We start from the raw sequence: 144,179 nt of genomic DNA, 5'->3' as shown, positions 1-144,179 counted from the left end.
GAAGGAAGGAGAGAGCAGTAAGTTCCAGATCAGGGAACATAGGCAGAAATCTACCGTGGAAATTCTGAAAAAGTTTTATTTTCCTAATCAAACGTACGGAGAAGCTAGTGATGTCTTTCCCCTTATTCTTGCTTGTAACAGGTATATGACGTCAACAGTAGGGAAACCAGCTTGCAAAAAGGTAACAAGAATGAGCAATGCTGGTCCTGATATTATCAAGCCATTGACCTGATGCCAACCTTGCCTACCTCCAGATATTTTAAATGCAAAAACAAACAAAAAAACCTAACTCTGATTGGCTTCTAAGTCTTGGTAAATTAGGGAGTTGGTGTTTGATCAGACATGGACTAGAGTGAAGTTTGTGCAATCCTTACACTGCTGTCAGGAGCAGTGGGGTGAAAGATGCCATTTACTGACGTAACAAGGAAGTTGTTCCTTGTTCCTTGAAGAAACAAGGAAGATGAAGCAGATTTAGGGAGAAAGTCCAACATTAAGATTCATTAGGTAAAACTGGTGCATCTGTGAGTCATCTATGAGGACATACAGAATGATAAGTCGCATTTTTGTGTCTAATACAAATTGGGAATACAAATTTAGGAATGTGTTATATGATGATAATTCAAGCCCTCAGAGTCAGGTGAGATCTTCTATTTTACCTAAAGAAGAGTGTCAATGACCCAGTTATATCAACTCCAACATTTAGACATTTCACAGAAGAGAAGCCCCCAAAGGTAGAGATGGCAAAACAAGCAAAAAATAAATAGAGGCCAAGAGAGGAAACATTTTGAGAAAGGAATGGGCAACAGGTTTTGAGGTTTTGGAGCTGTAAAGTTAAGACATTGATGTTCACTGATCTTTAGATGAAAAAACTAGTTGATGGTGGCTGACCTGACAGTTCCAAGAAGTGTGTCTGTTATAGAGAAAATATCATACCCAGCATAGCTCTTCTCTGTGGGAAATGTGCCCCAGCGTTATTTGTTACTGGCATAATTTAGATATTAACTAATAATAAAGATAAGGATATTAACGAAGAATAAAGACAAGGAATTTTTTTTTGCTCCTTGTTCCATCTGCTAATGTTCTTCTTAATTCTTGTTTTTACAGTCTTCTGGGACATCTGGTCATGAAGAAGTTATGAAAAAGAAAGAAACAGAGAAAGAGAAAAGAAAAAAGGAAGAAAGAAAGAGAAAATGTGTAAGGAAAAGTAAAAGAAATGAGGAAATCAATGTCAATTTCTTATTACCGGAATGTTGTGATTGAGTTAAAAGCATGGCTTTAAATGTTGAGATAGAAATTACAACTTTTAATTAAAACTCACATGCTTTCTCTACTCTTTGCCATTAGGAGGACTGACCAAGAACTAGAAACCATGGTGAAAGTGGGTGAGGAATGAAGGCTCTGACAGATGATCATTAAGACGATTGAAGCTTATAGACAAAGAGTTGAAGGTACATCTGCCTGCCGCTTATTAAATAGTAATTTGGGGCAAGTTACTTAATTCTTCCGAGACTTGAAAGCTCATTTGTAAGATGGGGACACGAATGACTTCCTTAAAGATGAATTGTGAAGATAAACTGCAAACTGAGGGCCTTGAACTCATTCCTAAGACTCTCCCCAAACTTCCCTCCTTGAGTCTAGGGCCTTCAGTGTGGGGTCTTCTGTAACTTCATCATTCTTTACCCCTTGATTTCTCAGGGTACTGGTGTTCAGACATCCCTCAGGATGTGCCCCTCATTGTTTTGAATTTAGCTGTGTTTCACTTCACTTTCATGGCAAGTAAGATCTTGATTTCCTGGGATGGCCTGAGTGAAATAAAATTTGGAAAAAAAAAAATCCTATAAGGGAAGAATATACTTCTGGCATAAAGTCATCTTAACCTGTGGTGCGTTAGGACTTAGTGCGTTCAGCATCTTCTGCTGACATCAGTTCTAACATTCATTGTCAGCTGCTGCTTTTGTCAGCATGACATAAAAGTCAGCAGTGATATTATTCTACTGTTGATGTAGTGCTGTTTCTGCCTGTGTATCACCAAACCACACTTAGGTTTAGTTATGGTTATATTTAACCTTGTTATAAGTAAACCTTTTAAAGCATAACAAGAATCCTTTTGCTCAGTGAGATGAATGTATTTATTTATTTATTTATCTATTTATTTGTTTTGAGACAGTGTCTCCCTCTGTCACCCAGGCTGGAGTGCAGCGGCGCAATCTCAGCTCACTGCAACCTCTGCTTCCCACTCTCAAGCGATTCTCCTGCCTCAGCCTCCCGAGTAGCTGGGATTAGAGGTGCATGCCACAACCGCCCGGCTAATTTTTGTATTTCTAGTAGAGATGGGGTTTCATCACATTGACCAGGCTGGTCTTGAACTCCTGACCTCAAATGATCCACCCTCCTTGGCCTCCCAAAGTGCTGGGATTACAGGTGTGAGCCACAGCGCCTGGCCAGTGAGATGAGTTTTTATGACTGCTGGATGCTTCAGGTTTGTTTCAAGATTCAGTAAGAAGACAGTGTGCTGGATAATGCTAACCCTAGGTTCGCATTTTGCAACATAGCTCCCATTCTTCTCAGGTCCTCGATGGTAGCATCATCTTGAAGCAATTAGATGAAACTTTCTTATTTTCATTAGAAGAAACATTTAAAGTCACATGCATTTTAATGAAGTTATCAAGAGCATTATCTCTATAATCCAGAAGTAAGAAACACCATTTATTTGACATACATAATTTTTTATTGTCTACTATATTTATAGCCCTGGTTTAAATATAATGATGATGCAGAAAATAATCAGTAGATTCTGTCTTTACGTGTTTATATTCTTTAGAAAAGATAAGACAAGCAAATGATTTTACACCAGCAATATAGCAAATAACGTATAATCTGCTAAGGGGAGTTAGAGAAAGAAAAGGTCATTTTTAGTGGGAACGATTGCAGCTACAAGACGAAATCTAGATTCATTAGAATCTAAACTACATTTCAGTCTTCATCACTCCTTGCCTCTCTATTTTCGTGTGTACTGGTGTTTAGGTATTCCTCTAATATAGGCTCTATTCCCAAATAACCAGATGCTTTTGTATCTCTGAGTCCTTGCTCATTCTGCTTCTTTTCCCCAAAATGCCCTTATCCACCCAGTAAAGGCTATCCATTCTTTAAAGGCCAATTATTTTGTTGCCTCCCCTGTGATGGTTTCACTAACACCTCCCTTAATCATTCTGACCTATGAATTCCCAGGACATCTCATCAATAACTGTTAAAGCACTTATATTTCATGATGATTCACTTTGCATGATGGATGATAGAGTTATCTTTTTAATGTGTGGATCTCCTCCCCCTACAATGAGAGCTCTAATAAGGAAAAGATTTTGACCTATTTATCATTGTATCTCCAACACCTAACAAAATTCCTGCAGTACAATAAATGCCCATAGTAAATGTCTGTGGAATAAGATAGCATTTATATTAGGCTTTGACAGATAGTATATTGGCCAGATACATGTATATCAAATAACCAGGCTAGTCTCTGTCTGCTTAGAGCAGGAGTTTGTGTCTTCAGAATGCATTCAAAGTACATAGATACTTCTTTCTCCATTTATCTAAGAATTGAGGGATGGTGTAGTAAAAAGAGACAGATAACATAAGCTGTAGGACTAAAATTTAAAAAATCTCTTCACCTTTCCTGGTTTATTCTTTCTTTCTGTCTTTCTTTTCTTTCTTTCTTTCTTTCTTTCTTTCTTTCTTTCTTTCTTTCTTTCTTTCTTTCTTTCTTTCTTTCTTTCTTTTCTTTCTCTTCTTTCCTTCTTTCCTTCTTTCCTTCTTTCCTTCTTTCCTTCTTTCCTTCTTTCCTTCTTTCTTTCTTTCTTTCTTTCTTTCTTTCTTTCTTTCTTTCTTTCTTTCTTTCTTTCTTATTTTTTTAACTTGATGAGAGAAGGGACTGAAGATGGGGGACTTCACAGTATTTTTCTTAATCTCTGGAAGGGTCCTATTCCAGAGATTGAACTTGTCTCTGTGCGTGCACAGGCCTGTATCCTTATGTATGATTGAGTTTGCTGTGAAGAAAGGTGAAACCAAATGGGGCTGGATAAAAGAAAGATAAATCAATGAGTGGCATCCAGTGGTGGGGTACAAATTTCATGGTGGTCCATTTTATAGTGGACTTTCTGTCTCCTACACTTCAGGAGATCACACAAGGTAATAAAGTAGTAATAATCAACTGCCAATTTACATTGTAATAATGAAATGTGCAGGGAATGGAAAATGAGGGCTATGTCTCCACTGAGGATGTTTATCAATGTTGTGAAATTGTACATTTGAAAAGCTATAATACCTTTGTTGAATTTAGATTGTCAGAAGGCTGAAGAATCTTTTATTTTTGCATATTTTCTAAATGCAGTAAGTCCTGAGTATTTATTTTACCCCAGGATGTAAAGGAAGAGGTCCTCAGTTGTTCTTCACAGGAATCCTAGAAGCCCTGAGATGGAGAGCTAACATCGGAGCTGGTGGAGTTGTTGTACAATTAGTCAGGTGATGTAGAAAAAGATCTAGCCTCTTGGGATAAGAATAGGATCACTATAAAAGAAACAGAAACCTAGACACCTGCACCTTCAGCTGGTAGAGCTAGCTTCCTAATGATGCTTAAGAGTATGTCTCTTTGACAGATTCTACTGGGAAGAAAGGGTCTGCCTGTTAGCGTGTTCAAGAAGCACAGACGGGCATTGTATGTGAGACTCAGAGCTTGACATTGGAGACAGATTCCCCTCTGAAGAACCAATAATAAAGGCCTATGGCAAGGTTTAGGAATTTTAAAGGGGGAGAGAAAAGAATACAAGTGGTGGAAGACTTTTGTGCATTCTAATAGTAAGATGACAATTATCAATTGTTAGAAAAGAAGTCCAAAGAAATTGGGGCCAAAGTTTAAGTGCTATAAGAAATAGAATATATTAAAGACAACATACGTTTCATAGATTCAAGATAGAAATTCAAATAACATAGTATTGTGCTATATGATATGATTTATTCATATGCATTCTCATTTTTAATAGAGTAAAAATAACTTTCTAATGGAATTGCAGAGGAAAGATTTAAGCGTAAAACAACTTAAGTGGTGTCTGCTGTCATGTCACTGTTAGTCAGATATCAGAAAGCTGTGGAAATTGCTACAAAAGTTACTCTTTAGATGGAGTTAACACCTTCCAACACAAAACTCTACCATTGGGCAAATGTAAAAAAAATATAATGAATGAATACATTATCTGAGAATAGGGGAAACAAAAGTAGCACAATCCTTTGACAACCTCTTATTTTGCTTTTCCCAAGCTGGGTCCTCATTGCTCCTCTGGACTTTGTAAATATGGTCCTATGAGCTCCTTGGTCTGTTGTCTTCACCTACCACATGGAGACCCTAATCATCATACCTGACTTTATTACTAGTTCATTCTCACAAGAGCCCTTGGAGGAAGGTAGGGAAGGGATGATTATCCCATTTGGAGCCCTGGTGAGATTCAAGCCAGGGTCACAGAAAGAATGCAAGAACTAAGGCCAGAACTCAGATTTTCTGACTCATATATTTTTTCTGTCTTCTTTGCTACCTGCTGTGCTTGAGTTACATACCCCCAAGCATATCTGATTATGCCACTGTTCTGATTAAACACCTTCAAAGATTCCCTCCTTCATTTTGCATCACATCAGCCCTCCTGAGTTTGTTACATAAAGCAGTCTGCACAGCGGCTTTGTCTTGGGAGTCTCACTGTATTGCCCAGGCTGGAGGGCAGTGGTGTGATCTCTGCTCACTACAACTCCATCTCCCAGGTTCAAGCAGTTCTTCCACCTCGGTCTCCCAAGTAGCTGAGATTGCACACATGTGCCACCACGTCTGGCTAATTTTTGTATTTTTAGTAGAGACAGGGTCTCACCTTGTTGGCCAGGCTGGTCTCGAACTCTTGACCTCAAATAATCTAGCCGCCTCAACCTCTTAAAGTGCTGGGATTACAGGCGTGAGCCACTGTACCATGGCTGTATCTTTGCCATCATTTTCCCTCATGCGCTTCCCATTGGAGAAGCCACACCTACCCTGGACATCCCTGTTCCTGTGTTCTTCCCTCTTTCTGAAACACTCCTCCCTCTTCCAAATCTCTTCCTCATATCCTGAAGCAAGACTCTTATTATTCCTGTTGCTTCCGTTGCACTTCGTAATAGCTTTTGTTTTAGCATTGGCCAGAGTCTCTCTTGAAATTAGAAGTATTTGTTTATATGCCTGTATACTTCGCCAGACTGTGAGTGCTTGGAGCATAGATTCTCCTGTTTATTTTCTCAGCTTTGTGTCTCCATAGTTCCTACAAATTGTGCCTTGCAGATAGATGCTCATTAAATATCTCTTGAAATCTAACATCTATTGAACGGCTGTCTTGTATTATTAGTTAACTTTCAGTCATACATACCTTTTCCATTCAATTAAATTACAAACTCTTTGAATGCGATTCTTCTACATTGTAGGAAAATACTTGAAAGTATTATGATTGAAATTTGGGTGATATAATGAGAAGTAATATATATCAGAGAAGGCTTTTTTAAAGTTTTGCACCAAAACTTTGTGTATGTGACTTATTTAATGACAATGATTAAGTTGCTTCTACTACTACTGGGTTAGGTAATATAGAGAACAATTTATTTTACTAATCTTCATTATCAAATTCCAAAAGATAATAAATATTTTAAGGAGAGAGTAAGAAATATTTCGCTTGATGATGACATTAGGATTTTACCAAGATTCTTGTATATTTTGGAAAACTGCATCCAAAATTTACCAAGAGAATATAAGATTCTTCATGCTACCAGATAATGTGCAGGATATTGCAACTTGTAGAGGGAATATTCTGTAAAATCCGCACATATTAATCACAGACATATTTTGAGGGCTTATGCATTAGTCACAGTCTTCTAAAGCTTACCACATGTTACTTAATTTTTGTGACGACTTTTAAGTTTGCTATTACCTTCCCCATAATTTTACAGATGAGGAAACTAAGACAGTGTTTATGTAACTCGCTCGAAGTCACACAACCTCTAAATGGCAGAGATGGGTTTTGAGTCCAGCCAGTCTGACTCCTGGTGCTGCACACTGGTCCACTAGTTGATATTATGCGAGGGAAGAATGCATGTGTAGGCAAGGCCAAACTTCCATAGAGGTCATTGCTGTCCCATATCAGCAACTTTGGGGTGGTGCCAGGCAGCAAGGAGGCCATGAAGTACACCTCGTGGAACTCGCTCCTATTTCTACACTGTCTGTAGAGACTAGTGTGTGGGAATCATTGCCGGGAAGCCAGGCAGTTCCTACAGAGCACATAAATTTAGTAGGAAAGTGATTCAATCTTCAAGTGAAGTCCTGAGTTGACTAGAGTTGATTCAGCTTAACGAGGTGTCAAGGTGTCAACCAGGATATTAATCACACTTTGTTCCTCCTGCCATGACTGCCACTTCTTTGTAGGAGCTGGGACCTGAAGGCCTGGGGAGGTGTGCTCCTGCTCCTGAGAGCTGCCCTGCTGGGTTTCCAGCGCACTCTCTCTTCTCACTGATTCCTTGCATTTGTCCCTAGTCTATAACACTTCCTGCTCTCCTTAGCCCCAAACTACGTGCTGGCTACAGTCAAAATAGTGCCCAGGAACATACAGCGTTAAAGTGAAATTATACTGCTTCTATTTCAAATCTGGTCAGCCAATGTTGAATAATTGCAGTTCATGTCGTTTTTGTTGTTGCCAATTTTTAAAGTTGATCTTGGTTTTCCATACGATTTTATTTTATATAATGCTATAAAATATAAATATATATAACATGAAAAACTATATGGTGCATGTGTAATACAGTTGACTTGTTATAATGGTGTGTTTATACATGTTTGATATAAAGGCTGAATAATAGACATCAGATAAACAAATTGCTTTACTTACCTGATTATTCACGTCCAGTACACCATGGCTAGAATCTCAGCTCTGCCACTTACTAGCTATTAACCATTTAAAGCACTTGAAATTCTTTAACTCTAAAATGAAGGTAATGCACTATCTCATAAGATTATTGCATCTATAATTTAGAATTTCATTTTTCCCTGAGTATTGAGTTTCCTGGCTCTAAGAAAATTTGATTTAAGGAAATCCAGTATCTCTCATCTTGAAATCAAAAGCCTTACTAGGGAGAGGCACAGATGTCAACAGAAGAGGCAACCATTCACCAGCAATTCCCCCATGACTTCTATGACAAATTTCCTATGTTGTTCTGGAATCTACATGACAGATTGTTGGTGCCAAAGGCTAGCAAACACCATCTATGTGAAGTATGATCCCTTTGAAAAACAAGTGAATCCAATTAAAGAAAAAAACCCAGAAGGAGGAAAACAAGGGGTTTATTTCTTCATTTTTACTGTGTTAACCCAATTGTAATGCAAGAATCAGAAACTCTAGATCTAGATAGGATAGTAAAAAGACACACCTGTAAATAAGTCTCAAAGTTTTGCCCCTTTATTGACCTCCATGCCCAATTATATCCTTTCTCTAAAGTCAATGGATTCTTCTTCTTTTTTTTTTTTCTTGGCCCTTAGAAATACAATCCAAAACAACAGGACCATAATTATAATATATTTCCATTTCAGACTTTTGTACATGTAATTATGTTTGTGTTAAATTAGATTAAATGTCAAACCACCAATTTGCTTCTTCCTTTGTAACCTTTTGCATACAAAGTTTATAATCCTGACAAATAAAAGGCCCCTTCAACCTTGACACCTAAAAGGAAGAGCAAGTTGTATTTTTCCAAATTAGAAAACAACCACCAATCATGTCATTTAAAAATAAGGTTAGATACCCGATGTAGCTTGAATTCTGTAGTAGTTTGGAGTTTATAAGATTAAAATATGACTTAATATTAAAAAAGGAAAGTTAGTGTGAGTGAGACATTACAATTTTGGATCTATGGATTCGAGTTAAGCAGATATGATTTGAACTCTTCTTGTTTCTCTGACGATATGATTAAATGAAATATGCTAAATTTAAAAGGAAATAATTTGCCATCCTTCCAGGGGGAAGGATACATTCTTCCCTCTTTCTGAAACACTCACCTCTCTTTCACATCTCTTCCTCGTGCCCTGCAATGAAACTCTTATTACTCCCATTGTTTGCACTGCACTTTGCAATAGTTTTTACTTTAGCACTCACCAGAGTCTCTGTTGAAATTCAAAGTATTTGTATACATGTTTATACTCTTCACCAGACTGTGTCCTTGGAGCACAGCTTCTGCTTTTTATTTTCTCAGCATTGTGTCCCTGTAGTTCCTGTAAATTGTGACTTGCAGATAGTTGCCCACTAAATATTTCCTATTTGCATTTGAACACAGATATACTGAAGATAAAACTTAATGCAGAGGCACTGTGTGGGGACTGGAAGAGAGCTAGGCTGACAGACGGGGAGGGTCCTTTCAAATGCAGCTCTCAATATTACCTACACATTCAAGAAAGACCTAGTGCAGGGGGTGCTTTATAGGAACTGCACAAGGCAGCACAAACAAACACAGCTACTGCCCTTGAGTGATGGAAAACTCAAATTCCTGTGACCAACCTGAATATGTACTTTCTAGGCCTGCCTCTGTCTCTATTTCTCATGATCTTTGCTCCATTATTTCAGCTCTCTGTATTTTAGTTTTAGGTCTGTACAATGGAATCATATTTGCCTATAGGAAATTCAGGAGAAATGGTAATCTTGGAGATAGTGATATTAATTCCAATCAGGGTAGGCTCTACAAGTCATCTTCTCTTTCGCAAAGTCTTTAGCAGAGCACAGGAGCAGGGAGAGGAAAAGAAAGGCCTCTGCTAAAAAGAAAGTCCTGGAAAATCGCTCGTGTCCCAGGCACATTCAACTATGGAGAGGAGATGAGAAATGAGGTCCTCCTCCCTGGAACTTATATTACCCAGGCCTGAGACTTCAGAAGATATACTCTTCTTAGGAGTGAGTTTTATTCATTACATATTTTAGATGCCCTAAGGCACTGGGGCTGACTTCTCTCAGGGAGCCCTGATTGAGAGAGTCTACACCAATGATTGCCGTTGTCCATAATTCTGTTCCATGCATCTCATCTCTGATGACATGCTATCTTTCCAGCACATTTTCACTAGTAGCCTTCCTATCTTAAGACCCTTAATCACATCTGCAAAGTCTCTATTGTCACATAAAGGTAACACATCCACAGGTTCTGGGAGTTAGGACATAAACATTTTTACAGACCTTAATTTTGTCTATAACATAGCCCAATGTCAACAATCATTGTCAAGATGATAGATGATGTCATGTGCTTTCATCCTGAGACACAAAATGTCTATTTGTCTCTCTTTCGATGATGTTCAGTTAATTCACTGAAGGTTGCAAAATAGTGATTTTCAAACTCTTTCATTTTATTTAATTAGTTGCAATAATTCTACAAAGAGACACTTTTCTTCATCTATGATTTGGTTACTCATTAGTAGAGTTTTTCTACAAAAGGGAGAATATGATCGATACTATCCATTTATTTACCAGGAAATAAATGAACTTAGTAGCTAACATTCTCCAAAGGTAACAATTTTTTATACGATAATGGACTCATAACTATAAATATATTTGGCAGGTTTAATCAACACCAACTATTGGCCTTTTTGGAGCACAGATTGTTTCTTCTTTGTCCAGTGTAACCCTCTTCAAGTTAGCCCCCGTGTCATAGCACTTTTTGTTAGATTTCTTGCTATCTTCTGTGAAAAGGTGTTTTGGGACCATTCTCCAAATCAGTTATTCTCCAAAAAGTATTGGTTTCTTTTAATGAGAATCACAGGATCACAGTCTGTGCACAGAGAGATGTTTGTTGCTACTGGGTTTTTCATTTCTTAAGGTTTTTTTAGTGGATGGAACTAAAAAATAGAAACTTTTGAAAAGACAAAATGCTTCACATGTTCATTCTGACCTTTCCAATTAAACTTTAAGACTATGAGGGTTTTACTCTTTAATACAGAAAATTCTGTTTCCCAAGGATGAGGGAATAATAGAACTGAAATATCCTGTAAATAGTCATTTGTTCTACCTCATTTGCTCACAATCCAGAATATCAACACAAATACCATCACTATCATTGCAATTACTTAAAACAGTTAAACATTTTGACTTTGTTCTCCCAATTCTCCTCCTCTCATATTTTTATAGTAGTAGTTGTCAAAGCATATAGACATTAGACACTCTTTTTTTATAATTATTTTACTTCTCAGCTCTCGTTTAAATTTTTTTTTTTTTTTTTTTTTTTTGAGACCTAGTGCTGTTCTGTCACCCAGGCTGTAGTGCAGTGGCACAATCTCAGCTCACCACCACCTCTGCCTCCCAGGTTTAAGCGATTCTCATGCGTCAGCCTCCCGAGATTACAGGTGCACACCACCACACCCAGCTAATTTTTGTGTTTTTAGTAGAGATGGGGTTTCGCCATGTTGCCCAGGCTGGTGTTGAACTCCTGACCTCAAGCGATCCACTTGCCTCAGCCTCCCAAAGTACTGGGATTACAGGTGTGAGCCACTGCACCCAGTCTCATTTAATCTTAATTCTTCAGGTAACTATCTATTTATTGCATCCCCAGTCTTTATGTCAATGTCGCCAGTCATTTTTATTATCTTAAACTTGCTTTCTAAAGTTTCTTCAGGAAAATTTCATGGAAGCAATATTATGCATGTTTATAATACATTGTAAACAATTTATACCAGAAAATCAGTTCAGCTGTATCGAAAACATTTGTTAATATTTTCTGTCTTTAAGTGTAAATATGTCACTCTATATTCTGGTAAAACACAGCAGTGTTAAAAGTCTGATGATAATCAAATTTCCTTTCTAAGTCACTTTCTCTGACTAGATAGCCAAACAACGTTATTTTATTTATCCCCAAAGTCTGGTAATTTTACTAGAATGTGCCTTTTTGTTGGTCATTCTGGGTTGATATTACCCGTTACATGGTGTGCCCTTCCAGTGGGTATCTTCATACATTTTTTAATTCTTATTTTATTTTCATTTTTTTGAGATGGAGTCTCTCTCTGTTGCCCAGGCTGGAGTGCAGTTGTGCGATCTCGGCTCACTGCAACCTCCACCTCCCAGATTCAAGCGATTTCTCCTGTCTCTACAGGTGGGTGCCACCATGCCCAGCTAATTTTTGTGTTTTCTAGTAGAGACGGGGTTTTGCCATGTTGGTCAGGCTTGTTTCGAACTCCTGGCCTCAGGTGATCCACTCACTCTGGCCTCCCATCTTCATATATTTTAATTTTAGCTTTCTTGAATTGTAGGTTTAGTATTTGTCATATTTCTTTGCTTTGGTTTTCTTCTTCAGGGATTTCTGTTATCTGTATTTTGGATTTTCTTTGCTTATCTTCAATATTTGTCACTTTCTATTTAAATATTTTTATCTCTTTTTTTCACTGCTTTTTTGATTTTAAAATATTTTTCTTTTTTCCCCCTTCTGTGTCTCTTACTGCATTATCTATTGTGCTTTTTTTTCTTATATGTCTTCTAATAGTCTTTATAAAATGTTTTTTTCTTTTATTTCTAATTTACTGAATTCTGTCACTTCATTTCTGAATTTTTGTAAGTTTGAGTTTTGTTGTTGTTCCTATCTCATGTCAGTTAATCAAAGTCTTTTAACTCATTTTGAAATAGTTACAAAGTTGATCTGCTTGGTCAGCCTGACTTTCTGGCATAATTTTACTGTCTGTATGGATGTTATTCTACTCCTTATTCTTATTTATCTCATAATAGCTTTCCTTGGGATTTGTCAGTGATCGTTTTGATAATTTATTTTCTTTTTAAATTATAGAAAAATAGTGTGGAACAGGCTAGCATTTTTTTTTTTAACTCCATAGAACATCCTCTTCTGTTTTCGATTTTTTTTTTTTTTTTTAATAGTGTTACCAAATAGGGCAGCTTACTGAGATTTTCTGACTCTATTCTTTTGTCCTACTTTTATCTGGATCTTCTCTTTCTTTCATCTTAATCATCCTTGCCTTGGTCAATTTTAATTTCACTCCCAGCAGTTTTTCCCCAGCAGATGGCTTTGTTACGGAGGGGAGCCCTAGTGGGTGTGTCAGTCTGGGGAGTTAATATGTTTGACTGTTCCCGACCCTTCAGACCCTACTGAGGGCTCCCGGCACAAATGCACCCACTATTAGATTAGGAAAACCTCTGTCAGTTTCATCTGCTTTCATGTTAGTTGGTCATGCTTTACGGTAAACACCTGTTGGCCCTCTCAGGGTTTTCCTATCCACAAATCCATCAGTCGCTTGCCGTTGCTTCCTCTGGCACAGATTTTGGTAACCTGCAGATCTGCTGGCTGTTGGTGATCCGTCTCCACCTCTGGCATTTTGGGGTTGATAGAGATAATGTGTCACCTAGATTTATTATAATTTTTTTCCATTGGTTTTTGGTTTTACTATTGAGTTGCTTTGTCACCACTATCTTTCCAGAATGTTAGATTCTTCTACATATACAGAGAAAAATGTATCTGTTGAAAATATATATTTATTTAAATTTATTTAATGTATTACTAAAATAGTTTTATTTATAAAGATTATTTTAAAATTTGTTAAAGATTTTATTCTATATATGTATTAAGATTGTATATAGTTTTTAAAATGAACACAATTTTGAATAATTTAGATTTACTGAGAAATTGCAAAGATGGTACAAAGAGCTTCCACATGCCTTTCACTCAGCTTTAGTTTCCCCAAATGTTATCATCTTACTCTGCCATGGCACACTTGTCAACACGAAGAAGCCATCATCTCACATTCCTCTTGGCCAAACGCCACACTATATTTGCATCTCAGCAGTTTTTCCACTGATGACATTGTTCTGTTTCCAGATCCAATATAGGATACCACATTGCATTTGTTGTCACAGTTTCTCAGTCTCTTCTGGCCTGTGACAGTTTCTCCATCTTTCCGTGTCTTTCATGGTCAATAACAGTTTTGAAAAGCACTGGGCCAGGCATTTTGCAGAATGCTCCTCACTTTGAGTTTGGCTCATTCCTGACACATCATCAGATGAGGGGGTTGGGTTTGAAAAAATCCCACAGTGGTGCAGTACCCTTCTCATCACATCAAGCATAGGGGTCATGAGATCCACATGACATCAATTGTGATGTCAACCTTGGTCACTTGGTTAAGGTTCCATACATTTTTGTTGAATTATTAACTGAAAGTGTTTTCCTTTCACTCTCCTTCACACAGCTCCAAAGACCACCCACTGAATAGTTTCCTCAATTCCCTTTAAGACATTAGGGGGTCTCTTAGGGACTGCAGCTTTCTTCCTTCAGACCCAGGCACACTATGTGAAGTACTCTGAGTGTTAATTCTCCATCTGGAGGAGAACAGGCCCCTCTGTGTGTGACATGGTGTGGCTGAGGAACGTACCAAACACTATTCCAGGAATAGCTTGACTTCTTGATAACCTTAAATTCACAATCATAAAGTTCAACTGAGGAGTATTCAGAGGTTATAAATTGTAAAATTAAGATAATATATTGAAAAGTTTAAAGTGGATCATAGATTCACTGCAAACCTGGTTAAACTGACATCTGCTAGGATTTGGTTTGATCGTAATAAAGCACCAGCTCCCAAGGCATCTCTCTCCAAAGGGTATTTCAATGACAGAAATAAAGTGAAAATCTTTTGTTTTCCTGACCTGTCAGATCCAGCTTGGCCACACATGATTTATTGCTAGCAATGTCTTTTCTTCCTCATTCAAAATGGAAACTAGAAAATTGCAAATACATGAATGCAGTTGGTTCATCAACTTAAACACATGAGGAAACAGAAAGGTAATGTTAGTAACACATCCACCCACATTAAAGACATCACAATAAAAAGCACCAGCATTGATGGTCCAGTGGGAAATTAAATGCCTCGTAAGATAATAATGTTTGCATTAATCCTATTTGGTTTTGTAGACTTAAAATGATAATCTATAATCATAGTATTATATGTTTTCATGAAATTCCAAAGTCTATGAGATGCTTTTACATTTGGCTTTCTCATTTTATCCTTTCTTATCCTCTGTGAGGTATAGGTTCTTATACCTGCTTTATAAGTGAGGAAACTGAGGCTCAGAAAGCTTAAGATTGGTATCCATGATCACATATCTTGCAAATGATGCCCATAGTAGTTCATCAAATTGCTGTTTCTTCCCATTAAAGACTGATGCTTTGTTTTTGCTTTCATAAATATGATTTACTTGCCTCCACATGGGGTAAAAACACTAACTCACCAATCATGAGAGAGACAGAAAGAGAGAGAGAGAGAGAGAGAGATCTAAAGGGACAACCTAAATGAAAGATTATATAATAATATCTACTATTTATTTAGCAGTTACTGTGAGCCAGATTCTATCATTCATTCTTAAATTACCCTGTAAGTTAAACCATGTTCTTTGTTTTTTAATGAGAAGAAATGGAAATTCAGGTAGATTAGCTAATGTAAATGATACTAATTGCTGTATCACATTAGTTCCAGTCTTAGTGGTTTAAGAGAATCAAAGTTAATTTCTTGCTCCTATAGAGTCTAATGCAAATGTCTCTGGCTGGCAAGTGGCCCTTCGTTGGCCAGTAAGGGCACTGGGTTCTGCCACCCTTTAAGGACGTAGAGTCTTCAACTGAATCCTCTGAATGTTCCTGTTAGAAATACTATTTATACAATCAATAAAGGCTTTATAGGTGAGACAAAATTAGATTTCAGCTTGACTCTTCTGAGTTATATAAATTTCAGATTGATGATCAAATTAAGGCACGCTTCCAGGGCACAAGAAGTTTTAATGGCCTAGACCTGGAAGTGACATATATCACTTCTGTCCACAGGGCATTTGCCAGAGCTTAGTCACACGGACACTTCAGGCTGCCAGAGTGGCTGGAAGACATCACGGAATTGGGTTTTCAGTAGGGAGATGAAATGGGTTTTGGTAAATGGGTGGCATCTGTCACGTTACATAACGTGCCCAAAATCATACAGGTAATAATTGGCAGAGACAGAGTTTGAATTCAGTGCTGATTGAAAGCCTACGTTCTTTCTACCATATTATCCCCCTTTCAAATATTTTAAAAATTAGTTTTACTATTTTTAAAGATAGCTGAAATGTTTCATGGCAGTATCAGCTTATGAATACAAATGCTGCCACTTTTATTGCAATAAACCCTATTTGGCTGAATCTTCAAGTCTCACTCTTCTGCATTGCCAGGTACCCTGTCTGGTCCCCACATTGTCCTTTGCCCATGATTTTCTCTGGGATTCCAAAATCTATAAGTCCCATGCACCCATGTGCTCATGCATGCATCCCGACTACCACTCAATGGCAGCCACCTTCCACGTTCTTCCCTCCGCAAAGACGTAAAGTCATGAGATGCTTCATGAAGAAGGAAGACTTTTCTCCTTACCCTTCCACACATATTGTCACCTAATGAGTCATCTAATGAGACAAGAGCCCAAAGCCTCAGAGAATCACTGCCAAAAATAACTCCTTTTTGTTCTATCTTCAAAGAATCTCTGAGGCTGCCAAGGAAGCAGATTCTAAAACTCATGCCTCCCTCTGCCCATCACTCACTGTACACGTGTACATGCCTTTCAACTAAGAGCCCCAGAGAGTCAATTCATGTAAACACACTGCTTGTGGGCTCTCCCCAACAGCCTAGCTCACATAGCCAGATAGTTCCCAATCGAGACAGTGGACGCAGTCTAGCCTTAAGCTTGGTTTGCCACTATCCAAGGGTACATAGCACTAGAACCATAGTACTAGAACCCAGATAATCAACTGTGTTCACTAAATGTTTGTAGGAAACTTCTTTTGATAAACTAACAAGAATAGCTTGTTTAAAGAGGAAAAAAAAAATGCTTGTAATTGGTGTATCCATCATTTGAAATTGGAATCTTGACGTTATCTTGCCTTAATTCCAAAGGGATTTGATGCTTGCAGATACACATCTCATTTAGAAGATAATGAAATGGAACAAAGTAAGAAGTGAAATCAAACTGAAGGAGTAAGAATCTGCAGCCTCTCAGTGGTAGTGGAGATGATACAGTTTGGTGGGGGGTCCCTATTGCTGCAGCCAAATCACCACATCATACGTGCCTCTGTCAAAGTAGTCCACATGTGGACCCAGCTCTGGTCAAAAGCTGGGTTAATGTCCTACGTTGGCCATAAGAGTGGGTCATTGCTGGTCTTGCCCTAATAGTCACCTCTACAGAAAATTCATGATTTCTCTGACAAAAGGATAACAATACAGAAGTGCCAATGTCCCCAGATTAAGTCTCAACCCAAGGCTAAAGTGGCAATTACAAAAAGGCAAGTTATGAAATATAAGGTACCTGAGTGTTTCCTCCTCCTTACTTTTTTTAATGGAGCAAAGAAGATTTTGTCCTTCACCTATAACACAATCATATTATCATATTCTCTCTCTCTATATATATATATGTATTTATATATATATATATACACACACACACATACACACACACACACACATATACATATATGCAGGATGTGCAGGCATGTCACATAGGTATACATGTGCCATGATGGCCCACTGTACCCATCAACCCGTCATCCAGATTTGAAGCCCTGCATGCATTAGACATTTTTCCTAATGCTCTCCCTCCTCTTGCTCCCCACTCCCCGACAGGCCCTGGTATGTGATGTTCCCTTCCCTGTGTCCACGTGTTCTCATTGTTCAACTTCCACTTATGATTGAGAACATGGGGTGTTTGGTTTTCTGTTCCTGTGTTAATTTGCTGAGAATGATGACTTCCCACTTCATCCATGTCCCTACAAAGGACATGAACTCATTCTTTTTTATGGCTGCATAGTATTCCACGGTGCATATGTGTCACATTTTCTTTATCCGGTCTGTCATTGATGGACATTTGGGTTGGTTCCAAGTCTTTGCTATTGTAAATAGTGCTGCAATAAACATACATGTGCATGACACAATCACATTCTGACTGGCCTCAGCATCTGAGGCAGGGCTGGACAAATTAGCCTGGAACAGGGGGTAGGACTCCAGTAGCAGAATGGGGTTTGAGGAAGCCCAGGAAGGAGATAGACGAGGCTGGCCCCAGGGAGAGAAATGATGACTCAAGAAAATCTAACAAGCTGGCTTCCCCAGTACCCTGAAAGCCGCTCCAGTCCAGGACACCAGATGCCACACTGCCTGTACATGAGGTGCTGTCCTACTCATCCCCATGCTTCAGAGTCACTGTCCTGGTGACAAAGAGCTATGACAAGAAAGGCCGCTTAGGTTACTCAGGCTCTCATAACACAAAAGGCTCTATAGGTAAATATGTTTTTAAACTAGTTGCCATGGAAATATGTCCTAAAGATAGCTAATACTGCTAGAGAAAACTGACTTGCAGTGATAGCAAATCAGACTTTGATTTCACCTCCTGAGGCAGCCTGTCGAGCAACTTCAGAACAAGTGTATGCGTAACATTGAGGTTTCACAGTCTTTGCTTGGTTTGCTCCAGAGTGTGGAGAAAGCACTTTGTGTGTGGACCTTCTGTCAATTGCTGATTATTCAAGTTGTGATTATGAAACTGGAGGGTCTTCTGGGCCTTTGCTTATCCTCTCTGCACTGTGCTTTAGCGATTTCTTTGCTTATTAGTGTTTCCACCAGAGGGTGGAGAGGATAGAAAATTCCAATCAACCTGTTAACAGCTTTCATAAGAGATCCGCTGAGGGGAGAAACTAAAACCACTGTCTGAAATGAGGTTTGCAGATTATCTATGCATTTAATGTATGATTTCTATGAGAGTAATCTGACCATTTGGTGTCGGCTGCGTGTGGCTTAGGTGGCAGCAGTAGCTTTGATGAAAACAGCCTTATAAATATGCACATAGATTTCTGTCTACACTGTAATAAGTGAATAAATGTCTAGAAAACTCAATATTCAAAAATAAATGTGGGCAGAAATACAGATCATTCAAACTTTAGAATGTTTTTTGTGATATGAATTATTAGGTTGGTCATTCATATTGGTCAAATTTACCTAATAATTGCCAAATTATTAGCAAAATCATACATAAATAGATTTCACAAACAAGAAACCAGAATGAGGAACTTCTCAGTTTCCTTGAGTCTGTGACTATATTTATCTAGCTATACACATGTATATATGTATACATATATACTCACATATAAGTATGAAAGTATAGATTTTAATAAATATATGTCTGTATATATGTAGTCACATATAAGTGCGTGTGTGTGTGTGTATATATATATATGGTATAGGGTGGCAGGGCTTTTTATTGCTTTGATGAACTTTTTTCATAAGTAAAATTCTGATTTTCTATATTTCCAGAATGTAACCATGCAAAATGAGTTAACATCTGCAGGGTACTTTGAAATGAACCTCTTCCTTTTAGGGTTATTACTACCCCTCACTTTTCTGCCAAAGGTGACTTGCTTATGTATTTCTTGAGATGCAGACAACTGTACCAAAGAGCTGTGCATCCTCTGAAGATTCTTTTTCTCAAAGAAAGCAATTCTCATTCCTTTCTTTTCTAGGCAGAAGACACATTAGTGACCTCTGGGGAAATTTCTCACCTGAATTAAGAATTACCTGAGTCAAGTATCCTTCAGCTATTCCTTTTCAGAAACCTTTAAAGTTGGTCTTTGCCCAGAGTCTGCCTGCCCAGAGGTCAGTGGATGGCAGGTAGGCGTTTGTTGTTTTGCTGCCTGGTACAGCAGTATCTTTTCATTTCTTGCTCTGGAGAACTCCTCTCTCTCCAACACCCACACAATCACACACACACACACCTGCTATGTTTGTATGAAGCCACAGAGCACCAGCGGGGAGCGGCTGTTTGCTGAATGTCAACAGAATCATAAAAGTTCTCCTGGGCACCCCTTCATTTAAAACACCCCATATATAAGACTGTTTATCAGAATTCACACTACATTTTGCTCAGTTGAAACATTCCCTTTTATTTAATAAATTTTGTCGATGAATTCATTTTTCCAGAAAATGTTAAAGATATTGTAACTAAAATATTAAAATTATCAAATTAACATTATTAATAAACTCTCTTTTCACTTAAACATAAATCAATCCAAATGGTATCTGCTTCAGCAAAATGCATTAAGCTTCTCTGATCTGGACTTTAAATGAGCTGTCAATTCATCTGTGTATAATTGCATGGATGTGTGAATATAAAACATGTGAATCAGCAGTACATTCTTGTTTATGACATTTTCAACCTATTATATAACTCATGTACCTGAAATAAACATCTTTTAAAAGAAGAGAAAATGAAGCTCACGAAGAAAAACAAGTGGGTATTTACAGTTTATACTTTTCCTTCCTACAGCTTTTTTCTTCTCCTTTCCGTCTTCCCTTTGTCTCCTTCCACAATCAGATGTTTCCAGTTGCATCAAATAGAGAAATATAGAGAGTTGATGGTGAAAACAGAGTTCCACGTTCTCTGTATTAACCTGCTTAAATTCTCCCATCATAATTCAAGTTATGACAATGGCTTGCCCTCTTGCTAGAACTTGCTGCCATTTCCTGTGATGAACATCTGGATTCAGATTCTTTCTCAGCAGTATGTTAACATTGAGACTAGGGGTGTTTGTTCTAGAACAAGATCCTCCACATATACCTTTGCATTCTCTCCATTTCACAGATGAAGAAACTGAGATTTGGGGAAGTGAGGTTACTCATTCAGATGCATCACTAATAAGCAAGATTTTTTTTTTAGGTGGAGTCTTGTCCTGTTGACCAGGCTGGAGTATAGTGGCCCAATCTCTGCTCACTGCAGCTTCAACCTCCCAGGCTCAAGTGATCCTCTGACCTCAGCCTCCCGAGTAGCTGGGACTACAGGCGTGAACCACCATGCTCAGGTAATTTAAAAAATATTTTTAGTAGATAGGGGTTTCTCCATGTTGGCCAGACTGGTCTCGAACTCCTGACCTCAGGTGATCCTCCCACACTGGCCTCCCTGGGTGTTGGGATTACAGGCATGAGCCACTGTGCCTGGCCAATAAGCAAGATTTGATCCCAGATTTTTCTGGCTCAAAAGTCCTGTCTCCTGACTACCCTGACTCACACTCTCCTGGTGCAAGGAAGATTCTTGGTAGTTATTATTGAGGGGCTCTACCTTTTCCTTCCTCTCTGCCTCCATAGGGAATATTCATCCACAAACGAAAGCAGAGTCTGCCCAGGGATTTCCCCACCCTCCAAACTACATCACAACACATCAGGAGATGCTGGTTGTTTTCCTCAGTCTTTGCTGGCCTGGCTGTAAGCCCTCAAGCACGAGGCTGGCGTTGTGGGTGGCAAGCCCTGGGGAGGCTGCTGCTGCAGGCAACAAGGTCAGCTGGAACTGATCGTGAAAATATCAATTTTTAAAGTTTGGGGAAATCAAACAAGTCATTAATTAAATCTCTACAACAGATGAAATAACTTCAAAGCTCTTGAGGGTGACTCTTTGCTCTCCTTTAAGTTCATTAAACTATTTGAAATTTCAACAGACTGGATATGAGGAACCACATTTTCTACCTGTCTGCAAAGATTTAACAGTTCTACTATGTTAATGAAGGTTTCAGCATTCAAAGGGATGAGACTCTTGACGTTTCTGTATTAATCATGTGATGAACTCTACAGATTCACAGTTATGTTTATGACTCCATGATTTCCACATATGAAATCTTATTGCAAATCTATTTCTGGAGGTCTGTGTAAATATTTCTTTACAATCTTATTGCATATCAAGTTCTGGAGGTCTGTATAAATGGTCTTCTCTAAATAAAAAATACACACTAAAATGCATAACAGCAGGAAGGGAAAACTGTCAGATGGCTTAAATTTAGTTCTATTTACTAAAATTTGTGTGACTAGGTTAATTATTGTTTGTTTAAATGAGGCCAGTATGTCTGGCATTCATGTCTCAGGCACATGGAAGTGTTAGCTGAGCTTGGCTTTCTGATATCAAATGCTGTAGTCAAAAATTTGCTGAAAAAAATTTCATTTATAGCCATACTGTTAAAAAATTAGCCCTCAACAAAGACATTAAACCAAAACAGAGTGAAAAGATTTGCTAACTTTTAAAACTGTTGCAGACATTAGGTAGCATCTGGTCTTGACTTAATGGAGACACCCATTTATTTTTATGCTTTATTAAATGTAATTTATTAAACAAATATTTATTGAGCATCAACTTGGTGCCTGACTCTGTGTTACATAGTGGGTAGTTGACGTGCTGTTAATTCTTCTGTGAAGGGGCCAAAAAACCCACGTAAGACTATAACCGATGCTTGGTTAATGTCATTTGAGACTGGATACTAAGACACTAAGTAATCTCCAAGTGAATGATGTACAAAAGCTGGTCACCACCCTTCAACAACTGAAAAGAACAACTCCTGTCTTTCTGTTTAGCAAATAATAAGTCTGCGTATCGTTGATGTCTGACCTGAGGCCTCTTTCCAGGGTTTGATTTTATAGATGAGAACATTGGCTTCTTAGGTGCCTTCAGTTTCCGAAACATCTGCTGATGTTCCCTGCCCCAGGCAACCTACATTTAATGCTTCTTGGGTCCTTCTGGAATAAAGCCATGAATCTTTCATTTGGCATTCATGGTTTTCCTCCATCTGATCCCAGCCTGCTTTCCAGCCTGGTTTCTCACTAAGAACCTTCCGTACTTTATGCTCCGGCCAATTCTGGCTACTTACTTTCCCCACAAACAGGTCCCATCACTTGCTGACATTGTCTCAAAATGGCTCACCTCCTCACCCTTGCCCTTGAAAACCCTATCCACCCTCTAAAAAAGGGGACCAGGGACCAGGGACCAGGTCCTGAGCCCCCAGCCTGATGTGATTACTTCCTGATCTGAGTTCTGACAGATCATAGTTTATCTAATTTTATGCTATCAGTTCCCTAGTTGGGTATATTTTATTATTGGAGTACCTGTTTTATTTTTGCTATTAAATTGTAAAGTTTTAGGTGGGATAAATGTCTGAATCTCAGTCATCTTTGAACTCTGTACCAAAGCACTTCTGGAAATTAAATGTTCTTTGAATGAATAAATAAATGTAGGCTTGCCTCCCCATTCACCTTGGGCGCTATGTTTATGGCCTAGAAGTGAGAGATATGACCAGTGTTGAAGCTCCTCATTACCTTGCCTCCCTGCATCAGTGCAGAAGCATTCCTGTACTGAATTTTAGGAAAGCATTAGGCCAATCAGCCTATTTCAAATAATAAGTCCTAACGGTCATGTCTTCTGGCAGATCCCATTTATGCCGGCACCTCAGAGAACTGTGGCTTCCAGGTGTTGCAGATGAAGTGACACATCATGACACGCACCATGCCAGTGGAATGGCCAAGAACGGAGCTGTCTCTGGGAAGAGGTAGATGAATTCCCTTCTAAGTTCACATTACAAAGGAACCCTGTCTATGGACTAATGAAACCCTTTCTGCTCACCTTGATAAAGAGAATTGGGCATTGCCTGCGCCAGCCATAGTCAAAAATAAATAAGTAAAAGTATATCTTCCATCCCTCCTTTCTGTAACCCTCTGTTCCCTTCCAGCATCCTACTTTTCAGTCCCACCTTTTATGTTTAAGACGTACTAAGGAGTTGGAGATGCTAATTTAGTATACTAAGTTAGAATCCCCGTCTCAGGGCCAGGTGAGGTGGCTCACGCCTGTAATCTCAGCACTGTGGGAGGCCGAGGCGGGCGGATCACAAGGTGAGGAGATCGAGACTATCCTGGCTAACACGTTGAAACTCCGTCTCTACTAAAAATACAAAAAATTAGCCGGGCGCGGTGGCGGACGCCTGTAGTCCCAGCTACTCAGGAGGCTGAGGCAGGAGAATGGCGTGAACCCGGGAGGCGGAGCTTGCAGTGAGCCGAGATCGCGCCACTGCACTCCAGCCTGGGTGACAGAGTGAGACTCTGTCTCAAAAAATAAAATAATTAAAAAAAATAATAATAAAAGAATCCCTGTCTCAGAAGTATTTTCAATTTTAACAAGTATAAAAAGGCAATACTTCATAGAAACTAAGGTCTCTCTCTGGATGGAATTTCAGTCCTATGACCCCCTATGGTCATGTTAACATAGTTTAGTGATAACATCATGATTCCATGTTGTGAAAATGATAGTACTTTCCTAAGGTTTTTCAGAGGATAAAATGGGATATTGTTTTTATCAAGAAGTAGGAAGGATCTGAGATTTTAATCCCACTTGCAATCTCATGAGTTCGCCTGCCACAGTTACAGGACACTGGCAGAAGGCGTGAGACTCTTGTGTCAGAGACAAAGGACTTTGTTATTCACCGCAAAAGCAGAAGCCAGAGTATCAGCATTCTCTTGTACTAGTCCCCAAGCCCCACTTCCCGCAGGGCAACACAAAAAGGCAAGGAAAGACCTGTACACGTGATGGGCTCTGTTACAGAAGAATGCTGAACTTAGGAAAACGGACTATTTTTCAACAGGCGGTAACCATACTGTCCGTTGCTCCAGAGTGAGACATTATGTTTATTGTACTGGACAGTAAGTACACATACTCCTAGCTTTGGAGGGAGACACTGTATCAATCTTGCAAAGCTGTTTGGTATATACAGACATTTTGAAAAAAATAATCCAGAACAAAGGCAGTCAATGCCTCTGCTTGAATCACTCGCAGCTATGTGAGTAACCCATAGGGCATTGTCTCCCAACTTGAAAAGCGTGGGTCACAATACCTGGCAGAGAGTAATGACTTGGTCTCTGTGATCATTACCATTATTAAGTCACAAAGATGATTCTACCTTAGTACCCGAAGGATGATCTCATTCAGTTACAGTGAAAATGAAAGGCAAATACAAACAAGTCATCCTGTACCATACATTTTAGGAACTGAAATCGATCCTATCCATTCATGGGTACCCAAACAGAGTCAGAGCCTGGAGAAGAGGTTTTGTTTATTACGGTGTCGCCTCTGCAGTTCTGGCACACCCGGTGCCGTGCTGTTTCCTGGGACAAAATTAATAAGCTGAGCCCACTGCCCATTCTTTGGAGAGTTTAAACTTTCCACTTTTGAGGTATTGCTCACTGATTCAGTATGCAGAGCCAGGACTCACTTCTTTCTTGCAGAATGAATCTGCTGAGGTTCGTTTCCTTCTCAAAATAAACATGCACCCAGACATCCTGTCTTCAAAATGCGACTGGCTTTTCCTGTCAGGTTGAAACGACAGAGGATGATTTTGAATGGAAATGGAAGCATCATCTAAACAACTTGGAAAGCTCTGAGAGATAAGTTTCTTCAGGATGGAGTGGAAGGTCACACTTGTTTGTCCTGTGTGTTCCCTCTTCTGTCCCTTGAATAATCCTTCACCCCCAAAAGAAGGCTGCTGTTCTCCTAACACTTGGCTTTCTTGTCTCCAGGGAAAAGGAATTCGTTGACACGAAACACATTTGCCCCAGGCATCTAGTATATGTGGCACCTAATATGAGCTCAATAAAAAAAAATTTTAACCTCGTTACTGAGGGATCCCATATGTTCTCCCTCCCAAGGAACGTATGAATTTTTATTATTATTATTTTTTGAGATGGAGTCCTGCTCTGTCACCCAGGCTGCAGTGCAATGGCTTGATCTCGGCTCACTGCAACCTCCACCTCCCTGGTTCAAGTGATTCTCCTGCCTCAGCCTCCTGAGTAGCTGGGAGTGCAGGTGCGCACCACCACGCCTGGCTAATTTTTGAATTTTTAGTAGAGACAGAGTTTCTCCATGTTAGCCAGGCTGGTCTCGAACTCATCACAGGTGATTCGCCGGCCTCGGCCTCCCAAAGTGCTAGGATTACAGGCGTGAACCACCGCACCTGGCCTGGAACATTTGAATTTTACTACAAAATACCCCATTTAGAACATTTGAATTTTAGTACAAAATAGACCTGTTTAGAAGAGGATTGATGATCTAAAAGCGTGAATCTCTAACTGATGTTCTGATACTAGTGAGAAAAGTAATTTGGGGCAGGGTGGGGGTGAGTTTGTGTTTCTGCTTCCATTCCTGAGACAAAAATGACTGTCCCGTTTATATCAGAAGATCATTTAGAGCTGCTGTTTCTCAAATGTAAAGTGTGCGAAGTGCGTGTGAATCACATGGGGATCTTACAAAATGCACATCCTGATGCAGCCGGTTCGGGTGGGGCCTGCACTTTTGTGTTTCCATCAGGCTCTCAGGTGGTCTCAAGGCTGGTGGTCCACTGACCAGTTTGAGCTTCAGGGATGGGGAGAATTTTGCTAAAGAAGGCTTGAGGTGGAAGAGGGGAGGGCAGATTCCTATGGCTGTTTGGGCTTCCAGACAGAGCCCTCTGCAGGCTTCCCTGAACCCAGGAGTCTCCCTTGAGAGGGCTTAACCCCGCTAGTTACTCCCGTGCCTCTGCACACCCTCCCTAACCAGTCCACAAAAGCAAGTCAGGGTAAGTAGTGAAGGTGGGGAGGGCAGATGAAAATCTCCCTAGACAGCGCAACCCTGAGCTCACACAGCACCCAGCTCACTGCGACTGGTGCAGCTCTGGGCTCTGGGCTCTGAGAGCAGATGGCAGGTGGGCAGCATCCCATGGAGGACCTTGGCCCCTATCATACCCCCCACCCTGGGCAACTCTCACACCTCTCTCCTCAGCTCCTTCCCAGGCTGAACAGAGAGTCACCTGAAGAGCAGACTGTCTGCTGATCATTAATCACATCCCCAAGACCTTGTGTCCATGCCCAGACACCGAGCTGGCGGAAGATGGCCAGCTTTAGAGAAAGCTGCTCCAGTGTGAGTTAGGAGGCGCCGTGATGTGTCACTTCGTGATCTCAGTAACATTGCTGGGCTTACAGAGCAAGAAGGAAAGAAACCCGTATGTTCTCAGGCCTTGATAGCTTATTTCCTAAAACAATACAAAAAGAACAAACTAAAGCAATTTTTAGAATGTTGCTGGAGATCAAAACTCCAGTGACTTTCAGCATGCATATATTGGTTGAGGGGTTTTGGGTTACTAACCACAATCTGCCCAAGGTGGATTAAACCATTTTTTCTTTAGATTCTAGTGCAGAGGTGTCCCCAGGGCCCCAGCCAGTTTGCTACCTCCTCGCACCCCTTTCTTACTGTGCTCCCTATGTAAACCACTGTGCTCAGCTCCCCTCCATGCCTGGGCACCTCTCCCAAGCCAGGCCTGTGTGAGTGAGCTTGCGTCTTCTGCTTCTCACTTACCCTACCATCCCATTTCAATTCCTGAAGCTAAGCAGGCAAGTGAATTTGCAGTAATGTTTTAGTGAAAACAGTAGCTCAAGACAGCCTCAGGTATGTCCTATACAAATCATTCTGCATTGCTGGTTCCCATGGAAGAATGGGAGCTAGGGGAAGAATGGACAAGGCGGGTCAGCTTCCTCTCCGCTTCCACCCAAAGTGCAGAAGTGCTGCCTGCTTTATGTAATCACCCAAACAAATAGCAAAGGAACATGCTAGAGCCATCAGGCATGTAAGACTAGCCTACAGACAGGGAGAGTGGTGGCTAAGCAAACTGTGGTGGCAACAATCTGACTCAAAAAATTCCACCCCATCTCCCTGATTTTCTTATCACAAGGCTTTGTCCCCTCTTAGACCTGTTAGGGTTCCCAGATAACAAAAATGCTATGTTGTATAGACATGTCTATCCAAGGGTGGATAAGTGCCAAATTCTCCCTTGAGAAGCTTTTCTTTGGAAAAGAGATCTCAACTGTGTGAAGTAAGGGGACCTGGAGGGGCCAATGCTAGTGAGTTGGGAAGAGGCTGCAGGGCATGGTGAGGATGGGAGAGGGCTTCAAAGAGGCTGCAGCTTTGAATTTTTGTTGACATTTTCAGAAGCATGATCTTCTATTGCTGTATGTCTTCTGTGACTCTTGTTTTGCCTTTTAATTACATGTAGATGATAATCCCTCCAACTACCATCCTCTCAATGAAGAAGGCAGTGCTTTTGCAAAAGAAGGAGGCCTAAGGCCTGGCATGGTGGCTCACGCCTGTAATCCCAGCACTTTGGGAGGCTGAGGTGGGTGGATCACCTAAGGTCAGGAGTTTGAGACCAGCCTGACCAATATGGTGAAACCCTGTCTCTACTAAAATTACAAAAATTAGCTGGGTGTAATGGCGTGTGCCCGTAGTTCCAGCTACTTGGGAGGCTGAGGCAGGAGAACTGCGTGAATCTGGGAGGTAGAAGTTGCAGTGAGCCAAGATCCCACCACTGCACTCCAGCCTGGGAGACAGAGCAGGACTTCATGTCAAAAAATAATAATAATAAAAAAATAAAAGCAGGGGGCCTAACAAGATGATCTAGCTGTGACATGTGAACACCAGTGAGAATGGGCTATTGGAACAGGCCAGGTGCACATTCTCACTATTCCTCAAATCACCTGACAAAGATGGCTCTGCCCTGTCTATATCAGGAGATCACATTCTTGGGTTAAAATCTGCTGAAATGAGTGATTACCAATGAGGAGAGATGTTTTCAACTTCTGTCCTCTTTCCCTGCTGCATCTCTCTCCTCTACCATATGTCCTGGCTCCTCAGAATTCTGTGGCACACAGGGTCCCTTCTCTCCCTCATGGCAGACCATTTCCCCAATCTCTGCACCACCTGAAATTCCAGTGGGACTCTAGGACATTCAATACTATCATGGGACTTTCTTATCAATGTGTGATGAGTGACCGGCTGTTTGGTGGAACTGCAGCACAATTTATAAGGCTGGTTTTCCCATTTCAACATTTGCTTCCCTAAGATGTCTGTGAATGAATATAAAGCATGTTGGGAGAAGGGAGATAAAAATATATATGTACAGTACATAGCTCTTCCATTTCAGGGGTTGGTATGGATGAGGTCTGCTGAGTTCTAGAAGTATTTCAGGATTTGGGTCAGTTATGCAGAAGTCTTAGAAAGGTTTAATGTGGTAGTCATGGTGGGGTGCTCTATACGGTCCTAGACAATAATGCTCCCAGATTCACCTGGTCCGGGACTCGCAGTTCCTGGGTTGAGTCATACTCAGACCCATTCTAAAGCGCTGGGGAGACTCTGTGTACTGGTGTGTGCATGTGTGTGTTCTGAGTGTATGTGTGCGTGGGCGGGGAGCCAGGAGGGATGTGTGTGATTGTGTTAGGGATGAGGTAGTCCTGGCTTGGTTATCTTCTCCCTTGCTGACTTCTGCCAACTTATCACCATAGCTGTGCTTTCATTCTTCTCAAAATCTGCTATTGAATGACCTTATGCTCCTAATGACCTTCTCACTAAGATCATGCTTTTGGAACCAGACGGGGACTTAATGTCATTTCCACCACTTACTCACTATGACCTGGGGCCAGTTGCCTGAACTCTTTTTGCTTTAGTTTTCTCATTTATCAAATAAAGATAATAATAAGCTGTCATGAGAACCAAATAGGTTAATTCACACAAAGCACTTACTTAATCTCCCCAAGCAAACGTTTCTCAAATAGTAAATAGTTTCTTGTAAAGATCAGGGGTACATGTGAAATCACCTCGCCAAGTGCCTTTACATTAGGCAGCATATGAGGGGAGGTTATTACATGTAAAACCAATAATCACACCTTATTCTATGATGATGGGCAAGTATCCTGATGAGTGCCTGCCATGTGTTAGGACTTCTGGTGATCTCATGCAATTTACTCTTTATTTTTACCATAAATTCTATAACATTTCGGAAAACTGTTCAGAGAGACTGGGTCCTTTGTCACTGAGTTAATAACTGGGAGAGTAAGGATTTGGACTTGGATCTATTTGGCCTCAAAGCCATGTATTTTTTCTTCTACGTTGCAATGATTTTTTTAAAAATAACAAGTATGTTATTTGAGCATAAGATTTAAGATCCAACATTCACGTTCTGGAAATCCGGTGAATATAGAAGTTTTAGCTTTATTACTGGGGCCAGCTACACAAATGAACAAACTGATCTCAGAAGCCTGTAGAAAAGGGGTAAAATGATGAAATCGCAGATTTTGAGAAGAATAAAGAATAATAACAGCCAAGGTGATGAGTAGGCAGAAGTCAGCCCTAGGATAGAGAAATAGGGGAGGGAGTGGAGCACAGGGCATGTTACAACTTCAGCACTGACGCTGTGCAATGCATTGTGTAAAGCTGATGTATAATGAATGTGCCTCACAGCTCTCTGTGCCCCTCTGGGAGATTCTAGCTTATGTGACACAGCAATGTGAATTTCTGCAAACCCAAATCCAGGGATGCTTGATATTAAAAGGAAGACTGAAGTGGAATTAATATTCTGGGCTTTTATGATTCCATTTTCTTTTCATCGCCTCCACCTGACTAGGGTGACAAGGTTTTATTTTAATCTCTTTGCAGTCAGTGAAATAGGATCCAGGTGTTCCTTCAAGGTGCCCTGATCTTGCCGTGTAAGACCTGTAATTGCCCATTCTAGTGTCAAATGTAAATGAAATTTACAAGAACGTGTCTAATTTGGTAAAATGAATAGATTTGGAAAACCAGCTAAGGAGACTCCCTTATCCCAGGTTAGAGCATGCCTCATTACCTTGAGCAGTATTTTTAAAGGAATCATTTACATACTCCTCCAACTTCTCTTTACTCTTTTAGATCCCCTGCAGGAAGCATCTCAGGTTGGAAAGATGGGGTAGCCTGCTCAGATGGGTCTTTGCTTATAAGTCTATCTCCCTTCACAGGAATGCAAAACTTTTGCACGGGCAGGCTCCATGCCATATTTGTCTTTTCATTTCTAGCACTTAGCACATTATTGGCACATAGTGAACACTTAGCATTTGTTGAATGAATACATGATCAGTGAAGAGAAAGGAGATGACTCGTATTCCATTGCTATGGTGTGTCATGCATGTGTTGGGCACTTCACTTACTTAATTTTATTTATTTTTCACAACAACCTCAGCTCAGACATTATTTTTCTTTTTATATATGAGAGCAGAGATTACAACTCCAAGGATTTTGAGATCCAGCAGGTGACATTGAAGAGAAAGTGGGCAGTAGCCCATAGAAAGTGGAAGGGTTTATGGAGACCTGGCCCAGTCTACAGGGGGCAGCCCTGACTCGGTTTCACCCAATGGGTGCCGTGTGGGAATATGGGCCCATTGTTGCTGGACCTTCTTAATTTTCCAACAAAATTAGAAATTGAGATGCTTTGATGGAATCTCCCAACTTTAAAATCGTGGTTCACATGTGCTTAAAACAATTTGTGACCCAAAGGAATCAAATCTGCTGGACAGTTTAGCCAAAGCATAACCAGTTTGCACCACCTGGAACAGGCTTCGAGAAGTTAAGGAAATTGCTCAAGGTCAGGCAATGCCTGAGCTGCTGGGTTTCTAACTTCTAAGTTCTAAATACAATTTGCTTATACACACACACACACACACACACACACACACACACACACATATATATATATATATTTTCAGACAACTATATTTGGGTATTATGGGGTAATCTTCATCCCTGTAATACCAGCAAGCTTGTCCAACCTGCCTTATTTTGTTGTTGTTGTTGTTGTTCTGTTTTGTTTTGTTTTAGGCTTTTAGCAGTCTGAAGTCATGATTTTTAGTTTCTGTCTCTAGTGATAAGTGAAAAAGAGGGATGAGGAAGGGGTTTACTGGCCCAACCAGAAACAGAAACTAATAACAAATGACTGTATTCTCTCCCTTGGATACCCCTGCAGGGCCTAAGGTAATTGTCCTTTCCATTGTATTCCTGTTACCACTAGCAGAGCAAGCCAACTATGCAGTGGGATAAGCAATTCCTTGCAGAGAGACAGTTAGCACTGCAGAGGCACAGATTAGGTCCCACAGCTAGTAAGTGTTGTTAAGTCCAGGATTCAAATGCAAGACTCTGAATCTAGAGCCTGTGTTCTGAACTCTTATGATATATACCTTCTCTGAATGCAGTGGTGATAGACAGACACGTCTTTGCCTCAGGCTTCTTTTCACCAAAAGTAAGGAGGCAAGTGTTAGGCAAATTCTTCCCCCTTATTAATTCTTATAGAATTATCTTCCTTTGGCCGGGTGTGGTGGCTCACACCTGTAATCCCAGCACTTTGGGAGGCCGAGGCAGGTGGATCACGAGGTCGGGAGTTCGAGACCAGCCTGACAAACATGGTGAAATACTGTCACTACTAAAAATACAAAAATTAGCTGGGCGTGGTGGCACATGCCTGTAATCCCAGCTACTCAGGAGGCTGAGGCAGGAGGAATCCAGGAGGCAGAGGTTGCAGTGAGCCGAGATCACACCACTGCACTCCAGCCTGGGTGACAAAGGGAGAATCTGTCTCAAAAAAAAGAAAAAAAGTTGTCTTTCTAAAACTCTTCATCCATCCCCCATCCATCCATTCACACTCACTCATCCATACATGCTTTCCACTTATCCATCCATCCATCCCTCCACTCATCCAACCATCCATCCATCATCCCTCTATTCAGTCATCAATCCATCATCCCTCCACTCATCCATTCACCCATTAATCTATCCCTCCATCCATCACTCCACTCATCCATACATCCTTTTATCTACCCATCCGTCTATCCACATAGCCACCCATCCACCCATCCATTCATCCATCATCCCTCTACGCATCCATCAATTCATCATCTCTCCAGTCATCTATTTATCCATCATCCCTCTACTCATTCATCAATCCATTATCCCTGCACTCATCTGTCCATCCAACCGTCCATCTACTCATCTATCTATTCTTCCATATACTTATTTACTTCCTGACCACCACCACCCCCAAAAATGTAGCAATTCCTTTTAGTAACAGCTGCTTCGATATCATCATGAGATTAATCAAGGTGACTAATTTCAGAGAAAGCTTTGAGAATCAGAAACTTAAAGATTGGCATTGGGTGTCATTGAGAAAACAGCAGACAGATGTTAACATGAGCTCTGCTGTTCTGAGTGGTATTTTCCTGGAAGTCTGTCAAGGAGTTTTCCAACTAAAATTAACTTTGTGACATCTGAGCCAGGAACACAAGCTGTGCTTCATTCCCAGCCCTCATGCATGTGCCTGCGTGCATGTGTGTGAGTGCCACTGTGTGCCTATGCCCGTGTGCACATGCTTCTGTGTGCCTACATGCTTATGTGTGTAGATCTGTATGCATATGCCTGGTGTATGTGTATGTGTGCATGCGTCTGAGTGTTGGGGATGAGATCAGGTATAGTAAATATTTTGGGGAATAGTAAGAAAAGGCAGCATTGTATTAATTGGCATATCGTTCACAAGAATTTAAACACCATGTAGCTCACTTTACAGAACTCAAACATGCTTTCTGAATTGCATTGAATTGAAGGAAGAAGCACACCTTTGCCAGGATTACTCCAGGGAATCTAGTCATTCAGTCACCAGCAAAGGTGGAGTGGATTCTTTATAATGTGCCTGTCTTTAGTTATCCAGGTGATCACAATGAATGACAGATGAAATGGCAACCAGAAGGCCTGACTATTTCTGAGGCTGACTCTGTAGGCTATATTTTGAAGTGTCTACCTTTCTAGAAATGGCTCCATTTCTCCCCAGGCACTCCATTCTTTGAACTCCATTAATAGGCTTTTTTGTCTTCTGGCTTTCAGTTGCATTTGGTCAGCGGCGGTGGTGATGGGAGTAGCCATCGGGGAGGGGGACACAAACAGCAGGCTAGAAGGGGTATGGAGGAAAGTTAGGTTGGGTATTTATTCCCCTGGGTTCTTTATAAGGGTTTCTTTAGGCTGGTTGCACCCCTTGACTGAAATGCATACTTCTATGTCAGCCCTTTGGGTATCTGCTACCTCTGCCTTCCCCTATCAAGCCTAGGATGGAAACAGGAACTGCCTTTATCAGCTCTGGCCTCTTGCACTGTCTCCCGTGATCTTCCTACCCCTTGCTCATGACTTTGTAATAATTCCATTTATTAGCCTTAACTTGTCCCAATTTTCTGCCAAGGTGTCTCTGATACACAGACCAACTGAAGTAATGGGACCCTAAAGCAAGTCTAAACCCATCTGTGTGTGATTTTTCTCCATTGAAAGTTGTATCATACCAGACTTCCTTGCCCACAAGAAAGTTGTCAAGGCACAATGAGAAAGTAGAAGAAGGGTTCTGGAAGGGTTAAAATAAAAAGGCAATTCAACAGTAAGATGCTAATGCACCTTATACAATGTCATCGCTGTATCTTTTCAGCTATAATAATAGGCAAGAGTAAAATGCTTAGTCACTCGCTATCCCAGGAAAGTGGATCCTGTGCTTTCTGAGATGTTCATTAGGCAGCATCTTGCTTTCTACTGATAATTCAGCTGAGCATGAAAAATGTGTTGCACAAATTCCAAACTTCATCAGAACATCCCCACACATGGCTGGGTGCCCTCCATTCTGTGGACACAGATGTCCAGTTGCTGAGACAAATGAGTCACACTGGAAATCGGTAAGTGCCATAAAACCACACTTGACTTCCCGAGTGCAGCTTGCTTGGAATGCATGGTTTTTGACCAAACTCAAGGAATAACTTTGCCGGGCATTCCAGGACACAGCCTCTTGTGGTTTAGGGTAAAACAGTCCTTGAGGTGCCTCAGCACCCAGCATTCACACACTCTAGGGTACACATTCCCATTGGGGCACCTCTCCATATCCTTCACCCTGGCCATGGGCTTGCCCAGTGAGGCACAGGGACATTTGAAGTCCTGGGTGAGCAAGCATGAGCACATGGGTTAGGCTGTCCTACCCTGTTTTCTCAGGCGATTGTTCCATACCCAGATTTTTCAGTACTGTGTGTGAATTGCCATACACCCCAAGTCTAGGTTCATCCATTTAATGAGATGCACCTCACTGGCTACAGCACTCACAGGTTTAAGCTAAGCAGCAAGAAAGTGTATAAGGTGGAGCAGGTAGGTACTTTCTTGCCTGATGCATTCCACTCCTTTGATAAACAGAAACAAACAAACAAAAAAAACCTGAAGGCCAGGATTAGGGCTGGAGAGCAAAGAGGAAGATCGAATTTTCTTGGACATTTCGCTGTGGAGTAGCAAGTAGAGCAGTAGGGAGCAGGAACATAGATATTTGGCACAAAGGAGGCTTTGACTTGCTAGTTACATTCTACAGAGTTTGGGGGGCTCTCTCTGGAAGGGTTCCAAGCTCAGGTAGCATGCTCTGCATATCAAGGTCTCCCTGGTCTTATGTCCTTCAGACTAGACTCGAATGTCTGATTGTGTCAGCAATGCCTCAAGGCAACCCATTTCACACTTAGTTTCTGGAATAGCCTCCTCACTTTATCTGTCTTTCCTCTCCTCCTTTACCATAGCAGTAGGGACCCGAGTAGGGAGGATGCTCTGCGTCCCTGGTTCCCTCAGTCTTCTTGGAAGAGTCTGGTCTCTCTCCCGATAGAGTTTTAGGTTTGCCCTGACGATCTAGATGAAGTAAAGTGTGGTGACACTTCGCTGAATGCTCTGTCAGTGTGCCTAGAAATAGAGTCTCTATCAGGGTTGTTTGCTTCCTATCACACTCCAACTGGCAAGCAGGTGGATTTTCTCACTTGGCAGCTGGCTCCCATCTGCCCCCTGTCAGTCTGCAAATATTACCCAAGTTAAACGCGAACTTCTAGCAGTGATGTGCACAGCCACAAAAAAAATATGAATTCAAATATACACTTTTGAAAGGGACACCTTAGTTTAGTCATTTAAATTCATTATCTCAAAGATCAGTTTCACTAAAACTCCCACTTGTGCTAAACAGAAATCACGCTGACGTCAGACACTTACCTCAATTCTCAGAAGTTGAGCAGGTCTAAGCCATCCCGTTCAACACACAATTCCCTTCAGTTTCCCTTACAAGACCTCAAACAAATGTCCAGGAACTGATTCAGGATATATGTTCTCCTCGGAAACCGGTTACTCAAGTTCTTGGTGGCTTAATACAAATACAGTAAACAAGGGACTTCCCAGGGGAGTCATTCAGTCAAAGCCAGCATGGGACCTGGTGACCTTCAGTGTCACAGAGCTGGACTTCAGCACAATGAGTTCTTACAAAACAGAAAACACATGGATTAAAAGTCACAGACACATCCTGAAGATACTTCCCTTATTTATATATTTTTTAACTTTTATTTTAGGTTTGGGGGTACATGTGAAAGTTTATTATATAGATAAACATGTCATGTGGGTTTGTCATACAGATTATTTCATCACCCGGGTATTAAACCCAGTACCCAATAGTTATCTTTTCTGCTCCTCTTCCTCCTCCCTCATACCCCTACTTTCCTTATTTTAAGAAAACAATGCTGGTGATGTCCCTACAGCTCTTCCTAAAGGTAGATGAATGAACTACAGGGTTCTATTAAAGACCCTATGGGTCCAGACCTGTGTGTGTCAGTTTTAGTTTACTAATCCCTTACTGAACGCATTTGACAGGATCTTTGCTGTTAACAGGGGACAGACCAAGGACATGTGACATGTGACTTCAGCTATAAAATAACACAGCAGCTCCCATCACCTGCTCCTCGGAGAGCTCATGTAGGTCTACAGGAGCAAGGATGTAAGTCCCTTTCCCCTATGTCTCCCTGAATGACTCTCACTTGGCCATAATTTACAATGAGAGGGTATACATGCTCATGAAGGATGCATATCTTTGCCTCTGTCTACCCTGACACTGGCCCTGGCCCTGTGGACTAGAAAGTCTTTGAGAAAATTGTGAGATCCTGCAATTGTGTGATTTCCTTCCGTGTACCCAGGCTCTGAATCGGAGCTTAGACAGCGACCATCATTGGCCAGGGAGAGTCTAGAGGACATGCATGGCTGTCTTTTTTGTCTCTCTTTTGTTAGATTCCTGATATCATTTATGGCCACAGGTCATTTTGTCGAAGAGGAAGAACCTGGGATCAAGTTCTGTGACTTCAAAGAAGAGTCATGTGTACAAAACTTTGGGAGACGATCACCACAGACAGGATTTGGAGACAGGAGCCTATTTGATCTTTTTCTTCTCCTTAAAAAAGTGATAATATGAACATAAAACTATTTACAGCTTTAAACAAACCCGTAGTTCAGTACTGAAGCGTGCATAACACATTCCTCTCAACTGAACAATACACAAGCAGGCATTCTGGAGATTTTATTGCACCAGATTGGTGTGTTTATAAGTAAGAAGATTGGCAACGTCAGCTCCCTGGAAAAAGGCTTGACACAGGTTAACACTTTAATATGAATAACTTTTTCTCTAATTAAAAAAAGATTTCTTAATGTATTTTCTTTGCTTAATCTCCACTGTGTCTTGCTGTATCCAACCCTACATCTTTGTCTGTATTCACATGCGTATATTCAATCCTATATCTCAAATACGAAAATTATCTCCATCCCTTCTTGCCCTATTGTTGCCGTGATTTACAGAGCATCATTGTGCAGCTGTGGATGAATGGCCTTCCGGGGCTGTTTTCACCTTATTTCCTTTTGCTGCTGGTTAGTTTGATGCCCTAGGTTTAAGTGTTGGGATATTTGTGGTTTGGAACTTCTAAGTTTCATGCTAGTTTTTTTAATGAAAAAAAAAAAACTATGCTTGGGATATGCATTCTTACCTAAAGAACAAGAAATGTTCTTGTTGACCCTCATATGACCCTCAGGAACCAAATTCAGGCTCTGGGCATCCGGGATTAAGCTTCCTGAAAAGCTCTACTTCATGGGCTGACAGTTACATGCCTGTCACATGAAAATTTCCTCTGCTGCTGAAAGAAAATGCACAATTACCAGAGGAAATGTCACTTCACATGATGCACAGGTGATAGAGAAAAAATGTGCATTTGTGTAAAGAAACAAACATTCCCAAATATGCCTGCCTCATTTGTGCTTCCTTAAGGGCAAAATGCCCTTTTGGGAAACAGACCTTTCCTAGTAGCGTTTTCAGTGACTCTCAGTCCTTCTCACATTTGGCTTTGACTGAATTCAGACTTTTCTTGTCAATTAAAAATGATAAATTTGACTTCTTGCAGGAAGACAAATGATCAGCCTGTGTCAAGCATATGAAGACCTAAGATTTCAGATGCACTGGAATCATCTTGAAAAATTCATCTGGCACACCCAAATGGATGATCAAATGACCGTCATCCAGGGAAAGTCTGGGAGGTCTCATGCAGTGTGCAGGTATTCTGAAGAGCCATTAGCTTTTAGAATGTTGCAGCAGCACTTCTCTAGCTTTTCTTTGCTTCCCGGCTCTTCATGAGAATGGCCAACTCCATTCACCTCTGCCTACCCTCTGTCCAGGAAAATCCAAGACCAACCTTGAGACAGATGTTTGTCCTTTCAGCTTTTATTTTTAGAGGCACATTGTCTGGGAGTGACATCTATTTACTGGTTATTCATTTTGCTTTCTGCTTCAGGGATGTTGATAAAAAGTGTGGATCTAAATAATTGCTTCCCCTCAGCCATCTCACAGAAGGTGTCCTGGTGCATTTTATATCCTGAGGGCAAATGAAAGCTATGTGTTCTGCTTGGCAACTGTTTTTTATGTTGATGCTCCTTTTTCAGCATGTGAATGTGTGGAGAGGGTGACTGTTTATTATCTAGAGGTAGTGGTGGGGGCAGATACGAGGGCAGATGTGGAGGGAGATGGGAGATTTCTAACTTTCCACTTCCATCTGTAATTTCTTTTAAACAGATACTCTGATTTTACATAAAGCAAAGCTCTTTGCATAACCAAATTGACTGCCTTTCTCAGATATTTTCCTGAATAGAATGTTTCCTAAGATGGGCTTCACTAATGATGGAAAGAATGTAATCCGTCTGTGAAAAACTTTTAATCTTCATGGAAAATAGGGGCTCTGTAAATTTCATTTACTTCTGCTTCACTTCCTTTCCATTCAAAAAATAATTGATTGCATGTGCATGAGAAAGAAGCCAACCAGACACTTTTTTGTTTTTTCACCGAATGCGTCATACACTGTTGGTGTCCACAAGTGATGGGATAGGGAGGTCACGGAAAAAATGAGGCTGCCCCTTTCGGGAACTTTTGTGTTGATGATGACAGTCTTGTGAATAATACTGTAGATAAGGAAAGTAACAATCAATATTTTTGAGTTATTATTATGTGCAAGGTTGTTAGGGGAAGCTCTTTATTTGCATTTGATCATTTAGTTGGCCCAAAAATCATACAAAGTAGCTACTATTATTATCTTATGCCTACCACAAAACTCCAAATTTCACCTTTCAACAATGATTCTTCCCTAGGAGTTCCTCATCTCAGTAAATGGTCGTGCCAGTTACTAATTTGCTCTGACCTCAAACTTGGAAATGAGTCATCTTTAGTTTATCTCTTTCCCGTTGCCCGCCTGCCCCTCCCCCAATTTGACAACAAATTATTCCAAATTATTGGCAGCAAGTTCCTTAAATTGGCTTCTTTGATGTGATTCTTAAGTTACCTCTCAGACCTCACCTTCCCATCACTCTTCTCACTTCCTCAGCTACACTGGCTCTTCTATTCCTTAAATCTGTCATGCTTGTTAGAAATTCATATTTAATCAAGTTCTTCCTTGTTGTTCAAATAACTTTAGTTTAAGCACCATCATCTCCAGCTTGGAATATGGAAATAGCCTCCTGATTTGTCTGCATGCTTTCTTTCTGGTTCTTTTATAAAGATCCAGCATGACAATGCGCCTTGAATCATGCATCTAATCACATCACCCTCACTACCTTAAGCCTACAGTGGCTTGGCTTTGCTCTTGGAAGAAACACATGGCTCCTAACGTGCCTTTGTGATCTGACCGCTGCCTGCCTATCAGATCTCCCATCACTGTCCTCCTCACTCACTATGTCCCAGGTTCACCAGCCCTTTTTCCCTCTCTCTTGAACATATCCCTGCTTTTTTCTGCCTCAGAGCTTTGTACTTACTGCTTCTTATCCTGGAAAAATCTTCCCCAGTCTTCACAGGATTGGCTATGCATCATGGTCATAATTTTACACTTGAAAGTAAAAAACAAATAGTAATCAACAAGGAATAACATGCTATCACATTCACCCACCACTGGGGAAGATTGAGACTTGAGTTTGGGAGGAGTTTGAATGACAGACAAAATAGCAGATTTTGAAGGGAGTGACTATAGATTTTGTATATTGGAGTTGGGATGAGCCCAAGTGTATAAGAACCTCTTTGGGAGGCAGAATGTGCATCTTCCTCTGATTTCACCATAAGCATTATAAACAAATTAAGTATTTATGTATTCATGTTGCCTCACCTACTCTGATGCCAGCACTGCATGGAAGAAAACTCTAGAGGGTGCAGAACTGGCAAGTCAATAGATGAATCAACTCTACTGACAAGGAAGCTGAGGCATAGAGAGGTCTTTTAAAGCTTGCTTACAGTGCAAGTTAATGTGCAGAGGCAGAACTTAAACCTAGAACTGACTTCAAAGGACCTGCTGCTCCTCTAATTATGTGCTGACCATGTCATTCTCATACCGTCCCTTTTCTACAGCATTTGATTTGAATCACATAACTGAGCACATGATTCAGTATACTCTTTCCTAATGTTTCATGTATGCTTCATGATGATTTGTGTATGTTGTCATAATATTTTGCCTCATCTACACATTTATAAGCTCCTAAGTCCAAAGAATAATCTTTCGTAATTTTTGGCACACAGAAACCTTTGCTACTTAGGGAATCATATTTCTCTTGTATCTTTAGAGACAATCAGCCAAGTTGTTATTAAATCCTCACTGTAGATATACTACTATTTCATAGGCAAAGTGATACTATCGAAAATAGAGTTCTTAGGATACAAAGTTCAATCGAAACAGAATGAATATTGAGTTTCTCTGAATGAATTTGCATACTGTGATGGTTAATATTGAGTGTCAACTTGATTGGATTGAAGGATGCAAAGTATTGTTCCTAAGGAATGTCTGTGAGGGTGTTGCCAAAGGAGATTAACATTTGATTCAGTGGACTGGGACAGGCAGACCCACCCTCAATCTGGGTGGGCATCATCTAATCAGCTGCCAGTGTGGCTAGGATAAAGCAGGCAGGGAAAGATGGAAGAGCAGAGTTGCTGAGTCTTCCAGCCTCCATCTTTCTCCCATGCTAGATGGTTCCTGCCCTCGAACATCAGACTCCATGTTCTTCAGTTTTGTACACTTGGACTTACATCAGTGGTTTGCCAGGGGCTTTCAGGTCTTTGGCCACAGACTGAAGGCTGCACTGACAGCTTCCCTACTTTTGAGGTTTTGGGACTCAGACTGATCCACCATTGGCTTCCTTGCTCCTCAACTTGCAGACGGCCTACTATGAGACTTGACCTTGTGATCATGTGAGTGAGTTCTCCTTAATAAACTCCCTTTTGTATATATATATATCCTGTTAGTTCTGTCCCTCTAGAGAACCCTGAATAACACACGTATGTACGCACATACGTTCATCCACTCTATTCTCAGATCCTTCATAAGGGAGTTTCTTAATGGAATCAGAATAAATCATCATTCATGTTACTACCTTTTTCAACTAGATGGGAAGCAGTTTAAAACAGAGTATAATATCGGAATTACGGTGGGAAATAGAGCAATTGGACTCCATTATCCGAACTCAACAAGTCTTTGTAGACTCATCCTCCTGGGTTGACTCAGATAACTGCTCATCTCAAATAATCTGTGATGAGAAATTTTTGCTAGTCATACTCAGTGAAGCTGTCTTGCCCCCACTGTCAGTGGGTGACTGGGTGGTGAATTACACAGTCAATGCTTTATTTTAACCAAGCGGTCATTTACTCACCAATATATTCATTAACTATTTATGAAATTCATATAGGCTTGTTTTGGCCATGAGAAATTCTGAAGTAGACACACTAGAAAATTCCTAGGCCCTTAAAGCATAAGTGTAAATAAGGGAGGTTTGACCCAGTGCTGACGTGGTAAGTCTTTTGAGCTTAGGGAACTTGGTCTTTAAGCTGGATGGGGCTCACCCATTTGAGTTGCAAAACTGATTTCTTATATAGCGGTATACGATTTTTCTGGCTACTGATATGACTGTGGCTATAAAAGGCAGCAAAGCTACAGTTCTCAGGTTTTCTGATACGGTATATGTCTCACTTTAGTGGCCTGTCAATACCACCAACTTTGGGCATACTATTGTAAGCTTCAAAGAGAATCAGTGGGAGCTGCATTCGTTCCCAGCACCCCTGCCTGATTTATGTCTTATGCAATGCTCATTAGCTGCTTTTGGAGTAAAACAAAGAAAAAGTAACCTTGAACTGAATCCACATTGCTATTCTCTCCCATCCTCTAATCTGAAACAGTCCTCTTGGTTTGACTCTTCTATGTGCTTGGAATGCAAAGATCACCTCGCTGGAGTCCCTTCCCCTAAGAAATCTTGAGATATCGATAAATAAAACACACACACACACACTCATCACACATACATAAAAATACATATAAGATGTCATGAGAGTACAAGGAGAGAGTAACTCATTCTCTTAGGGGTGGGTGGGGGGAAGAGTAGAAAAGAAGAGAAAGGGCATTTGAGAATTCTCCTTGACCTGAGTCTTGAAGATTGATAAGAAACTCTTCAGACTGTCTAGGAATGAATGACAACACAGGCAGAGGAAACAGGGTGTGAAAGACAGAGCCTCATGGAGTATAACATGTTCAACCTGTGGTTGTAGGACGTTGGTTGACACCTAGGATAAATGAAGTTCCCCAGAAAGATAGAAGGCAGTTAGAACTCACAAAGAAGAATGATTGGATACACTAACATTCAGTGAGATGAGAACCCTGAAAAACACTCAAAAGGAACATTCTACAGGTATGGGGAGGACCAGCAAAGGGCAATATTGAAGAAGCCCAGGAAAGAGACATTGAGTGGAAGGCACCCATTGAGTTGACACTGAGTTGATCACTAGTTTTCTTGGCAGGATGGCAAGGTCATAGTTCACAAAGTTATGAGGGCTGGGAGAAGCGAAAATGCAGACAACGATGTAGGCTAGTTGCTATAGTTTGCATATTTGACCCTCCTAACGTCATGTTGACATTTGATCCCCAGTGTTGGAGGTGGGGCCTAATGAGAGGTGTCTGGGTCATGGGAGTAGAAGTCTTATGAATGGTGTGGTGTCATCCTCACCATAATGAGTCAGTTCTTGCTCTATTTGTTCCTGCCAGTGCCTGTTGTGAAAAAGAGTCTGGCACCTCCCCAACCCCTTGCTTCCTTTCTCACCATGTGATCTCAGTATATGCTGGCTTTGCTTCACCTTCCACCATGAGAGGGCAGCCTGAGCTCCTCATTAGAAGCAGATGCTGGTGCCATGTTTCTTGTACAGCCTGCAGAACAGAACTGTTTGCCGAATAAGCCTGTCTTCTTTATCAATTACCCAGGCTCAGGTGTTCCTTTGGAGCAATGCAAATGGACTATGGCATTATTCTTGTAGAAGGCTACTTTTGCACAAGAAGTAGCCTTCAACTAAAAGAGAAGGATGGGATGATACCTAGAAAGGATGCATACAACACATGCCAATTCTTTACATTTAAAGAATTCCTGTGAGAAAGAAGTCAGAAAGGAGGACAAAGTTAAAGAAAAATGTAAAAAAAAAGTTGATTACTGGAGGGACACCAGGGAAGCACCAAGTTTTGGTGGAGGACTGAGCTGGAGGGGAGGGGATTGAGGCTCCAAGACAGAACTGAAGGAGGTAAACACAGGTGAAGTTGAAAACAATGGAAGATGCTGAGGGTCCTGGCCTGCTGGCAGCTATTTTATATGCCAAGGAGGAAGTAGAATAAGGATTATCTTAAGATTTTCAGACATCAGAAACAAATGGGAGAGTCTTCTGAAGGAAGAAGGGCAATGAAATAAGGCTAAGTCTGGCCCTGGAGATGAATAAGATTTTGTACCTTTCAAGTGAGGAAGAAGGAAGACCGAAAGGATCCCCTCTCCTGATAAATCCTCTACTTTCCAGGGGAGAAAAGCAGGATCTAGAATGACTTTGCCAATTGGACTATTTTCTGACAAACTTGAGTACCTTTGGTGCCTTTATTCACGAAGTTTTACATTTGAATAATTCAAATACATGATAAAATATTTGGTTTTTAAAATACAGTATCACAGGAAATGTAATCAACAATAAAAAATAGACTTTAAGATAGAGCCATGAGTAAAAATTACTTACAAATGTAATTGAAGGGACAAAGTACAACAGAAAGCACACAAAGGCTTATTTTTACCTATCCAGCAAAGCTTTGGTAGATTTGTGCTTTCAATACTACATATTTTACTTCTCATTGCAACTGATATTCATGAAATGCAGTGATACCAGGATAACAGCAAATTTAAAAAGATGAAGTATCTTTCCCTTAATTAATGTCTACAAAGAGATTTAATGATGAAAAGTGTCATTAACTGCCAAGTATTATTAATTATTTTTGCAGTAAGAGGCAGAGAGTCCTCATTATATTATATACTGTTTTAAATATTATAAAATATTTTCAAAATAAGTTTAAAAATTATAAACAAGCCAAATAAAAAGGCATTTTTGTTTCTAGGTGAAATAAAGATCAAAATACAAAGGAAAACTCATTTACATCACACACAAGGAGCCTTCAAAATACACCCCCAAAGATACCCGGCGCTCTGTTCTTTTTCTATATTCCTTGTATGTCTGCAATTTGCATAAACTGAAGCAAGTTTCTACTTACACTTTGACACAAATGTTAATCCTGTCTGCTGGCAAACACACACTGGGATCTTACCTGTCTCAACTCTGTCTACTCACCTTCTGTGGGGCTGTTCCCCGTGAACTGGGGTTCTGAACCAGCTTCTAAAATTCCCTGGTTTTAGTGGGGAAAAATCTCAGAACCATTTGTAACCTCTGGGTCAGGTCTATTTCGGAGTCAATCTCCATTGCAGTTCCAGGTTGGTCTAGACTTAACAGCCCAACACTTATTTAATTGAACACTTATTTTATGCCATGTATTATGCAAGCTCCTGCTCCCGAGCTATATACATTGTTGACCAGATAACTTTACTTCCCTAATTACTATTTTATTGTAGGCCATGCTTTAAATTTTCTTGTGAGAGAGGGTCAAAGTAGGAGACCAGCTGGCAGGAGAAAATATTGAACTTTTCATTTTTTTCTCTCCTTTATAAAAATATATATTTTTAATTTAATAGGGTTTTGGGAAACAGGTGGTGTTTGGTCACGTGAATAAGTTCTTTAGTGATGATTTCTGAGATTTTGGTGTACCCATCACCCAAGCAGTGTACACTCTACCCAATGTATCGCCTTTTATCTCACCCTTCTCCCTGAGTCCCCAAAGTCCATTGTATCATTCTCATGCCTTTGCATCCTCATAGCTCAGCTCCCAATTATGAGTGAGAACATATAATGTTTGCTTTTTCCATTCCTGAGTTACTTCACTTCAAATAATAGTCTCCAATTCCACCCAGGTTGGAGTTTTCATTTTTTATGTTTCTCCGAATGCCTATCAACTCTAACCATTTATGGAATTAACTTGGCTACTCAAGGGATCAGATGTGTTTCTGGGGTTGCATCCCCATTGTTCCTGCATTTAGCTTCCTGGCCGGCTGGTTGTTTGCTTGGATTCCGCCCAATGCAGATGGCAGCATCTCTACCTCAGAGGCGGATGACACATGGTTTACTAATCCTCCCTCCTCAAGTTGCAGCTTTGCTTCTAGAGCTGATTTTCTGGGAGTTCAAATAATTATGCTTCACCTGTGCTATGTATCCTTAATTACATTATTTTCTTAGTTATGCTTGATGACAAAGTTATCAAAATTCAACACACTCAAAACCAAAATAAAATCTGGGAGCAAAATGTCTTTTGCTGCATCACCACAGTAAGTTATAAAGAGGACACTGCACACATTTCCAGGAGGGGAAGTAACTAGACCCTTGGTTAAAACCACTCTGAGAGTTGGCTACTTTTGGAAGAGGGAAAGTTCTAGAAAAACTATAGGTTCTCTTACGTATTAGTAAGTGTGCCCAGGGAATAACACCACATGAAGGCAGGGTGACAGGCAAGTGACAAGTGACGGAGAAAACATTCACAATAATGGTGCTTAGTGAAGCTGAAGGCAATTTCCACTTCTTAAAAATTGTTCCTTCTTCTTCCCTTTCTTCTCCACATCTTCCTCATCTCGTCTCCCTTTCCTTTCTCTTCCTCTATCTTTTCTTCCTTTTCTTCTGGCCTCCTCTTCCTTCTTCCTTTGCTTCTCTTCTTCTTTCATTTCCTTCTTTTCCCTCCTCTTTCTCCTGCTTTTTCTTTTGCTTATGCTTTTCCTCTTTCTTTTCTGCTTCCCACTTTCTCTTTTTTCCATCCTAGCATGCACTCAATCAATATTTCTTGACTTGATGAGTATGAAAGCTTTGATATATGTACCAGGTAGGGTTTAGAGACACATTTAAAGATACTGATGTTTTGATCAAAGATGCTGCCCTCCACTTTTTCTTTGACTGTGTCTGTGGAGTTTCAATGTGACTTGCTCACATCCGGACTATCTTGTATTAACATGAAGAGTTTTATTTCAAATATATAAGTAAATTTTCATTCAAGAAAGCACACTATAATATGGTGAGATCCTTACTATTTTCCAAGTGAAGCAGTTTTTCTACTTATGATTTGTTTGGGAGTTCTTATTGGCCAGGCAATCCTCAGAAACCTGACTCTAATTGTCACTTCTGTCTAATTTATTCTTACATATCCCATCACTGGAAAGTGACCAAACCTGCTAGAAAATTTCTCAGTATAGGAAATGGCAGTGTCTGCTTCAACTGATGAGTTATCAGAAATGGCTTTACATATAGGCAGCATGGAAGTATGATTTGAATAACATGATATAAGAGACATTGGGGCACTACTCGGTCTCTCACTGCTAATTCCCCTTCCAAAATGTCTGGAATACCACTATGAAAAATTCGACTTTGGGGTCCCTCTCTCCGATTCAGTCTAGGCAAAATTTCCTGATAAAGTAACTCTTTCAAGGGCAACAGTGGCTCATTACCGTCTTTTCTCTCCAGGCACTGGAAAATTCCTACCTTCCTACAGAAGACATGAAATTGAGGAAAAAAGAAGCAATACCAAGTTGCATTAGGAGCCACGAAAGCCAGGCTTTGCCAACTTTACAGTTTGGGGCAGGTTGGCTGTTAGCTGGAATGCCATCTGGGTACTGAGGACCTTGCCCATTAAACAGGAGCTCCTGTTTAATGTCTTGGTAAGAGGAAGCACCACAATCACTATGTTAGTGCTTCCAGGTCAAAGTATTTCCACTGTGATGACATTAGGGTGCAGTTCTCTGCAAAATAGTGCTGTTTTAAGCTGTCTAAGTGTGAGATTATGTATTACAACAGGGAGCATTTTTTTTTGCTTATTATCTTTTGTAAGACACCAAGGATGAAAGATACTTACTTCATCAAGGTAAGTGAGCCGTTTAGTGCCACTGAATATCTTACCCCTGTGGCTCACCATAGAAACCCAGCCTGGATATTTTATTGCCTTCTGTACAGATATATTGAAATGAGATGCTCATCACCACAGGTTTCTTGCCACTCTACATATCCATATTCACTCTCTGAGCTGGAGTTGTCTTCCTAAGGGTAATGTGAGAAGGATTTTCTTTCCAATATCCCCAGATTTATAGGGTTTCTATTTTACAAGACCTTATGGCACATATTTACCTAGAGGCAGGTAAAACGAAAAAAGATAAAAAAAGTATAGCACCACCAGAGAAGAAAGGGATTGAAATATAAGTAGATGATTTGTAGTGTAGAAAGAAAAGTGGAACCTCTTTGTTGCTGATGGTCTAGTGATTGTAGCACAAATGTCTGTTTCTGTGGATTGAAGCAATGGCTCGTTTGTACTGAGAAAAGGTGCTTTAGATTAATTTTAGAAACTTCAATACTGCAATGTGCTAAATTTTAATTATTTCACTTCCTGCTTGGTATATTAATGTTGTGATTACCCTTGAAAGAGTATTACCGATGATTTATGCAAAACCCAGTCAGCTCCACAGCTCCATCAGTTTCAATTAAAACAAGCCACAGAGGAGGTGTGCTGCGGCCCTGGTGCCTGTGATCACCATTGCTCCCACAAGCAGGTACAGTCCGTTTACTTAAAGCATTACCTTTGGTTTTCATTCTGGAACCATCTCTTCCATGGCATAACTCACCAATGAGAAAGGAAACTGTAGAGATTTGGTCTGCTGGACTTGGATTCAGACTGAAATCATCCAGGGAAATGTATTTCATCTGTACTTCTCTGCTGATATAGGATATTCGGCGCCAACCCTTCCCTTTTTTGAACTGTTTGACGGCTGAACTGGCCAAAAGAAACTATTGAGCAGTTAGCATTTTCTGATTTCAATGAACGACATTTGGTCAGTCTCTGGGCACTGGGGTCATCTGGAGTTAATCATAAAGTATGCGCGTTCTCTAAAACGAAGCCCTGGCCTCGAAGCTCATTTATCTCAATGATTTCAACTATCCACAGGTCATAGGGTTTTTCGTGGTGCGTCCCCAGCACCCAGTGGCTCTAATTACTAATTTGGCTGCACAGTTATTGAAATCTCCTTTCTACCTGGCAGCCCTTCCTAAATCTAGTCCAACAGTGTTGCTGAGTTTGCCTGCCAGGTCCAGGAGGGGCTCTTCTTTCTGAGTACCAGAGAGACAGGCAGCCAAACCTGATTTCAATGGCATTTCCATTTTAATCACATTTGGAAATTCTTGACTACAGGCTTCTCATTTATAAAGTCCGAGGAGTCCCTACCTGCCAAGTGAGAGCTCTCTGGACAGCTTGCCAAGAGCAGAAACTGATTCCCGGCAAAGACAGGAAAACGCATGTGCTGTCCTCTTTTTTTCACAAGACAAAACGCTGGGACGGAATCGTAGAATCTTGGAGCTGGGAGACTGAAGCCTCCCCAGGGCTCATGCATGGTCTCCAGTGGACTCTTCTTTCCAAATTCATCCCCTGCACTCTCTTCTTCCTCAGTCTATACTGAGCAAACACACTTGAAGGTACCAAGAGCCTTCCTACCACATGGCCTTTGCCCTGCCTGGTCTCTCCATCCGAAAAGCTTTGCTCCTGTATGTTGAACGGTCAGGTTTGTTTGTCTGTTTGTTGTAATCCTTTAGGTCTGATATCATTTGGTTGTGTGTCCCCACCCAAATCTCATCTCAAATTGTAATCCCCATAGTCTCCACATGTTGAGAGAGGGACCAGATGGGAGGTGATTGCATCATGGGGGCGGTTTTCCCCATGCTGTTGTTGTGATAGTGAGTGAGTTCTCATGAGATCGGATGGTTTTAGAAAGCAGTTTTCCCTGCTCTTGCTTGCCCCCTCTCACCTGCTGCCATGTAAATTGTGCCTACTTCCCCTTCCACCATGCTTGTAAGTTTCCTGAGGCCTCCCCAGACATGCAAAACTTTGAGTCAATTAAACCTCTTTTCTTTATAAACTACCTAGTTTGGGGGAGTTGTTTGTAATAGTGTGAGAACGGACTAATTCAGCTAATCGGTATATAAAGATACTTGAAAATGTGGAAGGGACTTTGGAACTGGGTAACAGGCAGAGGTTGGAAAAGTTTGGAGGGCTCAGAAGAAACGGGGATGTGGGAGAGTTTGGACCTTCCTGGAGACTTGTTGAATGATTTTGACCAAAATGCTGATAATGATGTGTACAACGAAGTCCAAGCTGAGGTGGTCTCAGGTGGAGATGAGAAACTTCTTGGGAAGTGGAGCAAAGGTCACCCTTGCTACACTTTAGAAAAAAGACTGGTGGCATTTTGCCCCTGCACTAGAGATCTGTGGAACTTTGAACTTGAGACAGATGACTTAGGGTATCTGACAGAATAAATTTCTAAGCACCAAAGCACTCAAGAGTTTGTCTGGTTGATTTTGAAAGCATTCAGTGTTATGCATTCACAATGAGATGGTTTGAAATTGAAACTCATGTTTAAAAGAGAAGCAGAGTGTAAAAGTTTGGAAAATTTGCAGCCTGACCATGTAGTAGAAAAGCAAATCCCATTTTCTGGGGAGGAATTCAGGCCAGCTGCAGAAATTTGCATGAGTAATGAGTAGCCAAATGTTAAGAGCCAAGATGATGGGGAAAATGTCTCCTGGGCATGTCAGAGGTCCTCATGGCAGCCACTCCTGTCACAGGCCTGGATGCCTAGGAAGGACAGAACAAGTGGTTTTATGGGCAAGGCCCAGGGACCACTGCTCTGTGGAGCCTCAGGACATGGTGTCCTGCATCTCGTGGCTAAAAGGTGCCAAGGTACAGTTCAGGCCATTACTTCAGAGGGTGCAAGCTCCAAGCCTTGGCAGCTTTCAGGTGGTATTGGGCCTGTGGGTAAAGAATTGAGGCTTGGGAACCTCTGCCAACATTTCAGGGGATGTATAGAAGTGTCTGGATGTCTAGGCAGAAGTTTGCTTCAGGGGTAGAGCACTCATGGAGAACCTCTGCTAGGGCAGTGTGGAAGGAAAATGTGGGGTTGGAGCTCCCACACAGAGTCCCCATTGGGGAATGGCCTAGTGGATCTGTGAGAAGAGGGTCACTGTCCTCAGACCCCAGAATGATAGATCCACTAACAGTTTTCACTGTGCACCTGTAAAAGCTGCAGACACTCGACACCAGCCATGAAAGCAGCCTGGGCAGGAGGCTGTACCCTGCAAAGCTACAGGGAAAGTGATGCCCAAGGCTGTGGGAGTCAACTCTTTGTGTCAGTGTTCCCTAGATGTGAGATATAGAGTCGAAGGAGATCATTTTGGGGCTTTAAGATTTAATGACTGCCCTGCTTGATTTTGGCCTGGCATAGGGCCTGTAGACCCTTTGTTTTGGCCAATTTCTCGCATTTGGTTGTGAATATTTATCCAATGCCTGTACCCTCATTGTATCTTGGAAGTAACTAACTTATTTTTTATTTTACAGACTCATAGGTGGAAGGGACTTGACTTGTCCCAGATGAGGCCTTGGACTTGGAGTTTTGAGTTAATGCTGGAATGAATTAAGACTTTGGGGAACTGTTGGGAAGGCATGAGTGTGTTTTGAAATGTGAGGACATGAGATTTGGGAGGGGCTAGGGGCAGAATGATATGGTTTGACTCTGTGTCCCCACCCAAATCTCATCTCAAATTGTAATCCCCACAATCCTCACATGTCAAGGGAGGGACCAGATAGGAAGTGATTGGATCATGGGGGTGGTTTCTCTCCATACTGTTCTTGTGATGGTGAGTGAGTTTTCATGAGATCTGATGGTTTTATAAGACAGTTTTCTCTGCTCTTGCTGGCTCTCTCTTGCTTGCCACCATGTAAGATGTGCCTACTTCCCTTTTTACCATGATTGTAAGTTTCCTGAAGCCTCCCAGCCATGTGGAACTGTGAGTCAATTAAACCTCTTTTCTTTATAAATTACCCAGTCTGGGGAATGTCTTGATGGCAGTGTGAAAATGGACTAATACAAGATTTGTACTCAAATGTTTCTTCCTTAGAAGCCTTTGACCACCATATTATTCTCTACCACTAATTGTTTATTTCCTCAATGGTACATACCTTGGTTTGCAAGTTTACCTCTGTGCTGTCTGACCCTCCTGCTACAGTGTGGAGGAATTTTTCAGGAAGGCTCATTTGCCATGATGTGTCCAGCATTGAGCACAGAGCTGGGATGACAGTGTTACCATTTTTGTTCTCTATGTTCATGAAAGTGATCCCTTATGTTTCAATCTTGTTATAATTCCCATTCCTACTCATTCAACAGGTATTTATATATTTGCTACTATATGAACCATTCACTAAAAGGCACTTTTCAAGACAGATTCTGATTGATACTTCTTGTGGAGGGTAAGGGCAGCTTGGTTTGCTCTGTGTAGACTTGGATTTGAGATCTACTATGCTCATATCAGGGGTTACCATTTGTTCTCAAAAAGAAGGGAAGTGTGGTTAATTAGTGTGATAATGGTTAAAGCGGTCTGTCACCGCTTTCCTGGACAAGCTGTCATGCTGTATTCTGGTGAGTACCACCCTCTGCCTTGGGATAATGAGGCCAGGAAAGCCACTGGCAAGTGGAGTTGACAAGTTAGGTTCATGACACTCACTCACATGGTAACCTGTGCTATCCCTGTATTTGTTTCTTGTAATTGCCTCTTTTGTTAAAATTTAGTTGCAGTATGATCAGTTTTTGTCCTTTTTCTTCACCTATCAATACTTGTACAGTTTCATTCTGTCTTTTCAGCCCAACTCTTGAAACAATGCACATTTTGTGACACTCACAACAGTAATGTTGACTTCTCCTTCTCTCTCTTTCCTTGTTCTATTCTTTACTGTGGCAGATGGTCAGGCCACCACTGAAGTTCTCTGCCCTTATCCACAGCCAAGGAAGTCACGTTCTAGGTATCTTTAGTGTGCCTTCCTCTGCCTCCCTACTGGCCTGACCAGAAAGCCCATTACTGTGTATCTATTTGCAGTGTCACCTGAACAAAGGGACAATGCTCGAGACCTATAGAGGGGCTAAGGACACCATTTTTGTCATGAGGTAGATGCTGCAGTCCTGGTTCTCCCACTTCCTGGCTTTGTAAGCTGATGCAGGCTGTAAATGTTCTGAGTTTTGATTTCCAGTAAGATGGAAATACTTAAAACCTCATGGTTATTATTGTGAGAATTAAATAGATAATGTATAATAAACATTTATACATAAACTATTTATAATAAGCGATTAGCACAGTTTTGGCATATATAACGTAGAAAACAAACACATCTATATCTTTAGAAGAGTGTCGGGAAGTTATTCACCCTCAATTAACCAAAGCCTAAACGTGCACCATTAGCAATTTTCTCCTTTGAAATAGCATTCTTTTTTGTGGTCCTTACTGGAAATAAATATACTATTGGGACATTGTATTTATCAAGGTTCTGACAGGAAACAGATGGCATGCTCCAAACATTTTCACTAGAAAGATTTTAATAAAATGTGCTAACAGTATTGAAGGAGCTCATCAGGAATGGGGAGGCACCCAGGGCACCTGACAGCAAGAACTCATACTTCCCTTTGGTAATAACAGGTTTCAATTTCAATAGCAGTGAACAATAGAGGATGCAACTTCAGTTCATTGTTTGAGCCCCTACCCTGTGTCAAGTCAGGCACTAGGCTATTTGGTGGTTCTAAAAGAGCTTGTAGTTAAGTTGTGGGGAGAGAACACGGAAGCTGCTAACTGTGCAGTAGCCCTTAAACTTCAGCTTGCAGCAGAAGCAGGTGCAGGACTTGTGAAAAGACAGATTGCTGGACCCCAGCCCCTGGCTTTCTGATTCAGTGGTTCTGGGGTATGACCTGAGAGTTTGCACTTCCACCTCCCTGGCTGATTCTGATGCTGCTGGATCAGGAACACAATTTGAGGAACAATTAAATTATGACAGTATAACAAGATACTAAATATGACTGTCCCTATAGATTCCAGGGAAGAGGCCACAAATTTGGAGAGAAATAGGTGGCAGACCACTTATACAGAAGAGGCTAAGAGCATGTAAAGCTGGCTTTGTAACTTAACTCACTATCCCCTTCAGAGTTGTTTTAGTTAGGTTAGGGAATGGATCAGAGCGGCCCACAGTAAGGACTACTTTAAAGAGAATCAGCAGAGTACCTTGGCCAAGAGACAAAGAATAGTCAGTTTTCAAAAAACCCATCTGAGCCGGGCATGATGGCTCAACCCTGTAATCCCAGCACTTTGGGAGGCCGAGGCAGGCGGATCACGAGGTGAGGAGATCGAGACCATCCTGGCTAATACGGTGAAACCCTGTCTCTACTAAAAATACAATAAAAAAATAGCCGAGTGTGGTGGCGGATGCCTGTAGTCCCAGCTACTCAGGAGGCTGAGACAGGAGAATGGCATGAACCCAGGAGATGGAGCTTGCAGTGAGCCGAGATCGTGCCACTGCACTCCAGCCTGGGTGACAGAGCAAGACTCCGTCTCAAAAACAAACAACAAACAACAACAACAACAACAACAACAACAATCTATCTGACAGCTGTGCCCTGGAGTTTGGAGGAGGTAGGAATTGATGCTCTGACTCAGGTCTGGAAAATCTAAATGTATTAGGCTGTCTAGAGAGTTCTAAGCAAAGGCACAGGCTGTGTTAGAACAGCCTAGATTTCCAGGGCTTGCTGAGGCAAAAATGGGTGAGATTTCTCCTGGGTCAAATGGACCTGCAGAAGGCGGCTTGCCTGAAGCTGTCTTCAAAAAAGATTCTGTTGGACTGCAACGCAATATATAATATAGTTATCCATGAATACATGTTGATATAAATAAATAATTGAACCAACGAATGCATACATAAATACATGGATGGGAAGAGACTAATGTCCCATGCCGAAGGATCCCGAATAATTCCTGTAGATCCGCCCGAGGTAGAGCATGACTCCTCTTCCTTCATCTGGGTTGCACACAGTAACTTCCTTCCAAAGAGTACAGTCTGGAGAGAAGGAACATACACAGTAACTTTCCAGTGGAGAAATCTGACAAATGCAACCTCTGCCGGGTGGTCAAAGTTCACACCCAGAGTGTGGAGTCAGGTTAATGGTGTGCACTCTTGGTGTGACAGGATGGGAATGGCACCTCGCCTCTGTGGTCTTCCCTCCCAAAACCCATAATTCCAGAGTAATCAGGAAAAGACATCAGAAAAATCCCAACTGAGGAACATTCTACCTGATCACTACTCCTCAAAACTGTCAAGGTCATTCCAAACAAGGAAAGTGGCCAGGCGTGGTGGCTCACACCTGTAATCCCAGGACTTTGGGAGGTCTAGGCAGGCAGATCACATGATGTCAGGAGTTCGAGACCAGCCTGGCCAACATCGTGAAACCCCGTCTCTACTAAAATATATATATATACACACATATACACACACACATATATATGTATAATTAACCAGGCATGGTGGCAGGCACCTGTAATCCCAACTACTCAGAGGGCTGAGACAGGACAATCACTTGAACCTGGAGGCGGAGGTTGCAGTGAGCCAAGATTGTGCCACTGCACTATAGCCTGGGTGACAGAGTAAGACTCCGTCTCAAAAATAACAACAATAAATAATAATAAAAAAATAACAAGGAAAGCCTGAGAAACTTTCACAGCCAAGAGGAGGCTAAGGAGATGTAACACCTAAAGATAATGTGGTATCCTGCATGAGATACTGACACAGAAAAAGGACATTTGGTAAAAACCAAAGAAATCTGAAAAAGTATGGACTTCAGCTCATAATGAAGTATCAACATTGGTTAATTAGTTGTTCATATGTATATGACTAAAGTAAGAGGATGAATGGAGAAGAAACTAAGCATGGGGTATAGGGGAACTCTGCAGGCTTTCTGTAAACCTAAAGGTATTCTAAACTTAAAAGTTTGTTGTCCAGTTGATCATCCAGTTGGGGAAGGTGATCATGTTCAGTTGGAGAAGGTGACCACCACCAGAGGGAGATTCTATGAGGTAGATGGCCAGAAGATGGGAGTGGAGGGTAGTCACTCATGGCCAGCTGGAAGAACTTGAGCTTGTTCAGGGAATTTCAGTAAGTTGTCCTGGGTGGCAGAGGAGAGGCAGGGTGGCTCTCTGAAGACCCCACCAAATCCTTGCAAGAGAAACAGCCAATATTTGGTCATCTAATAAGCACAGTTGACCTTGGACACTGGATACACCACATTGGCCACGTTAAGACTATGACCTTTCTCCTAATTCACTGCCATCACCTTCATACCCTGTGCTCCCCAGGCACAAATATGGAGGGTCCAACATAGCAGTTAGCAAGTAAAGGAGGAGGAGGAGCAAGGAAGAGAGGGGAAACTGAGCGACCATGTTCCTGCTGCAGAATTCTAAGACCCCATGTTGCCTGAGCTATGTGGAGAAGGCATAAGCATTAGGTTGAATCACAGAATTAATTGTTGACATTAGATTTGTCTAGACTTTTAATTTATGGAAGGAGAGACAATTTGATAATATCTGAGAATGGCTAAAAAAGCTATAAGATTTCCTCAAGATTACCCAGTGGAATAGACAAGAAAACTATACAAATGGACAAGTTTAACAGGCAGTTGTAAACAAAAAGACAAGTTACTTTCTGCTTGTATCCTGCTGTGTCCAGTTTTTTCAGATAACTTGTTATAATTCACAGTGCTGTGTTCTACAGAATATATGGGTAAGAGAAGTAAGAAAAATTATAGAGGCATTTAAGCTGGTTTAGAGTTATGAATAGGTTTCCACAAGAAAAGGCCATGAACACAGCTGAAGTAAAGCAGAAGAGAAAAATTTCCTGGTCATGTGGGTGCATGAATGCACATATGTGCACACACACACATGGACTCTCTCTCTCACACACACTCACACACACACACACACACACAAGCAGAAGCACAGAAGCATGGTCAATATAGGGTCCTGGAGCACTGCAGTGAAGGGGCAACATTCATTATAGCAGGAGAGCCAAGAATATGTTCTTTTGTAAGAAGTGATTGGCAGTAAAGAGTGTACTGAAATTAGTTTAGGAGAAAGTTGACAAGGACTTGGCATGGAGAAGATGAGATGGATCAAATGGACATTTCTTGAATAAAATGGATTTGGTCTGGCTATCATGTCATGTGGGGTGTAAAGGAAAAACAAGATTCAAAGCTAACTCTTAGTTTCCAAGACTAGATATGATTGGTTGATGATACAAAAAACCAATATAGAGAAATCAAGAAGGAGAGTAGGTTGGGCATGGGTCAGTGTGCAGTTCAGGGTAATTAACTCAGTTTCAAACTTGTATGGGACATGCAGAAAAACCATTATGTCACTTAGAGTATAAATTAATTTATTAGCACAATCTTATGATTCCTTGCAAGCCTAGCAAAAATGTGCTTCCCTCTCAATCCTGCTCTAATACTTCTTTTTATTCTCCTCTGTTCCACCATCTCCCCTCCAGTGGTCACAACTGTTTACTCCTTTCTATGTGTTACCAATGCTTTTAATAAACCTCTAATTTAGTACTGAAGTCAATGTTTTATCAGCGGTCACTTTACTTTGCTAAATAAAGAGGTCCTTGTAAAAAGGAGCTAATTGTGAGCCTGGCACACATTAGGTGCTCAATAAATGTTTGTTGAGTAAATGAATAAGTGAGCTTGCTTTACTTGGTGATGAGAAGCATGAGAACATGAAAAGTGGGAGAGGGAGAGAGAAGGATGAGAAGAAGACTCACATGGGCATCACTACACTCAATACTTGGTACCTTCCACAATTGAATACTGGTTAATGCTTGGCAGCTTATGTCAGTGTTTTCAACACTGCTCTAATGAGTAGAGCATTGATATACCAGAGCACTCATCTTGTTTTATGTCACTGCTGCCTCCTGGTTAATCTTGATGAAGATTGATGGGGCTTTGGTCATAGGCCCAATGTGACAGTGCAAGGAAGGTTAGACACATGGTGTATTAGTCCATTTTCACACTTCTAATAAAGACATACCTGAGACTGACAATTTACAAAAGAAAAAGTGTTAATGGACTCACATTCCACATGGCTGGGGAAGCCTCACAATCATGGTGGAAGGTGAAAGGCACATCTCACCTGGCAGCAGGCAAGAGAAGAGAGCTTGTGCAAGGAAACTCACCTTTTTAAAACTATCAGATCTTATTCACTATCATGGGAACAACATGAGAAAGACCTGTCCCCATGATTCAGTTGTCTCCCACCCGGTCCTTCCCACAACACGTGGGAATTGTGGGAGCTACAAAATCAGATTTGGGTGGGGACACAGAACCAAATCATATCACATGGTGTCATCTCTGAAGGCCTTCAGGGAGACTTAGAGCATGACAGTGTATTGAAGCTTTGTCTTTCTGAGTCTAAGACAGGTTTGCCCTTCCAATGTGATTCTCTGTATATCAAGCAGAGCCTTGCTGGGTGGCTGGGGACTGATGGAAGCCCAGAACCCTGTGGAGTGCAAACCTGAGAGTATGTAGTCAATCTGAATATATGTGGTGATTGTAATTTAGATCAAACCAATGTTTTCTTTCACTGTAAATTCCCGAATAAATTGTTGGATAGGATTTTGGAGTTTTAAAGTAGCTAGAAATGAATTATAAATTTAGCACATCTAGGAGCTGTGTTGCAGAAAGTAGACAGATAGTCTTAAGCTTTTAGGTGCTGTAAACTCTTAAGAATGCACATGTTCACTAATAGATCTACACTTAAGTGGCTGAGGTGTAAAGTAAGGGCCCAGCAGAAATGAAAAAAAAAAAAAAACGACTAAAAGTTTTGGTTACTGTAGCCTTATAGTATAGTTTGAAGTCAGGTAGCGTGATGCCTCCAGCTTTGTTCTTTTGACTTAGGATTGTCTTGGAGATGCGGGCTCTTTTTTGGTTCCATATGAACTTTAAAGCAGTTTTTTCCAATTCTGTGAAGAAGCTCATTGGTAGCTTGATGGGGATGGCATTGAATCTATAAATTACCTTGGGTAGTATGGCCATTTTCACGATATTGATTCTTCCTATCCATGAGCATGGTATGTTCTTCCATTTGTTTGTGTCCTCTTTTATTTCACTGAGCAGTGGTTTGTAGTTCTCCTTGAAGAGGTCCTTTACATCCCTTGTAAGTTGGATTCCTAGGTATTTTATTCTCTTTGAAGCAATTGTGAATGGAAGTTCATTCCTGATTTGGCTCTCTGTTTGTCTGTTTCTGGTGTATAAGAATGCTTGTGATTTTTGCACATTAATTTTGTATCCTGAGACTTTGCTGAAGTTGCTTATCAGCTTAAGGAGATTTTGGGCTGAGACAATGGGGTTTTCTAAATAAACAATCATGTCATCTGCAAACAGGGACAATTTGACTTCTTCTTTTCCTAACTGAATCCCCTTGATTTCTTTCTCTTGCCTGATTGCCCTAGCCAGAACTTCCAACACTATGTTGAATAGGAGTGGTGAGAGAGGGCATCCCTGTCTTGTGCCAGTTTTCAAAGGGAATTTTTCCAGTTTTTGCCCATTCAGTATGATATTGGCTGTGGGTTTGTCATAAATAGCTCTTATTATTTTGAGGTACGTTCCATCAATACCGAATTTATTGAGCGTTTTTAGCATGAAGGGCTGTTGAATTTTGTCAAAAGCCTTTTCTGCATCTATTGAGATAATGATGTGGTTCTTGTCTTTGGTTCTGTTTATATGCTGGATTATGTTTATTGATTTGCGAATGTTGAACCAGCCTTGCATCCCAGGGATGAAGCCCACTTGATCATGGTGGATAAGCTTTTTGATGTGTTGCTGAATCCGGTTTGCCAGTATTTTATTGAGGATTTTTGCATCGATGTTCATCAGGGATATTGGTCTAAAATTCTCTTTTTTTGTTGTGTCTCTGCCAGGCTTTGGTATCAGGATGATGTTGGCCTCATAAAATGAGTTAGGGAGGATTCCCTCTTTTTCTATTGATTGGAATAGTTTCAGAAGGAATGGTACCAACTCCTCCTTGTACCTCTGGTAGAATTCAGCTGTGAATCCATCTGGTCCTGGACTTTTTTTGGTTGGTAGGCTATTAATTATTGCCTCAATTTCAGAGCCTGCTATTGGTCTATTCAGGGATTCAACTTCTTCCTGGTTTAGTCTTGGAAGAGTGTAAGTGTCCAGGAAATTATCCATTTCTTCTAGATTTTCTAGTTTATTTGCGTAGAGGTGTTTATAGTATTCTCTGATGGTAGTTTGTATTTCTGTGGGGTCGGTGGTGATATCCCCTTTCTCATTTTTAATTGCGTCGATTTGATTCTTCTCTCTTTTCTTCTTTATTAGTCTTGCTAGCGGTCTGTCAATTTTGTTGATCTTTTCAAAAAACCAACTCCTGGATTCATTGATTTTTTGGAGGGTTTTTTGTGTCTCTATCTCCTTCAGTTCTGCTCTGATCTTAGTTATTTCTTGCCTTCTGCTAGCTTTCAAATGTGTTTGCTCTTGCTTCTCTAGTTCTTTTAATTGCGATGTTAGAGTGTCAATTTTAGATCTTTCCTGCTTTCTCTTGTGGGCATTTAGTGCTATAAATTTCCCTCTACACACTGCTTTAAATGTGTCCCACAGATTCTGGTATGTTGTATCTTTGTTCTCATTGGTTTCAAAGAACATCTTTATTTCTGCCTTCATTTCGTTATGTATCCAGTAGTTATTCAGGAGCAGGTTGTTCAGTTTCCATGTAGTTGAGCGGTTTTGATTGAGTTTCTTAGTCCTGAGTTCTAGTTTGATTGCACTGTGGTCTGAGAGACAGTTTGTTATAATTTCTGTTCTTGTACATTTGCTGAGGAGTGCTTTACTTCCAATTACGTGGTCAGTTTTGGAGTAAGTACGATGTGGTGCTGAGAAGAATGTATATTCTGTTGATTTGGGGTGGAGAGTTCTATAGATGTCTATTAGGTCTGCTTGCTGCAGAGATGAGTTCAATTCCTGGATATCCTTGTTAACTTTCTGTCTCGTTGATCTGTCTAATGTTGACAGTGGAGTGTTGAAGTCTCCCATGATTATTGTATGGGAGTCTAAGTCTCTTTGTAAGTCTCTAAGGACTTGCTTTATGAATCTGGGTGTTCCTGTATTGGGTGCATATATATTTAGGATAGTTAGCTCTTCCTGTTGAATTGATCCCTTTACCATTATGTAATGGCCTTCTTTGTCTCTTTTGATCTTTGATGGTTTAAAGTCTGTTTTATCAGAGACTAGTATTGCAACCCCCACTTTTTTTTTTCTCCATTTGCTTGGTAAATCTTCCTCCATCCCTTTATTTTGAGCCTATGTATGTCTCTGCGTGTGAGATGGGTCTCCTGAATACAGCAGACTGATGGGTCTTGACTCTTTATCCAGTTTGCCAGTCTGTGTCTTTTAATTGGAGCATTTAGTCCATTTAAATTTAAGGTTAAGATTGTTATGTGTGAACTTGATCCTGCCATTATGATATTAACTGGTTATTTTGCTCGTTAGTTGATGCAGTTTCTTCCTAGCCTCGATGGTCTTTACATTTTGGCATGTTTTTGCAATGGCTGGTACTGGTTGTTCCTTTCCATGTTTAGTGCTTCCTTCAGGGTCTCTTGTAAGGCAGGCCTAGTGGTGACAAAATCTCTAAGCATTTGCTTATCTGTAAAGGATTTTATTTCTCCTTCACTTATGAAACTTAGTTTGGCTGGATATAAAATTCTGGGTTTAAAATTCTTTTCTTTAAGAATGTTGAATATTGGCCCCCACTCTCTTCTGGCTTGAAGAGTTTCTGCCGAGAGATCTGCTGTTAGTCTGATGGGCTTCCCTTTGTGGGTAACCCGACCTTTCTCTCTGGCTGCCCTTAAGATTTTTTCCTTCATTTCAACTTTGGTGAATCTGGCAATTATGTGTCTTGGAGTTGCTCTTCTCGAGGAGTATCTTTGTGGCGTTCTCTGTATTTCCTGGATTTGAATGTTGGCCTGCCCTACTAGGTTGGGGAAGTTCTCCTGGATGATATCCTGAAGAGTGTTTTCCAACTTGGTTCCATTTTCCCCCTCACTTTCAGGCACCCCAATCAGACGTAGATTTGGTCTTTTTACATAATCCCATACTTCTTGCAGGCTTTGTTCATTTCTTTTTCTTCTTTTTTCTTTTGGTTTCTCTTCTCGCTTCATTTCATTCATTTGATCCTCAATCGCTGACATTCTTTCTTCCAGTTGATCGAGTCGGTTACTGAAGCTTGTGCATTTGTCACGTATTTCTCGTGTCATGGTTTTCGTCTCTTTCATTTCGTTTATGACCTTCTCTGCATTAATTACTCTAGCTATCAATTCTTCCACTTTTTTTTCAAGATTTTTAGTTTCTTTGCGCTGGGTACGTAATTCCTCCTTTAGCTCTGAGAAATTTGATGGACTGAAGCCTTCTTCTCTCATCTCGTCAAAGTCATTCTCCGTCCAGCTTTGATCCGTTGCTGGCGATGAGCTGCGCTCCTTTGCCGGGGGAGATGCGCTCTTATTTTTTGAATTTCCAGCTTTTCTGCCCTGCTTTTTCCCCATCTTTGTGGTTTTATCTGCCTCTGGTCTTTGATGATGGTGATGTACTGATGGGGTTTTGGTGTAGGTGTCCTTCCTGTTTGATAGTTTTCCTTCTAACAGTCAGGACCCTCTGCTCTAGGTCTGTTGGAGATTGCTTGAGGTCCACTCCAGACCCTGTTTGCCTGGGTATCAGCAGCAGAGGCTGCAGAAGATAGAATATTTCTGAACAGCGAGTGTACCTGTCTGATTCTTGCTTTGGAAGCTTCCTCTCAGGGGTGTACTCCACCCTGTGAGGTGTGGTGTGTCAGACTGCCCCTAGTGGGGGATGTCTCCCAGTTAGGCTACTCAGGGGTCAGGGACCCACTTGAACAGGGAGTCTGTCCCTTCTCAGATCTCAACCTCCATGTTGGGAGATCCACTGCTCTCTTCAAAGCTGTCAGACAGAGTCGTTTGCGTCTGCAGAGCTTTCTGCTGCGTTTGTTATTGTTTACTGTGCCCTGTCCCCAGAGGTGGAGTCTACAGAGACAGGCAGGTTTCCTTGAGCTGCTGTGAGCTCCACCCAGTTCGAGCTTCCCAGCAGCTTTGTTTACCTACTTAAGCCTCAGCAATGGTGGGCGCCCCTCCCCCAGCCTCGCTGCTGCCTTGCCGGTAGATCACAGACTGCTGTGCTAGCAATGAGGGAGGCTCCGTGGGTGTGGGACCCTCCCGGCCAGGTGTGGGATATGATCTCCTGGTGTGCCTGTTTGCTTAAAGTGCAGTATTGGGGTGGGAGTTACCCGATTTTCCAGGTGTTGTGTGTCTCAGTTCCCCTGGCTAGGAAAAGGGATTCCCTTCCCCCTTGCGCTTCCCAGGTGAGGCAATGCCTCGCCCTGCTTCAGCTCTGGCTGGTCGGGCTGCAGCAGCTGACCAGCACCGATCGTCTGGCACTCCCCAGTGAGATGAACCCAGTACCTCAGTTGAAAATGCAGAAATCACCGGTCTTCTGTGTTGCTCGCACTGGGAGTTGGAGACTGGAGCTGTTCCTATTCGGCCATCTTGCTCCGCCCCCTATAAAATTCCATTTTAAGCACTAGAATTTGTATGTCAAATTTGGCCCTTTAAGAATAACAGAAGATATAAATTTTTACCACTGAGTTATCGGCTTTGGAAAAAAGAAGGTTAGTAATAAAAAATGTCAAACAAACTGAATACCTAATGCCAATAACGAATGTCATCTTGATAATAAATCTTACACATGACAAGATTAGCATGCGGGTCACATCAAGGCTCAGCTCTGAAGGGGGTGGAAGTTTGCTCACTCAGCACCTTCGGTTTTCAGACTCTGTTATCTTGCTTACTTAGTAAATGCAACGTTGTGCAATTTATTTTTTATTGCCTCATTGGTAAGTTTCTCTCTGTCTTCAAACCAAGATATCTTCAGGGACTTGGACTGCCTATTACATTCAGATGTCCATTTTCATAATAGGATAAGAACTCCTGTTAAAGAAGATGAGTAGCCAACACTGCAACTTATTGGAGCCAAGAAAGAAGATGCCACATGTTCCAAAATTGCCAAGACAAGGATGTATGGAGGTTTGCAGAACAGCAAAAGCTGTTTAGCAGTGAATATTACATTCTACGAGACGACATCTATCAGATTATTGTTAAAAAATGCATTCCTATCAACATTTTTCTCTCTCATGAAAGATTAGTGTTTTTTTATAACTGATTTGCTCAGATAATATTTTTCTACTCAGATATTATATACGTGTGTATACACATATTCATTTAGCACGAATCCTATTCTTCATTCTCTTTTCCAGCTTTTTAACCCTCTTCCATTCTACTGCCATTAATGTGAAAGAACTTGCTCTTGTAAATCAGCAATGAATCACACCACTCATGCAAGGACAAACGTGAAGGGAACACCTTCTACAAATCTGAAAATCCAGAAACCCAATATCATGCTATAGGAAAATGCATAGTGATAATTAGCTAATCCAGATAAGCTTAAGATGTAATCTATACAGGCAATATTATGCAAACACTGGATACTTGGTTAGCTGACAGCTAATTTTAAAAGAGATAAGACCATTTTTTACAGACAGCTGTAAGAGATGGGTCTTATCACTTTAAAAATTAAATCAGATAACAAATTCAGATTTGTTTTTCTAAAGCTCAACCTATGGTATGCTCAACTTTAGGAAGAGACATCAGGTGAAAATGATTTTACTAAGACCTAGAAACTGGATTGATGCTTTCAGGAATGAACCAAATGTGGATAAATGTGTCAAAGTCTCCCTGGGTCCTAGGCATTAGCCCAGGAACTCTCTCCACGGGCATGCATCTGATAGAGATGGAATAACTCAGTGTGCACCTATAGGTCTTGTCTGCCTCTGAAAATGAGGGCTTTGGAAGGCAGTGCAAGATCTTCCAAGGTCATATTCAGTGCTGGTGTCGGTGTCTCGGGAGACAGCCAATGTGTATTAGTCATGAACATGGGCTCAAGAGGAACCCACACCTCCTTGTTTACTAGCTCTGTGACTCTGGGAGAGTTACTTAACGTTTCTGGACCTGTTTTCCTCAACTGAGAAATGGCGATCATAATAGCATAGAGTTTTTGTGAGGATGGTATGAGTTCCCCTATGCAGTGTACAGAGCAGTGCTTGCGAAGTCAGAAGCACTTGAGAAAACAAGCTATCATCATTTTTATTATTTCCTTAAGGATGAAAAGCTAAAAATGGTCAGTTCCTAATGGAAAACCTTGCATCATCTGCTGCTATTTCTGGAAACATGAAGGTTGCTGCGTGGTCTCCTGGTCACAGTGACTTTAGAATCTACACCAGGGGAGTTGAAGGATGATGTAGTTCACAAGGCAGAGACGGGGCACCATTCTTTTTGTACTATCCTATTCTCTGTATGCTTTGATGGCCTTTATTTTTATTTGATTTAAATTCCTCACAACAGCTTTCTCATTGATATGGAATTGAGTTTTGACATGGTTATTGTTAGGCCTGCTGTCCCCCGAGGTGGCTGTGTATTAACTACCATGGCGCATCCTTTCGCAGCCCCTCTGCGGCTTTCCTTCCAGCCTAGTGCACTGGGCTCATTTCGTCATCCTTCATTTCTCTCTAGCATGCAGGCATTCTTCCCTGCTGCTCACGAATGATATTCCGCTCTGACAGCCAGCCTCACCACTTCCTCCAAACCCTTCATGTAAAAACTCGTCCTATCCAAGAAACCTTTACAGAATGAAAATGGTACCTTTCAAGGAAACCAGTGATGAACTGGAAAACTACTGTCTGATCAGGCCTCCCACTGACTGTCTTCACTGTCATACCTCTCCACTACTCAGTGGCACCTCTTCCTAGGCTATACATTGCCCCCTTCTGTTTATCTTTTTCCACTTCCCTTACTAACTTTTCAATGACTCTCTAATTGTTGCTCTATCTCAAATTGTGTAGATTCTGATTTTCAACTGAATTATATTTACTCGCATTTTCAATACAGTGAAGTAAACATTGATTTTATTGGCTCATTCATGTATGTAAATGAAAGACAGCCAAATGACCATATTGTTTTAATCAACGTTTTTCTTCATGTTCATAGTTTCTCTATGGATCTCCTTCTTATTTCTTTCAATCAACTATATGCTGAGTGCCTGTTCTTTTAGGTGCTGTTGCTTTTACATTTATCTCGATTAGCTCAACCAAAAAGGAAAAGCAAGGATCAATAAGTATTGACACATTTGGGCAAGAGAGATGGCAAATTATATAGCTGATTTTTCTGTTCCTTATAAAATACAGTGTAACGTTGTTCTAAAATTGTATGGATTATATTTTATGGGTTTACATGGAAACATAAATTGTATGGATTATATTTTATGGGTTTACATGGAAACAAAAAGAATTTATGTTAATTTAAATTCTTAAATTTCCATAAGAATGAACTCTGTCTTAGGACATGCTTTCTCTCCCTAACAGACTGTGGCTCCCGTGTTCCATCAGTGCAGTTTCCACAGGCATCAGTTTCTTCAGGACCATCATATTCAAGAGCACTTAGCATTAGAAATGTGACCTTTATTATCATTCTCCTCCATCTGAAGAAAACAGTTATAAAGCCTGCTGACCAATGCTGTCTTAGAAACTAAATGACAGAGAAATTATAAAGGCCAAAAGAAAGTGGTATACACTATAATAAGTTGAATACAAATTTCAGTGGAACTTTTTTTTCTTGGCAAATGTTGCTTTGCAGAGCCTTACCAGTTTTTAGTGGCAGCATATTTGCTGGCTTGGGCCTTTGGGAGATTATTACATTATTGCATGATGCAGTATATAGTGTTTTGGGGACTCCTGTGCCATATTTTCACTTTAAATCATCACTTATAGCCTGGTGTTTTATTGTTTACAATGGTGAAGTCAGTAATGAATTTTCGATCATAACAAACATGAAAAGAAATATACTAAGCATTTACATACTGTGTCTGTGCTCTCTGCTGGGTTAGGATGGAAGTCTACAGCGCTGTGTTTTAAAGCACTTTTCTCACCAGTCCTGCTCTTGCAGAATCCTTAAAGAGCACATTCCTACTGAGTAAGGGAAGGAAAAGGAGGTATCGTTTGTGGGGAAAGGTGAGGGGTCTCTCTGTAGGGTGTGTAACTTGTGACAAACCCAGAGTGAAGAAACTAGAGGGAAGTTGTATTTTCCATCCCCAGTGAGCTTTCAAGTACTTGCAGTTCTCTGGGTAACTGCAGTAGTTTCTCTCCTTCTGATGCAACGTTGTTATGTTTTTCACTCAAACATACTTGCACCTTGATGATTCTACTCTCTAAAAAAGATGAAATGAAGAATTTTTGAGAAATAAACATTTCAGGGAGGGACAGAAATCAGGCAAATGGTTTTGAGTGCATACGTCTTAGAGTGTGTAGAATTAGGGCACCAGGTTACAGAGGCAGGGCAATCAGAGCATATTTCTTTTTTGAATGCAATATACATTAATATTGCATGGACTATTTTCTCCTCTGTCTGTTTTACTTATTTTCAGAGGTAGATTTGCAGTGACCTAGTACCCCAGTTACCTTGTTCTTCTGAAGACATTCTCCAGAGACCCAGGCTGTCTTTATTCAGTGCTTAACTCAGCTAGCTACGTAGCTTGTGTTGAACTCTTGGAAGTTAGAACATGCCTACAAAAATAATCCCAGGGCTGTCAGATTCAGTGATTTGAAACACCGTGATAATGCCTCCCTTAAGCTGTTATGCCTATATTGATAAATAATAAAGGAGAAATTAGTATGTTCTAAAACTAGTTGTATATTCTAATTTTAGCATATGTGTGGGGAGTAGAGGAGAAAGGGAGAGACAGAGAGAATGGAAGAGAATAAGAGAAAAAGGGAGATAAAGACAGATACTTTTCTTTTTACCATTATTTTGTTCTCTCCCCAATCAATGGCCACTGTGGAAATTCGAAGCCCAGCCTAGAAATTTCTGGAATTTTTGTTTAAATCACTTCCTTTTAAAGGGAGAGGGGATGGAGAATATATAGGAAGACTTTTCATATAGCATACATGCATTCTGTCTAACAAAGTGCTCTGTGGGGTGTTTCTGATACTAAGAACATTTAATATTTTCTAGAAAAATATATTTTAAGAGATAAAGGATTTAATAGGTCTTTTGTTTCTGGTAATCAGGTCATCAGATTAAAAAATAGTAATCTAGAGGAGCTTTGTTATGGGCTCCTCCTCTTGGTGATTAACTGCGACCTCTGTTATTTTTGTAAAGCAGTGATATTGAATGCACCTGGAAAAATTATAATCAGGTATAAAATTCAGTCATTAAATATGTCAGGTGTATGTATGGCTGCTTCAAATGGTGTACTTTGTTCATTTTATGTAGAAATATACTGATATTCACAGAACTCATCTATTGCAAAGTGCCCCTCTCTGAATAATATTTAGTGACTAAATTTTATTTCAACTTATCTGGTTTTTAGATTATGTAAAACATCTAAAAGAAATAAATGTAAGGCTGGGTGTGGTGGCTCACACCTGTAATCCCAGCACTTTGGGAGGCTGAGGCGGGCGGATCATGAGGTCAGGAGATCGAGACCACCCTGGGTAACATAAATAAACCAAAATGATGAGAATGCAGGAAGGACGAATGAAACAAGCGCAGAAGTCCAAAAGTAAGCCTATGCACATGACAAATATGATATTTCAGAGAAGAAAGGGTAGATTTTTGAAAAATAATGTTGAAACATCATATTATCCATTTTGAGAAAAATAAAGTCACACGCTTATGAATACAGAAAAGCCCACATAGAATAAAATGTTAGTATTTATTATGACAAGATTAGAAGAAAATAGTGAAGTTTTTGTTTGTTTTGTTTTGTAATTTCAAGGTAGAAGTGGAGTCTTCTTAGAATGTATATATGCAAGAATCCATACAAGAAAAATTAGCCAATCTCAGTTAACTGCACAAAGAGAAAAAAAAAAAAAACTTATATGTGATTCAAGATGCCATAATTAACATAACCATGCAGCTGGAGACTAAAAAAATGGCTGAATACGAACACACCAGACCAACTTTGATGTGATCACACATCTCTAGCTGCCGCTCACGGTGCCTTGAAAAGTTTTGTACTGAAGTTACATTGCCCAAGTCACATAGCCCATTCATTCCCATTTCTTTACAAATCTCTAACACCCACTCCTTCCTTCTCATTCTTGGCTGATGATCTTCTTATTTCACTGAGAAAATAGAATCAATACATTAGAACAATTCCTCGTTCTCTGACCAACACATCGACCAGTCCGCCTGCTGTACATGTGGATATTTCACTTGTTGCTTATTATAAATGGATGAAAAATCTGTGCTCTTAGCAAAACTCAGTCTTTGCTTGTGCACTGACTCACGTAGCTTCCAATCTGCTCAAGGACTTGCTTCTGCAATTGTCTGCTCTCTCTTTGACACCATTAATCTATTGGTTCATTGTTATTACCATACAAACATCTTAGAAGAGCATCTCCCATATTACAAAAACAAAGTAAAACTTCTTATTGCTTTAGAACAATTAAATTGCCCTGAAGAGTTTTGCTGTTCTCTAAGGCAAAATTTCTCCACAATGGACTTTGTGTGCCCATCTCCTCTGCCATTCTCTCTAGAGACCAGTTCACTTAGACTTTTGTCTCCCTCCAGAATCGCTTGAACCCGGGAGGTGGAGGTTGCAGTGAGCCAATATCGTGCCACTGCACTCCAGCCTGGGTGACTGACAGAGCGAGACTCCATCTCAAAAAAATAAAATAAAGAATTTTGTCTCTCTGCACTAAAACCTTTTTTCAAAGTAACCAATGACCTTCACATTTCTGAAAACAATGGTCTCTTCTGAATCTTCAACTTAAATCTATTTCTTTGTCACTTAATATTTGAGCTTGGAATCTGATATGAACAATATCTCCTGCCATATTCTAGTGGTCAAAGCTATCACGATCTCAGTCCTAGCTGAAATCAGAGAAGAAAGGACTATTTGGGGATCATAGGGCTTCAAAAGGATAAATACAAAACAGCTACGTAATTAACTTTAATTGACTGTGTACCTGGCCCTGTTCTAAATGCTTTCCTTGGCTTTTGGGACCCCACACTTTCCTGTGTTTTCTCCCATCTCACTGGTCATTTCTTCTAAGGCCTCCGTGATGGGTCTCCTCCTGTTCTTCCCTCATGGACATTGAAGTGCTTCGGTACTTGGTCTTGGACAGCTTCACCTTCAGGCCTACACTGATTTCTAGAGTTCCATGGCTTTAAATATTGTCTATGCACCAGTGACCCATAGGTTCCTGCCACCTCGTCCACCACCTCCCCCTTGAACTCCAGACTCCTTCGCATTTCTGCCTAGAAGACAGTGAGAGAGCAAATAGGTTTCTCAAGCTCAACATGTGTGAGGCTCTTCCTTGCTTTTCCTTCCAGTCATCACCTCAGCAAAGGGCACCGCCACTCACCTAGTGTTCAGGTCAAACATCTTAGAATGATCTTTTCTCTCTTTCTCCTCATAGTGCATCAACTGCACTTGTCAGCTTTACACTCACAATATATTTGTAATCTGGTGATTTTTTACCACAGTCCAGTTATCTCTTGCCTGGACTACAGAAATAACCTCCTGAGTAAGGCGATGACTTTCCCTGTGATCTTTCAGCTCCCATTCTTCCCGACACCTCCTTGCACACATGTGCACACACCCAGCCTATCTTGCCCCATGGCCAGCCTGTTCCTTCTCAGATGGAAATCAGATTGCATTACTTCCCTATTCAAAATGCTGAATAGTTTTCATCCTCCAGTGAAATAAATCCACAGTCCACCATTTACAAGACCTTAAATTTTCCGGGCCCTGGCTGTCGCTCTAGAGTGGCATCTTACTACCGCTGACTACCTGTGGTCCTCTAGCCAAACCAGCCTCCTTACAAGATTCTGGAACACAACAGTTATTCCTTCATCTCAGGGCCCTTGCATACGCTACATCCTCAGAGTGAAATGTTTTGCCTCCAGATATCAGCTCATTTCAGCGCTCAAATGGCCTCCCTAGCTGGCCCATCTAAATAGCACACTTCACCATTGTATGTCACTTACCCAACTCTATTACTCTTTGTAACACTTATCAAACATTATGTCTGTCTTTCCTTGTTTACTGTATATCTTCCACAATAACTAAGTCCAAGAGAGTGGGACTTTGTCTTACTCACATCTGTATTTCTGGTATCTAGTACAATGCCTGGCACAAAGTTTCCAATAAATATCTTTTAAATAAATTAATGAATAAAGGACAAACCACAGACTAGAAAAAAAGTATTTGTGGCATATAGAACAGCAAACAAATTAATATTCAGAATGCAAAGAGCTGCCATAAAACAATAAATATAAAGAGGCAAACTAATAAATGTTTTTTTTCTATAAAAGGATTATCAATAGTGAATTCACTGAAGAAGAAACCCAAGTAATAATAAACACATGAAATGATGCTACAAACTTCACAAATAATCAGAGAAATGTCAATTAAAACTAAACTACCACTTTTTTTTTTACTCAAAGTGGCAAAATTTAAATGACAACATCCATTGATGGCCAGTATTTGGATAAATGAACACTATTGTGAAATATTGGTGACAATATAAATGAGTAAAGATTTTAGTTTGGGGGGAGAGCAATCTGCTATCATGTATTATAATTTTAATAACTTATGCCTCAGTAATTTGACTTCTATGGCTCTGAAATTTACATAAAATATGTACAAGGCTGTTTATTGCAGCTCTGTTTTATTTAATAAAAAACTAGAAATAATCTAAATATTCATTAATAGGAGCAGTGATTAACTTTCAGATGAAGAAAGGGATGAAAATAGGGAATAAAAGAGAATCTTAAAATTTTATTTTATATGATTTTTTTTTAGTGTTGAGGGAGTATGTAAATATTTTTTAATATCTCATGGCAACTGGAAAATGTTTCAGGGGTGAGAATTATGTATAGCTCTAGGAGGCCCACTAAATAGCCCTGGAGACGAGGGAGTTATATATATATATATTGTTGTCTATCATTCGATAACAAATTCAAAAACTTAGTGTCTTAAAATCATTTGTTGTATTTCACGGTTTCTGGATCAGAGATGTGAGCAGGACTCAGTGCGGATCAGAGATGTGAGCAGGACTCAGTGCGTGATTCCTCTGCTCCACATGGCTCTGCAGGGTCGCCCAGTGGTCTTCAGCTGGTGGGTGGGTTTTTCTGGAGGGCTCGAGAGGGTTTATTCACAGATCTCTCACTTTAGGGGCGTGGTTGGAACCCTGGGTTCAGCCAAGACTGGCAGCCGGGGAAGCTCCACATGGCCTCTCCCGCAAGGTGGTCATGAGGTAGCTGGACTTCTGACGTGGTGGCACAACTCACGGAGACAGAGGGTGAGAGTGAGGAAATGGAAGCCACCAGTGACTTAAGGTTTAGGCTCAGAATTTGGCACAGTGTTAACATTTGCCATATTTTATTGCCAATTTTATTTTGATGTGATTCTTCTATGTGTACATTCCAATTGGCCCCAAATAGTATTGTTTTATGTGGTTACATAGTTTACACAAATGGTATGCTGTATGTGTTATTCAGGAACTTGTTATTTTTGCACCGTGTGTTATTATTTTGGTATATACCTGTGTTCATATAAACAGATCAACTGTGTTCATTTTAATACATTCTTAATTGCTTTATAGTCTTCCATTACTTAATTATACTAAAGCATATTTAACTATTCAATTGAAGATAGATAATTGTTTCCAGTTTGGGGATTTTACAAAGTTTGCTTCAAAATGTATCCTTCTACATACATTCACTTATACTTGAATGGGAGTTCTGAGGTACACATACCCAGAAATAGTCTGATATTGCCAATAAGAATGAAAACTTTCAGTTCGGAGGTATTAAGGTGGAGCTGGCATTATTGAGTTGGTTTATTCAAGACTCAATAAGGTTGTCAAGGAATCATTCCCTTTCATCTTCCACCCAGTCATCCTGGGTGTAGCTTCTTCTCAGGTTAGTAGTGGAATGATTAAAACATTTGCAAATGTGATATCCAAATAAAAGTGCCCACAAGAAGAGGGAAGGCTGTTTTTCCTAGGACAATCCCTTAGGAATTATAATCTTTCTGCATAATACTCCCAGAAGACCTCCCCTTATAATTTACTAGCTGAAATTGTGTCACCGCCAATGGCAATAATCATTTTAGAAAAAAATCAACTCCATTCTTAGAACTGGAAGTTATATCTTCTTCCACTGAAACACATGACTGTACTGGGGAAGGAGTGGCTAGGCAAACAAAATCAACTTTCTATAAAAAAAGGTATGGTATTGAGATAGGATACTAGTAGGCATCCAACAATGTCCACTGCTCAAATGTCCTGGCTTTACTAGGCATTGCCAAATTGTACTTCAAAGTATAGATACCAATTTAAACTCCCACTCCTAATATCTGAGAGTCCCTATCAAACATCCTCACCAGCACTTGGTATATTTAGGTATCACATTATTGCCAGTTTATAAAGTATGAAATGTTTCATTATTGCTTTACTTTTCTTGATTACTTTTCATGGTTTTGGAGGTTCCCTTTTTTCTGATGAGTTTTTTTTTCTTTTTTTTCATTCCATTTGGCCACTTTTCCATCTAGTAGTCTTTTTTTTTGTAGCGATATGTAGGAAACTTTTATATTTCTGTATACTATTCCTTTGTCAATATAGATTACAAGTATCTTCCCTCAATCTGTTTTTTCTCTTTTAACCTTGTTTATGTAAATAAGAAATTCCAAAGTTGTTGGAGACCAAGGTTAGCGAGGAAGAGAAAAGCGTAATAGGTATAGTAGGATCCAGGAACATCAAATTTTAAATGTTTGAAAGTGGGTCATTCTGTGTACAGTAGAAGACCAAAACTTGGGAAGTAAGGTGCTGAGATAGAAAGGAGAATTATATGGGATGGTCAGTGAACTGTGACTGGGTATCTAATTTGCTGAGCACCTACAATGTGCCAGTTTCTGTCTTAAGTGCTTTAGACTTATTAGTCAACTTAACCTTTGCAACAATTCTGTGAGATGAGTGCTGTTATTACATCCCAGATCTGCAGATAAGGAAACTGAGGCATAGAGTAATGTGGTAACAGGCACAGAGAGAGTAGATAATGTTTTCCAAGTCACCCTGTAGGTAAGAGGTTGATTATACTTTCAACTTCTTAAGCTGGTTCCAAAGCCTATGTTCTCAGCTTCTGTTTGTACAGTCTCTCATGTCTCATGTTTGCTGTTATGTTGGTAAGATTTGGGAGAAACACAGAAAGAGCTGTCAAAGGCTTCTCCTGTATATAAGCAGTTGACAATGTGAATTTAGTTGTTTTTTTAAAGAATTTATGTTCTCAGGTTAAAATATTTTGGAAAAATAAGCATGTGAAATCCAAAGTTCTTTGATTCAAAACCAGTTACTTTTCCCCCTTTCACCCTCCCTCCCTCCCTCTCTCCTTTCCTTCTTTGCTGTGTTCACACTATTTAAATATGCTTTACAAGTTTTCAATATTAAACTCTATTTTCATCGCCATTTTGCCTAGTATCATAAGCACAATTCATTAGCAACCTCAGATGTGAACACAGCCAATCGACTGAAGTAATCATGAAATAGATAATTCTTTGTTTAAGTATGACATTCTGTCCTTTCATCTTTAGGTCTTTCACTACTCTCCTCATTTGGATTCAGAAAAGTGAAGGAAACATTAAAAGCCTCTGAGTTTTCAATGTCTCCTGTAAACAGCATTCCCTCTTCATATAATAAAGGAATATTTTTTCATTTTTACCATTATCCTCCAATGAAAAACAATATGATATTTTTAGATCTAAAACCCCAAAATCACCATAAAGAGAATGAGATTTGAAACTAATGACTAGGCAATGGCAGCCTCCTTCAGCCTGAGAGCTGGAGTAAGCAGAGACAGCAAGACTCAGAAGGCCAGGGACATCAGACGGGTTTGGCTTTTCTACGTTCAGAATCACAATTGTCACTGTCACTCACTGGTCTTTACACACATTCTCAGTCTGAGTGAAAAATTGCCACATAGGGGTAAAGCGAAGAAAAGCAGCTGTTTCACTTGTATCAGGAAGGTGTATGTTATTCTCAATTAAGAGACACCAGGAATTACTTTCAAATGCCCCTTCTCCAATATATTTGAAAGGACTCTCAGGAGGTCAAGTCCACTGATGAGGATAATGATCTTGCCAACCTGAGCCATGTCCCTCGGTTCCAGTGCTAGAGGACTGTTTTCAAACTCTAACAGAGTGGGAGTAATTAATCAGGAAGATTTGAACTAGACATCTTCCCCTGGGATAACTAAACAAAAATAGAGGATAATGAGGCTGAATTAGTTTTGTTGTGGGGAACAATTGTAATATCTTCTATCACTCATTGTCAAAATATTCCCATTATGTAAAGAAGTATGTGATTTGCTTCTATCAGATAATTGCTTAGTTGTTCTGTTGTCTTTTTCTTCTCCTCTAAACAGATTTTAAATTTTGTGAAGGACAAGGATTATGGTTTATATTCTATTTCATTTCTATACACACCACTACTTCCTTCTACCTGTTCTTCCCACTGTCAAGAAAAATTGCCCCTTCTGCTTTCTATAACCCAGACTTCCCTTTGAACTAAGTCTGAGTGCAGACAGACTCCATCAAGAACAGACTGATAATTACTCCCCAGGCATTGTTTAGTAAATGATTATCAGAATTGGCCCCCTGATATTTTAGTGCACTATTGACTTATTTCTAACTTCAGAAGTTAAAACCAAAATGCAATTCTCCAGAAAAACTTAACACACATACAGACACACCCCCCACCCCCCACCGACACACACACACATGGATGCACACAGAAAGAGAAGATAGTAAAGTCCTGAAATAATTCAGTTCACTTTAAGAGTTTGTTAAACCTTTTGTGTGTGATAGACATTGTGCTAGGGGCTGTCAATGATACAGAATTTGAATTACACCTGGTTCGAACCTGTAGGAATCCACCCTCTGGTAAAGAAGACAGACAGGGACATAAACAACTCCAAGATGAGACAGTCTGTAATAAACACAACCCTGGAAAAATGAATAAAACATAAGACTGTCAATTATATACATAATTGCAGAGTTATTAAATCACTATGTCTACATAGTAAGCTATATAAATAGGCATTTCAACTAGACCATCCCTCTTTCTACACGTAGGAGTCAACACAGATCTATGTACTGGTTGGCTTTTCTTCTAAAATTATCACCTTGAAATGTGGTTTTATTTGTCTGTTTGTTTGTGCGATGTAGTCAAGATGAGTTATGTAATGTGGTTTTCTAAGTTGATTTGAAAATTGTACTATCTTTCCTGCTAAATTAGCACCTCTCTTTTAGAATGTCTTTGTTGCTCGTTTTTCATTCTCAATACTTCCTCAATTCTCTCTGCTATTTTCAGTTTTTATATCCGTTTCTTCCCTTCATTCTATTGTTCCATTTCCTTCTTGTCCACTGTATCCTGTACCGGTAGTATTATTGCAGACACAATTCTTTAAAATTATTATCCAAATGATGGGAAAGGTAATTTTCTTTTGAAGAGGAAAATATTACCAAGAGGACAATAATCTCCATCAAAATAACACCTACCATTCCGGAGAGTGCTAGTTCTTAGAAGCAGGAGCAAGTGCATATTTTCCTTTTGAGCTTTCCATGGCTCCATTAACAACTGCTGGTCTTTCGGTATACTGAACAGTTGGCTAAGACAAGAGCAGACACATGAACTAACTACTTTGGACCAGTGGAATTTTGGGCACGTGGTAGAAACCAAAACGTACTCACTGATTGATAACTGAACTCTTCTGGTAAGAGAAACATAGTAAAAGTATGTAAGCACCCACTATTTCAGATTGTAGTCAATTACCTAATACCTTATTTATATGTAGTTTCTTATTTGATCCCAATTGCAAGGCTGTGAGACAGTCTAGGTCTGGAATTTCTGCTTTTCACAGAGAAACAGGCTGAGGTCCAACAACATAAAGTGATACGATGGCTGTCTCTGAGCAACTGGCACAAGGGTCCTGGTCCTTGGACTAAAACCCATTGCTGTTTAAACCTAACATTTAAACGTCAATTTTTTTTTTTTTTTTTTTTTTTTTTTTGAGATGGAGTCTGGCTCTGTTGCCCAGGCTGGAGTGCAGTGGCCGGATCTCAGCTCACTGCAAGCTCCGCCTCCCGGGTCCACGCCATTCTCCTGCCTCAGCCTCCCGAGTAGCTGGAACTACAGGCGCCCGCCACCTCGCCCGGCTAATTTTTTGTCTTTTTAGTAGAGACGGGGTTTTACCGTGTTAGCCAAGATGGACTCAATCTCCTGACCTCATGATCTGCCCTCCTCGGCCTCCCAAAGTGCTGGGATTACAGGCGTGAGACACCACGCCCGGCCCCCCACATCAGTTCTAATGTTTAGAACTTGAGGGAGACACGTTGTAGTCGTTTAAAAAACAATTTTTTTTAATTTGGTTACATTGACATATATATTTATGAATTACATGCGATATTTTGATATAGGCATGCAATGTGTAATAATCATGAAGCGGCATCACTGTCTAGGGTAAATATCCAGGCTTTATCATCTCATGCCAAGAGGATTAATGGCATGGACACGTGGGTGGAATGGAAAGTTTAATAGGAAGAATAAAGGAGAGAAGAGAGCAGCTCTTTCGCTTTTGCCAGAGATAGGAGTCCGAAAAAGGGAAAAGTGGCAGACTGCAGCCTATTTTATAGGCAGGCTTGAGGACATGATGTCTGATTTATGTAGGGCTCACAGACTGGTTTGACCAGGCGTGACGTTTACATAATGCCCGGGGAAGGCTGTTCTCCCTACTCTGATCTTATCATACAAATGGGCTTTCCACTTGTCTGCTCCCTACTGTACACGTGGCTAGCCAAAAGAGAAGGTGAAGCCACCATTGTGAACATGCCTACCCCCTGGTAGTATATTCCTATGGGCACAACTGCTGGTATTAACCCATGCAAACTTCCCGTTTGCTTGTTTATGTCTGAAGCTCGATTTCACAGGATGTTCTTTGTTAGAAAAGAAAATAATTTTGGAGCTGCTTTTCATTAAAAGGAAAACCTTACTGAGGACTTCCGTACCCTTACTATCTGCCTAAGTAATTTCTTTTTAACTCCTATATCAATCACATCAGGGTAAATAGGGTATTCATCACCTCAAGCATTTATCCTTTGTGTTTAAAACTATTCAATTATACTCCTCTTGCTATTTTTAAATGTGCAATTAAATTATTTTTTACTGTAGTCACCCTGTTATGCCAGCAAACATTAGATCCCATTTATTCTATTTTTTTGTACCCCTTAACCACCCTCCCTTTCCTCACAACCCACTCACCCTTCCCAGCCTCTGGTAGTTATCCTCCTACTCTCTATCTCTGTGAATTCAATTGTTTTAATTTTTAGCTCCCACAGATAAGTGAGAACATGCAATGTCTGTCCTTCTGTGCCTTATTTCACTTAACATAATGATTTCCATTTCCAACCATGTTGTTGCAAACGACAGCCTCCCATTCTTTTTATGGCCGAATAGCACTCCATTGTATATTCATTCATCTGTTGATGAACACTTAGAATGCTTACAAATCTTGGCTATTGTGAACAGTCTTTGATATCTGATTTCCTTTCTTTCAGGTTTACACCTAGCAGAGGGATTGCTGGATCATATGGTACCTCTATTTTTAGCTTTTTGAGGACCCTCTAAACTGTTCCTCAAGGTGACTGTAGTAATTTACATTCCCACCAACAGTATCCAAGCGTTCCCCTTTCTCCACATCCTTGCCAACATTTGTTATTGTCTGTCTTTTGGATAAATGCCATTTTAACTGGGGTGAGGCGATATCTCACTGTAGTTTGGATTGCAATTCTATGATGATCAATGATGTTGAGCATCTTTTCGTATACCTTTTGCTGTTTGTATGGCTTCTTCGAGCAATGCCTATTCAAGTACTTGCCCGTGTTTTAATTACATTATTAGATTTTTTTCCTATAGAGTTGTTGGAGCTCCTTATGTATTCTGGTTATTAAACCTTTGTCTTATAGGTAGTTGCAAATATTTTTCCCACTCTCTGGGTTGTTTTTTCACTTTGTTGATTGTTTCTTTTGCTGTGCAGAAGCTTTTGAACTTGATGTGATTCCATTTGTCCATTTCTGCTTTGTTTTTGGTTGTAGTTGTTGTTGTTGTTTTGTCTGTGCCTGTCAGGTATTGCCCAAGAAGTCTTTGCCCATTCCAATGTCCTGGAGAGTTTCCACAATGTATTCTTGTGGTAGTTTCATAGTTTAAGGTCTTAGATTTAAGTATTTAGTCCATTTTGATTTGATTTTTGTGTAAGGTGAGAGATGCGTATCTAGTTTCCTTCTTCTGTATATGGATATCCAGTTTTCCCAACACCATTTTTTGTAGAGACTGTCCTTTCCCCAATGTATATTCTTAGAATCTTTGTCAAAAATAAGTTCACTGTAGATGTATGACTTTATTTATGTGCTCTGTATTCTGTTCTACTGGTCTGTGTATCTGTTTTTATGCCAGTACCATGTTATTATGCTTACTATAGCTCTGTAGTATAATTTCAAGTCAGGTAATGTGATTCCTCCAGTTTTGTTCTTCCTGCTTAGGATAGCTTTGGCTATTCTGAGTCTTTTGTAGTTCCATGTAAATTTTAGGATTTTGTTTTTGTGAAGAATGTCATTGGCATTTTGATAGGAATTGTATTAAACCTATAGATTGCTTTGGGTAGTGTGGACATTCTAACAATATTGATTCTTCCAATCCATGAACATGGAATGTTTTTCCATTTTTGTGTTTCCTCTTTGATTTCTTGCATCAGTGTTATATGGTTTTCACTGTGCAGATATTTCACTTCTTTTGTTAATTTCCAAGTATTTCATTTTATTTGCAGCTATGATAAATGGAGTTACTGTCTTAATTTCTTTTTCAGATTGTTCACTGTTAGCATATAAAAATGCTACTAACTTTCATATGTTGATTTTGTGTCCTGTAATTTTACAAATTGTCAGTTCTAATAGTTTCGGGTTTTTTGGTGGAGTCTTTTAGTTTTTCCATATATGAGATCATATCATCTGCAAACAAGGATAATTTGAATTCCTCCTTTCCAGTTTGGATGCCCTTTATTTTTTTCTCTTGTCTGATTGCTCTAGCTGGAGCTTCCAGTACCATATGGAATAATTATGGTGACAGACGGCATCTTTGTTGTGTTCCAGATCTTAGAGAAAAGGCCTTTAGTTGTCCCCCATTCAGTATGATGCTAGCTGTGTGTCATGGGACACACAAAAGTTGTATATGACTTTTGTTATGTTAGGTATGTTCCCTCAATACCAGTTTTTCAGGATTTTTATCGTGAAGGGATGTTGAACTTTATCAAATGCTCTTTCAATATTAATTGAAATGGTCATATGGTTTTTGTCTTTCATTCTGTTAATATGATGTATCATATTGATTGATTTGCATAAGTTGTAACTTTCTTGCATCCCTGGGATAAATCCCACTTGGTCATGATGAATGATCTTTTTAATGTGTTGTTGAATTCAGTCTGCTAGTATTCTTCAGAGAATTTTTACATCAATATTCATCCATGATATTGGCCTGTAGTTCTTCTTTATTCATGTGTATTTGTCTGGTTTTGGTATCAGGGTGATAGAGGCCTCGTAGAATAACTTTGGAAGTATTCCCTCTTCCACCACTTTTAGGAATAGTTTCAATAGAATTGGTGTTTGTTCTTTTTAAATGTTTGGTCATTTAAAGTCAGCTCATAGGCTTTTTTGTTTTTGTTTTTGTTTTAATTACTGGAAGTCTTTTGATTGGAATTTAGATCTTGTTACTTGTTATTGGTCTGTTCATGTTTTGAATTTCTTCCTGGTTTAATCTTGGTATGTGTCTAGGAATTTGTAGATTTCTTCCAGATCTTCAAATTATTGTCAGATAGTAGCCATAGTAGCCCCTAATGATCCTGTGAATTTCTGTGCTATCTGTTGTAATGTTTCCTTTTTACCTAGGATTTTATTTATTTGAATCTTCTTTCTCTTTTTCTGAGTTAGTCTGGCTAAAGGTTTATCAGTTTTATTTAGTTTAAAAAAAAAAACAAACAAATTTTTAATTGCTCTCTTCATTTCTATTTCATTTATTTCTTCTCTGATCTTTATTATTTATTTTATTCTAGTAATGTTGAGTTTGGTTTGCTCTTGCTTTTCTAGCTCTTTAAGATGCATCATTAGGTTGTTTGGGTGTTTGATGATTAAATGCTTTGAGATACTCTGGGTTAAATTTGCTTGATGTTCTGTAACCTTCTTGTACTTGGATCTTCATACTGTTCTTTAGGTTTAAGAAGTTCTCTGTTATTATTCCTTTGAATAAACTTTCTACCCCTATCTCTTTCTCTATCTCCTGTTTCAGGGTGATAACTCTTAGGTTTTCCCTTTGAGGTTATTTTCTTGATCCTATGGGTGTGCTTCATTGTTTTTTATTCTTTTTTTCTTTGGTTTCCTGACTGTGTATTTCAAAATAAACTGTCTTTACACTAATTCTTCTGTTTGATCAATTCTGTTTTTGAAAGATTCTGATGTCTTCAATATGTCAATTGCATTTTTCAGTTCCAGAATTTTTGCTTGATTCTTTTTAATTATTTCCATGCCTTTGTTACATTTATCTCATAGAATTATAAACTTTTTATCTGTGTTATCTTGAATTTCTTTGAGTTTCCTCAAAACAGCTATTTTGAATTCCTGTTTGAAAGTTCACATACCTCTGTTTCTTCAGGATTGGTCCCTGCTGCCTTATTTCATTCATTTTGTGAGGTCATGTTTTCTTGAATGGCCTTGATACTTGTGCATGTTCTTTTGTGTCTAGGCATTGAAGACTTAGGTACTTATCATAGTCTTCACAGTCTAGGCTTGTTTGTTCCTGCCCTTCTTAGGAAGGTTTTCCAGGTCTTTGATCTAAGGTGCATCTGCATTAAGGGGCACCTCAAGCCCAGTAACCTGTGGTTCCTGCAGACTTGTAGAGGTACTGCCTTATGATCTTAGACATAATCTGGGAGAATTCTTTATATTACTATGCAGAGAATCATGTTCTCTTTCCTTACTTTATCCCACAAAAATGGAGTCCCTCTCCACGTTCTGAGCCACCTGGAGCTTTGGGTTAAGAAATATAAGCACCCCTGTGGATACAACCACTATGACTGCACTGAGTCAGACCTGAAGCCAGCACAACACTGGGTCTCACCCAAGGCCTGTTGTAACCACTCCCTGGCTATCAACTGTGTTTGCTCAAGGCTCTGGGGTTCCACAATCAGCAGATAGTGAAGTCTGACAATCCTGTGTCCTTCTTTCCAGATGGCAAGTTACCCCAGGCTCTGGGCGTGTCCTGAGGTGCCATCCAGGAGCCAGGGACCAGAGTCAAAAACCTTAGAAATTTACCTGGTGTTCTATTGTACTGTGGCTAAGCTGGCACACAAACCCCAAGATGTGGTCCTTCTCACTCTTTCATCCCCTTTCCAAAGCTAGAGGAGACTCACCCCATGGCTGCTGCCCATGACAGGCACATAGAATGCTGCCAAGCAACCTCCATTGTTCCCTTAAGACTCAAGGGCTCTTAAATCAGGTTGGCATATTCAGTTGATTACTGATTAGTGCATTTGTGTGAGTAAATTATTCAAGGTTGGTGAAAGAAACATGTGAAAGAATTAGAGACAACAGTACTCAATGCTCTTACAGAACTGGGAGTACTGCGTATTCCCTCCAGTCAGTTGGAAAAACTTCATGATTCATACGGTATTGGTAGAGTGCACAAAAGAGTTTTGCTTTAGTATTGGAGGATAATTATATCTAGGCTCACTAATGCCTGTAACAAATATTACAAATTAGACCCAAAGGGATCGAATGATTTCAAAGTAACTTAATATATTCTAGTACAAAAGTGAAGATTATTCATAATGTGTGGTCTTTTATGTCTGGCTTCTCTCACTTAGCATAATGTCTTTTTTTTTTTTTTGAGATGGAGGTCTCACTTTGTCATCCAGGCTACAGTGCAATGGTGCGATCTCAGCTCATGGCAACCTTCGTCTCCTGGGTTCAAGGGATTCTCTCACCTCTGCCTCCTGAGTAGCTGGGACTACAGGCACATGCCAACATGCCCAGCTAATTTTTCTATTTTTAGTAGAAATGGGGTTTCACCATGTTGGCCAGGCTGGTCTCGAATTCCTGACCTGAAGTGATCCATGCACCTCGGCCTCCCAAAGTGCTGGGATTACAGGTGTGAGCGACCATGCCCAGCCAGCATAATGTTCTTAAGGTTCACCCATATAGTATTATGTATTGATACTTCATCCCCTTTCATAGCCAAGTATTATTCCATTGTATGAATAGACCACATTGGTGTATCTACTACCAGTTGAGGGATATATGGTTTGTTTCTACCTTTTGGTCATTATGGATAATATAGCTATGAACATTTATGTACACATTTTGGGTGGATGTATGTTTTCATTACTTTTGGATGTATTCCTGGGAGTGGAATTGTTGGGTTAAATGGTATGTTTAACTTTTTAAGATACTGCCAGACTGTTTTTCAAAGTGGCTGCACCATTTTACATTCCCTCTGGCAGTGTATTAGGGTTCTGACTTCACCATATCCTCACCAACACTTCTCATTATCTCTATGTTATGATAGCTGTCCTAGTGGGTAAGAAATGGCATCTCATTGTGGTTTTTACTTGCATTTCCCTTGACTAATGATGTTTAGAATCTTTTCATGTGCTTGTTAGCCTTTTGTATGTCTTCTTTGGAGAAATATCTACACAGATCTCTTTTAATTTGGTTATTTGTCTTTTTATTATTAACATGTGAGCCCATTGACTCTTTGATCCATAACTAAGGATTGTCAGAAGGGCCATTGGAATTCTATTGGAGCTATTCTTTGTTATTCATTTAGTAAATAAAAAACCATTTCAATATCCCTGAGGAAATCATAGAGATTAGGACCATCATCAAATACTGGAAAGATGCACAGGTATAGAATCTTACTGTATTTCCATTTAATTGTCTAGTATGAATAGTACAAAATAGGTGAATCTAGTAGTATAACACTGGACCACTTAAATGAGTGTACCTCCAATTGGATTGGACATTATTGATATGGTTATAATTGTTGAACACCTGATATACAACCTTTGATCTTGTTTATTCTTTTTACTTTGCTCCAATAAGCAGGGAACAACAGAAATTTGCTTTCATTTGAAGGATGTTTAACTCAGGGACATGTGAACCTCCTAGTTTTGGACTTCAGTTAAGTCAATATGGACCTTGGCTTTCTCAGTCTAGCATTTTGATGACATCATGCTAATAGGTCTTGGAAAGCAAGTATTTTTAGTACACTGGATGCCTTGGCAATAAGGTAAGAAATAATTTCTTCGTGAAATTTGTGGCATTCCAGTAGCCAGGGACATTTTGGAATATCTCTTCCAAAATGAAAACAATCAACTGTGCTCTATATCAAGAAGTTAGGTGGCCTTACTTGGATTTTGGAAGCAATATGAACTATATTTGTATTTGATGTTCAAGGCATTTTCTGGGAAACAAAAGTTCTTCTGTTTTAAGAGTCTAGAGCAAGAGAAAATTTTCAACAGGTCTAGACTATGGTATTCAACTTTTATGACCCTGTAGGTTCAGTGTTGTTTGAAGTGTTTGTGCCAGATTGTGATGCTGTGTATAGCCTGTGGCAAGCCTCTACAGGGAAGTCACAGAAGACTCATATTTTTAGAACAAAGCTATGGCCTTTTGCAAGTATGTAATATTGTCTCAAGAAACAGTTCCTAACTCGTGGTGAATTTTAGTCAGCATGCAAATCTGGACTTCACTGGTTTAGATATTTTAGTCCCAAAGCAAAGACTGCTTTTAACAGGAAACATAGCCATGATACTATTGAATTAGGAAGTTGAGAATACTTCTTGGCCATTTGTGTCCATGATCCATCAGAAATTAAATTGATATTTTAATACTCAAAGAACACTGGCCATCTAACGTTCTTGCCAAATGCAGGGGCAATGTGGTAAGGCAGGATGGGAGTCATAAATTCAGCTCATAATAATTTCAGAAACAAAAACTATATCTACCACCCTATTCCCTTCCTTAATGTTTAATGAATATATTTATATATTTTAACCAATTTCCCTTGTCTTTCCTTTTCATTCCTTCTATTAGACACAAGAAATGTAGGTGAATATCATGATGAAGTTGGTTTGATAATTCTAGAAAGTCAGTGAATGGCCAGAAATCCTCAACTCAGAACTGAAGCAAGTAATTTATAGAAATTTGAGGAGACTTCTTACAAAGCAGAGGTAAGACAGTTCACTGAAATGTGAAGCACAGTGGCATTGTATAGGCTGTGGAGTTTTTTGTTTTGTTTTGTTTTCTAATTTTCATGTAGATTTGGGAAGAAGGGTGTAAGTGTGTATGTTAAGCAGCAAAAAGGAGTGAAGACAGTTGTCATTTGACATACAGAATTTGTAGGGGACAAATATTCCAAGCCCCTCTTCCAAATGGCACTTTGATCTCTGAGAATAATCTTTCATTGTGTGTGATCATTAAAGTGCTAGTACCCAGCTCCTGCTGCAAAGAATACTGGAGCCAACCTGTCCCATTCTCTACCTGGATAACTAAGGAATGAATATTTGATGTAGAGCTTGGGGTCACTGAATCTCAGAGAAAACTAATCAATGTTGTAAGAGATGTCTGGAGGTCATTTCACAATCGCCACAGCACAATGCCTCAGGGGCACTGTGAACCTGCTGCGTAGCTCCTTCTGTGTCTCCTGCCGTCCAGTCTTCCACAGATCCATGGGTCCTGCCTATTTCCCCAGCCTAGTCCTTTAGTCTCAAATCAATCCTGGGCACCCCAACATCCTTCCAATAAATTCTTTTAGCCTAGACAATCGAGTTATTTTTTGTTTGTTTGTTTCTTATAGCTGTGTGTACTGATTTATACAATACTCTGCTGTGTCAAGTTATTTACAGTTTTGCATTCAGATTCCTTAAGAGACAGGAGACACAATTGGATTAGACAGCCACCATTCAGCAAGAAAGATTCTAGTTGGGTACATATGTTATCATGCTCCATCCTTCAGGCCACTCACCAGCATACACATTTTGTTCTGTGGTCAAGGACTCAACCTAGTTCAATCCGTCTCTTTGGTAGAGTCACACACCATCAAGCACAACAACCTATAAAGATGTTTATGAGAAGGAGGCTGTAACTCATGAATAAGGGTCCTTCACTGAGATGCTCTGAACTTCTCAGAAAGGGTTGGTATAACCAGTTTGAACCTTGTGTGGCTTTATGGGGACAATATAAAAGCCTCTGAAGATTTTCCTCTCCATGTCAGTGAATTCCAGCTGCTAAAAAACAAACCCTCAAGTGATGGTCCCAAGAGCTTTTGCAAATATTCACCAAGGGAATCACAGTTAAAGTTCAGTCCTATTTCTCCTTACCTTCTTAATCACTACAACTTATTATGTGCAGTTTCAAGAGCTCCAGTTCCAGCCCAGGGGCTGTTGGTCACTGATTCCTGATTTTGTAGGACACTGCACAAAGGTACAAATTGTATTCTCTGGCCTGAAAAGGAATGCAGGTTTTTGAGAGGATAGCAAGCAGAGTTTTTTTGTGAACCGGGAGAGTTTAGGCATGGGAAGAAACAGACTTGTGGAATGTTAATTATAGGTGGTGATTATGACAATGGGTTGAATATTATGTTCTTTCTCAAAAGTGATGGCTCAATGTGTGATGACCAATACTGATGAAGCCTTTTTACCTTAATTGCGATTTTGTAATCTAGATTATCCTGCATGCTGCTAGTTGCCATTCACCTTCATTATAGGTTTTGCAAATTAAACAGTCACTCTGTGGTATGTGGCATAGGTGCAGAAGGCAAATACTGCTTGGGGAAAATACATTATTAAATCTACAGAGTAAGATGTTACAGGCACTGTGCCTCCAAACCACAGTCTCCATCTTCTATCCCTCCTGGGATGAATCCAGGCTCCCCCATACATTAGAAACAGAGAAACTAAAATCTAATATTTACATATTAGCATAACAAGAATAAAACGCTCATGGGCAATTTGTGAGTGTTTATTAACTGCAACCTAAAACAGTGTAACCATGGCAGTGCCTTTTCATACACAGATGACAAGATGGGATTTCTTCCCTGCCTCCTTCTTTGTTAATTCTTCCTCTCTCTATCACTGGTAAAACAGGATGGAAGCGTAATAACTCACAGGAAGCGGTCAGTGCCAGTAGGACAAAAAAATCCTCTTTGGTAGACTTCCTTGGGAAGAACTTGAAGGACTTAAAGACTGCCCCAAGCAACTAACTTTTGGGATGCAAGGTCCCACAGGGCCCCTCAGGTGCCTTTAGGAATCTCCAAAGAACTGCCTAGCAGATATTTAGGGCCCTGAAAGGAGGCAAGAGGCTTAAAAGACCAAGAAGAATGCCAAGGGAGAAGAGATAGGACAATCAAAGTGAAAAGATACTTACAGGCCCCATGTGAGGTTGATTCTGTATGAACTGATAGGTGACTTCATGCAAAAATAAAACAACAGGCCGGGCGCTGTGGCTCAAGCCTGTAATCCTAGCACTTTGGGAGGCCGAGGTGGGCGGATCACGAGGTCAGGAGATCGAGACCATCCTGGCTAACAAGGTGAAACCCCGTCTCTACTAAAAAACATAAAAATCTAGCCGGGCAAGGTGGCGGGCGCCTGTAGTCCCAGCTACTCGGGAGGCTGAGGCAGGAGAATGGCGTAAACCTGGGAGGCAGAGCTTGCAGTGAGCTGAGATCCGGTGACTGCACTCCAGCCTGGGCGACAGAGCAAGACTCTGTCTCAAAAAAAAATAAATAAATAAAAATAAAACAACAAAACATAGTAACCACTTGCAAAACAATTTTACTCTTCTCTCTGTGCTTTATTTGTGTACTTGGGGATCTCTTTTTCAGTAAAGGATGTATCTGCATGTCCTTCCAGGCACTGTGGATATAACTATAGGATTACCTGCTTCATGCTCATATTTTGTCAATTTCCTATAAGAGTTGAATACAACTTACATTGCAACGAGGCCCTGGAAGACCAGCACAGTCCCCATATACTTTCACGTTGCCGGGCATAGACAGGCACATTAGGCTACCTCTCAACAGACAGAGATACATTCTATGTAAATATCATGAATTAAGGAGAAAGGATGCACTCTGAGAAGCTACCTTCCAGGCAGCCCAGAGAATTAGAGCATTGCTTATCAACATTCAAGATACAACTGTAACTCAAGAAGTAGAATGGTCATTATGGTGGCCCCAATGCAATTCTAGTACTTGTTCCCTCAGAAGGGAGCATTTGTTGCTTTTACTCTAGGTTCATGTTAGAAACACGGCTATTCTTATTCTTAGTTTCTACTGCTTAAGTTGCTATTGATTTTGGTGGGATAAGTGGAGATGGGGAAAAGATCATATTTGAAATATACTTCAGAGCAAGATCCAGCAGGAGCTACTGAGTAAATTTCTTTGGGGACTGAGAGAAAGAAGATTAAGTAGTCATATCTCTTCCTGGTTCTCTGCCTGCCTGCTCTGTCTTCTCTCCTGCTACTTCTCCACTGAGTACTTAGCACACTGCTTTCTCTGCCTCCCTCATTATTGCACAGAACATCTATTCTTGAACCCAATACCAAAGCCCAGGGACACACTTGTAACTGTCTGTCTAACACAGCCATTCTCCTATGGTATAAATATTTGTCTCCTCCCAAAATGTATGTGTTGAAATCCTATCCCCAAAGTGATGGTATGTGGAGGGGGGTCTTTAGGAAGTGATTAGGTCATAAGGGTGGAAGTTTTCCTTGACTATTCCCTCAAATATGTTTTCCAAATTTTCAGATTTATCTTCTTCCTCTGGAACACCAATTAGTCTTAGGTGCGGCTGTTTAACATGATCCCAAATTTCTTGGAGGCTTCATTCATTATTCTTTTTTCTTTACCTTTGTCAGATTGGGTTAATTTGAATGCCTCATCTTTGAGCTCAGAAATTCTTTCTTATACTTGTTTCATTCTATTGCTGAAACTTTCCAGTGCATTTTATATTTCTCTAAGTGTGTTGTTCATTTCTGAAAATTGTGATTGTTTTATTTTTATGACATTAATTTCTCTGGAGCATTTTTCAGCTGTATCCTGTATTTTTAAAAAATTTCTTTAAGTTGGTTTTCACCTTTCTCTGTTATCTCCTTGAGTAATTTAATAATCAACCTTCTACTTCAACCCTGAAAATACCATCATTCTTCACAGAACTAGAAAAAACAAGCCTAAAATTCATATAGAACCAGAAAGACCCCACATCGCCAAAGCAAGACTAAGCAAAAAGAACAAATCTGGAGGCATCACATTACCTGACTTCAAACTATACTACAAGCCTATAGTTACCAAAACAGCATGATACTGGTATAAAAATAGGCAAATAGACCAATGGAACAGAATAGAAACCCAAAATATAGTCAAATACTTACAGCCAACTGATCTTCAACAAAGCAAACAAAAACATAAGGTGGAGAAAGAATATCCTATTCAACAAATGGTGCTGGGACAATTGGCAAGCCACATGTAGAATAATGCAGCTGGATCCCCATCTCTCACCTTATACAAAAATCAACTCAAGATATCAAAGACTTAAATCTAAGACCTGAAACCATAAAATTTCTAGAGGATAACTTTGGGAAAACTCTTCTAGACATTGGCTTAGGCAAAGAGTTCATGACTAAGAACCCAAAAAGCAAATGCAATGAAAACAAGGACAAACTGATTGGACCTAATTAAACTAAAAAGCTTCTGCACAGCAAAAGAAATACTAAGCAGAGTAAACAGACAACCCACAGACTGGGAGAAAATCTTCACCAACTATGCCTCTGACAAAAGACTAATATCCAGAATCTACAAGGAATTTTAAAAAATCATGAAAAAAACAATCCTATCAAACAAGAAAAAAAATAATCCTATCAAAAAATGGGCTAAGAACGTGAATGGACAATTCTCAAAAGAAGATATACAAATGGCCAACAAACATATGAAAAAATGTGCAACATCACTAATTGTCAGGGACATGCAAATCAAAACCACAGTGAGATATCACCTTACTCCTGCAAGAATGACCATAATTTAAAAATAAAAATTAAAAAAAAAACCAGATGTTGGTGTGGATGTAGTGAAAGGGGGACACTTTTACACTGCTGCTGGGAATGTAAACTAGTACAACCACTATGGAAAACAGTATGGAGATTCCTTAAAGAACTAAATATAACTACCATTTTACCCAGCAATCCCACTACTGGGTATCTACTCAAAGGAAAAGAAGCTGATAAATCTAAGATCAAGGCAGGTTCTAAGCACCTCTTCCTGGTACACAGACAGATGGCAATTTCTCGCTGTGTCCTTAAATGACAGGAGGAGAAAGGCAGCTCTCTGGAATCTCTTTTATGAGGGCACAAATCCCATTCATGAGGCCTCCACCTAGTATAGATGGTCTATTGTTTAACAGAGCACAACACTGAAACTTAAGGGTAAAATACTACATTGCTGGTAGAATTTAAGAAAGTTGCATTGTCTGAATAATAAATGACATGAGTGTATATTTTCACAGGTTTACAAAACAGAGAGGAGAGAGCAATCCAACTAATATGGCCACAGCTTACAACCCATTTAGTGTAAACAATCAAGAAATCCTTTTTAAAGGGAAGACTAACACTGATTTTTTTTTTTTGGCATTTCTGTAGCTCAATTCATGTTTGTATCCTAAATCTTTAATAAAATTGTCAATACACAAAATATCTTGGGTAAGTAATTTTTGAGGGAAATGAGAAAAAGCCTGATTTCCATATCTACATTTCCATAAAGAAGAGAATAGGCGAAGCTGCAAGAAGTGAGGCATGAGCAAGTTCCAGGACCCTGCAGAAGCAGCAGGTCACAGCCAGAAATGACCAGAAAAATGGAAACCCTCGGGAGAGGGTTTCACTTAACTCTGGGTCTTTATAGGGCAACCACGTGATAACAGGGAAAAAATGGATTTTGACCATCAGTCACTTCTCATTTGACTGATCAAATCCATTAATTGTGGGGGATTGTTTATTGAGACAAATCGATCTCCATGAAAATGTAACCAAGGCAGGAAGAACTATCAGATGGAAGCTTTTGTCAGAAACTTGAAGAAAGACCTAAAGGAGGGTCAGTCTTAAGCTCTACACTGCAAAGCATGACTCAACTTCTGGGATCCCAGCTGCCCAAAACCATCCTGTAACAGCCATCACAGTGGCCAAGATTTTCAGGGAAAAGATCAATAAAATGTCCTTCTTAGAAGGAAATGGGAGAGAATAACTAGGAAGAAGAATAGGAAAGGTGCTATTACATCCCCTGTGTCAGTCTGTCAGTTTATCAATCCAACATAGCAAAACAACAACAAAAATGCTTAATTTACTTCCCTGTGAGGTTCCACCCCCAAAAAAATTTCTAAATTAGAAGAGTAAACTTCAGATGAAAGATGAAGCAGCTTACATGACAAGAAAATAAATGTTGCCAGTCCATCTGCTGCTCGGCTTCCAGGTCATTTCTGTGTCCCCTGAAAACACCACAGGGATGGTGGAAAGGGTGTGAATCACAAAACAGGATTTTGGCATGGCTGGGGATACCTGTTATCCAATCCTATGTAGTGCTCCAGATGCTTTGAAATTGGCAATCCTTTGAAAACACACTCTTTTTCTCATTTGTGTATCCCCAGAACCTGTCTTATGCCAGTAGCTGTCATATAATAACGCTTCATGATTGTTTTATAATAACAGTAAGCATACATTAAGACAGATTATTATGTGGCGCTAAGTACTTGGTATGGTTTGGCTGTGTCCCCACCCAAATCTCATGTCCAGTTGTAATCCCCAGTGTTGGAGGAGGGGCCTGGCAGGAGATGATTGATTCATGGGGTTGGTTTCTAATGGTTTAGCACCATCCCCGTAGTGCTGTCTTATAATAGAGTTCTCACGAGATCTGGTTGTTTGAAAGTGTGTAGCACCTCCCCATGTACTCTTTCTCTCCTGCCAGCTATGTGAAGATGTGACTGCTTCCCCCTTGCCTTCCACCATGATTGTAAGTTTCTTGAGGCTTCCCCAGAAGCAGAAGCCGGTACAACCTGTAGAACTATAAGACAATTAAACCTGTTTTCTTTATAAATTACCTAGTCTCAGGTGTGTCTTTGTAGCAGTGTGAGAATGCACTGATACAGTACTTTAAGTAGAATTATGTGACTTAATTCTCACAAAAGTGTTGTGATGCAGACTGTCTAATCTCCATTTTATAGATGATAAAAAAGAGGCTTAAAGAAATTAAGGGAATTTGCCCAAGGTCACAGAACTTTTAAATGGTGAAGTCTGAATATGAACTCAGTCAGGCACTTTGACCTCCTCCAATCGTTGAATTGCATTGACCAGAATGATAGAGGTATAAATCAAGAGACGAACTGGAATATATATATTAATACATTCCTGCATCTCCTGCTTCTTAAAGGTCTGTTTTATTCTTCCATTGCTTTCTAACAACCCACTGCATACTATTTTTCCTTCCTGAGTCTCCTTGACCTTGAGTATTTATCAAGTGGGACAGTGATTCAATTCACTGCATTCTCTTTTATGTTGCAGATATGATATAGTGACTGGCAACTTGGTGCTAAAAATACTAGGCACAAACTTTTAAAATTGAGTTCTAGTAAAATAAAACCAGAGATCAAAGCTGAGAATAGCTTACATTTATTTGGATTTCACCAGGGGAACATTAGCTCTTTATGACATTTGAAAGGCGATGCTTTTTATGATCTTTTTATAATTGGTTTACCAAAGCAGTCTGTCTTATTTAAATTCCAGTGATCCTGAAGAAAAATTGTGCATCCGTAGTTATCACGTAGTTGATGGACTTTAATCATTCATGACTTTAAAATTTTTTCAGTGCAAAGGAAATGTAGTTTGGCTGGATTCCATAAGAAAAATCTAGATGTTTGTTTGTGAATCACTGTTTAAATGGCAGTGTAAGGTAATTGGCTAGATAGTTCACAAAGACAGATACTGTTTCTTAAACCTAGTGTGAGTAATTTGATTAAATTTATTCTTTCTTTATGCTTGGATACTCCTACCATAAAAAATTAACCACCACCACCACCAGCCTAAATTAAGTACTATATTTTTGAAGTATTTCATTCTTTGGCATATGTTAATGAAATTAAAATAAGAAAAGAAAACATGTTGACGATTCAAAAGTACAAATTGGTTCTGTTTATCTTATGCAGTACAGAATGGGAATGAATGAACAAACGGCAGAGGGTATGGAAGTGAAGCCTTCTTCCATTATATCCAAAAGCAGATGTCCAAGGGAAGTGCTTATCCACTCAGTATTTAACTAAGGCTTACTATATTTAGATACAATTAAGAGGTATTTATTATTATCATTAATGATCTCATGTTAATTCAAGTATCCAAAGCATTTTAGCTAGGTTATTGATCACTGAAGCTTTAGACAAAGAACATAGCAGTGGTGCTTTGTGTATCTAAACTTACAGGACATAAAGGGAAAAGATTAAAATCTGTGTCAGGGCTGAACACAGGCTCAACTGCTGACTAAAAGGTACGTATCTTTGTGTCTGATTATCAGGGTGGGACAGCGTGAAGCAATTGCCTACTGGCTTCACCCAGGCCAGTGGTTTTCAAACCATGTTCCACAAAGCCCTGGATTATGTTTTGAGGATTATTTATTGAGACAACTCATCCTGATACTAGAAAAAGGTCTGCAAGAATATCCAGGGCCTCCTTAGGGTTGGTTAAGAGAGGCTGAGTGAGCAGAGCAAAAGTCCTAAATGGCTTCCATCAGAGCAAGTCTATTTTACTTGCTTTTGAGTGGTATTCCACTAATGATTTCATTTTAAAAAAGCGTTCTGCTACTAAAATATGTTAGAATTGTGTGACTGGCTTCTTAATTTCTTCAATTCTTCAGGTCTCAGCTTTAATACCATCTCTTTGGAGAGGCTTTTTCTGACCCTCCACCCATCCAAGATACCCTTTGCCTTAGAACTCTCTTACTCCTTACTATAAGCTTAATTATTTTCGGCTATTTATTTCCACAGTTTTGAATTGTCTGACTCCTGTATAAACACATAAGCTCTGCTATGGCAGATGCCTTATCCTTCTCATCCTCCTTGATCTTTTCTATGTGCTCTGTACTTTCCATCCTGCCTACACAAAGTAAGTGCTCAATAAATATGCCATGAAGAACTGAATGAAAACTAAATGAATGGGTAAATGTGGTCATAGCTGTCTTCATTCTGGAATTCAGGCATGTCTCATTATGCCTGGAGGACCAGAAAAGAGAATTCTGTACTACCAAATGGCCTATGTGTACACATGTAGCGTTCTGAGCAAGAACCAGTGTATAAAGAAATTAAAGTCAAAAGTTTCCTTTTTGCCCCATTCAGACACTTCACTTCTCTGCATCTAGGCCTATTTCTGTAAAATGCTAGGATAGATGCACACACACGTGTCACCTGAAAGTCATAATTGCAAAGACTGTCAAACTAACATATTTTATTCAGGTTATCTATACAACCTGGGGTGCAATTATTATAAAACATTGTGAAATAAGGATGATAAATGCTAGAAAGTGGGAAAATATATTTGTTAGAAACTGAGCAAATGGACTGTCTTATTGCAGGAGGAGCAGCTATGGTTTTACATCTACAACAAGTCAGGTGAAATAAAACAAGCAAGAGGCTTCACAAACCCATCCTGTCACCTCCCGTAAACACACAGAGACTCTGGCCTCAGAAAAGAAAGAGATCCCCAGAGGTCTCTGGTTGCTTGTGATTCTGTGTGGGAATTTATGATTCTTATCTTAGAGGCATTGACTGTGGCCTTGAAAAAAAAGGCAGGGGCAGTGAGTAGACTGTAATTTATAAACATAAATTAAACAAAGTCTGCTCAAGAACTATTCTGACAGTTCAGGTTTGGGTAGGCTCTTTCAAGGCCTTTTTATTCTGGGATAGTCACTCTTTTTCTTCAATTAAAAAAACCAGATTTTGTTTTCTTATTAAAAAATGTATGACTATGGTTTTTTTTCCTACAGAAATTGTAGCCTTCATTGCCATTATCATCCTATTCAAAACACCTAGTCTTTCTAGGTCTTTGCACATCTTCAAGTAATCAAATAATCTATGAAATCAACAAAGAGAAATGGAAAGTGACCTTGAAGTTTGATTAATTTACAAACTAACCATGAAGGATTTTAAGAGTCAAGGGACTGAATTAACCTATAAGAAACCAAATAGTGCTTTCTGAGTCCCACCAATGAATGAAGGTTGCAAATTGTTTCTGAAGGTCACCTGAATTACTAATTATTCCACGTGCGGCGTGGGAATAATTAGCTCCCTCCCTCCCTCCCTCTCTTCCCTTCCTCCCTTCCTCCATTCCTCCCTTCCTCCCTTCCTCCTTTCCTTCCTTTCTTCCTTTCTTCCTTTCTTTTCTTTCTTTTCTTCCTTTCTTTTCCTTCCTTCTTTCCTTCCTTCTTTCTTTTCTTTAATTTTTTTTTCTCTCCCTCATTCTGTCACCCAGCCGGGAGTGCAGTGGTACAATCTTGGCTCACTGCAACCTCTGCCTCCCCTGATCAAGCAACTCTCCTGCCTCACCCTCCCGTGTACCTGGGATTACAGACACCCACTACCACACCTGGGTAATTTTTTTTGTTTTGTTTTTTGTTTTTTGTTTTTTGAGACCAAGTTTTGCTCTGTCGCCCAGGCCAAAGTGCAGTGGCACAATCTTGGCTCACTGCAACTTCTGCCTCCCGGGTCCAAGTGATTCTCCTGCCCCAGCCTCCCGAGTAACTGGGATTACAGTCGCATGCCACCACATTGGGCTAATTTTTGTATCTTTAGTGGAGACTGGGTTTCGCCATGTTGGCCAGGCTGGTCTCAAACTCCTGACCTCAGCTGATCCGCCCACCTCGGCCTCCCAAAGTGCTGAGATTACAGGCGTAAGCCACCAAGCCCGGCCCTAATTTTTTTGTATTTTTAGTAGAGACGGGGTTTCACCATGTTGGCTAGGCTGCTTTCAAACTCCTCACTTTTGCAAGTGATCCGCCCTCTGTGGCCTCCCTAAGTGCTAGGATGACAGGCGTGCGCGCCAGCCTCTTTCACTTGTTAAAAAAAAAAAAATCTCAGGTTCATCACTGTGTGAGATTGGTTGACATTAGTAAGAGCCCTGTCAGTCTCTGATCACTGTCGCAACTGCTCTTTATTTCTGTCTCACTTTCTATATGCTTGCTGTTGACTCCAAGGTTAAAAATGAGAAAATGCCTCATCAGATGAGTTTAATGATTATATTTTGTGACCTGTTATGTGAGTATTTAATGTAAAAGCAGGTAAGAAAGAAGCAAATACACAAACGAGCTGTACTTTCCATGAGAGGAATTCCAGTGGGTGAAAAATCATCTTGGATGGACACGGTCGCTCACACCTGTAATCTCAGCACTTTGGGAGCCCGAGGTGGGTGGATCGCTTGAGCCCAGGAGTTTGAGACCAGCCTGGGCAACATGCTGAAACCCAGTCTCTACAAACAAACAAACAAACAAACAAACAAAAACACAAAAATTAGCTGGCCATGGTGGCACACGCCTATAATTCCAGCTACTCGAGAGGCTGAGGTGGATCACCTGAGTCTAGGAGGCGGAGGTTGCCATGAACCAAGATTGCACCACTGCGTTCCAGCCTGGGCAACAGAGTGAGACCCTGCCTCCAGAAAAGAAAAGAAAAATCGTCCCCTTCTCCTTGCAAAGATTACACAAGATCTATCAAGAATTTTATATGTTGCTTCATACAATGGGTCTAAGTTAATTTTTATAAAGCTCAAATTAGTTTTTATATCCCCATTCTTTAAAAATACTTTTATTAATGAATTCATTGATTTAGCAAATATTTAAAGCTCATGTAAAATATCTGGAGAAGGAAATTGCCCTTTTCTTCTTGTGTCTATAGCTACAAACAGAAATATACAAGAATGTCCATTTTCCTGCACTTACCAGCACTAGAAATATTATTTGAAAACATTTAAAATTTTTTCAGATGCAAATTATAGCATATAGTGGTTTTAGTGTATATATCTTTGAGTTCTAGCAATGCTGAACTTTCAGAAATAATGCTTATTGGCTGTTCCCATTTCTTTATGAATTGCCTGTTTATGTTCTGTATTGATTTTTAATTGAGGTGTCCATGTTTTTCTTGTTGATTTAAAACAATTCTTAATCTATAAATAGCATTTATCTGTCTTATATTGCAAACATATTTTCTTTGTTTATTCTTTGCTTTTTAATTTTTTATTTTATTTCCCTTGGGTTGCTTTCTATGGTGACAAGTGGATGAAAGCCTTTCTCATTCCAAGAACATGAAAATATATAACTATATTTGCTCCTACTCATTTCACTATTTTAATGTTTAAACTTTTGGTTAATATGCAATGATCTTTGGGATTTGATTTGAAGTAAATATCTAACTGCTTTTCCCTCAGTGGTTAGCGATTTATTTTAGCACTATTTGTTGAGCAATCCATCCACATTTTACCATCTAACATTATTATAACAACATTCTATTGACAAATGCATCCATCTTTTCACTGGTGATATTTTAATTAATTTTTATTTCATCAAAGTAATGGGAATATATAGTTATAAAATAAAATAGCACTAAGAGACATAAAATATGAATTATGTCCCAGCCTCATTTCCAGCTAGAGATAAATACCTCCAACTTCTTTAGCCATTTTAATGTCATTTTTCATCTCTCTTGCCTAAAAAAACTCCAGTTATTTCAAAGCCTGTTATCATATGTTCAGATTCTGTAAACTCCTTGTTCTACCTGCTTGATGTGATTATCAAATATTGTCTGGAATTTAGTGCCTTGAGTATTGTCTTTCTCACCACCACTCTACTTCCCAATATTCTGCATGATTTCAATACCTACACAGATAATGCACATACGCTCTGCACTTTCATGGGAAGGGTGACCGATGAGCAAGAGTAAGGCCACATTCCATAACATAGGGTTTTAAAATTATCAGATTATGCATTTGTGTGTTATTTCTGTAATTAAAAATGAGAGATACTTTTATTAAATTCTGTCTTCTCCTCAAAATCATAATCAGATATTGATTGATAGTACATTTAACTTAGGGACTAACTAGAAATGGAGAAGAAATATTGTTATAATATTAAGTCTTCCCATACAGGACTTGTTATCCTCCTCTTCTTATTTATGGGTTTATTTATATCCTTCAGTAAAATTGCATAATTTCATTATACACCCTGCATATTCTTACTAAATTTATTCTTACCATTTTATGTTGTTATTGTTAAGGGGTTCTTTTCCCCATAATATTTTCTAACTGGTTGCATATTACAGGATATCTATTAAATAACTGACATATAATTTAGAGCTCTTTTAAGTTCTAATTATTTGGCATTGAATCTATTTGTCCAGAGAGATAGTCGTATAATTTCCTTACGGCCTATCATGATCACTTAACCTCTCTAAGACCTGGTTTCTCTTAATCCTTAAAGATGGATAATCTAAGTACTCACCTACAGGTTTGTTGCAATGATTAAGTGAGTTAATATCTATAGAACACTTAATTCTGTGCCCAGCACATACTGAACACTGTATCAGTATTAGATGTTGTTATTGTTACTATTACATAGTATCCCACTGAGATTCTGCATCCAGCACATTTCTCAGCCTTCTTTTTTGTAGGATCAAATTTACAAAAACAAACCAACAAACAACCCCATTAATAAGTGGGCAAAGGACATAAACAGACACTTCTCAAAAGAAGATATTAATGCAGACGACAAACATGTGAAAAAAAAACTCAACATTACTGATCATTAGAGAAATGCCAATCAAAACCACAATGAGATACCATCTCCCGCCAGTCAGAATGGCCTTTATTAAAAAGTCCCAAGAAACAACAGATGCTGGCGAGGCTGTGGAGAAATAGGAATGCTTTTACACTGTTGGTGGAATGGAAATTAGTTCAACCACTGTGGGAGATGGTGTGGCGACTCCTTAAATATCTAGGACCAGAAATATCATTCGACCCAGCAACCCCATTACTGGGTATATACCCATAGGAATATAAATCATTCTGTTACAAAGATACATGAACATATAATTATCAAATGTTTTCTGCAATTTAGTACCTAGTACATTCATTGCAGCACTATTCACAATAGCAAAGACATGGAATCAACCCAAATGCCCAGCAAAGATAGACTGAATAAAGAAAATGTGGCACATATATGCCATGGAATACTATGCAGCCATAAAAAGAAATGAGATCATGTCCTTTGCAGGGACATGGATGAAGCTGGAAGACATTATCCTCAGCAAATCAATGCAGGAACAGAAAACAAAACACTGCATGTCCTCACTTATAAGTGGGAGCTGAAAAATGAGAACACATGGACACAGGGAGAGGAACAACACACACTGGAGTCTGTCAGGGGCTAGAGTTGGGGGAGGGAGAGCATCAGGAAAAATAGCTAATGCATGTTTCGCTTAATACCTAGGTTATGGGTTGATAGGTACAGCAAACCACCATGGCACATGTTTACCTATGTAACAAACCTATGTAACATATGCATCTGCACATGTATCCCAGAACTACAAATAAAAATTATTCTACAAGTGCCATCTTATCTTATTCTCTTATTCATTATTTTAAGCAGTCCATTTGTTCCAAAATTGTTAGGATGGTCTTGCCAAGACAAGAATCCGCTCATTCCACACAAGCAGTCATTTCCCTGAAAGCATGAAGTCTGCAGTTTACTGGTTCTCCTCTCACCTTTGTCTGTCTTGCACCACATCTTTCGTGATTTCCTCAATGTCTCTGAGGGTAAGTGACACTCTTCCATTGTTGTCAGGGTTCATTTGCACTTCTCCCCTACCCTATTATTTGGGTCACTTCAACTGGCATTTGTAAGAGCAGAGTAATTAAATCATATGTTCTAATTTCCATCCTGGATCAAAAATTACCTTTCTTTTACTCCCTAACTACTGATTTAGCTCTGTCCAAAGACATCTTCCTCCTAATCATCCTAATTGCCTTTGCCTGCAGTTGTGCATCTGTGGGTCCTCTCTTCCCCTTCCCCTTTCTCTCTTCATCCACAATAACTAAGAATGCTTTAAAATTGCAGACATTTTCTACTAGGAAAGGGTTATATGCAAACACTGTTAGAAGCACACTCAAGGTAAACATTCTAATTAACACCCAAGTGGAAGTATCTTGCATGTCTAGCTCTGTGCCAAGAGGAATCAATCAGTGGTTAGTGCAGGAAATTAGAAAGATCAAACTGAAACAAAACTCCATCTTCTCCCCCAGTTATAATAACTCCTTGTCTTTCTGTGAGTTGTGTTTCACTAAAATTACATTTTAGTATCTACAAGCAATAAGTATTTAATTCATATCTATAAAAGAAAAAGAGAGCAATTTATTATTGATAAAATATATTTTCCTCTTAATCTTTCACTGACACTGCTAATGTCATTACTTTGCACTAAAGTTTAGAAAAAAAAATCATTTGCAGAGGGTCATTGTTAGAGTAGAATGGTGCATTTGCTGCACTGAAGAACTCAGTGGAAGAATTACTTGAGATCTGTAACATAAAGACACTGGCGAATAAATTTCACACATGATTCAACTTCCCAAGCTTTGTACTGAGAAAGGTAAATTTGTGCTGGGATCAAATCAAAACTCACACAAAGGCCTCTATTTGATGAACAAGATATGGAAACTACATTGTTCCCAAATATTTAAGTCTCTTGGCCCCAGAGGCGTAGAAAATTTGGATTGTTCTAATATTCAAAATTCCCTAACATAGAGTTAAAATATGCTTGGAATAGGCTTGTAAAAAATGTCTTTGGCCTAGAAATGTTATCTCAAAACAAAATGACAATTTGCTTTTTAAGTTTGCCAAGGGCAAAGGATCTTTTTAAGTACTTGTTTTCTTTCTTTTTTCTTATTTTCCTGCTATTGCTGAATTTAATTAAAAAATTGATTTTTTTTTGATAGATTTTTCTGATAGATTTCTATGTTTTCTTATATTAGGAATTCTACAAAAGCTTAGAGTGGAGGAGGGCATTTTATCAGAAAAGCTTTTCCTCCGTATTTATATTTGTTATATCCATATCCGTATCTGTATGAAGAAACATTTCATTGTATCTACAATTTTAGATAAATTCTAACCATAAATGCTTTAGAATTGGGTTGCGTGGGATCAGGCATCAGCCTGTCACAAATTCCAGCCAAATCTGAGCACAGTTCATAAGTCCCTAGATAATGGAGTTGACTTAGATTCAACTCCATTTGACACATCTTTTTGGCGACTAACTGGACAGACATTTGGGGATTTGTGAAAATTCTGAAGGGTCTTCTGTGACTATGAAAAGCCTGTAGAAGGTAGGTGGGAGAGTGCATAACGGAAATCCTAGCTCTTCAAGCCTCACTTAGGATTAAAGGGAATTACAGGTTTACTGTTCATTGAAGAGAAACAAATGCCCCATTACACAGAAGGGATTAGAGCCTGGAGGAGCATTTATACCTTTGAAATGAGGTTTGCTGTTTGCCTTGGAGTACAGGGCTGAGAGGCATAGATTGCATTAAAAACAGAGCCCTATCTATGAACTGGAATCACAAAATGAATGCTATCCAGGATGAGTCATTCTTTAGAACCTTTCTGTAATAATGGACATTAAAATCTTGATCTCAAAATGAATTTGAAAATTTTGTCTCTGAGTGAATCAAAGAAAACATGCTTATCATTCAACAGGAGAATCCTCCTGAATGCTATCATTTCCCAGGATACATCCGCCTCAAACCATAATGCAAAAAAAAAATACAAAAAATAAAAAGGAAAAGCCCAGTTTGTATGATGGCCTGGATAACCAGCTGATGCTTTTCCTGAAAGACTGACTTGGAGTTTGTAATACCCAGGGTCTACACTATGGTTTTGGTGCGAATGTGTAGAGGTGTTTTGTGAATTTTCACCTGCTGCCTCTATTTCATGAATAGATATTAACACAGGTGTTCAGGAATAAGGAAAATGAATCCAAGAGCATTTTCATGTTTTATGACTTTATAGGATGCATGTGTATCTGTGTGTATTTACATGTAACAATTTGAAATGAATGGGAAAGAAGATGTATAATCTTCCTATTTGTTATGCCCTGCAATCTAAACTGTCTTTAGAGTATGACTTTAAAATTGACTGCTAAAGAAATCATAAAAGGGATAAAGCAAAGGAAATTCACAGGTGCATGGAGCTCTCAAATATGATTTATTTAGTCAATCACTAAATATATTTTGAGCACATGTATATAAAGGGATTATGTAAGACACTATGAAGATGATGAAGAGGAATCACAGGTGGATTCTGGTAATGGTGTTTATTCTTTCACAGGACACATAGTCCATCTAAAAGACATTTACATACACGCAGATAGTAACATACACAAACAAATAACCATCATACAAAGTAAATGGTTACAGATATCATTAAGAGATGTAAATAAAACTTCCTAGGATTTCAGAGGAGGAATTATTTATTGGGCGTGGGGGAGATGATCATAGGGGGTCTTTAATCTGGGCCACGAGGGACGGATGGTCTTTGGCCTCATCCAGATAGAGCATAGAGGGTAGTGTTCATCAGCCTTTAGCCCAGCACTCTGTAATCTAAGGCCATTCTCAGGCATGACTACAAAATGGATAAAATTAGCTTTTTGTTCTTTCTTATCTTCTCTTCCTCTGCACAAACTAAATGACTAACTTGATAATTTGATGAACGAACTCACACTAAACCATAACTGACTAATATAAGGGTGAAATTCCACCTTTTCCAGCTACTGATGTTTTACCATGCTGTAATTCATGTTACTGTAAAACAACTATTCATGAAATAAAGGATTATTCAAATGTAACCCAGAATAAAATCTGTGGAAATGTATTTCCCTATTTCCATTTCACCTTCGAATTCCCTTTTAACTTGCAATTCAGTGCAGAACATCTTGGATAGCCCCATCCTTTGCTAGCACTGCTTCTTTATGGCTATTACGTTATGTTAAATTTGTCCTAAAGCTGCCTGGTACATAGAAAACTGCAACCTAACAGTAAGTAAACAAACTGTAAACTAACTTAATAATGTATCTTGGAACAGATAGCTGAGTCTCAGCCAATCACAGGCTACCAACTGATCAGGCTCTGTCTCAAAAAAAAAAAAAAAAAAAAAAAAAGTCTCATCACACCATGCCCAAAGAAGGCAAATGCTGAGTTGCAACCAATCAAGCTGTTTCTTTTCTTTTTTTTTTTTTTCTTTTTGAGACGGAGTCTCTGTCGCCCAGGCTAGAGTACAGTGGCATGATCTCAGCTCACTGCAACCTCCGCCTCCTGGGTTCAAGGGATTCTTCTGCCTCAGCTTCCCAAGTAGCTGGGATCACAGGCATGCACCAGCACACCCAACTAATTTTTGTATTTTTAGTACAGACTGGGTTTTGTCAAGTTGGCCAGACTGGTCTTGAACTCCTGACCTCAGGTGATCCTCCCACCTCGGCCTACCAAAGTGCTAGGATTACAGACATGAGTCATGGTGCCCAGCCCAATCAAGTTGTTTCTTTACATCATTTCATTTTTCTATCTATAAATAACACCTGCCCACACGCTGGGGTGGAGCTCTCTGAACATCTTATGTTTCTGAGAGATGGCCGATGGATGAATTGTTCTTTGCTTAAATAAATTCTGCTGTGCTTCATTTGTCCAAAGTTATTCTTTTAATAAGCCATCATTAGAAGTAGGATCCTTGGATAGGGAGAATCAATATCGTGAAAATGGCCATACTGCCCAAGGTTATTTATAGATTCAATGCCATCCCCATCAAGCTACCAATGAGTTTCTTCACAGAATTGGAAAAAACTGCTTTAAAGTTCATATGGAAACAAAAAAGAGCCCGCATCTCCAAGACAATCCTAAGTCAAAAGAACAAAGCTGGAGGCATCACGCTACTTGACTTCAAACTATACTACAAGGCTACAGTAACCAAAACAGCATGGTACTGGTACCAAAACAGAGATATAGACCAATGGAACAGAATAGAGTCCTCAGAAGTAATACCACACATCTACAGCCATCTGATCTTTGACAAACCTGAGAGAAACAAGAAATGGGGAAAAGATTCCCTATTTAATAAATGGTGCTGGGAAAATTGGCTAGCCATAAGTAGAAAGCTGAAACTGGATCCTTTCCTTACTCCTTATACGAAAATTAATTCAAGATGGATTAGAGACTTAAATGTTAGACCTAATACCATAAAAACCCTAGAGGAAAACCTAGGTAGTACCATTCAGGACATAGGCATAGGCAAAGACTTCATGTCTAAAACACCAAAAGCAACGGCAGCAAAAGCCAAAATTGACAAATGGGATCTCATTAAACTAAAGAGCTTCTGCACAGCAAAAGAAACCACCATCAGAGTGAACAGGCAACCTACAGAATGGGAGAAAATTTTTGCAATCTACTCATCTGACAAAGGGCTAATATCCAGAACCTACAAAGAACTCAAACAAATTTACGAGAAAAAAACAAACAACCCCATCAAAAAGTGGGCAAAGGATATGAACAGACATTTCTCAAAAGAAGACATTCATACAGCCAACAGACACATGAAAAAATGCTCATCATCACTGGCCATCAGAGAAATGCAAATCAAAACCACAATGAGATACCATCTCACACCAGTTAGAATGGCGATCATTCAAAAGTCAGGAAACAACAGGTGCTGGAGAGGATGTGGAGAAATAGGAACTCTTTTACACTGTTGGTGGGATTGTAAACTAGTTCAACCATTATGGAAAACAGTATGGCGATTCCTCAAGGATCTAGAACTAGATGTACCATATGACCCAGCCATCCCATTACTGGGTATATACCCAAAGGATTATAAATCATGCTGCTATAAAGACACATGCACACGTATGTTTATCGTGGCACTATTCACAATAGCAAAGACTTGGAATCAACCCAAATGTCCATCAGTGACAGACTGGATTAAGAAAATGTGGCACATATACACCATGGAATACTATGCAGCCATAAAAAAGGATGAGTTTGTGTCCTTTGTAGGGACATGGATGCAGCTGGAAACCATCATTCTTAGCAAACTATCACAAGAACAGAAAACCAAGCACCGCATGTTCTCACTCATAGGTGGGAACTGAACAATAAGATCACTTGGACTCGGGAAGGGGAACATCACACACAGGGGCCTATCATGGGGAGGGGGGAGGGGGGAGGGATTGCATTGGGAGTTATACCTGATGTAAATGACGAGTTGATGGTGCTGACGAGTTGATGGGTGCAGCACACCAACATGGCACAAGTATACATATGTAACAAACCTGCACGCTATGTACATGTACCCTAGAACTTAAAGTATAAAAAAAAAAAAAAAAAAAGTAGGATCCAAGGCTGGGTGCAATGGCTCATGCCTGTAATCCCAGCACTTTGGGAGGACGAGGCGGGAGGATCATGAGATCAGGAGTTTGAGACCAGCCCGGCCAACATGGTGAAACCCCATCTCTATTAAAAACACAAAAAAATTAGCCAGGCGTGGTGGTGTGTGCCTGTAATCCCAGCTACTCAGGAGGCTGAGGCAGGAGAATCGCTTGAACTCGGAAGGCAGAGGTTGCAGTGAGCCGTGATCATGCCACTGCACTCCAGCCTCGGTGACAGAGTGAGACTCTGTCTCAAAAAAAAAGAGAGAGAGAAAAAAGAACTAGGATCCAAAGTAGACCTTTAGTGACCCCCACCCCAGAAGCAGCAAGTAACCAAACAAAGGTACCCTCTGGGGTCATGGGTGAGTTCTGTCTCAGATTTGAGTTCCACAAATATGTGTTTTGATCCCTCTGAATTTATTTGCAAAATGAAAAAGTCTGTGCTGGCTTCAGAAGTGGTGAAAGAAACAGGTCTGGGTCTTGTAGGGAAGGCCTCGGGTTTCTGACAGATCGGACCAAAACTGGACTGGGTTCAGGGTAGGTGGGTAAGGTTACTAGAATACAGGGAATCAAGTTTGTCTTGATTGAAGGAGACTAGAACCCCTGCATCTGGAACTTCAGCCAATTTTATGTATAAGAACTATGGACCCAGAACCTGTGCTTCTCTGGAGAACCAGTCCAGTTTCTGTAGAGTTAGGGTTTTTCTCCAACTATATAACTTTCTATATTTGCCTTTGAAGTATTTTAATTATCCATCTGGTTAAACAAATAGCTATTATTATTATTATTATTGTTATTATTATTTTTTGAGACAGATTCTCACTGTCACACAGGCTGGAGTGCAGTGGTGCAATCTTGGCTCACTGCAACCTCCACCTCCCAGGTTCAAGCGATTTTCCTGCCTCAGCCTCCCAAGTGGCTGGGACTACAGGCACATGCCACTACACCTGGCTCATTTTTTGTATTTTTAGTAGAGATGGGGTTTCATCATGTTAGCCAGGATGGTCTCGATCTCCTGACCTCGTGATCCAACCCCCTCAGACTCCCAAAGTGCTGGGATTACAGGCATGAGTCACTGTGCCCAGCCACAAATGACTACTATTTTACAGTTTACCTGTAATGTTATTTTCATCAAGTGTTTTAAACACTTGATATTTTGACAAACTTTCAAAAATCAAATTGTGAATTGTCTTTTTCTTGACTTCAAATTAACTTTGGAAGTTTTGCGATGGACCCTTAAAACATCTCAAAAGGAAATATTTCCTTATAGAAAAGAGATATGTTAAACTAATTGGGCTAATTTAATATATTAAATTATATGGGAAGCATTGTCAGATAATGAATAATGCTAAACGTTCTTTGAGTCATATTTGTATAGATGTATTATTAATGTGTGTTTCATACATTGTATAAAATTCATAGAAATCTGATAGTTCTGGTATGCAATGAGTCCTAATTCTAGATATTATCCTAAAACATTGTGTATCACAGAAATAATCAAATCTTGTCAATTGCATCATTATTACAGTAGACTGTCATTAGATCTTTAGCCATGACAATTTTAAGTATTATTATTCACAAAGAATTAATTGTTTTACTCTAGCCTTTTCCTGAATGCTATTACAAATGACTATAAATCCGACATGCTTTGTCTTCAAGGGGATTCATGGAAAGGAATCTGACAAGTACAGGTTTCTGAACTTTAAGATCATACCACTCATCTCAGTAAGAATTCTCAGAACTGTAATGAAGAAACTGATTGGTTCATACACCTGGTTGGTAGCCCAACATCAAACAGAATGAGAACTAAGTGAATATCAAGGAAATGCTTCAGAAGATTTTCATGCTACCAGCCAGTACTGAAATTGTAAACATATGCAATTTTAATGAACTTTATAAGACTGACCCAAGTCAAATTACCTATGATAAACAGTGCTATGCACCTGAATTTGAGAAATAAAACTTGTATTCGAAAGCACGTAAATCCAGTGTTAAGTGTGGACTCATAGAGAACCGAAATGGCTGACTGGCCCTTAAATCTTCCTTTATGCTCTATGACTTATCATAGGGTAGATAAAATTATACAAGTTGTGAAATAAATAGTGTGGTGGCTATTCTAAAATTGCTAAAGTGTTTTATAACCAATGTTTTGTTTCTCATACTCATAATTCCAGTAAGACAACAAAAAACTCAGGTTCTGGTACCTGCTGGATTATTAAAACACTTACAGGTGGATTTCATTCAATTGCTGTCTTTAATTCACTGGTTGTAGAGAAGCTTTCTCAGGCAGGAAGGCCAATGCTATAACAGTAGCTGAAAGGTTATTGGAAAATGTGCTTCTCTTATGGAACATTACTGAAAAAATCCCCAGTGATGGAGGTACTGGTTTCACTAGGCAAGTTGTAAGACAAACAAAATATTACAAATGCAACAACATTTGGAAAAGTCAACTGAATCAATTGGATTGCCTTGGTCAAAAGTATTATCAATTGATGGTGATCAGATCCACTCCCACTGGAAAACACAGATTGACCTTTTATAAAATAGTTACTAGAAGGCCTGTTCTCCTAATAATAGAACCTCATGTATCTCCTGCTCTTACAAACTCTGACATAACTCAATATGGCAAAGCTTTAGTACATTAAGGCAAAGTATATTTTCACCAGGTAAAAAAGAAGCCCTTCATGGCGCACCAAATGGTGACACCAGAAATTTCATGATCTAGATCCCAGAGTTTGTGTCCTTTGGAAAAGACATCAGAAAAACGTTGCCCTTAAACTCCATTCGAAGGGAAGCAAGTTCTTCTCTGGAGCAAAAGTTTAGGGCCTTGTGCTTAATAAAGCCCCTTTGGACTCTTAAAACTGTATAATCATTGGAGACCTCAAGGTAAAACTGATCATGATGTTTATTTTCAGGAGCAGACAGCATTCTAGATGTGGACGGCTTTCCCAAGATCACAGATCAAGACATCTCCTCGTCACTGTAAAACCTTTGTTCCTTTTCTTCTTTGCCCTGTGTTTCTTTTCTATTTATACATGGCGAAATCATGCAACAATTAAGATTTCATAATGTATAGCTTCTACTGGGAACTTACTTGAGTGTTGGATATGTCACATTAAACCTAAATCCTTAAATGATGTTAGAGGTTCTCTGGTTCACCCCATAACAAATTTCACTGATATTTCAAGTATGACTGTTTGTTCACATTGCGCATTTGGTACTTTCTGTAGAGTTAGGTTTTTAGATTCAGGTATTTTAGATTTCTTAATTCTTAGAGTAGGCAAAACCTAGTGAGGGTTTCTTTTATTTTGTTTTGTTTTTCTTTTTTGAGACAAAATCTCGTTCTGTCGCCCAGGCTGGAGTGCAGTGGTGCTATCTCCGCTCACGGCAAGTTCTGCCTCCTGGGTTCACGCCATTCTGCTGCCTCAGCCTCCTGAGTAGCTGGGACTACAGGCGCCACGACACCCGGCTAATTTTCTTGTATTTTTTTAGTAGAGACGGGGTTTCACCGTGTTAGCCAAGATGGTCTCGATCGCCTGACCTCGTGATCCGCCTGCCTCAGCCTCCCAAAGAGCTGGGATTACAGGCGTGAGCCACCGCGCCCTGCCCCTACTGAGGGTTTTGTAGTTAAATTATGCCATACATTGAATAAGAAAACAAACAAACAAAAAAGATAATTTAAGAGTTTGTAGACAAATTTATAACTCCAATTTCTTATCTGTTAGCCTCCAAACACATGATTGTTCAATAATGGAGCCTTTGACAAAAAATACTAGTGCTTCCCTACTGATGACCCCAACGCACAAGGCATTCCACAAAGAACTGTCTGTTGTGCCCATGTACAATTTATTTTTAATCTGTGCAGAATTTAATAATTAAGCATATGTGTTGTCAACTCTATGTCTCAGTAAGTGGAAAATAAGGGACCAATGTGGATTAAGGATTTTAACAGTACTATTGTCACTCCATAATCAATTGGTAACTGAACATTTGTTTATACCTGTTAATTTTCACTATGAAATAAAGAGAAACTTGCCAGCAGGCACAAAATCCCTTTAAATGGTCTTCTTTTGGTAGACTGCTCCTTCCTTAATATGGCATAAATGTAAATAGATTTATGATTAGAAATATATCTCAAATATTAGCTATTATAGACAACTTTACTGCAAAAGTTATAGCTGCCCACAAAGCTTCTTTAAATTCTCTTGCTGAAGTTGTTATAGATAACATGATTTCTTTGGACTATCTATTGGCTAAACAGTGGCGGAAATGTGCACAATGGCTAACTCCTTCTGCTGCACTTGGATAAATAAATCTGGTTTTGTAGAAATTCAATTGCAAGAAACCAACATACAAGCTACTTGGCTAAAGCAAGTAGATTCTTCTCCTGGCACATTTTTTTAATATACAGTTACGTATGGCTTAACCATCGGGATACATTGTGAAGAATGTGTCATTATATGATTTTGTGAACATAATAGAGTGTAGTTACACAAACATTGATGGTGTAGCCTACTGCACACTAGCCTGTATGGCATAACCTGTGGCTCCTACTCTACAAACCTGCACAGCATGATACTGTACTGAATATTGTAGGCAATTGGAATACATTGGTAAGTATTTTCATATCAAAACATATCTACACATAGAAAAAGTATAGTAAAATACAGTATTGTATGGAGCCACCATCGTATGCAGTCCATCATTGACTGAAACACTGCTACACGGTGCATGACTGTATTTGATTTTAATCAGTTTGATTTCTGGGGGCTCCTGTTAAGGAGTGTGTTTCAGTCTCTTAGTATTATCCACCTGATAGCCATCATAATATTCTCCCTGGTGCACCATATCCTCTCAAGAGTCTTAAATGCTCACATACAGCCGTCTATTATACATAACATGGCCTCACTATGGTTTGAATTAAACACACACACACAAAGAGAACATAAAGAAACATTCAACTGATCCGACATGGTAAATTCTGAATTTCATATTGTGACAAAACCAGTCCATTATCATGGGAAAGAGAGTGATGTCAATGTCCAAGATTTTGGTCAATTTCTCACAATTAAAAGACTGACAAAAAGGAGGAAACGGTTAAATTTAATTTGGCTTACAGCTGCCTCCATTTGCAACAAACAAATTGCAAATGCTCTTTTTTTTTTTTTTTTTTTTTTTGGAAACAGTTTCCCTCTGTCTCCCAGGCTGGAGTGCAGTGGTGTGTTCTCGGCTCACTGCAACCTCTGCCTCCCAGGTTCAAGTGATCCTCCTGCCTCACCCTCCTGAGTAACTGGGGTTACAGGTGCGTGCCACCACGCCCAGATAATTTTTGTATTTTTAGTAGAGATGGGGTTTCACCATGTTGGCCAGGCTTGTCTTGAAGTCCTGGCCTCAAGTTCTCTTTCTCTGCTCAGTCCCCCAAAGTGCTGGGATTACAGGCGTGAACAAACTTTGTTGAGTATATTTTCATAAGAGAAAGCTGAGTCTCAGCCAATCACAGCCTGCCAGCTGACCACGTTCAAGGCAAATGCTTCATCACGCCATGTTTAAGTAAGGCACACGCTGAGCCGTAACCAATCAAGCTGTTTCTGCATGCCACTTTTTTTGCTCTCAGCCTGCCCACATTGCTATGTGGAGCTCTCCAAACCTCTTCTGGTTCTGACTGCTGCCTGATTCATGAATTGTCCTTTGCTCAAATAAACTTTGCTAAATTTAATTTGTATAAAGATTTTCTTTTAACACAGCAAAGCCAGGGTCTCAATTAGAATCAAACATTTGCACTCTAGTCAGGGACTGACTTCAATGGCCTGCGGGTTGGCATCTCTTAAGCTGGATGAAAAAATAAAGGAGATGATTGAGACATCTCGCCTTTATTTATTTTAAAACCATGAACCAGTACTAAGAATTTATATTGTTAGTATTAAAAATGGCTAAAATTGTGGGATGAAATAGAGCAGGAGGGGACAGAGCAAAGGAGGCATACAGAACAGAAGTGATGTTTCTGTGATTCTGTGAGGGAATAGCTAAATAGAGTAAAATACACAATACTATGACCTTGGAAGTTCTGTTCTTGGAGCAGGAGAAACTCACATGTGGGTGATGGAATCATTTGGCTCATTGGCTCCTCTGACTGCCATAGACAATTAATTGCTTTCGGTTCTACCTCTGAATTCTCTCCGTTACTTCTTTTCTCCTGTTCATCTCCCCTGCCTCCAGCCTAGTTCAGCACTATGTCCTTATTGTGGTAGAGTCTGTAATAGACCCAAATCAAAGCTTCTTAAGAAATGTTCACTTCTTAGTCCTTTTTTCCCACAGTTGTCATCGTGTGCCTTCTTCACAAGCCTTCAATAGTAGGCTTACCTTCTGAATGAAGTAGTAACTCCTCACAGCTCTATTTTAGATCCTCAATAACATTGCTAACATAATTTTTGCCTTTTCTCTTGCTATTCATATGCTTATTTTTGTGCTCCTAATTAAACATGACTAATGCCACTATTATTATTATCATCACTAACATTTATTGGTACTATTACTTATCTCTGATGCTACCACCACTGCTGCAATGCCACTATGTATCCTAATGGTGAACATTTATTGAATGGTTAATATGTGCCAAGTACAGTGCTTAGGCATTTTCATTCAATCCAATTGTCAAATAATCACTGATCACCTGCAGTGCGCTCTGTGCTACAGTGGTTAGCACAATAAAATAGACAGGGATTAGCCCCTCACGTTCACGAGCTCACAGCTCCATACTTCTTATGTACATTAATCCTTTCCATAAACTTCTGCAGGTAGGTATGCTTGTAATCAACATTATTTTGCAGATGAGAAAACTGAGGCTGAATTTACATAACTCACGCAAGGACTTAAGGATAAGAGGTGAAGCTTCCAGATCTCTCTGGCTGCAGACCCTCATGCCATCTACTCTGCCCTTCTCAACATTGTTCCTTCACCTTTCCCTTCATACCCACTCTTTGGCCACAGATCTTTGGGGGTAGGGATAGTGTCATATTCTTCTGTGTACAATGAGTAGCATCTTTAAAGCTTAATACATGTTTTGTGGTTAAATGAAATAGAAAAAAAAGCCTAGTAACATCAGCCCCTAAGGACCTCAATTACTTGTCAGGTTGCTTTGTACTGAGGAAGAGCCTCTCCAGGAGTGATCAATGTCTCCTCACTGTTTAAAACAGAGGACAATCTGCCTCACCCACAGCGTCTAGTAAAATATTTCATTGATTCATCTGTTCCTGTGCCAGAGAAGCAAGATTAATATTCATTTTAAATTCAACTGATGAGATAGTGTTACCAAATCTCATGTTTATTCTTTTTCCAAATGTGCACTACTGCACTCTACTAATGTTCCATCATGTCCTGCCATAATGCATTAAGGGCAAGATTGGTGACATTTGCTTGGAATCAGACACCTGTTATCAATTTGGAGAGTGGCTTATATATCCTGCTTCAAAATGTCCAGGGGGCCAATGGAGATGAATGAGGCTTTGTTAATGTCCCTGCTGCTTATGATACAGCTTCTCTTTACTTAGAAAACCATGGAGAAATACTCTGCTAAATATAGTCTTAACACAATCATCATGGAAAGAATCATCTTTAACACAGTCTGAGTTCTCTCATTGTCACCTCTCATAGCACTTTCGCGACACTTCCTTTCATCTTGCAGCCTGGCTATCGTAGAAATCCCAGTCTCCCCAGTTAAGAGACAGAGAGGCTGAGGATGAGTTCTAACAGTATCAAGTAACACACAAAAGTCAATGATAATTCCAGAGCATTCCAAGAATGCAAAAATGTGGGGCAGAATGTGAATTAACCATTCAACAAATATGTATTGAGTATTTCCTGACCAGGAGCAATCTTCTGTGCCGAAAGATTTCTTCTGCCTTCAGGGGCCCTGCAGTCTATGGGGAAAGTCAGACTAGCAGTCAGCTTCCAATATGCTGTGGTAAGTCTTCTGATAAGGAGCACCCCACACTATAGAGGTGCCCAGAAGAGGTACTTTATTCAGTCTGAGAGCTCAAGAGAGCATTCCAGAGTATTGGTAGCCAGGATATAAGAGTGGGGAGGGTATTCACAGTGAGAGTAAAAGAGCAAAGCACTTGAGAAATGAAAATCAGAGATAAATGATAGAATCAGTATACACAGAGGTTGTATGGAGACTACAAAAAAAAATCTATTTAAACTATATTTATAATCTTCAATTATTGGCCAGTGGTGCAATTTAATATATTACTGTTGAACTCAGAGATGCCAAACAAACTGTCCTTCATTCAGAATGTGTAACTTAATCTGCTGTAGTGTGCTATTACGGATTAAATTTGGCCACCTGGTCTTTGACACGCCTCCCCTGGAAAAATGTGGTCTACCTCCTCTCCCTTTGAATCTGGGTAGGCTCTGTGATTCTCTGACCAATAAATAAAATAGGAAACGACCCTATGGAAACTCATAGACCTGAGCCTCAAGAGACTTGTAACTTCCATTTTCTATCTCTTGGAACTTTTGCTTTTGGAATCAAGTGTTCCTGCTGTAAGAAAGCCCAAGCCAACTGCTCATGAAGAGACCAATTGGAGGACAAATGGAGACGTTTGACAAGAGCTTCAACTAGTATCCCATCAGACAGCCAGAACCTACTTGCCAGCCATGTGAGAGAACCTTCTTGGAAGGGCATCCTCTAGCCCCAGCCAAGCCATCACAGCTAACACTGCCTGGAGTGGATACAAGCCAAACTGTAGATTAATAATTTAAGCCACTGGGTTTGGAGATGATTTGTCATGCAACAATAGATAAATGGAGCTAGCACCTACTTTAAGAACCTGTACATGGTGCTTGGCTAGCAAGGCAGTTTGCATGGATGAGCCCATAGAAACATTAGCACTGGTGCACATCTCCCTCTATCTTGGTGGCTCACATATGAATAAAAGCAGTCATGAAGGAAGATGGGATTGAGAGGTGGATGTCAGAAAATAACTCTGCCAGATGCTGCCTTTCATATTCTCCATTGTGATCATCTGGACAATAATCCCAGCTGAAATGAACACATGTTCTCAATTAGAACCTATTGATCATAATTGGGAACATAGTACATGCCAAGCTTGATCTCTACATAATTGCCATTGAGAGTCTAAGAGATTGTAGTGAGAATGACAGACATGCTCAAGAATTTTAAAAATTTTTTGAAGAGCCATCTTCTGTATATTTGGTACTGAAAACCAGTGCCACCCAACTCACAAAGCTTACAGGAGGATTAATCAGACTGTGCTTAGGAAGTCCTTGGAATCTAGAGACATAAAAATTACAGACTAACAGAAAATGTTGTTAATATTAACTGACAATTCCACTATTTTTTCTTTTTTTTCAGATGGAGTCTCACTCTGTTACCTAGGCTGGAGTGCAGTGGCGTGATCTCGGCTCACCACAACCTCCACCTCCCGGGTTCAAGTGATTCTCCTGCCTCAGCCTCCAGAGTAGCTGGGATTACAGGCACCCACCATCACGCCCGGCTAATTTTTGTATTTTTAGTAGAGATGAGGTTTCACCATGTTCGGCAGGCTGGTCTTGAACTCCTAATCTCAGGTGATCCACCCACCTCAGCCTCCCAAAGTGCTGGGATGAGCCACCGCACCCAGCCAGTACTACTATTTTTAAGTGAAGAAAAGCACATATAAAAATGTAATAAGCAAACAAACACATATTGCTAATAATTTGATTTGTTTCTGTGACAATCATTATCCTAGTCACCCAGACTTGAAATCCAGGACTCCTTTTAAAAACAGTTGCAAAAATTGCAGATTCAGTCTTCACACTTTTTTGTTTTTGCCTCTGCTCTCATCTCTCCTTCCCCACTGCCACTTACCTACTTCAGTATCTCAACACTTATCCTATTATAAACACCCCTAGTTGATCTCCCTGACTCCAATTTCCTTCCTTCCCAGGTCAACTTCAACAGTTTCTAGATTAGTTTTATTTAATGTCACTCTCCTGCTTAAAAACCTTCAACTGTTTCCTATTGCCTTATAATAAAGTCAAACTCAGAAGAGCATGTCAGGGCTTCTAGGGCAAATCCAGAAATATGAGGCCTAAAGCAAAGCCAAATGCAAGCTGAATGCCACAGGGCAGGCAGAGAGTGCTCCTGGACCGGGGCAGATTGGCTCTGTGCTGTAATGATGCAGTCTGGTGAGAAAATCAGAACTAATCGCCCCACCACACACACCAGGCTTTTACAGGTGGCAAATCCACAGCTTCTGCTAGGATCGTTTTTGCTGAAGGAGAGTCCATGAGAGGTATATGGCTGGAAATCTACCCTGCTGATCATTTTAAATCAAGTAGATGCAATTTAAAAGAAGGGGAATGAAGGTGGAAATGCACACTGCTCTGGAAGATAATGCTAAATACTCACTGAAATGCTAATGGTATGTAGTGGTATGAAGGCCAGGTCAGCTCAGGAAATATCTCCCTCCTTCGGTGCTTACCACAGAATTTTCCAACTGGAGGCTCCTGGGTTGGATTTGGGCTGGATACACCTTTAGATCTGCTATGTAGCATTTACTTTTTACATGGGTGTCATTTTGAAAGTCTGCACTTGTCATCTAAAAAATCCCCCAATTTTTAATTTCCTTAATAGAAGCAACTCAGGAGATAAAATCATGAGACTCACATGATCAAAATCCACCAGAGCTGAGTGCTGGCTGCCCTGTTAGGACAGGGCTGTTACACTCGTCACCTACTCTGCTTCATTCTTGGTGTGCTTCCCTCAAGAAGCACTCATGGTTGTGACTCTCAGTGTATGCTATTTAGTCTTTAAGAGTTCAAGTTTGTCCTTGGAAGAACTGTGAAAGAGAGAGAGAGAGAGAGAGAGAGAGGGTGTGTGTGTGTGTGTGTGTTTGTGTGTGTGTGTGAGACAAAGACAGAGAGAGAGAATGAGCCATTAGATGGACACTTCCTTCCTTCCTCTGTCTCTCTTTCTTTCCTCTCTCTCTCTCTCTCTCATTTTTTTTTTTCTGAGACAGAGTCTTGCTCTGTCGCCAGGCTGGAGTGTAATGGCGTGATCTTGGCTCACTGCAAACTCTGCCTCCCAGGTTCAAGAGATTCCCTTGCCTCAACCCCTTGAGTAGCTGGGACTACAGGCGCACACCACCATACCTGGCTAATTTTTTGTATTTTAGTAGAGTCAGGGTTTCACCATGTTAGCCAGGATGGTCTTGATCTCCCGACCTTGTGATCTGCCCACCCTGGCTTCTCAAAGTGCTGGGATTACAGGTGTGAGCCACTGTACCCGGCCTTTTTTGTTTGTTTGAGACAAAGTCTTGTTCTGTCTCCCAGGCTGGAGTACAGTGGCATGATCATAGTTCCCAGCAGCCTTCATCTCCTGGGCTCAAGAAATCCTCCCACCTCAGACTCCTGAGTACCTAGGATACAACGGCACACCACCACAGCTGGCTAATCCATAGCTCCTTAAACCTCACCTCTCAGCCCTGTAATAACTGTTTAATCAGCCTAGCTCTGAGCCCATTTTTTTCCCATTTCTTCTCCTTTCACAACATACAATGCCTTTTGTTGGTGTGCCTAAATTGCTATTAGATAGACTCTTTCCTGTTCTCCAGCAGAATTCTGGCTATCCCAGTGTTCCTCCAGCATGGCCTCTACTCATTCTGATTCAATGAGGAATGGGAAAATTATGCTTTTCATTCTTTCCAGATATTTCTAGACCATTGTGTCATGAGTTACTTTTATGTATTCATTCTCCCAATATTTCATCTGTTAAAATGCAAATTATCCTTTTACACCATGCTATCCCTAACTAACTGGGTGACCTTATGCAATAATTAAAATTTATTGTGACTATATGCTAGCCACTTTAAACACTTAATTACATTAAATCCTCATGATGTTATAAGTTACTTATTATTATGTTTTTATCATAGCTGAGTAAGCTGAGGCTCTAAAAGGTTAGACAGCTTTTCAGTGAAGAGTACCCTAGCCCAGGTACTCTTGGGGTCAAGGTTTTCTCACAAATAAAATGAGAGGATTGTATTGGGAAGTCTCTAAAGTCAGAGGGAACTCTGACTCCATGTCAGCTGGCTGGACCCTGCTCTGCACCCCCATACGAACAGCAGTGGAAACAGCAGAGGCAATACCTAGAACAAGCCAGCCCAGAGAGGCCTCAGGAGCACAGCTGCTTCTCTTCACTTCTAATGTACAGCCTCTTGGTAACATTCTCTTTTGCTTCTTTCTGTTTCTCCCTAGCCCTTGGAGTCACCTATCTTTGTTGATACCTCCTTTGATTTTCCTCTGCCATCTCTTATGCTGTCTTTCAAAATGAAAGCAGATTCTCACTCACATAGCCAGTTGGAAAATGAATAAGAACATTTCATTAAAGAAGGATCTATTTGCACATGTAAATTTGTTCCTGTTACGCCAAAGAATAGACAAATAGTGACTCTGTCTAGTATCATTAGTTCCTGGAAGGAGTGGCTGTTTGTTTTGGTTAGGTCAACGTGTATTTGTCAACTAGGGCTGCCATAATGGAATGCCATGGACTGGGGGGCTTGAACAACAGAAATGTATGTTCTCGTAGTTCTTCGCTGGAAGTGCAAGATCAAGATGTTGATAGGGTTGGGTTCTAGTGGGGCCTCTCTCCTTGGCTTACAGATGGCCATCATCTCACTGTGTCCCCATATGGCCTCTCCTCTGTGCACACACATGCTCCTGCTGTCTCTTCCTCTTCTTGTAAAGACACCAGCTCTATTGAATTAGGGCTCTACCCTTATGACCTCATTTAACCTTAATTACCTCCTAATGGCCCTATCTCCAAATTGAGTCACATCCAGGGTTAGGGCTTCAGCATAAGAACTGGGGACAGAGGATTGTGCACATTTCAGTCTATAACACAAAGTATAATACTTAGCTCAATGTTTGCTAAGTAAAGATAAAACGCTGTCTTCTAAGCTTTCATAGATAGGGCTAGAGAACAGAATAGTAAACTGTAGCAATATTAAAAAATAAGAGATTTCAACATGTTTCAAAGTCTCAACTTTTAAATTATACAGTATTTTCTATAACCTCTGCAAGTAAATTCTGTAGGTTTCCTAAAAACTTAGTCTGTGTGCATTGTTTAAATTTATGATGCCTAAATTGCCTTAAGGTGAATAAAATTTTTAAATGTATATATAGGAAGAATTATTGATTCTGAAAGAAATTTAATATCCTACGACTGCTACTAAGTTTATTTCCCAGCAAACACATTTATACTTAGATTCACTACTGATACATGCAAAAAAGGCCATTTCCAAGGTTCCTTAATTAAAATATTCTATCAACAGTATTTTTTACCATATGAAATTTTCATTTTATTTCAATAAAGTGTATTTTTTATTGGAAAGAAAAACAAGTTCACTTCAAACTTTTTACTTAAGCTTAACATATCTATTTTAAAAGAAGTCTATTTATACGGTGGGTCCTGCAATCTCACCACAGGACAGATAGATTTTTCCTGAGACCAAAGGAGGATACATATATCTAAGCACAGAAATGTGGCCTCTTATGTCTACCTTCAGCTGCCGGTGAATTTTTGAAATGACCCTTGCTTCTCCCAGGTGTTCGCACTGTGTATCTGCCTCCTTGCCCTTTGCTCCTTTCATCTTTTCTGCTGTCCGTGGAAAGCTGAATGCACCTTTGGCCTCGTTTTTCATCCACCTTTCCTCCCATGTCATTGTCTTTTTTTATTTCCTTGTTGTTCTTTGACTCCTCTCTCACAGGCTCTGGTGCTCAGTGCAATATGGCAGGCACCCCGGTTGGTCAGAACAGTCACTTTCCAATAGGCTATACCAATGCACGTCAATGCTGTACATTACCAGAGGGCAGAATTCCCGTCTGGAATGAGGGTAAATCTATTCTTTTTATGAGTCTTAATTCATGGGTAGCATCACCAACAAGACCCTTATCTTTACTGGGTCACAAGGATTCCACTTTTGTGTAAACCTTCAGATGAAAATGCTTTTTATCAATACAAACATGATTGGAAGCTACCATAATGGTTTGAGATGAAGTTAAAGAAATGTAAATAATTTTAAATACAAAAAAAGGAGGTTGGTGTAGAAAACAATCCCCACCAATTAGTAGCATAATAATTCTTCTTTCCTCTTTGTATTCAAAGAAATGACAACTCAATATAACCTGTTTGCCATAAGCCGATGAGGCTGTTATCTTTAATCATAAAAGTGTCATAGTTTATTTGTGAGTGTAGTGAGGGTTTTCTGTTTTATCCTACTAGAATTAGCATATAGGCTCTTACTGATATGGTGTTTTTTTTTGCACAGATTTATTTGAGATTTTGCCCAATCCTACTTTCTCAGAATTCTTAAAAAAAAAAAAAAGAAAACGTGAGTGTGGTTTTTATCCTGGGATAAAAAATAAAGTTTAAATAACAAAAGCCTATATTATGTTAGCACATTCTCTACTTTACTGAGATGTAAGAACAAAGTCTTTCTTGTAAAACCACTATGGGAAAGTATTAGGTTTAACATGTTTAAGGGACTTATTATCTGCATGACAAAGCTCCACACACTTCACATAAATTAACTCTAATCCACACAATAATCACAGGAGCTATGTATTATTATGCCTACTTTATAGATGAGAAAACAGAGGCAAATTTATATATACTACATTCCAGAGCCAATATTCATACTTGGATAGTCTGGCTCTAAATTCTTTGTTTCATATAGTGGTTTCTAGATTGCTTCAGACACATATATACTCACATATTAAAAGAAAGACAAGGGGGAGTAATTCACTCACATATTAAAAGAAAGGTGGGGGCGGAGCAAGATGGCCGAATAGGAACAGCTCCAGTCTCCAACTCCCAGCACGAGCGACACAGAAGACCGGTGATTTCTGCATTTTCAACTGAGGTACTGGGTTCATCTCACTGGGGAGTGCCAGACGATCGGTGCTGGTCAGCTGCTGCAGCCCGACCAGCCAGAGCTGAAGCAGGGCGAGGCATTGCCTCACCTGGGAAGCGCAAGGGGGAAGGGAATCCCTTTTCCTAGCCAGGGGAACTGAGACACACAACACCTGGAAAATCGGGAAACTCCCACCCCAATACTGCGCTTTAAGCAAACAGGCACACCAGGAGATCATATCCCACACCTGGCCGGGAGGGTCCCACACCCACGGAGCCTCCCTCATTGCTAGCACAGCAGTCTGTGATCTACCAGCAAGGCAGCAGCGAGGCTGGGGGAGGGGCACCCGCCATTGCTGAGGCTTAAGTAGGTAAACAAAGCTGCTGGGAAGCTCGAGCTGGGTGGAGCTCACAGCAGCTCAAGGAAACCTGCCTGTCTCTGTAGACTCCACCTCTGGGGACAGGGCACAGTAAACAATAACAAACGCAGCAGAAAGCTCTGCAGACGCAAACGACTCTGTCTGACAGCTTTGAAGAGAGCAGTGGATCTCCCAACACGGAGGTTGAGATCTGAGAAGGGACAGACTCCCTGCTCAAGTGGGTCCCTGACCCCTGAGTAGCCTAACTGGGAGACATCCCCCACTAGGGGCAGTCTGACACCCCACACCTCACAGGGTGGAGTACACCCCTGAGAGGAAGCTTCCAAAGCAAGAATCAGACAGGTACACTCGCTGTTCAGAAATATTCTATCTTCTGCAGCCTCTGCTGCTGATACCCAGGCAAACAGGGTCTGGAGTGGACCTCAAGCAATCTCCAACAGACCTACAGCTGAGGGTCCTGACTGTTAGAAGGAAAACTATCAAACAGGAAGGACACCTACACCAAAACCCCATCAGTACATCACCATCATCAAAGACCAGAGGCAGATAAAACCACAAAGATGGGGAAAAAGCAGGGCAGAAAGCTGGAAATTCAAAAAATAAGAGCGCATGTACCCCGGCAAAGGAGCGCAGCTCATCGCCAGCAACGGATCAAAGCTGGACGGAGAATGACCTTGACGAGATGAGAGAAGAAGGCTTCAGTCCATCAAATTTCTCAGAGCTAAAGGAGGAATTCCGTACCCAGCGCAAAGAAACTAAAAATCTTGAAAAAAAAGTGGAAGAATTGATGGCTAGAGTAATTAATGCAGAGAAGGTCATAAACGAAATGAAAGAGACGAAAACCATGACACGAGAAATACGTGACAAATGCACAAGCTTCAGTAACCGACTCGATCAACTGGAAGAAAGAATGTCAGCGATTGAGGATCAAATGAATGAAATGAAGCGAGAAGAGAAACCAAAAGAAAAAAGAAGAAAAAGAAATGAACAAAGCCTGCAAGAAGTATGGGATTATGTAAAAAGACCAAATCTACGTCTGATTGGGGTGCCTGAAAGTGAGGGGGAAAATGGAACCAAGTTGGAAAACACTCTTCAGGATATCATCCAGGAGAACTTCCCCAACCTAGTAGGGCAGGCCAACATTCAGATCCAGGAAATACAGAGAACGCCACAAAGATACTCCTTGAAAAGAGCAACTCCAAGACACATAATTGCCAGATTCACCAAAGTTGAAATGAAGGAAAAAATCTTAAGGGCAGCCAGAGAGAAAGGTCGGGTTACCCACAAAGGGAAGCCCATCAGACTAACAGCAGATCTCTCGGCAGAAACTCTTCAAGCCAGAAGAGAGTGGGGGCCAATATTCAACATTCTTAAAGAAAAGAATTTTCAACCCAGAATTTTATATCCAGCCAAACTAAGTTTCATAAGTGAAGGAGAAATAAAATCCTTTACAGATAAGCAAATGCTTAGAGATTTTGTCACCACTAGGCCTGCTTTACAAGAGACCCTGAAGGAAGCACTAAACATGGAAAGGAACAACCGGTACCAGCCATTGCAAAAACATGCCAAAATGTAAAGACCATCCAGGCTAGGAAGAAACTGCATCAACTAACGAGCAAAATAACCAGTTAATATCATAATGGCAGGATCAAGTTCACACATAACAATCTTAACCTTAAATGTAAATGGACTAAATGCTCCAATTAAAAGACACAGACTGGCAAACTGGATAAAGAGTCAAGACCCATCAGTCTGCTATATTCAGGAGACCCATCTCACACGCAGAGACATACATAGGCTCAAAATAAAGGGATGGAGGATGATTTACCAAGCAAATGGAGAACAAAAAAAAGCGGGGGTTGCAATACTAGTCTCTGATAAAACAGACTTTAAACCACCAAAGATCAAAAGAGACAAAGAAGGCCATTACATAATGGTAAAGGGATCAATTCAACAGGAAGAGCTAACTATCCTAAATATATATGCACCCAATACAGGAGCACCCAGATTCATAAAGCAAGTCCTTAGAGACTTACAAAGAGACTTAGACTCCCATACAATAATAATGGGAGACTTCAACACTCCCCTGTCAACATTAGACAGATCAACGAGACAGAAAGTTAACAAGGATATCCAGGAATTGAACTCATCTCTGCAGCAAGCAGACCTAATAGACATCTATAGAACTCTCCACCCCAAATCAACAGAATATACATTCTTCTCAGCACCACATCGTACTTACTCCAAAACTGGCCACGTAATTGGAAGTAAAGCACTCCTCAGCAAATGTACAAGAACAGAAATTATAACAAACTGTCTCTCAGACCACAGTGCAATCAAACTAGAACTCAGGACTAAGAAACTCAATCAAAACCGCTCAACTACATGGAAACTGAACAACCTGCTCCTGAATGACTACTGGGTACATAACGAAATGAAGGCAGAAATAAAGATGTTCTTTGAAACCAATGAGAACAAAGATAAAACATACCAGAATCTCTGGGACACATTTAAAGCAGTGTGTAGAGGGAAATTTGTAGCACTAAATGCCCACAAGAGAAAGCAGGAAAGATCTAAAATTGACACTCTAACATCGCAATTAAAAGAACTAGAGAAGCAAGAGCAAACACATTCGAAAGCTAGCAGAAGGCAAGAAATAACTAAGATCAGAGCAGAACTGAAGGAGATAGAGACACAAAAAACCCTCCAAAAAATCAATGAATCCAGGAGTTGGTTTTTTGAAAAGATCAACAAAATTGACAGACCGCTAGCAAGACTAATAAAGAAGAAAAGAGAGAAGAATCAAATCGACGCAATTAAAAATGAGAAAGGGGATATCACCACCGACCCCACAGAAATACAAACTACCATCAGAGAATACTATAAACACCTCTACGCAAATAAACTGGAAAATCTAGAAGAAATGGATAATTTCCTGGACACTTACACTCTTCCAAGACTAAACCAGGAAGAAGTTGAATCCCTGAATAGACCAATAGCAGGCTCTGAAATTGAGGCAATAATTAATAGCCTACCAACCAAAAAAAGTCCAGGACCAGATAGATTCACAGCTGAATTCTACCAGAGGTACAAGGAGGAGTTGGTACCATTCCTTCTGAAACTATTCCAATCAATAGAAAAAGAGGGAATCCTCCCTAACTCATTTTATGAGGCCAACATCATCCTGATACCAAAGCCTGGCAGAGACACAACAAAAAAAGAGAATTTTAGACCAATATCCCTGATGAACATCGATGCAAAAATCCTCAATAAAATACTGGCAAACCGGATTCAGCAACACATCAAAAAGCTTATCCACCATGATCAAGTGGGCTTCATCCCTGGGATGCAAGGCTGGTTCAACATTCGCAAATCAATAAACATAATCCAGCATATAAACAGAACCAAAGACAAGAACCACATCATTATCTCAATAGATGCAGAAAAGGCTTTTGACAAAATTCAACAGCCCTTCATGCTAAAAACGCTCAATAAATTCGGTATTGATGGAACGTACCTCAAAATCATAAGAGCTATTTATGACAAACCCACAGCCAATATCATACTGAATGGGCAAAAACTGGAAAAATTCCCTTTGCAAACTGGCACAAGACAGGGATGCCCTCTCTCACCACTCCTATTCAACATAGTGTTGGAAGTTCTGGCTAGGGCAATCAGGCAAGAGAAAGAAATCAAGGGGATTCAGTTAGGAAAAGAAGAAGTCAAATTGTCCCTGTTTGCAGACGACATGATTGTATATTTAGAAAACCCCATTGTCTCAGCCCAAAATCTCCTTAAGCTGATAAGCAACTTCAGCAAAGTCTCAGGATACAAAATTAATGTGCAAAAATCACAAGCATTCTTATACACCAGTAACAGACAAACAGAGAGCCAAATCAGGAATGAACTTCCATTCACAATTGCTTCAAAGAGAATAAAATACCTAGGAATCCAACTTAGTAGGGATGTAAAGGACCTCTTCAAGGAGAACTACAAACCACTGCTCAGTGAAATCAAAGAGGACACAAACAAATGGAAGAACATACCATGCTCATGGATAGGAAGAATCAATATCGTGAAAATGGCCATACTGCCCAAGGTAATTTATAGATTCAATGCCATCCCCATCAAGCTACCAATGAGCTTCTTCACAGAATTGGAAAAAACTGCTTTAAAGTTCATATGGAAACAAAAAAGAGCCCGCATCTCCAAGACAATCCTAAGTCAAAAGAACAAAGCTGGAGGCATCACGCTACCTGACTTCAAACTATACTACAAGGCTACAGTAACCAAAACAGCATGGTACTGGTACCAAAACAGAGATATAGACCAATGGAACAGAACAGAGTCCTCAGAAATAATACCACACATCTACAGCCATCTGATCTTTGACAAACCGGAGAGAAACAAGAAATGGGGAAAGGATTCCCTATTTAATAAATGGTGCTGGGAAAATTGGCTAGCCATAAGTAGAAAGCTGAAACTGGATCCTTTCCTTACTCCTTATACGAAAATTAATTCAAGATGGATTAGAGACTTAAATGTTAGACCTAATACCATAAAAATCCTAGAGGAAAACCTAGGTAGTACCATTCAGGACATAGGCATGGGCAAAGACTTCATGTCTAAAACACCAAAAGCAACGGCAGCAAAATCCAAAATTGACAAATGGGATCTCATTAAACTAAAGAGCTTCTGCACAGCAAAAGAAACTACCATCAGAGTGAACAGGCAACCTACAGAATGGGAGAAAATTTTTGCAATCTACTCATCTGACAAAGGGCTAATATCCAGAACCTACAAAGAACTCAAACAAATTTACAAGAAAAAAACAAACAACCCCATCAAAAAGTGGGCAAAGGATATGAACAGACATTTCTCAAAAGAAGACATTCATACAGCCAACAGACACATGAAAAAATGCTCATCATCACTGGCCATCAGAGAAATGCAAATCAAAACCACAATGAGATACCATCTCACACCAGTTAGTATGGCAATCATTAAAAAGTCAGGAAACAACAGGTGCTGGAGAGGATGTGGAGAAATAGGAACACTTTTACACTGTTGGTGGGATTGTAAACTAGTTCAACCATTCTGGAAAACAGTATGGCGATTCCTCAAGGACCTAGAACTAGATGTACCATATGACCCAGCCATCCCATTACTGGGTATATACCCAAAGGATTATAAATTATGCTGATATAAAGACACATGCACACATATGTTTATCGCAGCACTATTCACAATAGCAAAGACTTGGAATCAACCCAAATGTCCATCAGTGACAGATTGGATTAAGAAAATGTGGCACATATACACCATGGAATACTATGCAGCCATAAAAAAGGATGAGTTTGTGTCCTTTGTAGGGACATGGATGCAGCTGGAAACCATCATTCTTAGCAAACTATCACAAGAACAGAAAACCAAACACCGCATGTTCTCACTCATAGGTGGGAACTGAACAATGAGATCACTTGGACTCGGGAAGGGGAACATCACACACCGGGGCCTATCATGGGGAGGGGGGAGAGGGGAGGGATTGCATTGGGAGTTATACCTGATGTAAATGACGAGTTGATGGGTGCAGCACACCAACATGGCACAAGTATACATATGTAACAAACCTGCACGTTATGCACATGTACCCTACAACTTAAAGTATAATAATAATAAATAAATTAAAAAAAAAAAAAGAAAAATGAGTCATATCAAATATACAATTTCTGTGAAGTGCCTAGAAGGTGTCTACACAGAGATGCATGATTAATTCCAGTAAACTGTATCTCAGCATAGCTCCTTTCACCTGGGCTGCCTCACCTTGATGCATTTCCTTCATCCTCCTTGGCACGTGCATATTTATCCATCTCTCATGTGGTGATTAACATGTGCTAGGACCAGGAACTTAATTTTTAAAGAATTCTTTATTTTGATATAACTTCAGAGGTGCAGGAAAGTTGCGAGAATAGCACAAAGTATCTCTGGATGTCCCTCATCCAAACCCAAATGTTCATATTTTACTATAGTTGCTTTACTTTCTCTGCCTCTGTCTCTCAGAATAAGTTGCAGATAGAATATTCTTTTATTTCTAAATACTTCAGGCATATTTCCTAAACACAAGAATTAATTTACATAAGCAGAGTATGATTATCAAAATCAGGGAATTAAAATTATGATAACACTAGTATTTAATGCAGACCTTATTTAGAAATTGCCAATTATCACAATAATATCTTTAATAGCAAAAGAAAATTCAAGAATGTTCATTGCATTCAGTTGTTATGTATCTTTAGTTCTCCTTAATCTTAGAAATTTCCTGTATCTTTCTATTTTATTTCGTGATATTGACATTTATGAAGAGTACACACGTGGTATCTTGTAGGGTGTTTTACCTGATGTTTCCTTATATTTAGATAAGGGCTATGTGTTTTTGAGTCAGACACATATAACCATCAGCTTTATAGATCCTCATAATAACTATTGTTATCATTTTACAGATGAGGACTTGGAGATACAGGGAAGCAACTTCCCCACGATCATGTAACTTACGATTGGCAGAACCAAGATTCACACATTGGGCATCATTCCAGAGTCCAGGGTCTTGACTCTTCACCATTGCTTTTTCACATGGGCAGGAGACTGAAGTTATTGTATAATTAATATGTAATTATTATGTGCCAGAACCTCTCTTTGTGGCTTTCACATTTGGTGTATTATTTAATCTGAATACCACCCCACAAGAAGGTACTGGAGTGGATATTTATATTTCCAGTGGAGTGGATATTACCTTCTTGTGGGATGGTATTTAAGATTTAGAGCCGAGGTCCAACCCAGGCCAATCAAATAAAAATCTCTGGGGCTGAGCTCCAATATCTATGCCTCGCTTGATTTTTTTAAGCACCCAGGTGAGTCTAATACGCATCAAGGTTGTGAGTAACTTATAGGATTATAAACCTGTGGTTCCTGGTAACTTCTTAGGAAGTTGGCTAAAAAAATATTGTTACTATGGTTTTCCCTTTCAGAAAATGTCCACGTGGAAATGGTATTTTAAATCAGCCCTTCCGGTAACAACAGGAACATTCTGTTTCATAATCTTTACATTGGCTCTTTCCCATGCAGTCTACAGTCAAAATCAGTCCATGATCCAGCAATATCACTAAGCTCTTCATTCACTCTCAGAATTTCTTGTGTATAGATTGATGTCCACTAGCAGATTGTGACCCTCTATGAGACCAGAGACTATATCTCATCTCCTAGTGCCCCCAAATCAACTATAGCAATACTTCATAATAGTAGACACTCAGTAAGTGCTTGCCAAATGCCTCCATTTTCATTTTCCCTTTTGCCCATTCCAGCCCTTGAAGGATTTTGTTGTAATTACCTTGAAATCAGTGTTTAACTTCGAAAGTTTTAGTATCAAGAACAAGGTTGAAGATTTCACTGTGTACTTTCCTTCTGTATTATTTTTAGCAATAGAACATATGATATGTCCTGCATGAATCCCCAGAGGCCTCAATGTCAATGAATCTTTCTCCTAAAATATATGTGTTTATCCCTAATCTTTGTCTTGTTTCTAAACAATGCCTTCCTAAAACGTGTAAAGAAGAAATTTAAAGATGTTGTAGACAACCTTGAAAAAAGCTCATAATGGGACTTTAAGACTTCTATCTATCAGGTCTATTTTGTCCACATATTAATCTGCTCCTCTACCTCTGTAACACTCTAATGGGTTGACCAGTTATCATTTCCTCTTAAATTACTTTGCCTTTTTTTTTTGTCTCCATGTTAGACAAATTGCCCACTCACCAGGCTAGAATGACTGAAGAGGTCTACTAGGACATTTCTAGTGATGAAACTTACATTGGCTAATCCCCTGGCCTGTAACGAAGAGGGTTTTCCATTGGCTTATAGGTCCTCACCTTGCCCTTGAGTGCCTTCTAGTTCTCAGGATGTGGTTAGCTAGCCCTGATGATTCATATGTAGTTTGTCAATCAGGTCTAGAGTATGCTGTTTTGTTTTGTTTTGTTTAAAAAAAAAAAAAAAACAAAACTTATAATCACTTATAAGACCTCTGCTTTGAAAGACAATTTTGTAGCAGAAATATCCCCAAAATTGTCCTTACTAGGGAGAAAATAATACTTTAAGCCCTCTCACCACATTTCCCCCCGGACTTTACTTCTTTAACAATGAATATCAAGATGTGGCCTCGATTCCCTAGCCAGAGTGCTAACATTGATTACCTTAACAAAGTTTTTATTTTTGTTTTGGAAGTTCATAAATTCCTTGAAGTATTTCTTAGTTTATTTTTGCCTGATGATTTTTCGTCCTTAGACATGGCTTACTTTGGGGGTCTCTTCTCTTCATGGAAGACATCTTTCCATTTTTCCAGTGATGTTTGTTCCTTGCCAAGACCTCCTTATTCTCCCAGTCGATGTAAGGAAGCATTTCCAGAACCGGAATGTTGAAAGATACTTTGTTTTTTTATAAATGCAACATTCAAACAGGCTTAGGAAAAATATATCTGGCAGCTACATAAAATTCAACTTTCTTGAGGGAGGCTTCCTGGGGCCTTTGAGATGCAAACCTACTTTGTGAGTCTCTGAAAAATAGAATTGATTTCACATGCCCCAAACTTGTTTGATTTTGAAACTCTTTTTCCTCCTGTCTTGCTCTGCCACAAAGAAGTGATAAGGACCACTGAAGAAGGAACTATCATTGTAAAAGACTGATAACAGAATATTGGTTAGAGCTCACGGATCCTCTGATCTTGGTGACACTTACCTGAGGTTCCCAATGAGGTATTCTTTTAAAGCTGCTAAGATTTGTGTTTATTATTGTCTCTTAAAAACGTCCTTTGCATTTTTTGAGCTAAATAATGCTAAAGAAGTTTTGATATAAGTAGTAGGCAGAATTATCCCCCTTCCTCGAAAGATGTCCATGTTCTGATTTCTGGAACCTATGAATATGTTAGGTTACAGGGCAAAGAGGAATTAAGGTTACAGATGGAATTAAAGTTGCTAATCAGCTGACCTTAAGGTAGGAATATTATCCTAGATTATTCAGGTGAGCCAGTGCAACCACAGGGATCCTTACAATGGAAAAGAAAGTCAGAGAGAGACTGGTGGACCACGTGAGTATGGAAAAATGGTCAGAGAGATGCATGTTGCTGTCTTCGAAGATGGGGGAAGGAGCCAAGTCCCCAGGGATCTGGTCAGCCTCTAGAAGCCAGAAAAGGCAAGAAAATTAATTCTCCTCTAGAACCTCCAAAAAGAACTGTGGCTCTGCTGACTCAACTGGAGCCCAGTGAAGTCCTTTTCAGACTTCTCTAGAATCATGAAATTATAAATTTGTATTGGTTAAGCCCCTAAGTTTGTAGAAATTTGTTGTAGCAGTAATAGAATACTAATAAAGTAGTAAACATGAGTGCAACCCAGTAAGTTTTTTTTTTTAATCAGAAAATTAAATACTGTAGTCCCAGCTACTCATGAAACTGAGGCAGGAGGACTGCTTGAGCCTACGAGTTCAAGGCTAATTTGGGCAACATAGCAAAACCCAGTTTCTAAACAAACAAATAAAAACCAAAGAAACAAAAAAAGGAATAAAATCAATGGATATTGTCATTTTGGAATTCTTCTCTGGTACTCATTATATGGCTCTATGAGTTGGGGCAGGTTACTTAAACTTTCTGAGCCTCAAGTTTTTGTTTTTAATGTAAAATGAGAATAAAAGTAATTCCTGCATGGAGTTACCCTACAGATTATGTAAGGTCATCTCTGTAAACCAACATCGAGAAAATTTTATTCTCTTAACAGATAGTACAATATTTCTTACAAGGAAGAGACTAACTTTGTTTTGGAAATGCTTTTACAGGGAAGACAAAAGGAAAGCATTCCGGAGTAAGAGGGTGACCAAAAAAATGTGATGGAGAGAAAGAAATAAAGATACTGTATAGTGGGTTAAAAAAAAAACTTAGTGAAGTTTGCAGAATTCTAAAATGAACGATGAGAGTTGGTGTTTTGTGAAAATTGGTAAACAGGCAGATTTCTGTGTGGTTGATGCTGGGTTGGGTGAAGCAAAGACAGCACACACGCCTGCAGGGGCATGGGCAGAGAAGCCCCGGAGACTGTTAGGCCATAGGACTGCCCAAATGTTTGAGAGGATATTAACTATTCTTAAACTGTGTAGGACTTAAAGTGGATAGAGTATCAAAGAAATTTCAAGTGCAGCTTAAGGAGCAGGCTCAGCACAGTTGACATCTGAGTGAAGCATATGAAGTTCTTTGTATAGTGCCAGCCACAGTTATTACTATCTTATTTTTATTTATTTATTTTTTTGAGTTTGAGTCTCACTCTGTCGCCCAGGCTGGAGTGCAGTGGCATGATCTTGCTCACTGCAACCTCTGCCTCCCGGGTTCAAGCAATTCTGCTGCCTTAGCCTCCCGAGTAGCTGGGATTACAGGTGTGCGCCACCGCACCTGGCTACTTTTTGTATTTTTGGTAGAGAAGAGGTTTCACCATGTTGGCCAGGCTGGTCTTGAACTCCTGACCTCAGGTGATCCACCCACCTCGGCCTCCCAAAATGCTGGAATTACAAGTGTGAGCCACCACATTCAGCCAGATTATTACTATTACAGTGTTCATTGATACACAGTAGCCTGTCCACTTATGTGTCTATTAACCATACACTATTTCTGGTCCATTCCTCACCATCACGTCTAATAGGCTTTCTTTTCCAGTGAGTTCAAAAGTCACTTTAACAGGAAGGAATCATATGTAAAATCCATTTGTTTATGTAAAGCCTATTTGATGTACCTTCACAACCCCTTGGATGATTGAAAGCCCCTGTTATCACTCACAGACCAAGCTGGTGTTTTTGAAAGGTAGTAAACTTCATTCTGTTGACACAAAGCCATGAGATGAAGGTCCTAGGAGATCAATCTCTCTGGAACCTGGACAGGTTGTGAGCAGTGTTTGCTTCTGTGACTGCAGCTTGGCGCTAATGATTGGGAGACAGGTGCAGAGCTGCTTAATGGCCATGTCAGGCTGGGTATGCCCGGAGCAGCCCTGGCACCTCCCTCCAGCCTCTAATGAACCGTGCTGTGGGGCAGGCACTGGTGATTCATTGGGCTCCTGTCTCATTAGAATGTCAACCAAAGCTCAGCTGCCTCAAGCCCCTTGTGGAAGTAGGCAGGTTATAATTATAACTAAATACAATCACAAAAGGTTAGTGCATATAAACTAACTCTTCTTTCTCTGAATGAAATGGGCTTTACTCTTTCTAATACATATGTTATTTAGTACCAAGTTCACGTACGCAAGAAATCTGACAATTTTTTTCTGTAACTGGACTTAACTTCTATTTTGAGCCCACATTCTTTCAAGGTCTAAACATTTTCCCTAGAGTTGCATCTAAATTATGAGGTGTCTAGAATAATAGTGACACATGGAGAGGAGTGTCTGCTTATCAAATGTTGTCACTGCTCCACACCGGGGCATCCTCTGAGGTGTTTTCATTCCTGTCTTGTCTTCAGGCATTGACCTATGCAAGTCCTTGTCCCAACAGCAAGGCTTTCAAGTGTGCCAATAATCTGTGCTATGAATGTCTGTCTTTATAAATATGCTACTGCTCTCCTCACCCCCATCCAAGGCTCATATATAATGAGACAATCTGAGGTTGATCCAACCCATCTGCCTAGGTACCTCATGCAACAGACACTGTTCACCCTGTTTGTATAATAGTTTGGATTATAGGTTAAGTAATTGAAACTGATTCTGGCTGTTGAACAGAAAAGGGATATACAGGTTGAGTGTCCCTAATTTGAAAATCCAACATCTCAACTGTTCCACAATACAAAACTATGTGAGCACCGACAGGATGCCAGAAGCAGACAATTCCATACATAAGTACTTAATACAAACTTTGCTTCATGCAAAAAGTAATTTAAAATGCTCTATAAAATTACCTTCAGGCTATGTGTGTAAGGTATATATGAAACATAAATGAATTTCAAGTTAAGAGTTGGGTTCCATCCCCAAGATGTCTCCTTATATATGTGCAAATATGCCAAAATCAAAAAATCCCCAATCTGAAACCCTTCTGGTCCCAAATATTTCATAAACCTGTATCAGAAGTTTAGCATGCGGCACACAGAATTAATGGGTAACATGAAGAAGCACATGAAGGAAAATTGGCCAGATCTGGGGAGGTGAGGCAGCAAGCCCCACGGTCACAGAGACTTGCTGTGGAAGGATCAGACTGGCTATGGCTAGATCACGCGCTCTTGTATTGTCAACAAAATGGGATGATCTCTCACTTTACCTTCTGTAAAGGGAGAGGAGGAACTACTACTCTCCAAATGTACACAGTCTTGGGTATTTCCCCCAAAGCGGAAGGAAGTTTATATGCTGGACTGAAAAAAATATGGTCCACTCTATACATCATGCTATGGGTGGGATAGCTCCAGGAATCGCATGGTTCTACCCAGGTATCAAGCCCTGGGCCCTGGCTCTCAGGACACAAACTTGAGGGCAGAAGTCTGGGCTAATACTCATGAGGTGACCTTGAAGAATCTACACAAACCCTTAGAGAAAGTGGGGAGCATGATTACTGGTAAAAACCAATAGCAGTGTGCATATGACACAGAGAACTGGTGGCCATTTAAAAGTCATGAATAGGACAAGAAAGCAACACTAGTGACCTGCCGAGACAGATGGCTAAGAAATGGATAAATATCCTGACATCTTATGACATGCCAGTAATGGTTTGAGACAAAGATGACCAGAGGCCTCCCCTACCCCAGCACCTCAGTACCATTGAAGTCCTGCCCTAGGAACCTAGAAGTAACACTAAGGAAAGGAGAGAGACCCTGGAATGACTGAGATGTTTCTGTTCCCCAGTGAGATAGGACATCAAAATAAAAATTAACTCCAGTTAAAAAAAACCAAACAAACAAAAAGAAAGAAAATTGCATTTATTTTACCCGCTAGAATTTATAAACAGAATGTCAAAATTAATTATTGAATTGTGCCGATTCAAAAGGTAACTGCTAAAAAGAAAAGTGAAAGGCAGCAATTCTGTCTACCTATTGACTAGGAAAGGAGAGGAGCATAATTCATGGAATGTAGTCATTATGGAACCCTGTGGGACAACAGAACCAAGAAACGGAAGGTGAATTTTCAGTCTCTGACAGAGGCAGGCCAGTTCTGATCAGGGAAGAGGGTTTGACTGACACCGACGCAGTGCTAAAATGCAGATGATACAGACAGAGCACTTCATCAAGTCCAGAGCTGCGAATTAACCTTTACAAAATGAATGGCTTTTTCAGTGCTGAATAAAAGTCCCAGTGAAACAGAAGAGAAAAATGCTGGAACCATGCTCTAAATTTGTGTAAGATGGTGACCTTTGAATTCTAATTGCTTGCAGCTATCTTTATGTGACGTTTGGCATTTTTTAACCTTGCACATGATAAAATAACAAATTATTAGAAAAAAATGTTGAGGTTAATAAGCTTCCCCCCAACAAAACTAGACTCCCTCTAGCTGAATAATATAAAAATTAAGACTATACTTTGGCTGCTTGACTTCCACCATGATATAGATTTTAAATTGGTAAATGGTTCTGGACTATGAAAATGGCTTGTTAAAAGGGCATTCATTACTATTTCTTTATTCATGAGACCAGAGTTATGATAGAGTAAATTTACCAGCTTTCTGTCATTACCAAAACCTTAAATAAGAAAGCATGAGAAACAGTGACACGCAGAAGAAGCAAAGGACTAGGAGTCAGATCTCCCGGGGTCAAGAGCTGAATATACTATTCATATCAGCATGTTCTTAATCTGTCTGAGTCTCCATTTCTTGCTCTCTAAAATAAAATGCTTGCCCAGATTATCTCACCGGATTGTCTATGTGGCTCAAACTAGACAATGCTTGTTTAAAATATCGGCTGTATCAACTCCACATAAGGAATTAAATCTATAATAACTTAGAATTCATGGCTTAGTAACAAGGGCGCAGATTTAAAGTGCAGCTTTCCGTCTTAGCTGTGTGAACTCTCTGACTCTCACTTCCCTTATGTATATAATGGGAATAATAATCACTGCACTGTAGAGTTGTTGGTGAATGTTGGAAATATAAAGTGAGACTACTTCACAAGCTCGTGTTTACCAAATAAATGCATAAATATCCTTGAGTTACCACATAATATTTTCCTGTTGTATGCAAGATGTTTCTTCTAATGCATCATTATGTGCTTAGGGCTTGTTTGTGGGATAGACAAATTATCATGCGAAGACTCTGGAGTAGACAATAACAAGTCAAACTGAAAAGATGGCTCTGTGGGGTAAGAAGGTGATGGGTGATCCCTGCATACAAACTCGGCTTGTATTTTAGGGAAATAGCTTACAATGGAAACATACTTAAACATACTTTTCATCTTAAAAACCTTTGGTCTGGGCCGGGCGTGGTGGCTCATGTCTGTAATCCCAGCACTTTGGGAGGTGGAGGCGGATGGGTCACGAGGTCAAGAAATCAAGACCATCCTGGCCAACATGGTGAAACCCTGTCTCTACTAAAAATACAAAAATCATCTCAGCCCCAAAACTTCCGGAACTGATAAGCAACTTCAGCAAAGTCTCAGGATACAAAATCAATGTGCAAAAATCACAAGCATTCCTTTACACCAACAATAGGCAAGCAGAGAGCCAAATGAACTCCCATTCACAACTGCTACAGAGAGAATAAAATACCTAGGAATATAGGTAACAAGGGATGTAAAGGACTTCTTCAAGGAGAACTACAAACCACTGCTCAAGGAAATAAGAGACGACACAAACAAATGGAAAAATATTCCATCCTCATGGATAGGAAGAATCAATATAGTGAAAATGGCCATACTGCCCAAAGTAGTTTATAGATTCAATGCTACTCCCATCCAACTACCATTGACATTCTTCACAGAATTAGAAAAAAACTATTTTAAATTTCATATGGAATCAAAGAAGACCCTGTATAGCCAAGACAATCCTAAGCAAAAAGAACAAAACTGGAGGCATCACGCTACCTGACTTCAAACTATACTACAAGGCCACAGTACCCAAAACAGCATGGTACTGGTACAGAAATAGACATGTAGACCGACGCAGTAGAAGAGAAACCCAAGAAATAACACCACACACCTACAACCATCTTTTTTTTTGACAAACCTGAAAAATATAAGCAACGGGGAAAGGATTTCCTATTCAGTTAACGGTGCTGGGAAAACTGGCTAGCCATATGCAGAAAACTGAAACTGGACCCCTTCCTTACATCTTATACAAAAATTAACCCAAGATAGATTAAAGACTTAAATGTGAAACCAAAAACCATAAAAATCCTAGGAAAAAACCTAAGCAATACCATTCAGGACATAGGCATGGGTGAAGACTTCATGACAAAAATGGCAAGAGCAATTGCAACAAAAGCCAGAATTGACAAATGGAACCTAATTAAACTAAAGAGCTTCTACACAGCAAAAGAAACTATCATCAGAGTGAACTGGAAACCTACAGAATAGGAGAAAATTTTTGCAATCTACCCATCTGACAAGGGTCTAATATCCATAATTTACAAGGAAGTTAAACATATTTACAAGAAAAAATCCCATCAAAAAATGGGCAAAGGATATGAACAGACATCTCTCAAAAGAAGACATTTACATGGCCAACAACCATATGAAAAGAAGCTCAACATCACTAATTATCAGAGAAATGCAAATCAAAACTACAATGAGATGTCATCTCATGACAGTCAGAATGGCGATTACTAAAAAGTCAGGAAATGACAGTTGCTGGCCAGGCTGTGGAGAAATAGGAATACTTTTACACTGTTGGCAGGAATGTAAATTAGTTCAAGCATCGCAGAAGACAATGTGGCAACTTCTGAAGGATGTGGAGCCAGAAATACCATTTGACCCAGCAATCCCATTACTGGGTATGTATCCAAAGGATTATAAATCAATAAATCACTCTACTATAAAGACACATGCGCACGTATGTTTATTGCTATTTACAATAGCAAAGACATGGAACCAATCCAAATGTCCATCAGTGATAGACTGGATAAAGAAAATGTGGTATATACACTGTGGAATACTATGCAACCATAAAAAGGAATGAGATCATGTCCTTTGCAGGGACATGGATGAAGCTGGAAGCTATTATCCTCAGCAAACTAACACAGGAGCAGAAAACCAAACACCACATATTCTCACTCATACATGGGAGTTGAACATTGAGAACACATGGACACAGGGAGGGGAACATCACACACTGGGGCCTGTTGGAGGGTTGAGGGGTGAGGGCAGGGAACTTAGAGGACAGGTCAAAAGGCAAAGCAAACCACCATGGCACACGTATACCTATGTAACAAGCCTGCACATTCTGCACATGTAGCCAGTTTTTTGTTTGTTTGTTTGTTGTTGTTTTTAGAAGAAATAAAGTAAGAAAATGAAAGGATCTTTTTTTGCAGGTTGGTGTTTTTGCCTTGTTGTGCTAATTAAAAGAAAAACAAAGGAAGCCTGAATAGGGACAAATACAGAGCACCAAAAAGGGTAAATATGAGGGAAAAGATTACAAATTGTTTTAAAATTATTAAATCAAAATTATTTTAAAAATTTAGAACTTTATCCAAATGCAAACACATATATATACAGGTATTTATTTTTAAGAGATTATTTACAGTTTAAAGGAATATTATTAATATATCTTGAGCTTTACAGTATATAGAGATGTAAACTATAAAACAAAAGGCAAAAAGGGCACGAAAGGGATACAGAATTGAACTGCTGAAAGATTCTGAATTTTTTGTGAAGTGGTATGAAATTATTTGGACATAGACTGTGAAAAGCTAAAGCTGCACACTGTAGTCTCTACAGCAACCAGTAAATAAATAAAGTAACACAAAATGTTATATCTAGAAATTCCATAGAATATATAAAATGGGATATTAAAAATATTTCACTGGCCCTAAGGAAAGCAGAAGAGAGAGAATAAAAGAACACAGAACACTTGGAACAAATCTATATGAAATATACCAATGATATCAATAGCTGGATTAAGTGTGAGTGGATTAAACTATAAAGCATTCTGCAAATATAAGCTTCACTAATGGTGAAAATAGCAGCTAAGTTTTTTTATGTTTATCACGTGCCAGACATTCTGCTAATCCAGTTAAGTGTTTTATTTTGTTTAATCCTCACAAGAACTCTGAGGTCTAAGCATTATTTGTATCCACATTTCGTACATGCAAAAACTCAGATTAAGTAGAGTCATTTTTCCAGTGTTACACAGCTTAAAAGGCAGGGTTCAAACCTAGAAAGTATGATTGCTGAGATTATACCACTTACTTATTCTGAACGTGTTGTTGATAATGGATAATGGTGATGGTGATGATGATGATGATGATGATGATGCTAATGATGATAAAAAGAGTAATTACTGCCAGGCTGTCCCTTTGGTGCTTGATAACTCATGAAAGGTAAGATATTTGGCACAGTGATTCTTATTCTAGGAAGGAGATTTGACTTGAGGCCCATAATAAAAATATAAGGTGTTTAGTAAATATATTTCATCATGCAGTATATACCAGTATGTATATGTGTGTGTGTGTCTTGGATTGATTTATAATTTTTGTACTTAAAAGTGTTGAAAAATGATACACATTCAGTAGAAACCATATTTTGAGTTTACATGTAAGCATTCAGTTTATCACTTTCAGCATAGTATTCAATAAGTTACATGATATATTCGTGTATTACAAAATAGGTTTGTGTTAGATGATGTTGCCTAACTGTAGGCTAATATAAGTGTTCTGAGCACGTTTAAGGTAGGCTAAGATAAGCTACAATGTTTGGTATACATATATATACTCATTGATCTTAATTCCACCTCTTCAGGATCAGAATAATACTGGATTGTATACTTGAAATTTGCTAACAGAGTAGATCTTAAATGTTCTCACCACACACACATACCCACAAACACACACACGATAACTATGTAAGGTAATTGATATGTTAATGATATGAATTAGCTTGATTTAGGCAAACATCTCATAATGTATCAATATCAGAACATCATAATGCACATTCAATATATACAACTTGTGTTTGTTAATTATACCATGATAAAACTGGTTAAAAAGGAAATAATTGTTGACCTAGAATTTTATATCCAATAAAATCAAGTTGAAAAGCTACGGCAAAATAAACAATTTCATTCAGAAAAACAATGAAATAATACATTGCCAGAAAAACTGGCAATGAGTATATAATTTATATCTGATACATATTATATTATTACATAGTATATATATCTGATGTATATGCTATATATCTGATATACTATATATCATATATCATGATATATCATATATAATATATACTATATATAATTATATATCATGATATATATGATATATTTATATATTATATTATATATTATATATCATAGCTATAATATATATCATGATATACATGATATAATACACAAGATATATATTATATAATATATTTAATATATTTAATATATATTTAGTATATATTATGATATTGTGTATAATATAGATCATGACATATATAATATATGATATATCTGATATATCTGATATATCATATATATCATGATATATATGATATATCTTAATTTCACCTATTCAGAATCTGACACAGGCTAAGATACAATGCCACATACAGGCTAAGATACAATGCCACATACAATTAGTATGTGGCATTGTATCTTAGCCTGTGAAGAAAGGATTTTGCTAGAAGAATAGGTAAATGGCTCAGAGGTTTCTTCGGTTTCCTTTTCTGAGACATAGAGACATTGCTGCACATGTACCAGAGTCACTGTCTGGGCTCTGCCCCTGTTCCATGGAGTCTGGTTCTAATTTTGTTGTAGCCTTTCAGTCACTGCTGTAGCTTTAAACCTTCTCTCTTGGGTTCAGCAAGACTGTGGGCTCTAGCCAGGCTGTCATCAGAGATGAAGGAGAAGCAGGCCTGGGTGTATGGCTCTGAGCTTTCCTATGTACATGAGGGCTAGGTGGGCTGCAAGGGGAAGTTCAAAATGAGCTGTCAAAGGCAGTAGGCAAAAAGAAATGTGAACAACAGAACACTTGCAGATATAGGGAAGTGAGGAAAGTTTGGACATCAGATTCCTCTCAGGAACAGGAGAAAGGGGAATTCACTATTCGGGTTCTTTAGAGAAACAGAAATAACAGCCAATTTTACATGTGTGTGTATATGTAGGGAGAAATTTATTTTAAAGAATTGGCCCTTATGACTCTAGAGGCTGAGAAGTCCCAAGATGTGCAGTTAGCAAGCTGGAGACCCAGGAGAGTTGACAGTGTAGTTCCAGTCTCAAGGCCAGCAGTCTTGCAACTGAAGAAGAGCCAGTGTCTCAGTCCAATCCAAAAGTAGGAAAAAAATAATGTCCTAGCTCACAAAGTCAGGTGGGAGTTCTCTCTTACTCAACTTTTTGTTCTTTTCAAGCCTTAAACTAATTGGATAAGCCCCACCCATCCACATTAGGGAGGCCAATCAGCATGACTCGGTGTACTGACTCAAATATTAATCTCATGGAAAATACCCTCACAAACACATTCAGAATAATGTTTGACCAAATATCTGAGCATCCTGTAGCCCAGTCAAGTTGACACAGAAAATTAACCATCACAGGGAGGAAAATTTCTGATGCCCTTGTGACCTGGTCCTCAAATGAGAAAGTAAGGAAAGTTTGAAGTCATGTCTCCTAGACCTATATGGTTCTCTTGGTATTTTTTTTTTTAAGTTTTTGAGTCAGGTTCTTGCAGTTGTGTCATCACAGCTCACTAGCTCACTGCAGCCTTGACTTCTTTGGCTCAAGTGATCCTCCCACCTCAGCCTCCCAAGTAGCTGGGACTATAGACATGGGCCACCACATCTGGCTAATTTTTTTAATTTTTTGTAGAGATGGGGTCTTACTATCTTGCCCAGATTGTTATTGAACTCCTGGGCTCAAGCAATCCTCCTACCTTGGCCTTCCAAAGTGCTGGGATTACAAGCATGAGTCACCATGCCCAGCTTCTCTTAGCATTTTTATTAGTAACTCTGGTTTACACAAATGAAGATATCAGATACATATAAATTATGAAGCATACTCACCCCCCCAATAAATAACAACTGTAAATGTCAACTCACTTCTAGATATGTGTTACTAAGCTCCTAACGTCATACTGTCACCTCTCTCCAAGGTAACTCCATGGACAGTCATGAGACACCATAGGGTCTCCTTCTTGTACCACTGAGTGGTAAATGTGCCCACTCATGTGATTTTATTGATCAAAGCTAGCCTCAGTGATCTATTAATAAATGTAAAGTGTTGGAACAGTGCTAGGCTACAGAGTCAACACTTTCTAAATGCTTACTCTTACTATCATTATTTTGCTTTAACACAAATATCAGGCAGAGTAAAAAGGTCCTTGCCAAGGGTCTTTATCCAGGATCTACATTTCTCTATAGAGGAAAGACTGTCAGAAAATATGTAATGTGCCCTTATTTCAGGTAGCTATGTGGTGGGGGTGGTTGGGAAGAAAGGAAGACCATATTGTGAAGATACCTGCAGTAGTAGTGTACAGTTTCACAGGAAAGCTATGAGGATTAACAGCAATGTGCTCTGCCACCTTTGTGCAGTTAGTGCAGGTTTTCAGAGCAGCACACAAGCTGGTGACCAGACACGCAATAAAATATTTGCTGGAAAAAAAAATGAATGAGTTGAATTTTGGAAACTCCCAAAGTGTAAATTGCAAGCGCTTAATATTTCTTACTTTCTTCCACACTCGTCATGTCAATTCAAACTTAAGGCACTTGGAGCTTGAGAAGGGATCCAGGAGTTTGAAATGTAGGTCCATTAAGAATTATATTTAAGTACTGAGATAAGAGAGTCAGGGCTGATTTTCCTGCAACAGTGAAAATGTCCATCATATCATATTTGTGATACACAAATACATGGGTAAGCCAGAATATCTGAAGATTCTCTGGTTCTGAAATGTTGCTGCTAAGCGATGCGACTTTCTTTTACCTATGTGATTTTAGAAGTCTTTTCTCCACTCTCATTTCATCTCACAAATACCTCTGAAAGTTGTAAGGAGAGACTTCGTTAGAAAACACCTTTCTCAAACGGTGATAGTATAATAAGTTGCCTTATATTTTCACCCCTTTATAATTTTTAGAGCAGAATTTTCCAAACGAAGTCGTGAAAACATTCATGAAAGACTGAATTGAAATTATTTCTGAAATGGATAGACAAGCCAAGTATTAGAACATTTATCAGTTATCTTTTGCCTTGTAACGCACCATCTTACTCAGCACATAAGCGTGCAGCTCAGTACCTTGGGGCTGAGCTCAGCTGGGCAATTCTGCTCTGGGCCTGGCCTGGCTGTCCCTAACTGAGTTTATTGATGAGACTGATGAGTTGTCTAGAGTTGGCTGGTTTATGAAGGCTTCGGATGGGATGGCTGGGATGATAAGGGCCTCTCTCTATGTGTTCTCTCATTTTAGAGGAGTTTATTCTAGGCTTATTCACGTGAGAATCATGGAGTTCCAAGAGAAACAGGTAAGGAAGCCCCAATCCACAAGCCCTTTTCAAGTCTCTACTTGAACCATATTTGCTACCATCCCAGCTCAGAATCAGTCTGGAAAAGATGACCTACGGGTGTGGATACGCGGAGATGGGAACAAATCGGGGGCCATTACTGCAATACCCTGTTTCAAAATGTGATCTAAGACAGATGGAGAGCCAGAAGGCCCAGGCTCGTCACTGCGAAGGCTTCCCCTCGGAAGCAGAATTATGACACAGGAGCCTGTCCTTCCAGGGACTCAGATAGGCCTGGTTCGGCACATCCACCCCCACAGCCCCCTTTCCGCCCCTCCACTCCTGAGTCTCTTCTGTGGCTTCGTGGCTGCCTGCTTTCAGATCTTTTTCTCTTCAGGCAGCCCCGCAAGTGCCTGGCAAGGATGACGAATGAGCCTGACTTCCGCAGCGACGTGACTGTCCACAAACAGCCTGGAGCACGCACAGTGCAGCGGCTTCCGCCGCACAATGCAAATGCCGGAATGTGCTGTGGGGTTGGACTGAGGCCACTGCCGCAGAAACAAAATGCAGTTTGAGATCAGCATTCTAGGCTATAGATAGCTTTGCTTAATTAGAGGAATAAGCAAATAGGTACCCTGAGGAGCTTCTGGATTGTCTCAAAAGACGAAAATGTATAAGTGAACTAGTTGCACGTAATTAAATAAAATTCACTGTGATCTGGCTGTCTGGTTTAGTTCACTCAATTTATATATGAGTAATCAAAGAACCATAAAGAGAAACAGAAGCATGGGTTGTCATTATAATTCTGATCAGTGACTTTGATCAAGGAAAGCTTTTTTACCAAACGGACACTGAGCTTCTGATTACCTATAGATTTATTTACAGGGAGAAATGAACTCTCATTAGTCTCATCACAATCTTGCTAGATTAAAAAATCAACTAATCAATGAAAAGTGCTGGTTACACACGGTATAGTAGAGATAAAATAAAATTACATAGACCTTTTTCTCAAAGATCTGACACGTAAGCAGATCACGTTGGTATAAAACGAGTAAACAGGAATAATACCGAAAGCAACAATAATAAAATGCAATATTCAACATTGACTAGATACTAGGACTGTACCAGATACTTTACATATATTATCTAGTTTAATATTTAAAGCCAATAATGAGGTGGTTATCACCATCTTGAATTACCAAGGGTGAAAACTAGATCTCCAATAGAATCTACAAGTACTTGAGGTCATAGATGTGAAAAAGTGTGTATTCTGGGCTCAAACACAGGACTGTTTGACTCTAAGCTTTTAACTAGAGTACGCTTCCTCTTACAATAAATAGAGAGTACAAAGCAAATATTTCAGTGACTCTCACTCATGTGTGTGCCAACCTTCATCCAAGCACGGATGCTGGGGCTATAGAGAGTTGATCCTTTAGAAGTTCACAGCCTAGAGAGAAGGACAGACAGAAATTCAATACCGTATCATCAGTGCAGTGTTGTTCATGGTTGAGGGTGACACATATGGAAGACATTTGAGCAGAAACAAAGAGTAGCATAGACTAGTGAGTTTGTTTTTACTTCTGACTTCTACCCTGACTACTCCCTCCAGCCCTTTCTCTAACACAGACATGATATCTCCTTCCAGGAAAAGGCTTGGGATTGTGAACTGTGTTACTCAGGTATCAAACAGCACCAACCCCAGAGTTACTACTGTTGTTGAAGCCAGGAGAAAGAGGCAAGAGAAACTAAAATCAGCCACTGTGACTATTTTAAAGATGCCTTCTAGTTCTAAATTTATTTCAGTTTTAGAACTTTAATGACTCTTGCCTCATTTGATTCTTTTACTAACTTGTGATGTTATCAATACTTTGCAGATGAGAAAACAAACATAGGTTAAAATTTTCCAGGTAACTGTGTTACTACATTGGGTGGCTTAAACAACAACAACAAAGAGCTATTTTCTCACAGTTCTGGAGGCTGGAAGTCCAAGATCAAGGTGTTGATGGAGTGGGTTTCTCTGAGACCCATTTCCTTGGTTTGTAGACAGGTGCCTTCTCCCTTGAATCCTCACATGGCTTTCTCTCTATTCCTGTGC

At 39.7% G+C, this 144,179-nt stretch overlaps 1 long non-coding RNA gene across 2 annotated transcripts; it reads left to right on the top strand.

Moving 5' to 3' along the window:
* Window positions 1-36,447: 36,447 nt before the first annotated feature.
* Window positions 36,448-108,643, top strand: LOC119620090 (uncharacterized). Of its 2 annotated transcripts, XR_012091889.1 has the most exons (7): window positions 36,448-36,539; window positions 36,853-37,187; window positions 37,984-38,134; window positions 47,004-47,197; window positions 84,755-84,891; window positions 108,099-108,165; window positions 108,539-108,643. It is a non-coding gene; the product is annotated as an uncharacterized lncRNA (long non-coding RNA). The 2 variants fall into 2 exon arrangements; XR_012091888.1 differs by lacking the exon at window positions 108,539-108,643 and having other exon boundaries at window positions 108,099-108,320.
* The last annotated feature ends 35,536 nt before the right edge of the window (window positions 108,644-144,179 follow it).

Source organism: Chlorocebus sabaeus, chromosome 3 (assembly GCF_047675955.1).
Source record: "Chlorocebus sabaeus isolate Y175 chromosome 3, mChlSab1.0.hap1, whole genome shotgun sequence".
NCBI classification, from domain to species: domain Eukaryota; kingdom Metazoa; phylum Chordata; class Mammalia; order Primates; family Cercopithecidae; genus Chlorocebus; species Chlorocebus sabaeus.
This window is presented reverse-complemented; position numbering and strand designations above follow the sequence as displayed.